General features: G+C 38.8%; 2 protein-coding genes across 2 annotated transcripts; one reads left to right on the forward strand and one right to left on the reverse strand.

Annotated features, from left to right (window-relative positions):
* Positions 1–4,944: 4,944 nt before the first annotated feature.
* Positions 4,945–31,081, reverse strand: acbd6 (acyl-CoA binding domain containing 6). The gene is made up of 8 exons (XM_041039919.1): positions 30,594–31,081; positions 30,316–30,380; positions 29,953–30,049; positions 26,841–26,917; positions 22,815–22,920; positions 20,734–20,823; positions 7,962–7,992; positions 4,945–5,862 (listed from the first exon to the last, which is right to left on the reverse strand). Exons 1-8 carry the CDS (start codon positions 30,870–30,872, stop codon positions 5,708–5,710), a joined length of 900 nt encoding a protein of 299 aa, XP_040895853.1. The 5' UTR covers positions 30,873–31,081; the 3' UTR covers positions 4,945–5,707.
* Positions 31,082–31,117: 36 nt separating this feature from the next.
* On the forward strand, positions 31,118–97,134 carry xpr1a (xenotropic and polytropic retrovirus receptor 1a). The gene is made up of 16 exons (XM_041039918.1): positions 31,118–31,153; positions 32,429–33,047; positions 39,229–39,280; positions 76,409–76,510; positions 79,562–79,782; positions 80,053–80,202; positions 80,323–80,406; positions 81,199–81,280; positions 81,512–81,699; positions 82,062–82,241; positions 85,333–85,501; positions 86,750–86,950; positions 92,480–92,646; positions 92,727–92,866; positions 93,140–93,364; positions 93,478–97,134. Exons 2-16 carry the CDS (start codon positions 32,979–32,981, stop codon positions 93,533–93,535), a joined length of 2,088 nt encoding a protein of 695 aa, XP_040895852.1. The 5' UTR covers positions 31,118–31,153; positions 32,429–32,978; the 3' UTR covers positions 93,536–97,134.
* The last annotated feature ends 34,657 nt before the right edge of the window (positions 97,135–131,791 follow it).

The following is a 131,791-nucleotide window of genomic DNA, read 5'->3' on the forward strand; positions in this document are numbered from 1 at the left end:
ACAAGAAAGATACATGAAGAGAGAGAAGAAAGAGAGAAAGAAAAAGGAGAAAGAAGTAATAAAAAGTGGAGAAACAGATGCCTCGCTGCCTGTCTCTCTGATCCTCTCAGTGCCAAAGTGATACAGCAGCAGATTGCAGTGCTGCACTATCAAATCTATCCTTAATCCTTGTGCTGTTAACTAATTGTGGAGTGCTTTGTGAAATACGGGCAAATATGCTTTGTGGTCAGGCAAAGAGGGAATATAGCCCATATGCAGGCAGTTAGCTTGTATGTCAATATGTCAAGCTGGTACTGTAGGGCTGTAGCTACAATGTTTAACCACGTGAAGAACAATCCCCACATGCAAAAATTTTTTTGAACTCAACATCATCGTGTGTGTGTGTGTGTGTGTGTGTGTGTGTGTGTGTGTGTGTGTGTGTGTGTGTGTGTGTGTGTGAATGTCTGCTCAACCTTCTGTATTGTTCGTGGCTAGTGCATTGCTAAAACCGCACAGGTTACAGTGGATTTGTTCCCTTTAACTGTGGTGTTGGCTAACAATGTATAGAATTATAATGAAATTACACCACAGTGTACATCTGTATGAGCCTTATTTGTATGCAGCAATGTGCAGCATTTGTCTGAGAGCAGGCCAACCTAACCCAAACTTAAGTGTTATCGATTCCTTTGTGTTTTAGCTATTCCTGTTGCATTATAAAAACAAAAAGGAAAGAGTCAGCCTGGTTAGAGTTTGCACGTTTGCATAAAACGCCACAAATTGAGCTGATTTTTATTTAAGCATTGATTGGCTTGGCTATGGGCATTAATGGATAGGCTCTAATAGTACTGCCTTACAAAGATAAAGAGCCACACAGACAGTTAGGATAATTTACACGCCACTTACAGCACTAGTATACAAATAAATCTGTGGAAACTCCACCACCGTTGCTTTTGCGAAGATGACAAACACAAGCACAAATGCCATTATCATCGATCGCAGGGCTTTTATTACAAACTTCCTGAAGGAAACAGTTTTTTTTTCGTCTCAAGCAAAAGTGAATAAATTAACATGGAAAATAGATAGGATTTGTTTTGGCCTGAAAGTCAATCTTGCAGCATCAAGACAGGGCATTTTTCTCCCCAAACGACTCTATGCTGCCTGCAGTGAACAATGATCCACAGGATGACAGAGTGAGTCTTAAAGAGGGGCTGGAGTCAAACAGAGGCCTCTCAATGACACCCTCAAGGTTGTGAGCTCAAAGCTGTTTTAATGTGAAACTGGGCCTTTTCCACTCAATAATCATTCTCCTGCTGATGTCAGATACATGACAGGTAACCAAAGGAGGAGGGTTCATGACCCTGAAGGAACCACTAAAAAGAACTGTTGCTCAGGAAAGAGCCACACTGAATTTCCTTCCAGAATATAGTGCAGCAGAAGTATAAAGTTGCAGAAAATGGAAGCACTCAAGCAAAGTACTGGTACCTCCAAACAGTACTTAAGTTTACTGCTTGAGTAAACGTAGTTTATTACTTTTCACCTCTGAAAAATGCATTAATATTCAGAAAGGCTGAACAATATTGGGCCTGAGGGGTGTGTGTCTGCGGTTTGGAGATGGAGGGAGCTGCAGTGTCAAAAGCGAAAAGCTCAGAGGAAAATTGAAGCCCCATAATGGAAGCATAATGGGCTTAGTGTCAGAGTCTCGCAGACGAGAAGGGAGGGGGAAGCACGACCGCCGTCACCCTCTCTTACCTCAAGCCAGTATAAAGGGGTTTAGGAAGCAACGAGGAGACAACACCGGGCCCCAAACAGGCTTTAGAGATACACCAACAGCCTAATGGCTGGATGTGGATGGAATTCATAACAATGCGATGGTCACTGGTTGTCTCTTTGTGGGATTGTAGCGCATCACGTGTCAGACTTAGGCTGAATACTCAAAAGGTTTCCTCTCAACTCATATAGGATTCTGACTTGAAATTCATGAGGGGAGATGCAAAAAAAAAATCATTGAGGAAGGCTCCATAGCTGGAGTTTGCAAAAGTGAAGGATGATACTTTTGAAAAAAAAAAAAAAAAAAATCCTAGCCCCTTCTTCTCATGTGATTTGTGAAGGAGGGAAGAACAGGACGTGGGTACAGATATAGGCATCATGTGCAGGGATTTTAATTCACCTCATGTATTGCAAAGCTCACTTGCATCTCAATTCACCACAAGTACTGTACAACGGCTGTAAAGACAAAAATTGAATTTGAAGCGGTGCCCCTGGTGATGACTACCAATGCCGGCTAAAGCATCTACTGCTGTCATAGATCTGTGAGTGACTGACAGGCTGCAACCAGACATGTTGAGAGCGTTACCTAACGCCTTGTGTCAAAGCAGATTTCCAACATTTTAAGCAACACGTTGGGGGATGAGGGCAGGCACGGAGCAAGGCAGTGTGTTAGAGAATAAAGGATTAAGCTTTGTCCCCACGGTTGTGAACAAAATGTGCATTTGCATCTTCATGAAGCTGTAGTTAAGAACCAGGATCCAGATTTAGTGCATTCTCATCTGGTGGAGTGTGTGAGCTGAGGCAGAGAGAATATGCTGATCGGGGGGCTTGAGGAAGAGCAAAGCAGATTTGGACTCAGACCACGAGTTGGTTGTTTTTGGAGAACATCCAGCTCTTTCCTATATGACATAATAGTACAGAGGCTTTAGAGAGCACTGTTGCATATACAGTATGTTGTGTGGACAACAAGGGGGCAGTTGTAGGTCTCAGCAGTGAGGATCACTTCCGCGTTCAAAAAGCTGCAGTTCCTCGGCTGCCGCTGGGGGCTGGTTCCAGAAGTGAGCAATGTTTTTGGTGTCTATTGATAGTTACCACCTCCGTGAACACGGTGGGGGGTGAATTTTTTTGTACCACAACCGTTTTAGTGTTATTTAGGCTTAATATTCTTACATCAATTAGGGCGTGGTTACGTTGAGTGACAGCGCCATAGACTGGCACTGGCAGTTAGCTCTTTGCTAAAGCATCGGCTGAGCTAGGCGGCTACATTCAGAGGCCTCCTGCTACCTGCAGTGGTTGACAGGGGCTGTAGTCTCCGTGTTTGTTTGCCAATGTTCGGATACGTTTTTTGTGTCAATATGGCTTGTTGTAGTGTGGACTGTACTAACCGACCGTCGAAGGAGTCTGTGTCACAGTTTTTTCGGTAAGTAAATTTCTCACTATTTTACCTGGATGTTTGCACTAATTAGCATGTATTAGCATATTTTGCCGCTGGCTTATGAGTTACTTGCCAATGTATGGTCGCTGCTGATACAGATAGAGGGCCGGTGCAGCTAATGTTAGGAACGTTGTTGCGGTGTGTTCCGTGCTCTCAGAGTCCGTTTATTGTGGGAATAAAATACAATTTTATTTCGTCTCATTTTTCTTTTTAAAAAGTCCGACATTGCATGGACAGAGCAGCTCCGTCAGTAAGCGGCTGATGTTGTTTGTGTGCTGATTTAACTGTAAGGGGACAGTGGGTGGAGGCAGCGGTGAAAGCCGGTAAATATTAAATATTAAACATTTTAATGTGGTACGGGGTCGAGCTAGTCGGGTCGGACTCGGGGACTGTCGTGTGGTGGACGAAGCTGCCGCTTAGCTTGTTAGCCTAGGTGGTTAGCTGATTAGCCTTAGGCTAGCTCGGTTGCTCCGAGCTAAGTGGCCGGGTCCTCGGCCGGCTGACCCGTAGAGTAACCGCCTCTCCGCCAAATACGTAAAGTACACTGCCACTAAAATCCAAGATGGCGCAGCTCAAATGCCCATGGTTTGGTCACAAAACCGATTCCCCGAAACCAATGGGTGACGTCACGGGTGCTATGTCCATGTCTTATACTGCTGAACTCTAGCCCTGCCCCGTAGACCCCCCCACCACCACACACTGACAGCCTTGCACTACAACACTGTCCCACTAAGTGCAATACCTGGCCATTATAGGGCAACATGTTCCTATAGTGTAATACACGGACTCCTCCTTGCACTACCACTACCTCCTACTTGCACAAGTATTTATGCACATGCTAACTTCGGCCTCCTTACCTTACCTTATCTATTTTTATCTTATTTAATTGTTAGTTGTTAAATTTCACAATGTTTATATATCTGCTCTGTTTATTGTATTTCTCTAATGTTTATATTTGCTCTTGTTGATGGCTTAAAACTGGGACCTGAGTACCAATTTCGTACCATAACATGCAAATGTCCTGGTATGACAATAAAGTTCCTTGATCCTTATACAGTCTATGGTGGACAATGAGGATAATTCCCACACACTAAATTGTATTGCTGTAATATTCCATTAAAGGTCCTGTAAGTTACATGTCTACAGGACTGTTCATCTGTGTATAGATACAAGAACATATATGCAAGTACTGTATGTAGATTTTATTTATTTTATTATCTCTTTTTCAATTATACCTTTTAGGAGCACCTTATATTTTTTATGTGCAACATAATTAGTTGGTGGTAGGACTTCCATCCATCACTATGATACTGTTGGTGGAATAAATGTGGCCTCAGTGGATCCCATTATCAGTGTGTATTTCTATGTTAGTGTACCACATATTTGGCCTATGAAATCAGTCTTTCTCTGCTGGTATGTTGTATGTCCCTGATGTGCTGTTGATCATGCCACCAGCCTTGGTAGGGACCCCCTTTTGGGATCCTAGTACACCATCACAAAAACTAGTTTATGTTGTTTAAGGTTTTTGAAACTGTATTTACTGTAAAAGTCAATTATTCAATACTTCATATTCATCTTGGGGTTGCAGCCCAAATTTCTGACCATTTGTGGGATCACTGGTAGAAATGATAATCAGTGAGCTATCACTGCAGCAGTACATACACACATACAGTGTGAGGTAAATGGTGAATACTACCACTGTCATCTGATGGCTACTGTTAATAACATTTGAGCAGAGAACACAAAGTCAGAGGAAACAGATTTGTAGATGACTTTAATGATGATATATGTCAAATGCTTAAAGCATTCCTTAGAATGTAACACAACTGAACCGTGAACAAACCTGCACTAATGTAAACCATCAGAGAGGGTTGACCAAGACTAAAAGACCCGGCTGGTCATCAGGCCTGGTCAGCAGGAGTGGGTGATATGTATCTTCTTTTACAGTATACATCATTTTATATTGCGATAAGTATTGTGATATCATGAATTTCTTGGAATTTTATACTGATCATGGATAAAATAAGTGGATGGGAATGTCTGTTTTTGGTTCCTCCAGTGACTTAAATACCTGACAAAATCAGATACTTCATCACATTGATGTACAAATCCTATCAACCTAATATTGCCAATAAGCAGTCCTGAAAAAGGTCTTACAGCACAAAAGATAATTAAAGGTATAGCTATGTCAGTATAGCAAAATCTCTACCAGCTGACAGATCTCTATCATTTCACAGTAATCATAATATCACCCAAACCTACTGGGCAGATACAGTCAATATGCAGTATTTTGATGGATGAAAAGACATGCAATGGGTTTCATTTCATGTGTCTTATCAAATGGGAGGGCTAGTGTTTACACCCTTCCATGAAGCTAGGCCAATGAAATCAAACTCACTACAAGTATTTGGAAATAAAATCAAATAAAACTTCAGGGTTGAAGGAAGGAAGGATGGTGGGCAGGCTGGGTGACTGAGTGGAGCGGGTATGAGACTAGGACAGGGGTGGCGGGTAGGTAAAGGTGATCTAGCCTTTCGGAGCAGTGTACTGGCGTAGGAGAGTGGAGATGGCGCTGGATTCAGTGACCTCCTCAGGGAGAGAGCCCTCCATGTCCTTGATGAACGGGTCTGCTCCAGAGTTCAGCAGAAGTTCCACAATGTCGGCAAACTCACACGCAGATGCTATGAAAAGAAGAGAGAAAATAAAAGTTAGGAGGAGAGGAATAGCATAAAAGAGGAGAGAAATAAAATAGATACAGGACAAACAGCAAACATTTAGCTTTTTTAGCCATGCTTTATCCTGATTTATCTTGCACTGTCATGAGGTCAAAACTTTGTCTGGTATTTCGGTTTATGACCAAATTCCTACAAAACTACTATGAGCATGTTCCCATGTTACTGTTAACATTTGATGTAAAGCATTGACGTGTCTAACAGCCTCACAGAGTTGTTAGTGTGGCTGTAGACTCTGAGTACCTTTTGAAACAATGGAGGTGCAATCACCAGAAGAATGTGGTTATACTGTGCTTGTATCATTTATTCTTTACTGGATACATGTCATAATTGTGGATTTGATGGCTCTTTAGGCTGTTATGATGGTGTTAACCAGGTTTGTGTAAATTTGCCTTCTTCCTTTCTTCTATGTACTGTAGTTTAATACAGTATGAGTATGTACAGTGCTGCAGTTAATGAAAAGCCCATTTGCAGGCCCAGTACTGACACTGGCCTGGACCTGTGGTTCCCTCAAACACTTCATTTCTGCCCCATTGGCAATTTGTGCCCTGCTAAAAGGGTCTGCTCTCTCTCTGTGCAGGGGGAAGACGGGGGGAGGCTTGCACTTTCTTAACCCAGTTAGCGGGTCCCTGCGTTCCTGATGCACCTCTCGCCCCTCTGGCACCTCTTCCCCCCTCTCCTCTCTTTTCCTCTCTCGTTCTGAGTGCTCTTTTCTGTCAGTGTCATTCGCTCTCTCTCCTTTTAAAGAGCAGACGCTGTGCTGCGCCATGATCGCTGATGTCAGCAGCCGCAGTGATTGACAACCAGGCCTTTTAACCTCCAGCCCAGGGGTGGCTGGCGGGCTGGGTGGCAGGAGTGTGTGTGCGCATGAGATACGATGATACATCGGAATGCATGTGAGTATGTAAGGAAGTGCGTGTGCATGTGCGAGTTGTGTGTACGAACTGCACGAGGTGCATAAGAGTCAAGGGCTACAAGAATCACTTATCTTTCAGCCTAATCAGGCTAACAAAGCTTGGCTTATTTTTCCAGCCAAGCCTGCAGTCCTCCTCTTGTTGATCTAAACAGTGTTTTATTTAGCCAGCGGTGTGTGTGCACATGGCGGCGGGTGTCTCGCCTGGGCCTTGAGCTGTAAAAAGTGGCTGGCCCTCAGGGGAGCCGTAGAGGAGGAGAACAATTTATGGTGAGCAGTAAACCCTCAATTAATCACTTGCCAGCTACTGTGGCCCTGTGCAAAGAGAGGTGGGAATGAATTTTCATTCTCTGCTATTTGTCTCTTGGAGTTCATCGCTTATGTTTATTAGTCATCTTTTTATGCCCCATCCTCGGAGCTTCCTCTGCTGAGTGTGTGTGTGCGTGTGTGTCAGTGGATCTCTGTTGGGTGATGCAACATACCCACGCCAATGCCACCAAGCTGGGGGACAGATGGTGCAGCTACACAGACGCATTCGCATACATGAAAACACACAGACATACACACACTCAGAGGACAGGGGGAACCGCCCCTCAGGGACATGTGAGTTGGGGCATGAGAGGGTCAGGGGAGTCTAAGGACCACCGCTGATTTCCTCTGGGAGGCCGGGTGATTATTACACACACACCCACACACACGCACACGCGCAGAACAAAACCAGACAGGCATCCACACATTCGCACATACATACCGAAAGACACACACACACACACATGCACCCACAGTATCCAACAGAGAGGAATGAGAGAAACTAGGTTAAAATCAACTGTAGAAAGTAAAGATGAGGAATAGAAGAGAGAGTGGAGGGAAGTCAAATGTGGACAATGAGTGAGTGTGTACAGAAAACAAGTCGGCATTTATAAAGAGGATGCGGACGCCAACAACGTAATGATGTCAGTGCACGATAAATGTGAAGAGTTTTGTTCCAAAATGAGATATTCGCCATTCGCCAGAAAAATACACACATGGTCACAAAAAAAAGCTTTATGGAAGAAAAAGAAAATAAATTCTGCTGTTTTGAAATGCGTGTATAACATTTTGAAAATGTTGAAATTAATGAGAGAGGCCTCCTTACCATAATGTAGCGCTGTCTGTCCTTCATTATCCTGTAAAAGACAAAAACAAGTCTTTAATTCAACAGGCTTGTGACTGGGGAGGAATAAAATACTCTGGAGAATGCAAATTCTAAGAATAATATCAGGAATAAAACATATATATTGCCAGCGTTTGGTGTGAGAGAAATTGTAAATTACTTTGTTCAAACTTCTAAGAGTCAACAGGAAAACCTTCAGCTGCAAGAATACCAATTACCTCCAGCGTGTCAGCTGTGGACAAAGGGTGGCATGTTTTCACAGTACCAAAGGGGGATCATGAGAAGATGAGATATTGATTTAAAAAACACGTGACCTGGAAATCAAACCTTTCAACTTGCAGGTGACTTCCAGTTCTGATCAACTTGAAACAACAAGCCACTAAAACTCCACCTATTAAGCGAAGGTGCCTTCATCATACCTGAACACTCAACACCCGACCAACGTTAGCACCAACCTGCAACTCGACCCATGTTATCTAATCCCCACAGTTGTTGTGGTAAGAGTTGACACTACATGGGAGGTCTTGGAGAGCCTGAAAGAATGAGGCTGGTGTTATTCCATATTTTTGTTGTTGTTTGGACAATGGAGAGAAGACCAGAAAGTCAGTGGTGGTCTCTTGCGTGCATGTGTGTGTCTATGTGTGACACCCACATATGCATGAGTGTATGTGGGTGTGTGTCCTTTGAACTGTAAAAATGATACTTGGGTCAAAGGGTCAGTGGTAAAGATATAATTTTAGTAACAAGTACTGGATTAGGGACAGGGAAATTGTGTGTGTGTGCGTGCGTGCGTGCGTGCGTGTGCACGTGTGCAGGTGTAATAAGGTACAATATATGACAGGCATCATCAACAGGAGATTCACTTCTTAATCACTGCTCAGGCCTGCCTTTGCACCTCATAATGATGATAAATGGTCAAACTGTTGCCTCCACTCTTAAGAACAAGAGCAGCCGTTCAGCCAAGTACAATGGTTTCAGACGTTCAGAGGCAGATTAAAAGCCAGCAGGTGCACTGACATTTGCTTCTATGTTGTAAAATGTCAAATTACTAAAACTGTTATGGTGAAATTAATCATTAGTCTTTTCCTTCTTTGCCCTCCAAACAGTCGATCCTCTCGTGCACCTTCCTGTTTTGGTTGCTTCCATGTCCTTCCTCTACTTTCTACCAATCGTTCCTCTTCCTCTGTTTCTCCTGACCTCCAAACCACACCTCCGTCATCTCTTTCCTTTCAGTACCTCACCCAGTCATCTCTCTCTTTTTCTGTTCACTCCTGTCTTTCCCCTTCTCTCTCTCCTTTCATTACCACATCCACCTTTCTCTATCTTTTCCGTTCAGTCTCCTGTTCAGTCTCGATCCCTTTCCTTTTCAATCTCTCCTCCTCCTTCCACTCTTTCCTGTCTTCCCTTTCTGGCTGGGCCCAGTGCAGAGTGATCCTATTGTTGTGTTTCTTTCTTTCTCTCACTCTCTCTCCCTCTCTTTCTCTCTCTCAGGGGCAGCACTTCAGGGACCTGCTGATTGGATTAGAGCTTTCTATTCCCTCTGGGTGGATCACAGAGCACAGATGCAAATCGCCACCAGCGTGGAAAGCGTGCCGTAGTTAACCCAAGACAACAATCCCGTCTGTCTGTGAGTAGAATTGCAACCTGTGATGTACTGCGGACATCTGTCTGTCTGTTACAATGATGCTGAGTCTAGAGAAGAGTGTGTAGAACTATGCTAAAACTGACAAATTTAGATACCGCTCCTGAAGGGTAGAATTTTTCACCATCCAGGCCATTTCTGAAAAAAAAAACAAGAGGCTCTGATGCTCCAAGGTGGAAAAAATATACTAATTTTCTCTTTCATTTAACTGAATAAAACACAAGCACACGTGGCACAATGGGACAGTGGCAGATGTTTACAGCCAGAGCCAAGGGAAAGACCCTGAGGCACATAAATACATACAGTTATAATTAAAGTGTAAGGGAGTTTGTAAGGGGTTTAACCACTAATCTGCAGTGCAAGTGTTAATCTACAGTTCGTTGTTCAAAAAGCACACACAAACACGCACACACACAAAAGCAATAATGAGTGACAGATAATGCAAGTAGAGGCAGATAAAGCACAATGAGACTGAGTCTGAGAGAGCTGAAATCTTTTTTGCATGAAACATGACTCAAATATGTGCTTTTTCCAGCTCCTCACATTTGAGGATTGTTTCTCTCTCTCTCTTTTTTTATATTATTGGAAAGTAAATATGTTTGGATTATGGACTGTTGGTTGAACAAAACAAGACACGTGAAGACATGAGCTCAGGCTTTTGGTAACTGCGATGGATATTTCTTATCATCCTCTGACATTTTTTAAACTAAACGTCTAAACAACTAAGCGATTAACCAAGAAAATAATCGGTAGATTGATCTGCAATGAAAATAATCATTAGCTGCAGCCCTAAGTGAGACTGAAAGCAAAAAAATATTCAGTGTTGCTGCCTATGTGAGGAAGTATGTTGAGCATGCCAGTGTATATGTGCAGCCTACATGCTTCTTGCATGTTCATGTGAGGGGTCAGCGGCCTGTCCTCCCAGTGTTCCCTAATGCCCCTGGATCCAGGACGGAGGCTTGATGGAATCACAGGAAATTGGATTGTCTTCCATTTGCTTTGGAAGCAGCCTGGAAGAGACACTCCCCCCTCTCCAACCCTACTCCCCGTACAATACCTGCAGTTAGCTGCAGTAGCACCCCCCCACCCCCCCGGTGCACCCCTGTTTCCATCCCATTACTGAGGCATGTCGCACTGAAACCCCTGCTTTTACATGTCATCCAAAGTTTCCCCTTGCGGTGCAGAAATGCTGGGCTGGATGTCAGCAGAGTGCTCAATAAAGCAGCTGCTTGCACAATACCAGCAGCAGAGATCCAGCACAGTGTAGCGTATCACCCTAATGGGGTGGAGCAATATGCTTAGGAGCAGCATGGATAGGGATTGATCTATTAGTACTATTGCAGTTTTTTCAGAATGTAAGTTACACCGATCTATCATTTCTACCACACAAATGATGTGAAGCAAGATGGATGAAAGAGAATGAGAGTGAATCAAAGATATGTAGAGAGATATGACAAACAGCCTTATTTCTTTAGCTTTGTGCCTTAACAGATCAAAATAATACTGTAACGAGTCCAAAATCGGTCCAAAGACAGAGAAAAGCAAAGTCATAAACAAAATGATGGCGTGTATATATCTGTGTGCAAAGGTACATTCCAGTCTATCAAATGTTAGAAAGACCCCCGGAGGCTTTTTCTACTCAGCTTGTTCAAAAATGAGAGTTCAGGATTCTGACTCGGAGTCGGGCTGAGGCCAACCAGGAATGGATAAAAACCTTGTCTGTAGCTCTGTTTATCTGCGCAAAGGGCTTGTCACAGATGTTGTGTTCATTTCTGGGAAGTGGTTCAACTTGTTTTCTCCATCAGTCTGCCTTCACAGATCTCAGACAATGGGACAAGGGTACTCCAAATGTTCAACCCGATCTATTTATACCAGGATTAAGAGGATGCATCAAGGGCATATCAGGGGCAGAAACTCAACTCGGGCAGGGATACAAATAGGACATGGAAGTCCCTTGAGTCTGTGCCTGCTCGAAACTAGGTTTCATTCTGTCTGCGTTTCATTCTGTTTGTCTGTGTCCGAGCCAGAGAAGAGATTGTGGGCAGAGGTTAAAAGTCCGTCAAATCCACCACCAGCTGGGGAGTGTGCTGCAGCGAGCACAGTGTATGTGTGTGTCAGTATTTTTGTGAGTGTACTGTCCCTGTGGACCATAAAAGCTTGAATGTTTTCATACCATGCCAATCCAAGTGCCAACAGTAGATGGTGGGTGATCTGGAGGCCACTGTGGGGATTTAATTTCCTTAACACCACGTTCCTTACTGCTGCTAAAACCAAGCCCTTTCTTTAGCAAAGGAAAAAAAATGTTTGTGTTTTTTCTTTGTACAATCTTTCTCATATCCATTAGTGTCCAATAAGAATGGTGCCATTCTCAATTGTAATAATTTAAGTATTCAAGGTGGACAAAATATTACTGGCACACACTGACTTCATCAGTGTCGGAGTAAATATATTGCTTAAAAAGGTGCAAGGTGCAGGAATTCACCATCAATAAATCATGAAGACAATCATTTTGAGAAATTAGTATAATTACTGTACACGAACAAGACCTTAGCCAGGATGACTGGCAGTCATTCTCCTGGTGTGAGCAGAGATATGGATTCCAGAAGAAAAAAACTTGTTCCAGTCTTCTAGTGTCTCTCTAAAGGGGCAGTGTGGTCCAAGATGTGCAAACTCTGTTAGCAAACTGTTTTACCTTAAACACAACTACATCTGTATCTTTACCACCATCATATCCTCGGTTTCTCTGTATTTCACTTTCTACTACCTCATTCCTTTCCTTCTCTATTTCTCAGTCAGCTCTCTTTTTATTTCTCATCTTTCTGTGTCTCACTAAACTTTCTTTGGGTTTTTCTTCCCCCTCTTCCTTTCCCCGCCTTCCCCTTTTCTCCCTCCCCACTGTCCCTGACAGCAACATTAAACAAGTGGGGAAAAATGGACAAGCAATTATGATTTATGATCAATGCATGCAGCAGCTGCTGACTTTTATAATGACAGTGGTCGGGGGAGGGAGAGAGAGAGAGAGAGAGAGAGAGAGGATGTGTATGTGTACCAGTCTCAAGGGTGTGTGCTGGGAAGATGAGGGGGTGAATCGATAAGCGGCTAGGATCATTGGTATGCAGATTCCAGCGGATAGCATTATGATGAGCAGGTGCCATCAATCAGAAAGCAAAGCACAGATTTGAGCATGATGGAGGAGAGGAAGAGTCTCTTTCACCGAGTCTCACATCTGTAACCAGAGGAGCTACTGGGACAAACAAACTTCCTGCACAACTTAAAAGTTCCAGACTTTCGTTAAACAATCAAACAATAAACTAAATGATAAACTGACTGTTTGTAATCTGGAAGATGGAACAAAACATTCTGTTAATTAAACTAAACATGGAATGCATGCACTGAAATGTCTCCATGCACAGTCACATACCAGTGCATTTTGTCACTAAGATGTTGGACAGGCCTGAGCTTGCACATGAGTTTGCCCTGCGTTTGTTGTGTGGGTTAACCCTCTGATGTGAGTGTGCGTGTGTGTATGCGCTGGGAGTGCCCCCCCCCCACCCCGGCCCCCATTGTTAAAAGGATCTAGAGACTGAGGCCAGCACTAATTGAATCTGGGTCTCCTCTGTGAGCAGGGAGAGGTAACCTTGTCACTCAGTGTGTGAGCACTGCCACCCATGGTCAAATTAGCCTGACGCCAAACCCACTGCCCTTCACACCTTCTGGGAGCGTCCTTCAGATGCCTGGGTGATCCCCCTTTCCCCCTCATACCCCTAACTGCCATCGAGAGCATTAAGGTTTGTGGGAAAACCTTGAATGATTCAGGGGTCCTGGAGGGTGCCAACGAATATAGATATTTATTGTGTCACCTTAGATGTCATCCATCTGAACACAACCCTGATTATACCTTTACCCACAATGTTCAGATTTTCTTGACTCTCTTTGCCAGACAGAAGAAGCCTGTTTTTTCTCCCCTAGCCTCCCTTTTCCTCTAAATCGCTGTCTCTTACCCTGTTCGGTTCATGCACCTCTTCTTCCCCTCCACGCCTCCCTCCCCTACCCATGTCGCAGAGCTTGCTTGTTCCCATGGGACACCTTAGCCTCCATTAAAGCCATCAGAGAGGAGGATAAGGTTGAGGCTGAGAATTAACATCGCCAGAGGCCCCAGTCTGTCCTCCCGCGGCTCATCGATGATGTTTAAAAAGAAATATATGAAATAAATAAATACATAAAAGAGTGTAATATGAAAATCAATGGCCAGGCAGCAGGGTCTGCAGCTGAGGCATTTGGAGTGAGGGACTCATAAAGCTGAGTACTGCGGGAGACTGATGGAAGGCAAAACACTTACTTTGTTTATTCTCTCTCCTCACCCCCGTCCCCTCCCCTCACTGTCTGTATCCAGCTCTCACTCTCTCACTCTCTCCCCCCACCCTTCTGTCTGAAACGGTCGAGGACAGCTTTAATGCTCCTGACAATTTATGTGGACGGTTAAGAACGATGGAAATCAAATAGTTGAGTGTAGGCAAGGCCCAGTGAGTGGCCCATAAGAAAGAAACAACAGCTGATGATGGCAAAGAGGACTGTTACCTGCTGGAATGGCTCTTTAGGCTGCACTATTACTGTCAAGTTGCTGGCTCTTTTCTGAGTGCTCATATTATAGATTCATAACTGTATCTGTGTCCAATAGGCCCTTTTAACACAGCACGGCAACAGCTTTCATTTCATCGAGTCCAGCTAATGTGCAGCAAGTACTAAATATGAATCCCATAAGAGCAGCTTACAGTGTGGCTTGTAAAATATAAAGTGCTGTGTGTGGTGCCTGTGGTGGCTTTTATGCGTGTGTATCATACTTTATCAAGGTGAGTTTGGATTAGAACTGAAATGATTAGTCGATTAACCAGTTAGGAGAAAATGAAAAGGCAACTCTTTTGATAATCGGTAAATCACTGGAGTCAAATATTTGCTTGTTACAGCTTCTCCAATGAGAACATGTTGCTTTCTCTGTTTTTTACTTTGTTTTATAATGTTGTAAACTGAATATCGCTGGGTTTTGGACTGTTGGTTGGACAAAACCAGACATTTAAAGACATCTCCACAGAGTCTGGGAAAACAAGATGGGCATCAGATTGACTGATAATTGTTAGTTGCAGCCACAGTTCAGATTCCAATGTGCTTTAAAATCCAAAACTAAAAAGACCTGTTTGACAATTTCTCCTATAACGATTTAGCCATTGTTAATCTTCCAGAAGATAATAATCATCTAATCAGTGAGTGTTTCAGAGTCCAGTATGAATCAGCAGAGACAGGAGAGTGTGTGTCAAGTTTGAACCATTCTCATGCTGCATGTTGAGGACACTTGGAAAAAAACACACGTTCTCATTTATTCTGCCTTAAATATAAATTCTTGTTTCTTCTCTGATAGTGTCTGCAGGTGAGCAGGAAAGTTCTCCCCTTGTGGAATATGTCATTTTATATTGCGACGTGAATATATATATTAGCTGAAGAGTTTCTGGAAAAAGTCTCTGGCGAATATATTTAGAAACCAAGAATGGAGACAGGAATGTGTATTTTTGTGAATTGCATACCATCAAAAATGTGAAAAAGCACCCATATCACAATATAAACAGAAGAGAAAAAAAAAACATTAATGGTGCCTAAATTTATATTTCTCACCATTTACTCGTCCCTATCTCACGTCTTTAGTTCTCTCTCCGTCTTATTTTATTCTTTGAATTCCCGATATATAGATATTCATTCTCCTTACTTTCCCACCTTGCTGCCTTTTCTTTCTTAAAGACCCTATATATTCTAGGGATAGGTTGCATGCGCGCGCACACACACACACACAATTATGACAAATCTTGCTGAATATTTGTTATGACTGGGCTGACTGAGCCATTAGTTATAGGAGGCAGTGCTGGGAAAGGGGAGGGATACAAACGTGTAATAATGCCTCCACCATAGAATTTCAATCAGCCACCATGGTGTGTGTGTGTGTTTACCACTTTGATCACACAAGTAGTTGACACAACGGTAGAGGACACAGATGAGAGGGTTCAGTGTTCTTTGTTTTACTACAACAGCGGGCCGAGCTTTGCTGCAAAAAGCCTCAAACACCTTCAGTAGAGCTGCATAATATAAAATAAAAGGCTGCAAGAATGATTTTTCGCTGTATGTTGCAGCTTCAGTATGAAATGTAATAAATATCGATACAGGTTTATTATGCCTTTTCATGAAAAATGTGCATGAACAGATGCTAATGCTTACGATTTGTTCAGTTTGATTAAAATGGAATATTTTCTCTGACATGCTTCTTGATTTGTGAGCTGGGGATTTGGCACAAACCCAGGACGCCTTATTTAGGAAACAATTTCTCCTTTGAGAAAAAAATTTAGCCCTCTGCTATTTGGTAATTGAATAAGCAATATTTACAAGGGAGTCTGACTTTTTATGTTTTTTTTTTCCATGAATTTGACATGCAGTACATCTGCACTATGTCACAGTAACACTGGATGATTAAACTAATGAGCAGGGGACATCAGCTTTCTTCAAGAGCAGCATGAAATTGTCAGTGACTTTATAAACATTAAAAAAAGCCATTTGATGTTGGTAAGAGAGCTAAAACTTTTAGTCTAATAACTGACTAGTGTACCGATGGAAAACTAGTCTAAAAAATGTAAATAGCTGATTCATCGTTTAATTGATGTATCAAAGAAAAAATGCCACATTCTGTGGTTCCACCTCCTCCTGGATTCTTGAATCTTGATCTTGTAAACCAAATACCTTTGGGTTCAGCCGCTCTTTGGTGAACAACACTACTTACCTTAAACACATCTTTGTCACTGTGCACTGCATTGTCTTGTTATCAGCCTTTACAGAAATACTGACACAATTAGCTAATATCCCTTTATATTACGCATGTTTCCCAAGTTCATCACTGACAAAGGCTAAAGCTGAAGTTTCACACGCAGTCATGAATTCACTGCTTGGCTCCATTATATAGATAAATCAACAGTCCAAAGTCCACCCACACCACTCACATCAATATCAAATCAATGGGTCCATACCCGAGGAGAGACACTATGCCACTACAAATCAGCCATACAGACTCTGACTTTGTCCCAAACACAAGCAGGCAAACACTGTTGATACCACACACTGCCCAGATAACCCTGCAGGTTCCACATGAAGACTGTGTATAAGACTTGTTGTGTGCTCTCTAGCCACCAATTGTAGGCCGCCCAGTCAGATATTTATTACTATTGATCTAGCTGGTCCTGGCTGGAGACTTTTGTTCTGCCGACTCGAGGCTCTGACCTCAATTAAGTTATGAATTTCTATCTGATAGACTGGGAGCGCTTGGGGCCTGCCGTGGTCGTGCTACCACGCTGGATTAATTAGAATTAGCGGTGCTGCGAGTCGCCCTCCCCGCCTCATGGATCATGTTGTTTTAATACAAAGTAGAGGCGGAGGCGGGGAGGGGAGGGATGGAGCGAAGGGGACGGGAACTTGGGGGGAGGGGAGAGTGATGAGGAGAAGGAGAAAGAGAGGGACAGATAGAAAAGCAAAAAAAAAAAAAAATGCAGGAATAAGTCCAGCAAAAGCATGTGAGATGCTGCCATGTGTTTCAAACCTGCACTGCCTCGTTCTCTAATCACCTCCTCCTACTTTAATCCTCAACAGTGTTTCCTTCCTGCCATTGCATTTGTGTTGTGCTGCCCTGCATCTCACCTGTCCTTCTTCTTTGTCAGCCTAATCCCACCACCATCACTTACCCTTTGAGTAATCGCTCTAAGTCAGACATTGTGTAAATCTACTCTGGGCCATTCCCGACCTTTGTTATAGTCTGAAAAACTCCTCTGAACCAAAGCCCTGCTGCCTTTTTTGACTCCAGTTCCCACAAATGGGCAAGTCCTTTTTTCAAATGCATAGCAACCGGAGAGTTTGTTGGGGAGGTCAGATGAGAGTTTGGGATTTCCACCTGTGGGGATTAGGCTTAGCTGTGAGTGTGGGATTACAGCATCTGGAAAGAGAATGACCACAGGAAGAGCGGACACACACAGACGAACGTCTAGACCACTGAAACAACACACTCTGCAACCTCTAGTTATACAAAAGAAATGTTTCACCTGAAAAGTTGGGATGTTTTGCACTAGAACATCTCAAACCTACATCCTAAAAGTGCATCAGTGAATGCATCAGTGTTTAATTTTATTTTAGCACAAAACTGCTACAGAAAAAGTCCATTCTTGATCCTGGAAAAGGCCTCAGTAAAGAAATTTGAACATCTACAGTTCCATGGCAGATGAGCAAACTGGCTACTGAATGTGAGACTGTTTTTTCAAAAGTAACGTAATTATTGTAATCAAGATATTTCAAACTGAAGATAAAGTAAACAGCTTTCGATAATTACAGCACATTTTGGTCATTACCCAAAAAAGTAAGTAAAGAACTAATGAACTGTCCATTGTTGAATCTGTTTTCACTACTGTCACGATATGAAGGAATGTCCTATAGCTTAAGCTTATTCCTCATTAATGCTCTTAAATACATTCTAGCACACAGAATATAAGTCCAGTGTTTGAGCCTTAATTTTCATTATTACATTAAGTGAGGTTTTATTGTCATCTTTCCCACAGTTGGTGCTGTCTGCCCCACTTTTTCTGGGTGTATTAGCTGAGGGAGCAGTGATATGGTGTGGGGGTGCGCGGGGGGGGTGTTAATGTACGGTACCAACACCGGGGCCTGATCTACAGTTGGCAGGTGGCAGAGCTGTGATCTGTGTATTCAAATACACACAGCTACCTATTGTAGTCCCACCCTGCCTTGATCCAGGATTAACTATCAAACGAGCCCTTAATGCAGGTTACCAGGGTTTGGGAACAATTCACTAAAACAATCAGTTGATTAATTTCAAACGATTTTCCTCCTCTGCCAAGCAAATAATAATACTTTTTGTTTTAACTCTCAAGGCCCCCTCCCCTTTTTAATCAACAAATTAAGCATAAATCATGTTTGATCTTTATTTACTGGTTGCTCGGCAGTTGGTGGAGGTCAAGAGAGATTACTGGTCGCTCTAATAGCCTGCAAACAACCCAAACATTCCTCTATTCCTCTCATGAACGCACACAACCACCCATACTCTTTGTTTCATGGGAGCATTGGACAAAAAGGACAGAAGCATAAAACTATCAATCAATTTTTTTCTCATTTCCCAACGCAACAAAATTGCTACTTTCCTTTTTTTCTTCCTTCATTCCTTTCCTCATCGACTTAACCCCAAAGAAAAAAAAAACACACACACAAAAGGATGTTTGAGCAGGTTCTAATGAGAGGCATATCGTTCTGTAAGCTTTACATAGTGAGATAATTTGGCATTGCGACAGAGTGATATGATTTAGCTGACTATATTTTTCTCTCAGCCACCTCTTTGCCACCTCATAAATCTGCTACCACTAACTGCTGCAGGGGTCCAGTTTCTTTAATATTCAGCCTCCTCCACGGCCGGCTTCCTGTGACACCTGAGAGACAGGCGGGTGGAAAGGTCCTGATGACCTGAATGCATGAAATCAGGTGATGTCTATATTCTGATTGGTAACAAAATCCTGCCACTGAAACATTTTAACGTTTTCATCTCTCACATACACACATTTACTCAAAAAGACCCATTTTAAAGCAGAACTGGGTTTTAAATAATTAAAATTCATCCAGAATCTCCATGTTATTGTCATTCGCTTTGTTTGCTCTATTAGAAATGATACAAGCAGAAAAAAAGACAGGATTATTTCCCTCTTTGTGTTTTGATATCAAATGAGCTAGAATCAGACAAAAAGTGCAGGGAAATAAATTAGGAGTCTGCTCAAATTCAGCGATCCAATATCACCACCTGGCCAAAGATTTATGTTCCCTGCTTTGACTGCTGAAAACTCTTGGCACCTCGAGAAATCAATTTATATTTTAATGATGGACACATGACTGTAAATACGCTACATCTTATAAAAGGGCAAAAGCATCTATCTATACATCAATCATCCTCTGCTGTCATTATCTTGATATGGCTCTAAATCATCAGTGAAGTGTTTTGTAGTTATCCCACTGTTAAGTCTTTTATGAACCATTCGCCACAAATCCCCCCACCACCACCTCCCTCCCGCATTCAAAACAAAAGGGGCTACGCATGACCACAAAAGAGAAAGTCATTTGTGAAATGTCCTGATTATGTGGGTTGTGCAACATAAAACAATTTGCCTGATTACTTCCAATTGATTCGGCCTTACAGTTAAAGCCTCAGTGTGCAGCCCGGTGAACTGCACTGTGTCGTGCTGCTGGGCAGTGAAAAGGAGTAATTTCTCCGATGTGCAGCTGAGCCAGCTTACCGCCAAAGCTAAAGCCTCCTGGATGCAGCTAAACCTTGGGAAGGCTAAACACTAGGCTAGCTACCAGCTAACTCTGTCTGCTAAAGCTCTGGGGGATTTGTCTGCGGCACAAAGTGAATTAAAGGTGACCTTCTGGAAGGGTTGGAGAGGATGGAGAGGGAAAAGAGAAGGGCAATGGGGGTGCTAAACATGTCACTAGTTGCCTTGGGTTTACATGTGTGTTGAGCAGTGTTACTAGGCTCCTGCCATATCCCTTTCATCTCCACCCTAACCCTGTCTATTACAAACACTGATACCTGTTTATCCACACTGGAACAGACCTCAACACATTCTGTAGTGACTTCTGAAACAAGATCCAGCCACTACACTTCAGCAAACACATTACAGTTGTCCAACACTGAAAACTCAAACCTTTTCTGTTATGTAAATCTGCGCCAAAAAAAGAAACGGTGCATTGCATGAATGTGTGTGTAATTGCAAATGAAGCTGCATGTGCATGAAAGCAACCAAAAAATAGTTGTCTTTATAGAAGTCATACAATTTCAGAACCAGGGGGGCTACTAAGACTTCTACTCATCAATTTAGTGATCAACCGATTGCTGAGTGACATTCTACGTTTTAGGCACAATGTGACAACCGGCACTAATTAGCTACCAAAATCAAACTGTCTTTGAAGTACAATTTTGTTTTAAAATGCACAGGAAAAAAAATCAGAAAGACAGACGGACAGAGACATGCTCCTCACCTGACTGTTGATGTCTGCTTTGTGCTGCAGTAATACAGACACCAGCTCCTTGTGTCCTCTGTCACAAGCCCAGTGCAGGAGAGCCCGGCCCTGCAAACACAAACACACAATTACTCAGAACCAGGATGTTTATGTTGTGATTTCATGTAACACACAGGGCATCCTCCTCCATCCCCTGTGCCTCAAACTCAAACAAGACTTCAATCAGTTTATTTGCTTCCAGACAAAATAAATTATGCACAACCATTCAGAACTCAGAGCCTTTGGACCTCAGCTCCATAATGACCTGTGGACAGAGTGATGAGATACAGTATGTGGACTGCTGTGTGTATGTGTATGTGTATGTGTATGTGTATGTGTATGTGTGTGTGCGCGCGTGTGTAAATGTGTGCATGGAAGAGCTGTGGGTGGTTCAAGCTCAGACTGAGATCTCCAGGACAAATTACAGAAAGTTGCACACAGTCTGCAAACCCTGATTGATGTGCACAAAACAAGAGCAGCTGATCAGCAGCCCCCTACTCCATCCTACACACACACACACACACTCACACCATCCTCTCCTTAGGTCCAAGATCCTTGTTCTAATAAAACCACGCAAGCTCATTTTTCAGTGAGGCCAATTAGGTAAAGCAAACTCTCCAAGTCCAATTCTGTTGCTTAAATCATATTGATCACCACGGCTGCATGTTAAAATGGATACTTTTCAGCCAGGTCAGAATACCAATAAGTTGGTCGCTCTCTCTCTCTCTCTCTCACTCTTTCCTGCTCTTTTCCAGGTGTACTGCTGTTGACTGCTGGCCACATTTTCACTGGAGACCAGGGATTACTACCTCCAACAGGGAGCTTGAATGTGTCAAGCAGACTAAGTGCAGCATTCGAAGTTGAGAACACAACGTTTACAGAAACAGAGATGGGGTAAGCTTTGATATTGACCAGAGAGGACATTAAGCATGGTCAGAGATGAAATGGCCTCTGATCAAGGGAGGTTAAACCTCATGTAAGAAATGTTAAGCTCACTCAAGTGGTCGGTTCCCTGAATTTTTTTTTCTGTTATATTTGTTTTATTGTTTGCTTTTATTGCTTTTATTGGTTTTTTATTACCTGAAAAAATAAGTTTACAAAAGCATCTAAGGAAACGTAACCAGGAGCTATGAGGAATTTGCATGAGTGACAGGGTGAGTTCATTGACTGAGCGTCCCCATATTTGCAGTCTTAATCGATACTTAATTGGCAATACTTAATTATAGTTAATATTAGAAAGACGTAACACATAGTGGATAGTTGGTCACAGGCCCACAGAGTATCTGCGGGGACAGAGCCTCTTTCTGTGTCCCCTCTCTCTGAGCTGCAGTTGCAGATCAGGCTTCCTTGCTGATGTTAAACTTCACCATTGCCCTCTGCTGTTGAGGGAGCAGCACTGCGGGTGACAGTGGGGACGACAACATCACAGGACAGACAAAGCTTTCTCTGCTGCTGAGGGCCCTCAACCATCTGGTCTTTGGGAACTCACCAGCCGACTGCCTGCTTATCTGAAGAACGGCTGTGATGAAAGAGAGACAGGGAGCGAGCCATTTGGCCCGGCCGATAATGAATCAAGGACAGATGAATGGATTTCAGGGTCAATCCAGAAAACACCTCACGGTGGTAATAATAGCTGTTCACACAATTTATGCACCACAGCCTGAGGAGTGGTTCTCATGTGTTTGTGGCTTCAGATCATCAAAACTATTAGGTAATAACTGCAAAAAAACCATCTCCCCAGTGGCCTGTATTTTTCATGACACTCCTCTGATCATTTTCAACTGCAATTGCCCAAGGGGTCAGAGCATAGGACAGAAACCCTGCAGCTGGTATGGATTCAGTGTATTGCTATAAGACACTTCAGCAGGGTAAATGCCTCCTGATGCTGGAGGATGTTCATGAATCCTGTGGTGAAAGGTTGATTTTCGTACAAACATACAGTAGATAGTAGAGAGTTGTCATGGTAATTATCTATTCAAGCAGTATTATAAAGTGAAACTCTCACATGCCACCAGTACAGTACAATTTGCATATTTTTAAGCACTGCGTTTTGTAGTTACCTCTTCGTCTTTAGTATTGATATCCACTTTCTGGGAGCTGATGGCCTTGCTGATGTGGTCGATGTTGTTTTCTCTGCAGTAGTCAAAGATGTTCTTATCCTCTTCCCTGAGAGCAACACAGAAATTGAAACAGAGAGAGAAAGGGAAATATAGTCAACTTTGTATATTTTTCTGATCATCATTTATAGTTCGAGAATCAGATGACTTTGTGTTGGTTTTAGTTATATTTTGAGATATCTGTTTAAGGTTTCATAGCAAATCTCTACCACAATATAATAGAGGTGAATGGTGAGAGGTGAATTCTAATTTGAGTGAATCTACCCTTTAACTGTTTTAAAATGCATCATCTGTTAAGAATGTGGAGACACGTAGGAAAGAAAAGCCTTTGTTTCTACAGTATTTAGTCATCAAACACAGAGATACAACAGAAAACAGAAACACAACTACTCTGCATCTCACACACAAGCAGCAGCCACACGTGCCTTATCCCTCGGGAAAACTGGCATACAACACACACACACACACACAGAAAGGCACCATCCCAACTCTGATTATATCTCAGTGTCTCTAATCACCTCCTGGCATTGGGGACAGGAGTGAGTGCTGGGGGGGGGGCAGGGTACAGTGGTGGTGGTGGAGGGCTGCTGGGTGAGCAGGAGAGAAGGGGCAAAATCTCATTTAGAGCTTTACGCCTTCCCCTCCCGCTTAACCATGCCGGCCATTCAGATTAATTGAATTTAGTGCTCCATTGTCTGACAGAAACCCCACATACCCGCCACTGTACCACTCCCACGCGGTGACTCCTGAGGCTAAATCCCCCTGTTCCTGTCCGTGACGCCTAATAGCTCTGCCGCATTGGGCCTTACAAGTCCCACAGCACACACCTGGCTCCAGCCACACAGGAGCCACTGTGGGCTGCTGCCCTATTAAAACTGTGGATGTTGTTTACTTTGGTGGGGAGAAAATGGCCAGTTGTCTGTAACTTTGATGAACCACTGGTCTGGCTCTAACACTTGGATGTGGGCTGGAACCTTTAAATAAAAAAAAAACAAAAAAACTTTCTGTTCAAGTCAGAAGCACTGCTAGACCATGGCACTCAAACGGTTTCCTTGAGTCTTCTCAAATATTTCTTCATCCCAATTTTTGTCACCAGAACTTCCCAGGAATTCTGTGAACTTGATGAGAGGAGAGCTATGTATAGTGATCTCTTTTACACACTGAGAACAGTTAAGTTTAATGAAATAAACTTATCTCTACCACGCAGAGTAAGTCTAATAAAGATGGAATTGAGTTGCACCATGGAAAGAATAAGATCTATTGTTGTTTGGATACTGATCCATATTAGGGACTAAAAGTGAGAATAACTTCAGTCTGCCCTGCTTTGATTTTGACCTTTTATTTAAAAAAGAAACAGTGGATTTGAAATACAAAATTTCTGAAATTAAAGCCGAAATACTAATGAATAAAGAAGGGTTCACAACATCACTAGGATGCAGTCTTTAACACATAAGCACTTGGATGGGGTGCATGCATTTCTTAAAACAACCACTGGCCAAGTTCGATACCAAGTTTATTCAGTAAATCACAGCATAGTTGCTCGGTCCCAGTGAGATCGACTGCCCCACAATATGAGTCCTTACTCCATACACAGCTGGATCAACTACAACTTCAAACTACACCCACGGAAGATAAACCTTTCCTGTCCACAGTCAGCACATTTTCTTATTTTCTGTGAGAATGCAGTTCCAAAATTGACACTAACTGCAGACACAAAGTTCATCAATAAACCTCTGCACTTTCTTTTCATCTTTTCATCTGCATGCTTTCTCTCCCTCACTTTTCTTGCACCCCCCCCCCCACCCCGCCCCACCATTTCCTCATCAGCCTGTGATGAATTATGAATAACTCATTACACTTTTATCACAGCTAGGTTATGTATGAGCACATTCATTTACATACTCCTGATTATCAGCACTATGTTTATTCATGAGTCTCCATGTTGGGCCACACCCACTTTCTTGTCTGATGGCCATGGTGACCCCGAGTGTCCCTGACGTGTGGCCGCCATCCGTCTCCCCTGGCAACTAATCAATAGGCCAGCTCATCAGTCTTTCATCGATGGTCAGACAGGGTTGGCCTGACGGGTGCATGACACATGCTTACATATATAAAGTACAAGCATGCAGCTAAGTATGTATGGTAAGGTTATACAATATACACAATCACTACAATAAGCTCACATATGAACGTACAGACACAAGTAACACCTTTACTTGTGTCTGTACCACAGTGAGAGTACACATGAATCCACACACACACACCCCAACACACAGGGGCTATAAACAAACAAATGATTAATGTGGGTCCTATAAACGACATGACATCAACAGCACCGCAGTGCATGCTGGGAAGGTCACAGGCTACTCTGTCTTCACAACAGCTGGGATACAAAGGGTATATGTGTGTGTATAAATATATATATACGTATGTGTGTGTGTGTGTGTGAGCGTTTGGAGCTCACGTGTGTGTGTCCAGTCTTGTGTACTGGCAGATATGTCCTTCATCCATCAGGCTAAACTGGCCACAGTAGTGGAGAACACTCATCTACCTGGCCTGAGCTTCACTGATCAGCGCCATGGCCACACCATCCATCACATGCGCACACACACACACACATACACACACACACACAAGCCTACACAATCTGTCATCACATCCCCTATAGGACCCTGGACTACACTCTCAACATGGCTGAGCTCGATGGAAATTCTAGAAACAATGAGAACTCCAAAAAGTCAGCACTGGTTTCCAGCAAAGTGTCCGGACAACAAAACCTCCTCTGTTTATCAGAATCCCCTTTCAAGGTGGCCGAGAGAATTACAAATGTAGTATTCAAAGCCTCTTCAATCACACACTGATCAGCTCAGTAGCCCAGGGATATTGCTAATCAATCCTGCTTTTGTCGATACACACACCACACACATATACACACACTCTGAGCCTGAGATGAGCACTGAGCAATGCAATTAAGTCTCTGTCTGGTTAACAGGTGCTTAGCTGTTTAATATGGAGTGAGTCTGTGTCTGTGTGTGTGTGTGTGTTTGTGTGTATGAAAGAGGAAATTGAAATGCAGCAGAGCAGTGAGTGTGACAGTTCCGGCAGGTTGTGCATGGATTTGGATGCAATCGCGTCAACCTATAGTGGCAAGTGTATGTTTATGTGTGCACACAAGTGCATAGGTGTGTGTTTGTGCCATGTTAATGACTTCCTCCTTCCCAGTTTCCCTCAGGGCATCGCTGCAACTGGATATCACCAAAGGGAGCACTGTTCTGGGAAACCTGCTGTACCCGCCTTCATCTGCTGTACCCGGCCTGTCTTCACCACCCGTCCCCCCAGCCCCCACCCCCCCCGGACTATCCCCCGAATCGTAACGTAATTAAAAAGGGGAGACTCTGGCCGCCTCTTCCCAAGACTGTGCATACTAATCACATGCAGCCATTTAGGAGGAAAACCTGCAGGATTCACACATCTCATTTTCATCTCCAAAAGAGCTCTTTTTTCATTGAAATGAAGATGAGGTTTTTAAGCTTGAGTAAGTCTGCCAGGCAGAAGTAAATGGAGAATATATTTCATTAACATAAATCAGAACTGTATGACGTCTCCAGACCCTAACTGCATTTACGGTCTGTTGAATATAATCAAATACAGCATCAAGACCATTGGTTAACAATGCCAGACTCAGACTGAGTTTACCTAAGCATTAAATAAGTGGTGATTCACAACTGGAGGAAAAAGCTGAGTCTGTTCAAGCACCCTCGAGATCTGGGAAAGGCTTTTAGGTGCACTGGAATCTGAAAACACAACTTAAGAACACAGAGTTGAACAACAACGCACAATGTGCATTTGTGAAACTCTTTAAGACGCTACTGTCAGTCCCTACGTAACCAATATAACTGAACGTTTTGGATGTATGCTTCTCTGTGTGTGTGTGTGTGTGTGTGTTTGTGTTACTTCTGAGGTAAATACCTGATCATCTCCTCCTGGTATAGAGAGCTGACTGCTGCTCCTCCGAAGCCTGTTCTCCTTTCTGCTCCTTGTCTTTCCTGTCAAATCAAAACAGCCAGACATTAAAGAGCAACATCCACCTCATACACAGGTCAAACTTAAACGTGATATATACAATACAGATATTTGTCACTTAACAACTTGTCGTTCAATGATAGTGTCCCCACCCTAGTCTATTCTGGCTTACTACTGCAGCCCGTGTTGCCATTCTATATGGACAGAGGCACTGACCTTCCTGTTGTGTGTGTGTGCTCAATGCAATACAATAGAACTGGGTTAATCTATTCACCATGAATGGCTTTACCTATGGCCTTTCCCCTATAGCCTTTGCAAGCCTAATGCACAATAAGAGAAGTTCACATGTAGTTCAAATAGTGTAACTCTCAGACACAAGTCTCTGGGGCTTTAGACGTGACCTCACTGGAAATAAATAACCAATAACATGCAGCAGAACAACATAAAATATAGTGCGCCTTCATTTGGGACTGTTGTTAATCTTTTGTGTTTTCATGGAATTCCATATTGCATTCAGTTCAGCCAAGACTTTATTACCCAGCCTATTCTTCGCTGACCAACCTTGACTCACAAAAGAACCCGCACAAATCTGATTTCAGAAAATGGGGAGAGTGGGGAAGAACATGACAAGCGACGCAAAACAACTGTGCGTGCACTTTTGGGACAACCTAATTCACTTCAGAAACTCAGAATATTCGCTGATGCACTGGCCCCGTTCCTCTGCAGTGTAATGTAATATAAAGCCAGTGTCTGCTCAACAATTGAGACAGGAACAGAGGTCAAATTCTGGCTATTATTCTCTCCTCTGCTTCTCTGTCTATGCACTCCTACTTACACCATTTTAACTGTGCTTCCAAAAGAATAGCCACCGCCATGCTAAGGTGCTTTGTTAACACTAATACAATCAGCTGCTTTTCAGGGGGGCATTTGTGCCGGGCTCTCTCCTGGCATTGTGCAGCTGTGGAGCAGAGTCAGCGAGCATTGCTCCACAGCATGGTCGAGGACAAAAGCATGTGTCAGGATTGGAAACGTGGTTGACAGTGACACTATTAAGGTGACATAAATATGGACAGGGAGCAAAGAAAGAGGGTGGATAGCGGTAATAATAGAATGAAGGGTTTAAAGAAGAAAAGAGGGTGGGGCCAAGATTAATAGAGGAAAAGCAGGTAGCACAGAGGTGGAGAAAAACAAGGAGGGTGGAAAAGGAGCAGTAATGAAGAGCTGAGGGAAACCAGACGATGGAAAGAAAAAACAGCCCAATTCCTTCTCTCTGGGGCTGCGCTTGTAGAGCATTGAGTGTCTGTGAATCCATTGTCTTCCATTTGGAGAGTATACTATTCTCATAGAGGAAATCCACACAGTCTGGTCACATGTTTGTCTTGTGGACGTGGCAGGAGCTTTCAGGTGTGATGCTTTCCATTTTAGTGATACCTTTTTACCTAATTACTGACTACTGTATGGCAACCCACAGGCTTATCATCAGGGATAACGGTTTTTTTTTCCTAGTTATTTGAAATACGTCAATACTTTAAACATCAAAATGTAGCTATGCTTTGGAAAGCAACATGTTTTTGTTGGTTACAACTATTACATAAATATATATATATATATATACAGTCATGTTATTACAGAGTTTTAAATCAACCCCCTCAACTTTGATTTCAATTAAATAAATATAAGTTTCAGGCTATCAAACTTTATCTGGCTTAAGTAATTCAGCAAACTTAGCAGGATGGTCAAGTATTTTCATAAATGATGCATGCTAAATTTAGAAAACAATTTCCTTAATGTTGGTCTAATAGCAACCATCTCAATTTTAGAACTTTTTTTTTATGGAAAACTCTAAATGTGTAAATTAATAGTTTCAGACTTAGCTCTGACAACAAATTTTGAAGAAATGCTAGACACCTAGTGCTGCCAGCTGCTATAAACTTCACACTGAGTTTTATTTGGCTCAGTGTACTTTAGATCATCCTTTGAGAATGTCTCCTTAAATCCTGACACTTTTTTAAAGAATGAACAGCATCAAGTTAATAGTCATGCACAGCAATCAGCTGGCCTTGTTCAATGCAAGCACACATTTAAACATTAACATCATGCATGGCAAGTTTGTGTTCCATTAATTATATTCTCCCCAACACCGCTGGTAGAAGGCTGGTACAAAGTTGTTTTTGAAACTGAATGCCAGTGCCCCAAAGGACAACCTTTCCATGGTAACACAACTCTCCTGACAGTCCAATGATGTGACGCAGGAGTGTGCAGAGATGTAAACAAACTTTCTTATGTCACCATATACACCGGCACACCTCAACGGTCATACTGTGACAGTTTCTTTCATTATTCATATCCCAAAATGTCAACTATTGAGGAGGACAACATAATCTCCTCATGTATTTTTCATGCTACATGTGAAGAGTGAGGAGACACTAAAAGGCCTGAGTCAAAATGACACTGACACACTGACCTCTAGTGACAAAACACTGCACTGCATTCTAAAAGGGCAGAAATATGACATTGAATGTTTTTATATTTGTAATTTTTCAACATCATGGAGCAGAGCTGAAATGAATAGTTATGTTTATTTTAAATACATCTTAAAGCTTGTTTTAGCAAATATGAAGTACCAGATGGGTGGGATTTTAGCTAAATCTTTGTTATCAGGTAGGCAAAGTACAGGTTTACACAAGAATTGAAGTCTGGAGCTTTAAGACAACAATCTCTGATTGGATGAATTTGACCTTTTGCTCAGCTTCATCATGTGGTACACTCCACCAGTATTGAAAGACATGAAGATTACAGCGAACTAAATAAATTTCACGAAGTCTGCAGGTCACTTCCCATCTGTGATGTTTACATCTTTAAGAAAGTTTTTATTAAACCTCCCTGTTCCTACTCATATAGAGGTGTGTCAGAGTTTTTTTTTAATCACTTTGCTTTATTCAGTACTTACTTTGGAACCCACTATATTACAAGAAAGTGAACAATGCAAAGTTGGATTGTATAATACAGTATATGCTGTTGTGGAAATCAGCTTTAACTCAGAAATGATTCTTATTACCTTGGTGCTGCCTTCAGGGTCTAACACGTTGACACAGGAAATGTACTCCTGCATTGCCTGCTCCGCATCCATGTCTCCAAGCTGCTTCCAGGCTTGCCTGTAATGATATTTTCATAATTGTCATCACTATTTTCAAAATATGAATTTAATGAATTACTTTTGCTTCAGATACTCAGAGGTGTAGTTACTCCATGAGACAGGTACATAACAAGTGCAACATGTAAAGAGTAGACAAGCAAATGCTCTCTCTCTCTCTCTCTCACACACACACACACACCCACACCCACAATAACAACCTATGTATGTCTACAACGATGTGCAAACCATTTCCCGTACCACTGAAACCAAGTTTAGGCTACGTACCATTTTCTCTGTCCTTCAAAGTCAAAGAATCCAGGCTTCGGAGTATTGCACTTTCCTACTTTGACCTGTGAACACAACAGTGAATCAACTGATTACCTAGGCCTAATAACAGCAACTGGCAACGAACGGCTATGGGAGTGATCTGCTAAAAATCAGTAATGAAACATGAATGTTGAATGTTCACTGCATGTGGCTCTCGTCTAAAGTCACCTGGAACAACCACTTGAAGGCTTAAAATCGGCCTGCGCGCCCATAGCGCCATTCATTCCGACACTCACCTGTTTGTAGCGAGCGTACAGGTACAGCAGCTGGTCCCTGCTGGCCGTCTGAATCAGATCGCGTACGCGGTCGGCTGCCGAATCAAACTCCCTCTCCAGCTCCTCTCCCTCCAGCCGGTCCCCCATTTCCATGGCGCTGCAGTCAAATTTTCCCAAGCCCAGGTCCGAATCAGAGTCTGAACCTGCTCCGCCGAGGGGCTCCCCTGTATCGGGGCGGGCTGGGTCTGTACCTGAGCCCGTCGCAGTGTCCGGGGAGGAGGACGGCGACCCAGAAGCCATTGTTATTGTTGTCTATAGCGTAACGCCAGACACGACGAGCGCCGTAGATCCGTGTGAAAGATATTAAATGCGAACGCAGAGAAGCTGCCGGATAAATATTTGTAAAGTATTTCAGCGACGGCGTCGTTTTTAATCCCTTATCGTTGAGAGTCTGTGACAGTCGGATTTGTTTCTCCCGTTGGTCCGTCTCTAGTACGGTCAACTAAAAGCTCCGGCTAAACTTCCTGCTAGCAAGAACTGTTCCGGTTGCGTTTCAGCCTCGGCGTCTTGGTTCTCCTTCGGTAAGACTAAAACACGTTAAACAACAAAGAAAGACAGTTAAGACTCTGAAAATGTTTTAGTTTGATACGACTATGTTTTTAAATAAGGTAACAAAGTCTACATGAAAATCTTTTGGGTGCGTTTTTGTTGTTTGTTTGTGTGCATGGTAACCACTCAGTTAACTCACAACATGTAAAGTCCATCGTTAGAAGCTAGCCCACTGATACTTTGAACTTAAAAAATGGGTTATTAAAAGTCAAAAAGTGGGTTATTGAAGTCTCTTCACATATAATTCGTACCCCAGGTTCATAGCGTGTCAGCTACCAACAGTTTTGGTTTGTAGTTAGTGGTGTTCGGCCACATTTTGTTTTTGTTTTGTTTGTTAGCTTACCGAGGTTAGCCAAACATTTTGCCTGGTGATTATCTGCACCCTCGTAACACAAGCGAATTTAGTTTGCGTTTTAATTTCCTCGGTTTTACCACCAACTACACGTTTAAATACTTTTCCGTCCAATATGAGTCCAGTTTGTCCAGTTTCAGTTTCAATCCTGAGATCAGTTTATTTGATCTTCTACTGCAATTAAAACGATATCTGTATCATGTTTGAAAATGTAAGTTTTTGTTGACACCTGTCATGAAGTAAATCAACGGTGCCATTTAATGGCAAAATGCATTCGTGCAGTTTGTCCAGCAGATGCTGCTATTGGCACAATGATGAATTATCATCTGTTCTGTCTCTGCAGCAGATTGAGTGGCTGTCCCTCCTTTCGCTCGTGAGATCCATCCTAACAAAACGAAACAGTACTGAATTAAGAGCTGAGAGGGCAAAAATTTAAATCAGACAACTGAAAGCTATATATTTTTCTGACACACAAACACAGGATTTCTAACTTCGCTCTCCTCGCCTTTGCCATAAATTAGGAGCGTATGGACAGCATAATGACATTCTTTTGAAATACCCAGTGGGTAATGGTTACCTATTATCCAGTTCTTTTAAAGTTATCTGCTTTTCCAGAGCATACACAAAGTTTTCCTCATTAAAGCATCCAAGATAACTCGTAGAAATAAGCAGGGCTCTGCGAAAAAGTATGATTATCCTTAACAACCAGAATTGCTAGCAGAGGACAGACAAAGAAACGAGAGCAGACAGTTATGATTTTAAAAAGCATGTTTCCAGTCATTAGAGGCTATGTGATATTTGAATGGAGTTCCAACTATTAGCTGCACACGGAATGTAAATGAAATGTATTGTTGTTAGGCTATAGGATTTAACTTTATCCTCTCTTTCATTGCAGACACACACAGCAAAAGCAACAACAAGCTTCCCAGACGGCGGCACCTCAGACAAAAACTACTGAATAAAGTGGGGTGTCTGTGGTCAGTGTGTAGAAGGTGAGGGGATCCCGGGCCGCACTGCTAACATTTTTCACAGGAGGTCCCAACAACGCCCGGTGCCACTGCGCGCTCTGCTGACGCAAACACGTCGCTGTGGCTCAATGCGATGGCGGACCGCAATGTCCCCAGACCTGCCCAGGGAGGGACGGAGCAAAGTCACTGAGCCACTCTCACCGGCTCTGTTAAACTGCCGTCCGACCACCTGTTAAAGAGGGGCTGCTGTCGTTGCCGTCCCTCCCGTGAAATAGTATGTGGGACGGGATCCGCTCGGAGTGCACTGACCGGGACGAGCCAGAAGTGGAGTGAAGATTGGAGCGGAGTGCGCCGGGGCTGACGCGCCGCATGTTGAGCCAGCAAGTTGACTGGTATAACAAAAGTAGCGTCGACGGGGAAGGGGACAGCCGCTCTCGGATTTAACGGAGGTTTGAGGGGGACAGTTGTTCCGGCAAAATGAAATTCGCGGAGCATCTTTCGTCCCACATCACTCCTGAGTGGAGGAAACAGTATCTTCAGTATGAGGTAAAGTGAAATTTATCATGTATTTGACATAAAAGCTTTGTGGATATGGAATTGGACGAAACTCCTACAAATGTGTCCTATTTACCTAGGAAGTGTTTCAGGAAACTGTAAGATAAGAGTAAATATGAACTACGGCAAAACATATTTAAAAGCCTTTTTAAATGTATATATATCTATATATATATTTATATTAGTTTCAGTATAGCCTGCTCCTTAGAGCAATGAACGACGGGAAAGATAAGGGATGCCCTATTGTTTATGGAGGGGAAATTGACTGCGGTTGTTGAGAGCCATGGGGAACATTCATTCACCATGTTTATTATTAATGTTTGCTGAGTTTATAACACCTAAATATGAACAGAATAAACTGTTTAGTGAAGAATTTAATGCCTTTTCTTCTGGAAAAAAATAACAAATTAATTTGGTTTAACAATTCATAGTATACATATTTTGGATTTTTTTTGTAAATCAATTCTTTAGCTTTAGTGTGTTTTTATTTTTCATGTTCTCTTTGCAATAACACATATTGGTACCTTTGAGTTCAGTGACATTCATTTTTTTTTGTTCCATGTCTTGAATTTTTTTTTTCTGATTTTGATAATCATATAACTAAGGGGGTATACATAAAAAAGAAAAAAGGTGTTTATTGTCCATTACTGTAATCCCAATCAAAAAAAAAAAAAAAATAAATAAATCATCTTCTTTGGATTATGCTTTAATTTTCATCATTTGCAAAAATCTAACTCAACACAAAGGGAATCTCTCAGGAATCAAAATTTCAGATTTGCATCTGTAATTATTCATCGTTTTTGACCAGAGTTTTGAAAAATAATGTAGACATAGAATTTTATTTCTATCAAATTGTAGTTGTCATTGATATTTTTCCTAAAACAAAATATTGAATCAACCTGCAAGACTTCATCTAATCGGATATTCTATCTGGTTTCCGATGTCTGTGGTTTTAGGATCTTTGTGTGCACACATTCTTTGTTGGGTGGTGTACAATACTTGAGGACTATTTTATTTTCACACCTCACTTCTTACTGGCTCTACATTAAGAGCTTTAGTGCAGACATGCAGTGACAGGACAGGCTGCTCCGTTCCATTTAGCTCTATGAATTATAGACAAAGACCCTGCTCTCTTCAACCCCAGCAACCTACGTCCCAGACTCAGCAGAAGCTCACTGCACTGGTTTTATTTTGGAAATATGTCCTGAATATTACAGTGAAGGTAGATAATTGCTACACCAGACATTTGCTGGATCTGTCCAGCCTGACACGAATGATATGTTGTCATCAGTGTCTTATAAAGACATCCTCAGGAAACATAATTCAAGTGGAAGAGAATTAAAGAGATGCCAAATGTGTAGTGAACACACTGGAATGAGGACAACTTTACAGTGTAATATTATTTTAATTGGTTATTAACATACATGTGCAGCCTTTTTGGGATCTTTGTATCTATAGACTGCCGCACAGAGAGCCCAGGGACAGATGCATGGCCATACCAGCCATTTTACACCTCTAGTCTTCGCCTCGGCACTCACTGACCTGAGATGGATGATGATAGAATTTCTCTGTCACTTGCGTGTATCAGTGTTATTCAGCTTTTTAAGATATAATAATCTTGAAGTAATATTAAAGTTTTAATATTACAGTATTTTAGCAATATATCTACACCAGTGATTTTCAATATAGGCACTGTAATTCTTGAAAATACTCCCAACAGCAGATGATTTCATGTTTTATATTAGAATCCTACATAATCTGTTTTGATATATCCAAGGATGCTTTCTTACTTAATTACTAGAATAACTGATTTCTGTGAGCAGGAAAGATTGATGGACGTCGTCAGTTTATATCTGCATGAGAAATACTTGCATTAACTTCTATGAAATTTAAAGCTAAACAGTAAGTCTGGTGTGAACACAACGGTAATCTGTCATTGTCATTGATACGTGATTCATATGGAGCTGATGTTTTCCTTTTTTTCTTAAACCATCCCAAAAATCCAGCCTATACAAATACATTATTGTCACATGTGCAGCTGTTGTTGAATTATGCAGAACCGGGGATTACTCTCCAAATCTGAATTATAAATAGGGTTAGGATGGGCTTATGTATATTTGTGTTATTTTGCTGCTTTCAGTCTTTGTCTGACCTCTGTAAACACCATTACCTCCTGAGTGGGTGGGGCAGGGAGAGATCAGGGCGAGAGCTCACACCTACAGATGATGGACATCTTATTCAAGGCTTTTATGCCCTGAAAACCAGGCAAGAGACAAGGACAAATATAAAGTTCAGGGGGTAAAGTCAGTTAACTTTAGTGAAGTGGGTCACTGAGATAACAGTGACTTTAAAAGAAATCAATTTTAATGTTACCCTGAAAAATGCAAAGGCTGAATATACTGCTGTGGTGCAACACAAGCAGTTCAGGGACCAGTACAGATACCTTCAGCAGTGCATTCAGCAAACATTCAAACAGCCCGTCATGTATTTATTATGCATCAGGTATTGCGGTGGCCACTGCAGCCAACACAACTGCTGTATTGTAATTCATTTGTCTATCTATTAAATGACACAGTGACATATTATTCTTGCAGCACAGGTCATTTTTCCTTGTAGCCAGTGCAGTAAAATGTGGCACTTCCACAGTGGCTGTATCTATGGCGGTACAGCTGCCCATGTCTAAATGGACTGTGGTTTGAAGTGATATTTTCATCTTTGTGTGCTAGTTGGATTAATTAACCTGCTGCCCAGTTTTCACTCTCCGCCTATTTTTGGAGCACACTATTGTGTGGAAATCTGTGTGGTGCCTATTCAGATTGGTCAGCCGGTCTCTATGCAGATGAGAAGGATGCGGCAAAGCGGCTGTTCCTGCAAATGCAGGCTTTAGTTAGTAAGGCACTTCAGCTGAGCGTGGAGGCATTGACAAGGCGATTGAGTGATCGAGTAATTAGGTGTGTGCTTTATCCTGTGGGATTGTACTTATGAACCTATATGCTAAACAGCTGTTTGGTATGGAAGTGGTCATGTCTTGCAGTTTCCAGAGACTTGTGCCAAAGGGCAGGGGATGTAGGTTGGCAGGTACAGAGAGTCTTTAAAAGTGATAGTTATTAAGTGCAAACACATACAAACAGCTGTTTCATAAACTCTCACTGGCAACAGTTGGAATTCACTTTCATGCTTCTCAATTTAATTTCTCGACATGCCCGAGGGTTTTCCATACAAAAGAAAACTTGCATGTATTGCATGTATACAGCATGTAAATTTTAAAGTAATTATATGTTGTGACAGTGGAATTTAAATGTGTATTATATAACTGTGTGTTGGACAGTACAGGTATAAAGAGACTGGGAGGTAGAGCTGCAGGTGTGTGTGCATGTGTACGTGTGGGCGAGAGAACAAGGCACATTTACATCTGCAGCCTAATCACTCATGTAAGCTTAGACGAGGAGGAGGAGGAGGAGGAGGAGGAGGAGAGTGCATGTGGAGACTCGCATTTACAATTCAAACCAGCAAAGTGAAATTACAGTATGTAGACGATAAGCAGGTGTCTGTGTGATTTCAGTGAGTAAGTGTTGTTTGTTCAAAGTCGAAGCCTTGTCTTGCTCTAATTAAGTTAAGTGATCTAGTTTAAACGAGTACACTGAGCTTTGTATTGGGACAGACGTAATTGAAATGGTGCATTAAATATACGACATTGCACATCATTTGTAGTTGGTGTAATGTAAGTGTGATTTATCAGCATGTTTTACAATATGAACATGATGTATACAACAGGCATGGCAACTGCTGAGAACCCCCCTTTTCTATACCTCCCTCCTTCCTTCCATCCTCACCTCATCGTTCCTCCCCCACTGGGAGGACATCTGGTCCCCGACCAGACCTGCCCTCTGCTCCCCTCCTCCTCTCCCTTCAGCCTCCCCTCCCATCCTCTCTACTCCTCTTCCTACATGCAGGGATCCACTTAAATACAGAGTAAGGCATTCAAGTGATCCATTATTGACTTGCCATTTGAGCCAGAGATCTCTTCAGACTAATAATGCACACCGTGTGATCTCCTCAAGCACAGGCATAGCAGTCTCAACCAACTTAGAGGAAGGATTTGACCATCTAGTGCACAGATATTTTGCTTAGTGTCCACTCAACATGTCACAGCTATTTAAGGATTGACTTCCGTTGACATCATTCAATCAACTGCACACTCTGCAGTGTAAGCCTCAGTCTGACATATAATGACACAAGTCTGGCACTTGTGTAACGTGCGTGTTTCGTTTACCGAGTATGCGTCACCATCACGTTAATGCACAGTCATTCAAACTGATGGCTACCATTAGGCTTGGCATAGTTACTGTCTACAGGTTTCACCACTGATTACTGCCAAGCCTGAAGGTTTATCCCAATTCCCCAAAGACCCACCCAGCCCTGCTTTCCCATCACTCCCATCACCATGGCAATGCCTCCATCTTAATGAATGCCTCCCTGTCTGAATCTGAATGCCTATTTCCCAACTATTAGACAAGAGGGGGGTGGTGGTGGTGGTGGAGGGGTGTGCTTTTAGCTCACCAGAGATTAGCCAGGACTGGGCCCTGCTCCAGTGCTGGGTATGCACAGTCTGTCTCCTGTGATCTTTATCAGACAAGGTAGAGACAGTGCTACATACACATGAAATGTTTACCTCTTGGATTAGGCTCCAGTGTCGGAGTCTCATTGTGTGTGTAATTCACAGAGGAACCTAAGTATCAACAATCCAGGCTGCTACTAATGCACAGCAGTTTCTGAGTGGTTTCCACCCACACATAGAATTACTCATACTGCTCCCTGGCTCTCTGTCATGTTACAAAATCAGCAGGTTCTATAGGAACCTGCACAGAGAGCAGTTTAATATGTGCAGAAGATAAGACATGGGAAAACATGCTGGTTGTCCGATTTGGATGGCAGAACAATTTCCTCCTGTAACTGTACATCATATTTGCACATTGTTGAATGCTGTATGGAAAATGACTGATGACAGTTAAGTTTGGCCTGTGGTGCACATTTTACTGTTGTGCACTCTGAGACTTTTAAATGCACTGACTTAATGATGAAAGTTGAATAGACAGACATTTGTTCTATTTTGCCGGGGCAATTTAGTTCCAAAGATTCTTTATTGAGAAACAGGGTTCAGCTCCAGTCTTTTCTCTGATTACCACTGATATGTTCAGATGAGCCAGTGTGCAATTATCTGTCACTTTCCATTATCTTCAAGATCAATCTTAGTGCAGAGAAACAACCTCATTTAACCACTGCAGCTCTCTCTCTGTCTCTCTGCCTCTTGTATCTGACAGTTTGTCTGTCTTCCCATCTCTCTCTTTCTCTTTCCCCAATATTCCATTTAAATGAGAAAAAACATTGTTATCTATTAAACTGCCCATGTCTAAGGATCTTTGACTCAAACTTTCAGTGCTCATTTCAAAAGTCCAAACAACAATCATTGTTCTTTTTTTCTCATCATAATTCTTTAGAAGCTGTTTGCAATAACTGTGTGTGTGTTACGCCTTGTAGTGTATAATCTTTTTCTTTGGTGAGTGACAGTTTTGCTATCTTGCTCTTGCTCAGATTGAGCTATTGTTTTTCACCAGTTTGCTGTCTAACTAGTTCTGTTATAACTTGAAATATACAAGATGATTAAAATTCCAGAGTTTGTGTATTGTTCATGATATTAGCAGCTGCGTGGCTGTTGCTCCAATCCTCCCATGTGGAGAGAGTGTTTAGTTAATGGCTCTCAAATGGCTTTTAGACGGTTTAAATGCCACTGTAAAAGCAGATGGTGCTGACAGTTGTGTAATGCCTCATGGCCCTCCGAAATCACTTTTTATGTAGTCTACTGTATATACTTTATAAACTTCTCTCTGCAGCATTTGGATCTAATGGGGAACTGACTCGGGTGGTTTTTACACTTTGTTGTCTTGTAGGCCATCTTAAACTCATCCCACTTTTACTTCATACATGTGTCGGTGCTGATTCTATACATTTATAATTTTTATGGACTTTGCTAATTTGGCATTAATTCTGATATCCAGGCAAAAGTACATTAATGTCTTTTGTATAAACTCGCTGTTTCAAGGGTCAGTGTTTTCAGACAGTTCAGTCACAGAAGTTCTGAACATACGTGTTGTTTTTCTCATTCCCTCATCAGGCGTTCAAGGAAATGCTGTATGCTGCCCAGGACCAAGCTCCGTCCATAGAAGGTAAGGAGACTCCCTGTCTGCATAAACAAACCCAGACACACACATACACACACGCACACAGATACACACCTCTCTACCCACTGCCCCCTGCTCCAGGCCTGTTTGGGCATCCCCAGAATAACAGCCCTTCATGTGCTAAAAATAGTCAATCACTGCTAATATGGTGCCACTCACTTCAGAGTCTCTGACTTAACCAGACCACAGGCAATTACCAAATCGTTCCCTTCTGCCTCACTATCTTAGCCAACCTGCTTGAAGTAATAGACAGCACAAGGGAGGAGAAAGGTGCTCAGAAATAGTGAAACTTTTCAGGTTTGTTGTATATTGATTGTGGCTGAAGTGCATCTCAGCGTGTCTGGCATGGGGCCTAGCCAGTTCCAGGCCAGTTTGGCACCATGGAAACTGTCTGGATGCAGTAACCTATGTGGGTTGAAACAATGTCCTAAAAATGTGCGGCATTGTTCTGGTCATCGGCATAACAGACCAGAGCTTGAGTTCAGTCTTTAGTGGTGGTACTCAACATAGCTAAGATAAGGAAAGCAACTGGCTATAATTAATCTTTGGCATTAGACTGCAAGTGATGTGTGATGAGAGAAGGAATGTGAATCATTTGTTTTTATTTTAGATACCACTTTGTAGATGTAAACAACTTTCTGTAGTTGCAGCCTTGAGGCGTACTTTATGATGTAGTGATGTGCGGCTCTGTCTGTGTTAAAGTGAGAGTGTGTCTGGAGAGTCTGATGGAGAACAACAAACAGGTCCTGTCCTGAAATGTGGCTGCATGAAAGTGACCTGTGCCATGCTTGCACGTCTGTGTTACAGTGCGGGCCCAAAAGTGTGTGTGCGTGTGTGTGTGTGTGTGTGTGTGCTGATAGATTTTTCAGTGTTGTGCAACATGCCCCTCACAGAGCTGCGACTCCCTGTGCTCAGTTCCAGCTGAGCAGGCTTGATGTGGATGGGAGTATGATGTGACTCTGTCCATGAGCGTCAAAGATTTAACACATAATCACAAAGACTCTGTCTCTGCATGTGTGAGTAAGCTTCAGGCACAAAGATCAGTTTCAGCCATTTGGTGACTATTTTTGACTGCTGTAGGTGTGAAGGGACACCTACTGCAGTAGGATTTCTTATGCAAAATATGAAAGCTCATTGGCTTTGTGTGTATATATTTGCATTTCTATTAGTATTGCCTGTTCCTAACTATTTCTTTTAATACTTCTTTGGAAAACATGTCTTGTTCAGTGATAACATATGAGCTGTCTCTTCTTTGAGCGGTGACTCCAGAGACTATGCGAGCTCAACGTGGATGATAAATGATTTCCCTTCTCAGGTCTGACCTGTACTCATGGGTCACTGCTCCGCCTCTGTCAGCTTGTGGCAAGATAGTTGAACATGTCTTATGAATAGAGACAGGATCAATCAATCAGTAGAAAATCATACTGTGCCATTCATCTGGTACCGTTGTGACGTTTGAACATCCCCCACTCAATCTTATTGATTTGTGTGCTTTTCACACTTTTTTTTTTTTTTACACAGCGCAGGATGTTACCAAAACACTGAAGCAGGTAAAGAAAGGAGTATCAGTGGTGGTATTTGTTGTGTTTGAGAGAAGAAATCTTTTGGATGAATCAGACAGTCGTCTGTCCCTTTTGGTGATTTTATGGGAACAGAGGGAAATCATAATGAAAACAGCAGCAGAGGCAGACAAACAGCATTATTGTGTCCAGTCAAGAATATTGTCCAGTAGCTGAGGTTTGTTGACTTTTCATAAGAGAAACAAGATTAGCAGGTGTTATAAAAATTTAAGCTTACTGCGGCCCTTTCTCTTCAGATCTAATAGTCTTTCAAATCTGATTGAATTGAAACTGGGCCAGAACAATATTGGAAAAAACATACTGCACTTATATTATGTTTTTCTGCATTAGTGAACAATTTTCCTCCCTCTCACTCACCCATATGGCTTCACATTGCTTGTTTTGTCCAACTAAAACACAAAGATTTACTGTCGCATTAGACAGCCAGAAACCAGTAGATCCTCTCCACAGAGGATCTGGACCTAGGCACTCACAAAAAAGTTCTGTGTCACCATTCCACGTGCATACATTGCGATGTCAGTGTAGACACAATAAATTTTAAGCCTTGATCATTTTATTTAATCTTCAGTGAACAACTAATTGTGAGAATTTGATTCAGTGGTGCGTTCCTCTCCCTCTCCCTCTCTCCCTCTTACAAAAAGCAAGGTTTTTGGTATTCAGAAGATGTTTCCCTTGCCTGAGGGAGACAGTTTACTGAGTTAGAACTGCTTGCTCACCCACTCTGCTCTCTCACTGGACACTCTGCTGTACCTGATAGAGCTGTGCAGTAGATAGACACAACACTGAGCAGACAGCACTTCAAAGCTTCTGTCAGGGCCTCTGCATATGTATCATTGTCAGGTTGTAAGAGTCTCACGACACACGGCCACAAACAGTAAAAAAATAATGTGTAATGTTCATGGTTTGATCTTTCCATAAGTGCATAATTGTCTCTCATGCTGTGTTATGTGTTGCAGTACTGTGTGTGTGGCTTTTGTTTAACAGACATTGCCCAATCAGCACCTCCACCGCAGAGAGCCTCTGTGGGAACACACCACAGAAAATACACTTCTTTCAGCACCATTTTCCGAGAGATTAACCATTCAGTTTCAACAAGATGGATGTTCAGTAATTAAGAGAGCTTGTCGCAAACAGACATACACCAGCACATGCACATTATGGTGGGTCTGCTGCTGCATATGACCCTTCACCCCTCGTTAAGCTCTTTTGTTCCTGTTCCCGCCATCCCCCCATTGGTCCTTGTGTAACTGTAATTAAAACACGCCCGTCTCTGTAATGTGGAGAGCCAGTGGATGACAACAGAGAGAACAGCTGGCTGGATCTCTGGTTCCCCCTGTTCCAACCATTAAAACGAGTTATGCCACAGTCTAATTCAATTAGCCCGTTGATTATTTCAGAGATCTGAGAACAATGGCCCCGGATAATAAACACACAGCTTAAACAGGAACCTGTGTGTGTTTGTGTATATCTCATTGTATCTCAATTAAGATTCACATATTGTACATGCCATTTGTGCTTATATTTATATTATGAAGTAATTTTCTAATCCTGGGGGGATATTTTATACTGCAAGTCATTCATTTTCTTTCTCATTCATTCATTCATTCATTCATTCATTCATTCATTCACTGTGTCCTTCATTCTGTTGCTCTGTAAATGGTCTGTCTATTACTGTGATGGTATCTGTGTAGGGCTGGGGCAAGGGGTGGCTGTGGGAAGATGGTAGTGATGGCACTGTTAGATTCACGCAGAGCTGGGAGTAAGGGTGGGGCTCCCGTGTGGCACCATGAACACACATGCGCTCACACACTGTCCGATGAGGGGGATGGGATGACATGCGGCTCAGAGGAGCAGAGAATGGCTTTTCCTCTGATTCACAAGATCTGAATGTCAGAGATGAATGAATCAGCAAAAAAAAAACAACTATAATGAATGGATGATTTCTCATGTGACACTAGAGTCTGTATTAAATAGTAAAGTAAAAGCCCACCTTATTTTCACTACTGTCTAGTGGCTTGGCCATCAATTGCCATATCCCTTTAGGGCTTTTCATGTTTTATGCAGTCAAATCAATAACAGTACGAAAGCTGCAGTGTGAAAACAGGATGCTTGCAGTATTTTCTTTGTGTAGTTGCTTTACCATTTCCATCAAAAAGAAAAGTGATGGTATTCACTAAAAACTTTTAGTGGCCCCTAATTTTTTTTCATTAGCCTTTTGTCAGTAAAGTGTTTTATTGTGTTGAAAGAGGCTGTCAGCCATGTCTCATTCAACCCACTACCCAAAGAATGACGATCTCATTAAACCGCAGGCCGAAATGAAAATGTATCACAGGTTATCTGAGTTATCTTTGCTGAGCGTGAAACTGCTGAGATAGGGAAGTTTAGGTATTAGCGCACAGTTTTTGAATATGTTTACATATCTGTATTTGTGTGTTTGTGAGTACCGGTAAGTTTTTGTCTATGCTATGGGCAAGTGGAAACTGCTGTGATTAAGTGCATCTCGGTGTGTCCAGCATGGGGCCTAGCCAGTCCCAGGCCAGACCATGTTTGTGTTTAAGTGGTCTAGATTTTCTGTGCTGCTGTCAGAGTGAGGAGAGAGAACAGTGCCATTCCTTAAAGAGCAACATGAAACCACCACTCAAACTTGACTTTGTAGTTACATGACAAAAGTCGAGACAAAAGCGTACAGCAGAACAGGTAAACCTGAACAGAACACAAAAGTTCCTGATGGATGAAATTAATGTTTTTCTGTGTTTCTCATTGACTGAGAACAAAGCGAGCACAGAGCCAGGTGTTCATTGTTCCATCCCAGACTTCTGCTCTCCACTGTGCAGCCTCTCAGGTTTTTGTTCCCACGCTTCCCTTGGTACAATACTGTCCCCCCACATTCGGTACATTCTAGATTTGATTACAGGGGAGAAAACAGAACAGTAAACCTGGACACTGTTGCAGCTTGTTCTGCCCTGCCAGCGCTCCTTTTATCTCCGATTACGTCTTAATTGATATTTTTGTTTCTGTGTGTGAATCAATTTGCTTAATAAAAGAAGCAACTTGAATCACAGCCACAAATTTTCTCAAGTACACCTTTCAACCAGCGCTTATTCTGCTATTTTCTATTGTTCATGCAGCTTGCTCACCCGCCATTTTGTCTGCTGTTGTTGACGAACATGATGACAGGTTAGTTGAAAGCTGCTAGCCTGTGTAATACAGTGCTGATTATTATTCTGCTGGTGTATGTGATGGAGCAGCAGCTGTTATTACTGTTGTTGGTCCCCCTTGGAGTCTGTCCTCGCCCGCCTTGCGTGGAATAGCATTCTGATTTCCGTGATTTTCTTGCTTTGGCATATTGATCGTTGACGTTTTGCATTCAGACAGGTTTCCAGAAATATTGATGCATCAGTTTATTTGCTTGTGTCCTGCATTTGGACCAAGCCACCGGAGCCACCTTTGTTGCCTTCATGTGCCATCAGTGTATCTCTGTGAACTATTTGTTATTGCTCAAGAAATTTAAGTGATAAACAATAAAAAAATAATATATCCACACTGTATTAAGTATGGACATCCTCGGATGCATCTCTACAGTAGATTAAAAAAATGAATACATACATCATCAATGATACATTCGCAACAGTCACCAAGGGGAACCAGACAGGGAAACTATACAGCTCTGTGAGTGGTTAGGACAACACACAGATGGTGGCAGGATAGCAGGGGGTCACACGGGCATTCGGGAGGTGAAGGAAGGGAGACAGATGGACAGGCAGACAGACAGGTAGACAGGCAGGACAGTAGTGTGGCAGCCAGGGTCTCCCACCAGCCTGCATTATTGATGGGCTCTTTGACAAGATGCTGCTGCTGCTCGCTTCCAAGCGCTAATTGTTGGGTTTTTGTGGGGGTTGGTTCATTTTTTTTTTGTTCTTAATCTTGGTGCCACCTAGAATGTAGATATAGAGAAAATCCAAGTTAAACTAACTAAAACGGAGCAAAAATGGTGCATGACAACTATAAGGGAGTAGGAAGGATCTCACTGCCCAAACTGAGCTATTCTTTTGTTACAAATTCGATTGTTGCTGCTTTTAGACTAAACCTTGTTTTACCATTTGTAAAAATTCTTTGAGGCTGTATGTCAGTGCCTGCCTTTCTAGGAAGGGAGATGTGCTTAAGGTTCTTTATCCAGTGGAGATTATTAGTCCACAATAGATGTGGCATCAAGTTCTTAAATATTTCTTAACTGCAAATTTCTTGAGCTTACACAACAGTCCTCTCTTCATCCAAGCAGTTTCAGCTTCCAGAGTGGATTTAAACTGACCTCGAGCTTACAAAGCAGTGACGGAGAGAGGTGGCTGTGGATTGCGAGATTGGTCTTTTGATGAGGCTTCTAAGGGTATTAGAGGGGAGGGAAGCAGGGGGGTCAGGGTCAATATAAACCTAGTATCGCTATCCCAAGGTCAGGGACTAATCGAACTGAGATAATGAACAATGAAAAAGGTGATAGGTAATTGGATGAGGAGAGGGAGGGAGAATGGTGCCAAGTAGTCTTTGCTTTTCTGTTCAATGTGAGGATTATGACAGAATGAAGAACAGAAAAGAGGAGGTTGGAAAGTGATGATAAATGGATTGAATAGGGTTGGTCAATGACCAGTCTGAAACAGAAACAGAGAGAAGGATCCTTCAGGCAGTAGACAGACAAACAGACTGAGTGGGAGGTCCCTGGGCTCATCTCCAATGCATGTTGCCCTGCATTAGCACTACAGCCATCCCGCAAGAGAAAGACAGAGAGAGAAAGAGAACCTTGATAGATGAAAGTCTTCTATCCATCCATCCATTATTCATTGGTGAATTAGATCTCGCCTGAATGAAATGTGGAGGAGAAGAGGAAAGAGACGGAGGAGGAGAGGGGGAGAGAAGGAGAGAGGGAAAGGTATGGGTTGGCTTAGAGAAGGAGGGATCTGGATAGCAACTGTTGTGGTGTTGGGAAAGGGCGAGGAGTTCAGATGAGGATGTGGCTCCAGTAGAGGAGGTATTTTTAGATTTGGGGCATTTGACTGGAGTCTGGGAGGATAAGATTTCCTCTGGTGCAAATTTAGTGTGTGCAAAAACGGGTAAAGGGAATTGAGGTGTGGAGAGAAGTGGGCAAATAAAGAACAGAAGTAGTAGATGCAGTTGTGCAAGTAGGAGAAATGTTTTTTGAGGAGGGGTTAGATCAGGGAAAGGGGTGAAGGAGAGGTTAGTGGTGCTCAGAGGAGTCTCTTAAATGTAGTTACGACAGTTATGAGGTCTGTAGTCAACAACTTGCCATTACTGTGCCTCTCTACCCCTGTATGTCAACATTAACATGTGTGTGCACATCTCGGCAATGATCTCCTGAACTCCATGCCTTATGAACATGCTGTCACTTGAATGAGGACGACAGGAACAGGCCGTGATGTCTACATCTTCAAAGATGGACAGAAGCTTTATACTAAGCCACTTAATATGTTTCTCAAATGCAGAGCTTTCCAGTTAAATGAGAATGCAATCTTATAAAGGTTAAAGAAACAGAACGAACAGATCATATGATCTGGCTGTTTGCCAGGTGCGCAACTGGAGATCATATACATAGAGCACCAGCAATGATCTCAACAATTTCAAGCATGGGAGGCATGTGAATGTAATGAGATCTGTCTCTGTTGATTAGAAATCAGCTGTCCAGGTCTCAGGGGTTTGGTATATTTGTTTAGCATTAGCAGGGCTTCCAGACCATAATCTAACCTCTGTTATGAGGCAAGTTATTGTTTTTAATCGGCAATGAGAAGCCTAATCAACAGCTGTGGATGTTTGCCAGCAGATCAGCCAGGCTCTGCTGAGTGTAGGCAATCAGTAATAGCTGACCGCATGGCATTTATCTAAGCATGGATTCACACGAGGCCGGCCTGATGGATTAATTTAAATTGTTTTCTTTATCGACTGCATTGCATGGCTGAAATTTAAAAAAGAGAAAAAAAAAAATTAGCAGCCTGAGTGATAGAAAAGAACAATGTAAAGCTGGGAGGAGATGAAGAATGGATACAGAGAAGAATAGAGATGTGACCTTGTCTGTGCTGTATGTTGTAATGTTTTTATCTTCTCACACTGATGCTCTCTGCTGCACTCACAAACAGCTAGCTGCAGAGAGCCCCCCCCCTCCAAACACACACACACACACACACACACACGCTTGCAGGGACACATAAGGAGCTGTGTGCTACAGGGGGCGTGGGTGTGATTGTGAGCTATAGATGATGACAGCGGGGCCATATGCTGATGTATTTCTGTTTTTTTTTGTAGTACTGCAATTAGAGTGCAACCAATGAAACATTGCACAGTGTCCGCTCTAATTTCTACTGTAAACACTATAAATGTTCTGGGGAAATGAGAAAACCTTTATTACTATACACAAGCTTAACTGGATTACACACAAAGAGCTATTTTAGAGTCACTTCCTCATCTTAGCCTCTTAACTCTATTATCTAAATTAACTCCCTGCGCTGGGATGGGGAAGCTGTGACTTGTGTTATTTTTATGACATATTTACCGTGGATGTGTGCCGTTTTGGATGGGCATTTGTATGGTCTCATGATTCATGGCGGCTGTATGTGGGTGGGTTCGTACTGTTTGTGTTACTGGGTGAGTAGGGCTTTTGCAGAAGACACAGTGTCCTTCACTGTACCTGTGTGAAGCAGCGTCTCTCTGGAGAAATGGCCAGAGCCTGGCTCAGATTGGCTCAAAGACACAAAAAGCTGGTGAAAATGTACCAGTAACATGAAGCACATACAAGACTATCTTATCATCTCTATATTGCTGTTTTGACTCTCTCAGCTGTTTTTCCACAAAATCATAGTCTTCAGCTCTACACCTGGCAGCACAGAGATTTGTTTCAGATCTGATATCTGATGAAAGCATTTTTATAGCAACAGAGTTTGACTTTAAATTGAGCCTGGTCCCATGGGGGTCAGTGCCAGTGTGCATGATTGCATGTGTGTGTAGTGAGGGTAGGTTACAGAGATGGCATGTATTAGTTTTTGGTGTGGTCTCCTTTTATTTCCTGACTTTACCTGTGGGCAAAGTGAGAGGGATACACTCAAGAGAAAGACAAAGACACGGCAGTGGAGATTCAGGGGCAGTGAGGGGCTGAGAATGACAGATAAAATGAGAGCGAAAGCATGAAAGAAAAAAGAGAGGTGACATTGGCAGTAATTGGAGGAAAGGAAAAAAGGAAGCTAAAGCCTCAGGGAGCCTCCTCTCCCAAACGTTACTATTACTAAAAAAAAAAAAAAAAGAGATGTGTGAAAATAAAAATAACTGGAGGCAGAGAAGAGACGAGAGCTTGGCTGAAGCTCTTTTATTTGCTTATTCAACAAATTTGGATTCAAAGAACATTTTAACTGCTTCCCAAAGATGGCAGCAATAACTAGTTGTAATTTAGATTTAATATATTTGAGGTCAGGGGATAGTTCTTTCAGAGGGGAATATTGGTCCAGGTATAATTTCTCCTCTTATTTACACTATATCACATTCTTCTAACACAGAGACAAAATGAGAGAGAGAGATATTAATAATTCACTGCTATTGTTCCCTCCTGGACAGCCTGTCTGTTTTTATATTAAATGCTGAATTATTAACAGTGTGTGAGATTGGAAATATGGCGAATCTCCCCTCTGATGCTGTCCTGTCAAAAAACGGCCTAAAAGGGCACCAAAACAGGGAGGTGGTAAAGTAGAAGGAAAATTAAAGTAACATGGGTTTATGGTATATTTAGAGCAAGTGGGAAGATTAGACACTGAAAGACAACTCCACTTTGTGTTTGCTCTCTCTCTCACATGCACACTCATACTCGTCCAATTTCTCAAGCTTTCAGTCGCTGAGTTTAAAGTCGCCATGTCAAGACCGTTAGTGTTCGTCATTCTTAACAATTCCTCTTAACCATCCCTGCTGCCATATGCTGGCCTCAGGGAGTATGCATATTTCATATCCTCCCCAACATGTGTTTAATGTATTCACAATGTGCGCTAATAATAACCAATATCTCCAGTGCTGGCGGAGTTCACTCTGTTAGGGTCGAGTTCTGTGTGTACATTACATTTTTACCTCATGTTTGTGCCTAATGTTATGTTCTGTGACTTCCCTCCATCATTTTAAGAGTTATCCTTTTGACGCTCCTTAGTGGCTTTTCAGTAGAAACAACAGTTTGCCTCTGTTTTGCATTTCATCCTCGGGGCAAATTGCACGGCTTCTTCTAGACAAGTGCCATCTGATAATTAGGAGTCATAATCACCCTATTAGTATGCAGCTCAATTGAGCAGAGAAGAGCTTATTGTTCCCCTGGCATGAGCAGCAGCCATTTATAAGAGGATTATTGTAAATTTCTTGTTAGCGTTTTTATGAGAATCAATCGTATGTGTAATGACTTGAATTGTTTGCGCTGTTAATCTCAGAAGCATTTACGTTTAATGTAGCCAGCAAATAGTTTGGTTGTACTATTGATAAATTCTCAATTAGGATGCATGGTGATGTTTTTGAAAGCATAAAACCACTGATGGTTAGGGGAGTGGCACTGTGTCTTTCAAAGTTGGTTTCACTGTAGGATTGTAGTGTTGTTTTCTGTACTTTTCTGTGGACACACAAAGCCAAGCTGAACTTTCTCCATCACTGTTACCATGGCACCAAAGAAAGAGACTAGAATCACTTGAGCCTTGTTTTGTTCCTGTGACATTCAGGACCCAAACACAATAACCGTAGAACATGTAGAACTAAGGGCTGGGGTGTTAGGTTGAATTTTAATACTTTCCTGTGAAAGCATGCTGATTCCTCTTGAGAACACAAACACATATGGTAAATGAACTGAATTTTTTCCTTTCAACATGGCAAAAACTTTATCACTTATTATCACAATGGGAATGTGTTTTCCAGTGCTCCTACCCGACGACCTGTGTATAACACCTCATACAGTACTACATACAGTGCTGGTTGTATGGATATGTATGAATGATAATGATAAGCATGATCATTCTCATTCTGAGAATTTCTCAGACATACAAAGAAAGAGGGTATTTATCAGTGTATACTATTTATACCTGCATAGTGCCTCAACTGTACCGGCCAGCAGAGTCACAGTTCTGGTAAAAGTGAGTGTTGTTGCTCCTGATTTCTCCTGTCAGCATGTACTGTCAGCAATATTCTGAATGTCATAATATTTTTACTTGGTAGATGCTATAAATATAGTAGTATCAACAGCACTAATATGGCAAATCAAACTTTTTTGTTCCATACTTTTTAATCTTAGTTGTCTGTATTAAGATGAAAACTGATCAGTTCTTTTTTTTATTTTACTCACATATTCTCACATATTACTTATACATTACTTATTCACATATTCTGATGTGTCACAGATTACTATTTAGCATTATACAATAACATCACCATCTCCATTTAGGAGTTAATATCTCACTTGTTGCGTTAAAAACCTACAATATGCAAGTTCTGGGAATCAAGCTAGCTTTAGTAGACCAGAATCGTGTTCAGGTACTGACTAACAGCCATGAGCTCCCACCCCTGACTTTGACCTTCGCTGATTGTTTAGAAGGGTGAAGTTCACTCAGAGACTTCAGAAGGGAAAATCTCAGGACTGCTGCCACGGTGTTCAATGAGTCTGGGTCGCAGAGACCCTTTGAAGGCACTTCTCCACATGACTACGTGTTTCGGGGAATATCCGAAAAAAAGTTAAATACTGTAGCTTCAACATTTGTGGTTTTGACATTGATGACTTCAGGGGCCTCAAATCGGTTGAAAAAAATTTTTTAAAGCACCACTCAATAATTTCAAAATACATTTTCATATGGACAAAAACAACATTGTAATGTTGTTGCTGTGAAGTTTTGGGAATATTTTAAATATTACAAAACCAAATCAGACCATTCAAGTTCCACACAATTTAATGTTTGTGTACCTTTCTTTCATACTTTTCATTCTTCGTATGAGGTTGTTTTGTTTTGGCTACACCTCCTTAGTGACTCATGAGGTGTGCATAGTGTGTGTTTATGTTTGTGTGTGCAACCCTCTGTTAACAAGGAGCAGGTCAGATCTTCAAGGGTCCATTTGTCCTCCCTGAAAAAATACCAGCCTGATAGTGTTTGCTGCAGGGCTTTAGAAGGCTCAGTCAGTGTGGTGCATCCTCTGACACAAAATGCACACACACATACACACACTCACACGTCCCACCACTCTGAAACCACAGAAATCTCCGGCTCTGATTTGGTGGTCTATTTGTACTGAAGCCAGATGAAGGGGATGAATGGGAATTCAGAGCCCCAGTGCTCATTGGTGGTTGACAGACAGTGGCTGCCTCTCCTCTACACGCTGCTCTTTAAACTCAGCGAGTATCTACCCCATGCCGATGACTGACACACACAGACTCTCACACATACACGCCACACAAATGCCACTCACAACGGACGCCCTTTACTTTGTATGCCACACATACATATCCTACGCAGCATGCTCACAAACAAGCCATGTAGCCCATATGCTTCCCAAGCGGTCCCCCAAAACACACATACTCACAGGCATGTCTGTACTTATGAGGACTCTCTTTGACATAATGCATTCCCTCTTTCTTAACTCTGTTTACTTATGTGAAATGGATGGAAATATCAGTTGAACCAAGGTCAGTTGAAGAGTTGTGAAGGATTCAGTAATTTTTTTCACACCCAAAAGATCTGAACTCAAATAACAAAACACATGAAATACTTCCTAATTCTTTATAATAATAATTTAATCCAGTTGTTTTTGTGAATAATCGATCACATTTAGATTAGAATCTTAACCGTTCGAAAGCAAGTCCAACATGGAAAACTGCAGTTATCTTCAGTGATAACTTAGCTAGCATAATTCAGCCCCCTGTGTTTTTTAAGGCTCATGACTGTTGAATGAATGAGTCTAAATTGCTCGGTTTCATGAATTGCTTTATAAGAAAATCTGGGCACGTCCTGTTCATGTAAATCATTTTAATGATGCGACTCTCAAGCACCGTAAGGTCAGTAAGCTCCTAATCAGATTGAGTCAGGAAATTGCTCCTAATCTAATAACATCAAGTATTGAATTCCTTCCTCCCTGCCTGGATGGCAAAGGTAGCATGGAAGTATGATGGCTCATTCATAAGTTAGAGTTACTGTTTTACAATGAGGAAATGGAAACAACTTTTCCAGTGGGAAAGTTGAACTGCAAAATTGCATTCAACTTACTTACATACTTACCAATACTTTCACTAGTCTCTGCTTTGGTTAGGGTTGGGGTAAAGATAAGATAAGATAAACCCTTATTAGTCCCACAATGGGTAAATTACATCCATTACAGGATAAATTAGGGTTAGATGAGGGTTACAGTGTTGAGCTCTCAAAATAAAATGTTTCCATGCCAGTATTATGCTAAAACATTAGTGACTAACATGTTAACTACACGTTTGACACTAATGCATTTTTCTTTAGGAATGCATGTATCTGAGTTTGCTTTGCTTTTACAAGACATAATTACAAGTCCAAGATTACTTTTTCTACTTTCTAATGCACATTTTGCAAAATGTGTCTGCTTTCTTTCTTTATCATATTTTGTTTCCATGTTTCACCCTGACTTTTTTATTTCACCTGAGTTATTTCCTTTTACAGTCTTTGAAGCCTCACGTGTCTTTACTTTCTTCCTCTTCTATTCGCTTCTATATGTCCATCCACATGGAATAAATATGTCATAAAGTGTTTACATTTTATGACATTGCAAAAGGCTACTGTGGATCTGAATTCTCACTGTGACTTTTGACATAATATTGTGCTGTGCTGTTCATAAGTTGCAGTCAGGATGTTCCTGGCTGTCAGTTTCCAGACACTGCAAAAAAATTGTTATCCCTCTCTGAGGAAAATGCCTTGTTTCATGTCTGCTAATCTGCTGGCTTCTAAATATCTGCCGTGTTACAGAAATGTGTGTGTGTGTGTGTGTGGATTTTGTGTGTGTCAGTGTGTTTTTTCTAAATGTTTTTCTCCTTGCATTTCAGTTCATTTTGTCCTCAAAGTGAGGCTGTTTAGTGTGACTCTTATCGAGAGGCTGCAGCTGCTGTTTTGAGAATGCCACGGCAGCCTGGAGGGACATCTTCACACAAATGCACACACACACACACACACCTTGGTTTCCCCACACCAAGCTGACTAAGTCATACACACCTAAACATGCATGAATAATAGCATGTTGTTATATTTACCTGTGATACAATTTGAGGGATTCTCTTGAGAAAGGAAGAGCATGTCATTTAGTTGTACACTAATTAACTTGCATACTTCTAAAAGCACATTTTGTGAGCATGTGCTAGAGGAGTTATAGTGATATGTCTATAAATAGTATGCAAAATAGCAATCCTGCTATTTTGACGTGCAATATTGCACAAGTATTTCCATTATATATGATAACTCTCAGACGACACAGTCTCATGGCTGATGATGTATTTCAAGCTATGGCAACATTCATGCTGTTGGTATGCTGGCTATAACGTTACCTCTCTGACCTCCTCTGTTAATGGCATGGCCACCCTGTAGGTTAATGGATACTGAATTTCCTCCACCTCTACAGTACAGCCTCACTGTTTCTGCCATGGTTACAGTAGCAGGGCCTGGGCTCTTATTCTGCTTAGATTAATGCCTCCAGCTTGGACTATTGACACAACACTTATCTTGTTTTTATGACTCCAGCGGCTTCTATCTATAAACCTTAGAGGCGCATGTGTACAGAGTCACACACGCACACACAGACTCACACCCAACTGGGGCTCCTACACATACTGTTCAGTTACAGTTGATGATGATGATATTTGATGCTCTAGAAATGGCAGTGAAGGTTTACATATAATTACAATATGGTGTGGCTGTAGGGATGACGATGTCCGTTCGTGGGAAACTACATTGCATTTTGCTACAAATATATCCCTGAGTCACTCTTGTTTTTCACTTGAACCATCACAACATCTAGTTCAGGTTCCCGTACAGTAGGAAGGGATTTCCTCTCCTCCTGCTCGCAGACCTCATCTTCCATCTCATCCATGAGCTGAGGAGTCTCTCTGTGGATTTTCAGGTCACCTAGTTCCACGCGGACGTACTTCTCCTTCTCTGAGGCATCTTTTTGCAGAAGTTTGATCTCCAACTCCATTTTGTGTTGGAGAGCATCCTGTTCAGCCATCAGCCTCTGAATCTGCTCCTGGTACTTTGACACCCTTACAGCATAACACTTTAATCTGCCTTGAGCTCTGTTTCATACCTCTGGCAGATCTTCTGGTTTAAAACGTTCAGTGTCTCGAGCTCACTCCTTGTTCACTTGTCCTTGTTCACTAACAACTCGTCCTGGCTCTTCTGATGAACCAGCTGTTTTGTTTTCTTCCAGTTGTTGGCCAGGTTTGACCCTTGGTGTTTGCTTCTGAAAACACTTTGCTCTCTCTTGGCAGAACAGATTGCTCTGCTCCTGTGTCCAGGTTGTTGAGCTTGTTGGTCAAATTTTCAACCTGGTTCCATAGGGGCTGGTTTTTATTCATTTCTGACTCATGGTTGGCAGTGAACTCTGTGATCTTTTGCTCGTGTGCCTTTGGCTCTTTGACCTGTTTGAGTTGAGTCTTTTTCTCTGACACACAAAATCAGCTGCCTGGCCCAGTTATAGGTGCCTGGGGCTGAGACACTTAGTCTCAACATCATGTTGTACTCTATTACTGTTTGCATGTACTGCAGTTATTGTACCAAATAAAGCACCAAACACAAACATTTAAGTTTTTACACAAATCTAATAAAGAAGATAAACTATGTAAATAAGGCAACTTTAAATATATTTTATTTTAAAGAGGAAATGTGCATTAAATCATTTTGCTTGCATTTGAAAGTTTGGTTGAGCCAGATTCTCCAGCCCCTCACTAAACATTACTAAGCAAGACACTAAATCATGGCACCACCATTGTTTGCTCAAAGCAGTGCTGTGCCAAAGCACAGTCATTGAGACCCTGTCTCTAGACTCTGTTAAGAGTTGAAAGCCTGGATCATAAGTCTTTTAAAAACAACAGGAAAAAAAACAAAATGTAGAGAAAGACACCAGATTGTTAAATGCACTTACAGAGGAGGAACACCAAGCTCTGTTTATTGGTAATGGTTGCATTGTTATGCAGCTTCGTAGCAGATCAGAGGAAGAGAGAATGCGAATGAGCGGATGAGATGTCCCTGTAGGCTCCACTTCCTCTGTACCTGGAGGATCAAACACAAAGAGTGAACCAAACATCACAGGAACCGTCAGCCACAGTTAGGATAACAGATTGCCTTGCCCAAACTTATGTCTGTCAAAGTGAGGGGGATGATGTGTGTTTATCTGTGTGAGCTTGTGTGTGAGCGAGAGAGACAGGAAGAGGAGAGAGGAGAGGAACGGGTGCGATACAAACTATTACACCGGCACCACATGCAACCTTTCTCAGCCTATGCTGAGGTGCCTCTGCTGGCTGGTGTATGCGCTCTCGCACACACACGTACACACACAGACACACTGGTCTGACCAGCGAGTATGCTGGGTAATAATATGCTCTAATAGAAATGTGTTTTCATCTGTCAGATCCAGATAGCTTTTGTGTCAGGCTGCTGAAAGTTACACCAGACCAAAGTGGAAATATTCCGATATCTCATTATGTCTTTAAAAATCGAATATGTTCGCTGTCGTGCTCTTTTTACACTTCACAGCTTAGAGACCATGCTTTTTTTTTCTCCACAGGGATAGATTAGTTTAAATATTTGGCTGAGGGAGGAATGTTGAAACGTAGAAAGTGGTAGATAAGAAAGCACAAACAGCTCTCTGGATATTTGAACGATAATGATGTAAAGTTTGAGAGTTCAGTAATAAAGTCTCTGTATACTGCAGCAGAAATAATTGAATTTAGGAGAAGCAGTCACTGCTTTATGAAGTACCTAATAGGGATTAAAAGAGGGAAAAAGTTCACTAAATGAATTTCTGTGATGTGTAGACTACCTGTTGAAGTAATTGGCCCAGAGCTGGTATTTATAACAGCAGCTAGTGGTGTCTGTCATTTCTTCGTCTACCTCAGGTAGATACACTGTTCTGCAGGCCATCAGGTGGGTTTCAGCCTCTCGCGTCCACAGATGGTACCCAGACAATCGGGCGTACTCTGAGCTGGTTGGCCGTGATAACAGTTCCCCGCTGAACAGCAGCTGCTTGACATCAGTCATGATTGGCTAAGGTGGGAGTTGATGATTGCGATTGGTTGATGGTGGTTAGATACAAGCTGCTGATGCTAGCCACCCGGTTGCCTGGATACAGCCATCCCTCACTGTGTTAGTGGCCTTGGCAAAGTGACGGACAGCATAAGTGCTGTGCAGAGAATCTGTTGATTCTGCTCAGAATCTCTTTATCTGTCTATGTAATGGATCTGTATGCCCGTATATCTTCATCTGTCTTGTTCTCATTCTTTTTATCACTGTGAACATATGTCAGTGCATCAGTCTAAAGAAAATTTATAGTACATCAAAGGCAAATATAAGCAAGTGAACAAAAAAAATTACATGAATTCAAAGTCAGTCCATCACTTTGATATTGTCCAGAGCAAGACAACTTGCCATGGATATCCATGGTTTTCAGAGGATGACTCCTAATGATTTTGGTCACCCTATGACCTTTAGGGCAGTGGCACCATCAGGTCATAATTTATACAGGAGGGACAGTTTTATGTGTAACAGCCTGCCAGGTTCAAAACCTTTCAGAGCTTATTTTGCAGTAATGACCAACTCACTGTAAATGATCCCATATGTGTACTATGTTATCATGACTACTGTTTGGTAAGACCAAAAGCAGTGAGGTAGACACAGTACTCTTGTTGGGCCTGTGGCCACTAGCTGCTGCATGTGGTTCTTTCTTCAGTGCTGCATGCTCTGGCTGTACTCCAGACTCTGAGCTCTGCAGACCGCCTGCTAATTTGTTTCTCTTGCTGGATAGACAGAGGACTCCAGGACTGCACATTCTCCTGGACACTTGTCGTCTGTCTGTGTGTTAGCGTGTTAGTGTGTATATGTGTGTGTCTATGTGACAGAGACCTAGACGGTTAGTCAGAGGTGGCTCGTTTTCGTCTCTCTGGGAGCTGGGCCACAGAACGCTGCCATCCCACGAACGTCTTCTCCCACTGATTCATATTTCAGGCACACTGTTAATCATGTACACATGCACAAGAATACATTCTGTATTTTACTTTAAGAAACGTGAAATAGCCTTCTAACCTTTGTGGCCGTGTCTATTATGAATAGAAAAGCGAGAACGTAAACATGAGATAAAAATGGAGAACAAACAGAGATAGACATTTCAGAATAAGAGCAGGAAAACAGACAGAGAGATTTATGCCAGAGCTCTGCTGTCATTTATCTGTGGACACAAAGCAGATTAACTCATTAAACTTATTGTGCTCAGTGGTCAGTTGAGTGGCCAGCAGAACATAAACAGACCTATAAGTGGTTCTCCACAGCTGGACTGTAGTTAAGTAGGACCATTATGATGTCCCCTATCCTTCTTAATCAACTGCTGTGAGTTGGATACGTGCACTTCGCAGCAACAGAGGCATCAAAGATGTGTGTCTGTGTGTATGTTTTTCCATTTGTGATATTATTTGATCTGACCTCACCTACCTGCACTGCAGTGTACTCTTTACAGACTTGATGACTTCCCGTCAGCTCCCTGTGTTGACATCACCTCAGCCCCTCCCTCACTGAGTGTCTCTCAAGGCCAGTGACATTCTCCCGTTGAACCCTTGCCTCAGTTGCCTTGACAACTGTTCTCTCACTGGGCGGAGAACCGCTCACTTTCTCAGTGATGGTGCAATAAGTGCTACAATTATGTAAATTCTGCTCAACCAAAGTGTTTTTGCAGATTAAACATAGCTAGCCGAAAAGCTCTCAGCCCGATGCTTTCAGCTCTTAAGTTCTGCCGCTAACAATCCATCCTGCGTTGTTACATTACTGCACACCTCTGATCCTATCCTTTGTTCATCCTTTATCTCTTTTGAACATGATCTTTGGAGCAAGGAGACCGATGGACTCAGACACACTCTTCATCTAAGTAGATAAATAGTATTAATCTATTAGATATGCAAATAGGTAAATACTTTCATTTGGAGTGATGTACAGTTTATATTTATTGGTGAAGACTAGCTCTGTCCAAAGTCATTCCCTTTTTCGCTCATTTATTATTCCCTCTATAATATTGTGTCTTCACTGACAGTTGTAGTGTTACATGACTGTAATTTTTGCAACTAGCAGATCTTGCATGTTAGCAGAAAACAGTGGCCACAACTTTTTACCATTGTGGGGATTTTTGAGGCTCTAGTTCATGTAATTCATACAGTTAATTGAGACGCTAAGATAAAATGGCGTAAGTGTCGTGCACAAAGTAACAAGCCGAAAGGTCATTTTAACAAAGCCTATATTGCTGGTATATTAAGCTACAGTAGCTATTTAAAAGTGTGCTGTCATAAATTTTAGATGTTTCTTCAGGGTATTAATGATTTAATGTATTTAACTATCTGCATCAAATTACACACTACACAAAAATCCCAAATATGGGCTATGGGCAGACACAGCATTAAGTATTTGACTGTTAAAAGGCAACACAAACATAGGCCTAATTTTAGTAAACTGAAAATGAAGACAGAGACTGTTAATGTTGAAAATATATATAATAATAAAATATTTATATTTTACTTTTTTTTTTCCCCCAAAGCCTAATTGATAAATCTGGCTGCTGTTTTATGAAAAGCAATTTGTATTTCTGTTTTGTTGTGCAGACTGATGCAAAATTTTGTTTTGCAGATTTACCCGATGTATGTTTCTCCTGTCTCTTCTCTTGAGCTGTGAAGAACTTGTAGGTGTACTTTGCAGCATATTGTCTAAGCCTTGTTAGAGCGACAAATTTTCATGAATTTATTTATTCATGTTCTCTGCTCTCAGTCACCTTCTGCGCTTCCATATCATCTGTTTACAACCAAACCCTGTTGTCTCCACAATCCTGTTAGCGGTGCTTTAGTTTTGGCGTGTGCTTGTGTGCATGTTGAGAGAACTCTCTCTTTCACTTTCAATAACAACCCTGTCCCTAAGAGACAGACTCTCAGGGGCTGACACAGTTATACCAGTAGTGTCGCAGCAGAGTTTGGCTTTGGCGCAAGCTCTATTCTGTTACAAGGCTTAAAGTGTATCCCTGGAGAGCTAAGCCTTGGATCCTGCTCTGTCAGTGTGTTGCCATCCTTCTCCCTCTTGTCTCTGTAGCCTCTGAATCAACACTGAATGTACCTGTATGTAATACTTACCTTACAGTATAGTCCTCGGAGTAAAACTAAGTAGTAAACTATGTTAGAGGACTGTCTAATCATTGAAAAGGGGAGAGAATGTATCAGAATCGCATCCATATGGTGAATTATAACTGTAGTTAAATTGATAAGAGAGGGAGGGTTTCTGTATATCAGTGTGTGTGAGTGCTCACAAAAGCAGATGTTGCTTATGTAGCTGAAATGGACTTGGGGAAGTACATTAGAGATGATTGTTGTCCACAGGGGGTAATGCTAAGACCACAAAGGAGATGCCACCTGCAGAGCTCTGCCCCTTCAGTTATGGTGTTTTTAAAGAGAGTCGATGCTTTCATGTCATTGTGTATTGTTGTGTGTACATTTTTTTTTTTGGGACTCAGCAGCTCTCTCGCAAACTACATCCTGAAGGTCATTTTCATTCTCCAGTTGTGTTTGCTGATCTCTAACTCCCTTGTTTTTGACATAACTACCATGTAGGTTGTAAGTTAATAAGTGTATGTAATTAATGGATAAACGTTACTTTAAATATTACACAGACCCACATCTATATTATAGAGCTGAAGAACACTTCAGGCAGCAGGGAGGGAGAGACAGTGAGGATGTTTGTTTTTTTCTGTTTGTGTGTAGGAGCATGTGCGCACTTGTGTCTTCGTGCCTTAATGTGTGTATCTTTTAGTGTGTGTGTTCTTGAGTAAATGTCCATACCATCCTCAAGAGCCCTTGGAAAGGAAAAGCATCATTGACAGCGTGGTCCTCGAGGGAACTCTGGAGTATCCCCTGATTACCCAATAGAGGGATAAATAACTACAAGGATTCATAAACATATACACATGCACTGAGCTAAATGTCACTGATAGAGAATTTAACGACAAACACAACAATGTGTGAAAATCCTCCCAGTCCTACCAGCGGATAAAGGAGGATTCAGTGGGACCATGTTTGTTGGCGCTGGCTTGTGTGTTTGTGTGCACGTTGGTAGATGCTTGGTTGAAAGGGCTCTTTTGAACTTCGGGGCAGTGCTTGTCTTTTGTTGTCTGTCTGTCAGTCGCCCACGCTCTCTCTGCACCCCCTCTCACTCCCCCAACATCCACCCATCCTCCCATCAACTCCCATCCTCCATCCACAGCTACAGGCTCTTTCATCTACCCTCTGTTGGATGAGGAGTGGAGGATGTGTGTGTGTGTGTGTATCTCTTTCTGTGTATGTCTGAGTCCTTGCATGTGTGCATGTGTGTGTGCGTGTGCAGGTCCTTGCAGGCGAACAACGGCAGAAATACGAACATTTCATCAGCAGCATTTGACCTTTCACCTTTTGCGTTGTTGTCATTCCGTGTGTTACTGGCCCATTATGTTCACAGTAGCAGTCTGAACACTGGAGATGGGATGCTGCTGTTGCTGTGGTTCTATATATCTGTAGCTGACTATGGTCGGTTTTACCCCTGGTGTCCTTCTAACTGCCATTATACTAGAATGACATTAGAATACTAATAACCACTGTAGACATCCCGGCTGATAAAGGTCACTATAGACAAGACACGGCGGGAGCTTGAGGTTTGTCACACAAAGATACATTTCAGAGCGGTGTTTGTGTTAAGATAGAATGTGTTGGTGCCGAAACGATTTGTTGATTATTGGAAAGTTGGCTGCTTTTCTCTGCCTCATATGATTGTTAATATCTCCAGGTTTTGAAGGACAAAAGGAGCAATGTGAAGACCTGTGGTTACTTGTGATGGTCAATTATCACCGTTCTGATATTTTATAAACTAGTCTATTGATTTGAAGAATAAACATAACCCAATTAATAATAATATTGAAAATGATAGTTCATAGCAGTCCTTGAATGTTTGCTTTCTAGTTGTGTCCAAGATTGTATACTTATAAATCACTGTGAATGAATGAAAGGACTGTGCTCTTTTTCTTAATTAGACATGAAATGGGTCTCAGGATTTCCTCGTTAAGGATTTTCCAGAGGGACAAACAGGACATAATAGAATTCCTTAGATTGACGTCCAGCTGTGTCCATGGTAATGCAGTGAGGCAGCCGCACCCATTATCGGGCCAATGCATTCACTAAAGTACACGCGCATACATACCACACAAAAACACACATGCAACACACACAGGGCCTCATTAGGAATTGCAGAGGAGGCGCTAAAACCTCCTCCTTCATGAGCTGAGTGGAGGAAAAATGGGATGAGAGGTGGATGGAGACAGAAAGAGAGCATGTCACTTCAAAAACAAAGCGCTGCAGTGATTTGCTGTGATTGTACACGAAAGGGATGCTTTTAGAGGTCAAAACATGTCAAAGGAATTTGTTTGGATGCCTATTTTCATAGCTAATAATTTATTCTCTCATTACAGAAGGTCAGAGATCATTTAAGAGAGAAATATCCGTCATCTACTTGGTTGGTTGAACGTCCAGTTGTGTTTTCTCAGCACTGTATTGTCCCTCTGTCAGCAGACGCCTTGTTAGTCACTTCCTTTGTTTTCTGGCCTCTATCCATCTCCTGCTGGCCCCAAGGCCAAAGTCCACTCGGCTGTGATCATCCCTCTTTAGCCTGTCAGCCCACACAGGACCTTTGCGCTGTTGTTGCTACTGTCGATACTTAGGAAACACTGCAGCAATTCGGGCTCCTATGCCGGATGGTTTATAGGCAGACAGACAGCTGGGGGAACTGTTACGTAGGAGATTTAAATGTCTGGTGGTGTGGAGACTAATATAATTCAGACGTGCTCTCAGATACAGTTACAAGTGCTTATTGCCTGAAGTCCGTGTTTGCCTGAAGCACCATACAGGCACAGACTGGATGACTGTTTCCTTTAAAGCTTCCTGGCTGTGACACCAGAGCTGGATATGTGTACATTTGTAAGCTAGGGAATAATTATGGTGCATGAGTATGTGTGCGTGTGTATATGTGTTATTCTGTTAGTATGTGTTTACAGGTGCATGCACATATGAGGATTACATGTCATTTACTTGGAAGAGGTCTTCGCAGAACTGCTGTTTAAAACACACTCAAGAGCTCAGAGCTACAGACACACACACACACACACACACACACACCAAGTGTTCAAACAAGCTTCAAACAGGCTCAGTTGTGAACATGTTGCACAATCACACACACCTGATGAGTGGCGAAAGTCCCAGCAGTGACCCTGTGAGCCCACTGTAGTTTTTCTCTGTAAAATATTAACAGACTTTTGCCATGTGGCAGATTACTAGCCCTCCTATTAATGTACAAAGAGCAAGAAGAACAATATGTGCAACAATATACAAAATCTCAGCAAAGCTAAAAAAAGAAAATATATACATTTGTTCCCCTCCAGAATCTGTGTGTGAAAAAGAAAGCAATACAATATGAGATCCGTTTGATGATACTGATTTCACATATAAAACCACCACCAGACATAACAGAAATATACAGAAAAAGGTAAAGATTAAAATAAATGTTCAAAGACTGTGCTGTTTGAATTAAAGTACTATCTGGTGCAAGGCAGGCAATGTTTTGTTTATTCAGTTTTTTTTTTCTTTGACTGATTTTTGCACAGTATAGTGGGTAGAGCAATGGCCATAATACCAACTAAAGGTACAAGCACTCTGGCCAGCTTTGTGCTGTGTGATTAACCAAGTGTAATTAATTACTTCCACTCTTGCATAAGACTACAAGCTAAATGCCTACATTTAAAAAGTCCAGCTCTGTCACCTTGCTGCACAGCCAGCCGCAGGGTTAATACCTGTAGATCCAACAGGGCCCCTGCTACCACATCCATCATAATAAAGGTGTTTGTGTTGAGCACAGCTCGGCTCTGTGGCATTTTAGGGTCCTTGAAGGACAGCTAAAGCCTGTTGTAATGAATAACCCATCATCTAGGCTGGGGGTCCCAGCTGCCACAAGGGCCCTCCCTGTCACATCCATCACCTGAAGGGGGTGCCGCTCGGCGCAAAAGGAGGGTCACGTAGCCAGAGAAGTGGGGTACAGGTGTGTGTCCACAAAGAAGGGTAGTTTGTTTAAAGGTCTTAGGTCCTGCTGTCAGGGTCAGTGGCACTAATGAGCTGCAGTTGATTGGAACAAGATCTGATCTTGCTTGTTACTTCTTAAAAAAAGGAAGGTGGGACAGAGGGAAATATGGGAATAGGAATGTCAATGGGGGTGGGAACATGGGGGTGGGAACATGGGGGTGGGAGGGTGTGGGAGGGAGAGGTTGGCCTGGTGCAGAGGGGTTTGAGAGACACAAAGAGCTGCAACTCCCAGAGGACGTTCCTCCATCAGCCCACCCTGCTTTTATTACTGCCCTGATTAAACTCACCCGCCAGCCACTAATGTAGCTATAATATATGATCTCTCTCTCTCTCAGGTATTCTTAGATCTGTATGGACACCCCCCTGTGATCTGTCACATGATTAGTTCCCATGGTAACAGAAAGACTTATTAGCATACTTGAAAAGTGTTGCATATCTGCCTCTTTTCATCATTTAACCTGTGATACAGAACAAGAAAATTCATTCCATCATATTAAGAAGCAGGCCTACAGTATCCTACCGTATCTAAGGGTTCAGTCAGTATTTGTGAACAATGACCACTGTCCTCCAAAAACAGGGTCTGTCTTTAAGGACAAAATGTTGGTTCCACCTTTAACATCATAATTTGTTTGTTGTTGTGTAGTAGTTCAGATGATACAAACAAACTCTAAAGCTGTTTTTCTTTCTCCCACATTTGTGATATTTCCTGAAACACAGATAGAGATTCCATGCCAGATGGGAAGGAGAGGATTTTTTAATATTTTTTTATACACACACACACACACACACACACACACACACACACACACACACACACACACACACACACACACACACACACACACACACACACACACACACACACAAACACACTCCCTACGGGGCCTTCAATATAAAAGGCTTTTCATGTTACTGTGCCAACAAGTGCCTGGAGTGTTGACTCTTTCCTATGTAAAGGGCCAGTGTCAATCTAAAGGTTAGAATATTGCCAAATCTCTGTTCTGTCTGTGGGAGTCTAGACTGGAGAAGTGAGTCGTCTCGCAGCCATTTCTGAGGTGCCTTTGAGCAAGGAATTTTATTCATTCCCTGTGCTCAGAGAGCTCAGAGCTATGACTGTATGTAAGTTCATTATAAAGACCCATCACGTGTGATTAGTGATGCTTATATTGAGAAGTAGCAATTTTGCAGTCATGTATTTGCAGACCTTTCTCGATTCTTTCACTGTAGATGACACCACTAAAATGCTCTCCTCTGATGCGTTTTGGGAACATGCATTCAGCTCAGTTGGGGTTTTAGGAAACTAGGCCTGTACTCTTGTTTTATTTGGCCATTTATCATGGACTGGTGCTTTTTTCAGTCTCATTTCACAGTCAGTTGGTGTGTACTGCTCTTTTCCTCTGCTCAGTGAGATATGCAGCTCGGCCTAATCAGAGATCACAGTATTGATTCCCAGCTGCACAGCAAAAAGGCTGTTGCTTGCCATGCAATACAAAGGTACTGAGTAGGCCTAATCAACACCTATTGATTATTTTACGCTGACCGCTTCCTTCTGGTGTGCAGTTTTTTTTGTTCAGCATGCCTGCCATGAATTGTGTGTGTTTGTGTGTTTCTGTTTGCTCTGGAGATATAATGCTGTTATAGAACATTTATCTTAACACAGTAAAAATAAATGAGTAACAGTGAAGCTGCATTTTATCAAATAATCAACACAGATGCACTCAATCATGTTGCTATCATAGAGTCATATCCAGACATGAGGGCACACACATGCACACACACGCATGAAAAAGGAGCACCTGCTCATTCGCATGCATGCACACAGCGACACAGTGATGTGAAAGCTATTGGCTGCAGCAGAGGAGAGGCCAACTCCCGGAGTTGGTTGCTAATGGCTACAGGATCCTGGGGAGCGGGGAGAGATGTCGATAATGACAATGTCACTCTCAGCCAACCAGCTCTCAAAAATGGGACAGGACACACACACTTACTCAGAAGCAAGTGCAAGTCTATTGGTGCATTTATAGTGCACGCGGGCACACACACACACACACACACACACACACACACCTAGACACTGAAATGGAAGAGCAATTTTCTTCCAACCAGGTGGCTGTGTGTTATTATAGCCGTCAAAACGTGACTTCTCCAGAGGACCATTTTAGCTCTAGGTGCAGTTTGAATAAAGGATTTTTTCTTCTTTTTTTACACTGCGGGTGCTATAATCAACAAATGATTTCCCTAGATGTTTATTTAAATTTCAAGGTCAAGCAAGGACTTTCCTTGTTTTCTGTTCACTAATTTTTTTGGTCCATCACTACTTTTGTCTGTAGCCACATTTATGCTATGGTTTATACGTTTTACTGTTAGTGAGGAGAGTCTGTCCTTTTCATTAAGTATGCCTCGGTCCCACAGTGTATTATGGCTGTTTTAGTGGCAACGCAGTTAATTTCCTTATTCTATCCATCAGTAGTGTCAAGTGTTTCCAAGGTACTCAACAAATCAGGTGGGCAAGCATGAGTCCATCTCCTGTTTCTTTTACAACGATCTTATCGCAGTTTTAATTTTCCACTTTCAATGCATGTGCCTCATTCTGCAGTATGTTAATCTTCACATATTAACAGCAGTGATATTTTTATCCTGTTTTTTTTTTTTTTCAGTCAGACCAGAGAGCTCCGTTGTGTTGTTACGAAACGCTGTGTGTTTCCAGTGTAACAACAGGCCAACCAGATTACAACGGTGTTGATATAGATGATGTAAGGTCATGCAAAACCTACAAACTACAGGACAGCTTCTCTGTTCAAATAGTGTCCTTGTTCACACATACTGAAATGCTGAATACAAGTTGTCACCAAGTGAAATCCATAAATAGAGAAGTGAGACTAGGCGGACTGATTGTGAAATTGTCATCGAAGGCCTCCACATCTGAGTATCTGCCATAAAAATGGCTGTAGCATAGCTCATCATCATCATCTTTGTCAGGTGCTGAAAAGTACAGCAGCACATATTCCTGTAAAAAAAAAAAAAAAAGAAAATGACTCACTTTGTTCCTTTCGAAAGCAAGACACAGTTTGATTTTTACAACCCCTCCTTCTGACAGCACATCACTATTTCATGTAGAGCAAAGCAGGTGTGGACAAGACCCTTCCTCCGTGGCCTCCCAGTACAGACATGGCCCTGTTAATTTCCGTATGAGTGCAGCGAGTCTAGGATGCCGCCCTTATTCCTTCCACATGGTTGCATATGGATCAAAAGAACAAGCTCAGTGAAGAGGAAAGATGGGGCGAGGAAGAACAGCTAGGGAGAGAGGTGAGAGAGGAGGTAAACATCTTCATTCTTCCTCAAGAGGGGCTGAAGAAGAAGTGATGAGGAGGTGGCAAAAGAGAAAAGAGTTGCTAGAGCAAGAGATTAGAGCATCCAGTCCCGCCTGCCCCTCCAGCAGAGCAGTAAAATGAGACATCAGCAGCACAGTCAAGCATCTCGGATGCTCTCTTTTCTCCACAGACTGGATGATGATTAATATCAATCATGTTGGTGTAACACTGAGAGCAGAACATAAACCTTATTGTTATCTTAATGAGGCGTGACCAAGTAGAGCAGCCCTGACTAATGGGGTTAAGCTGTCAGTTGGCGATCCTATTCACAGCGTTCATGCGATGCAATTTATTTAGTTTTCTGTGCTTTGATCCTATAGAGATACTGTGGTGAGAAAAAATTAATAAAATTAAGGAATAGATTACTATAGACTCTGGAGAAAGCTGTAGTTTCTGTAGTCAACCCTCTTATCGCTTCTTCTTTGTGCCTCCACCTACATTTGTTATAGACCATAAACTGTCTTCATTAACTCCACCGTATTTAATGGTCATTAAACTGTAGCTAAAGACTCACCCCCCTCCACCCACTCTCCTCAAGATAAAGTTTAACAATCACTGTAATGAAGTGGTATACGTTACAAAACAATACAATGCAGTGTGCATCCTGAAACAGTCTTACACACGAACACACACAGTCAAACAGACAAATTCCCCTCAGGCTCTTGATATTTGCTGCCAGTTTGTGCTGATGGGTCTCGGTGCCCTCCATCCGTTACTCACCCACTAGCCTGCCACCTGCACCCCCCCCCCCCTACTCCTCATCTTTCCTCTTGCACAGCTCCCCTAATTTTTTAATTAGGTTTTGCTTCATATAACCTTCATTTTTCCAGCTCAGTGAATCAGTGAATAATTTTCCAACAGCAGCCTGGTATGTTGCGTCCCCCAAGCTCTGCGATGCCATATTGTCCGGTCACAGTCATGGGGAGGCTCATACATATGCAAGCATGTGTGCACTTATAAAGTTGAAGTTCTGTGACTTAGAGAAACACCTCCAGTACCAATGAAATGACAGACCTCAGTAAATAAATGAAAACTCCTATTCTGAAAGGAGGAGTGCATGGCTGCTGTGTAGATGTACTGTATGTAATGTAATCTTTTTCAGCAATGGAGGTAAGAATAGGTTCCATAAAAACAAGTTTTGAATTAAAAGAGATATAGCATATTAGCCTACATGTTTTTATTTAAAAGTATAACTCTATTCTGCAGTTCCTCTCAGAGGAACATCTCATCTTACACTCACCTTACAGGCTCCACAGTGACGGTTCTCTTTGAGAGAGTCTCTGTGAAATCAGACCTGATCTCTTCAGATTAGATTTGCTTCAATTAATGTTGTGTAAGGGATCTGTGCAGTGCGTGAGTTTGCATACTGAGACATCAATACTTATCCACATCCTTTATTGGACTCCTGCCACAGGAACAAAGTCTGCATTATCCGAGACATTGTAGACTGTGTATAGAAACGGGATATTAACAATGAATATCAAATTAAAAAGCTTGATTTGAATTGGCTTGGAATGAGAAATATAACACATGCTGATCAAAACAAAGTTCAGACCACTGGCTTAATGTGCGCTTCATTTTAGTGTAGTTTAATATTCCCGTAGCAGACATTCCTGACAGACAAATGTATTTTTAAATATTCCGGATCTCAAAGGTTCTTAAGATGTCTAACAAAGTTTGAGAGACATGATTGAAGCCGCAAAGTCCAGATGAACATTTCCCCCGATGAGATGAATCCCACGGCTTTTTCACTCTGTTATCAGTTTGCCTTTTCTCTCGGTCTCTATCTACCTATAGAGAGATGCTGGGAGTCAGTGAGACTCTCAGAGAAACTATCCTGATCTTCAAGGCCCTGCGTGGTGCTGGGAGGAGAGAGACAGAGAGAGAGAGAGGTCTAGGCCAAACTTTCCTTCGCTCTGACTGTCAGAGATAACACTTCACAGCAGCAGCTTAGTAAAATAAGAAGAGGCTGGGTTTAAGGGAGGGAGAAAGAGAGAGAGAACTTATAAAGACAGAGAATGAGGGAGAGAATTGCTCAGACTAAGGCACACAAACTGACTTTGCATTTTTTACTGCCCTCTGAAGAATAAAGAGCAGGAGTAATTAACTTTCCCATCAGTCCCTGGGTCAATAATACTGCTTTCAGTGGACTTCCTAGTTGTCCAATTGGACGATTCTGTGGCCTGTTCTCATCTCCATCCCATTCCACCTCATCTAACTTCTTCCCCATCTCTGTTATGCCCATTTAACTTCCTCTGTGCTTTGGACCATGTCCATTTAGCCCTCCACTGAACTCCAAATCAAGTCAAGTCACAACAATGCTTTTTTTGTTTCTGTGGTGTGCCCTCCCAGATGTGTGCATCTCTGTTCTTCAGTCAACTGTAGTGTGTACACATTTGCTTATAAGGGATGCGGGACATATCAGGGAATAACAGAAACGTGCTGAAAAAAAAGGCAAGGGCAACTGACAGGGCACATTTTGCACACATATTCATAAGCACTTCAGTGGATGCTATCTGTTGTTTTCTGATTTACAGGAAAGATTATGGACAAAATACTGTTTGTATAACAACATGACCTAGTTACCTACTTCTTGTGGATCTCAGAAACTTTGCCTGTTAGTGTACTTCTATCAGCCCTCTGTCTCTACAACTTAGGTCTTGTTTAAGGGTTCACTCAGGTAATTGCTATGCAGGCTGCAAAGTGAAAAGTTTTCTGTTTCTATTATGCCCACTAAGTCTCATGCTTACTTTTATTCTATTAAAAGCAATTTTCTCTCTCTAGATAAAGAAGCTGGAAACATTTTTTCTGTAATTCAGCATGTTGTTTGACATTTATGTGTCCTTAACTTAAAGTTCTTAACTTGTAAACGTATCCGTATCCTCTGTAGAACACCAGTGGTTTTGCCTCATATTTTTTCCTCTTTTCCAGTTGTCTGTCTTCATCGTTCTCTATCACTTCATCCCAATATTTCTCCATCTCACTGCCTCTCTTTATCCCTTTCTGCTTCTGTGCGACTGTCTCATGGCTTTGTCCAGAGTGTTTGAGTGTTGTGTGTTTTCCCTCCGGTCCCCAGGATCATCTCACACCCCATCTGGCCTCTTGCTTGTTCCCTCTCCCTCTCATCAAGTATTCACTTGGCTGCTGGTAATAAACCCATCACATGAGCTCTCTCTCTCTCTCTCTCTCTCTCTCTCTCTCTCTCTCTCTCTCTCTCTCTCTCTCACTCACTCAGATTTCTTCCTCACGCACACACACACACACACACAAATATATTAACACTTCTCAGAATGTGTTGAATGTGTGATTCTCTCCATCATATCATTTTCACTACTCTGCACAAGTGCAGTTTATATTTTGGATCTGCTTAGCTTGCAGTCTTGCAGTATAAATAGTACACAATAGATGGGGAGCTACAGTAGTTCCTCATCCTGCCTCCGGTCCTCCCAGGCAGGCAGTCTGGCCCAGTGAGTGTGCATTCTTAATGCTCCCCTGGCCTCGATGAGAGAGATGATTGGTAGAATTAATTGTGGCTAGAGGGTCGAATGGGAATAAGTGAGGGGAGTAAAAAAAAAAAGGCGAGATGGAAGAATGGAGGGGGGCTGTCTGGCTGCTTTTAGTGTTGTGTTTCCTTCCTTAAAGCATGGGGACTGGAGGATGTTGAAGTTGTTTTTATGCTCTCACTGTTTTTGTCTCAATAGATTAATACTAGCCCGGAGTTAAGTCGATCCCATTCTCTTTTATAGCTCAGTTTGTTGTTCTCTGTGTTTGTGATTTACACCTCTGTGCTTGCAGGGAAGAGATAAGTGAAGCTAATACAGCGACAATCATAATGTAATGGTCTCCTTACCTCCCTAGACAGCAATGATATCAGAACATAGTTTATTTCCCACAGTGAGGTGTTATTAAAGGGGATAAATGGAGCTTAAAAATAGGGACATACAATTTGTGTGGGTGTGTATTTGTGGGCTTGTTTCTATGTGCCTGTTTGTTTTAGAGGATTGTGAGGAGATAGATGCTGTGTCCTCACCTTCTCTCCTGGCTCCACTGTAAAGACAGATGATATCTGAGCTCCTAACACAGAGCAAACCACTGCTCCCCCTCTTCTCAGCACTTTCTCACCTTCCTCGCCTCTTTGAACTTAACGCCAACAGATTTTCAGCACGAAACAGGCGATATAGCAGGACGTAATAAATACGAACCATTAATAAATCGAAAGCCAAATTGAAAGCTTAACCAACAAAATCTTTACTTGCTAAAAAACAAAATAAAATCCTAAAGCAGTTCTCAGTTGTGAAGGATGTGATACAGAGTGACTTTTAGTGTTTGTGTCGGTTGTTGTCCTCACTGAAGCCTTCTCACTGTCAGCAAGTTAGAGGGTCTACATGAAGGATTTATGTGCTGGTTTTATGGGGTCGCGTCATAGAAGAGCTCTATGGGAATATAAGAAGTTGGGGGTGGGGTGTGTATGTGTGAGTATGTGTGAGTGTGTGTAGGGTTTCAGGGTTCGGGGGAAGCTGCCTCATCATTTATTTATACAATCTACAGAAGAAGGGGTTATGGAGAGAGGGGGGCTGCGTTCTACAAGCTGCCCTGGGAATACTGCAGGTCAAGAGTTGTTTTTCTAGCTACCAGCACAATTCTTTGTCTGAAAAAATGAAGCCAGTGAATGAACACAACATACTGCAGTGGAGTAATTGTTCACATATCATGTTGTACCAGAGTATGTCTCGTTATCTTGAGCACAAAACCTCCCAGAACCTATGATGCACTTGCATCTCTTGCTGGTTTGGGTTTAGCTGTTGCTGCTGAATTGACTGAAGGCAATTTATTTTTTGAGAAAAAATCCACCTTATCTTGTTTGGGAGTAACATATATAAATAACAGGAAATGTGGGTGGAGAAAGAAGTATGATCAGGTTTGTTTTGTATTATTATTTGATAAATGAGAAATGCAAGAATTGATTAATCAACTAGTTTGGGGGTGAGAAAACATAATGTAGGTCTTGTTGCTCCTGGCACTTACTCAATTTATGGTTGTGATTTACAGTAGTTGAACTTCCCTAAACCTAATCAAACCACATATTGATTTTTTTTCTTTATTGATTAGCTTTAGATAAATTACATCATTGATAGATAGCAGTTGAAGCTCTGTAGACATCAGGTAGCTTCATTTCAGATCCTCACTCAGTCGTTTAGAGGAGCTCATAGGTGCTGAGTGTTACCACAAGGTTTAAAGAGAGACAGAGACAGTTGAACCAGTTCATACTGTCATAAGTCTTAATGAGTCAATTAAGGCCTAACAACTTCATGAACTTCTGTGACTTAACAAGTAGAACGGTGCCCAAACATTTGCACGTCACAATTGCTGTTTAACATTTTTTCTATTTCTTCTATTTTTGTCTTGAAATAAAATGCTACAATGTAACGGTGCATTAACATTTGAAGAAAGACTTGTTTTTAATGTCTGTTTGCTGCAGGCGTTGTGCTTACTTTGCATGCAGCAGTATGGTGCTTTGGACAAAATGAGAACCCTTCAGCTGCTGTAAACTCTCGGCCCTGGTTAGTCAGGTGTATAAACATCTGAGCTACTGTCTAAACGTCCTCACATACATGACACAGGTTCATGTAGTTATTTGAAAGCTAAGGGTTATACTGACACTTGAAGTGTACTGTCCAAAGCACACAGTTTAAATACCCACTCAAACTCACACAGTAAGCACAGGTATATATCACCACACAGCCCTCCAGGGACAGAACCATTATTCCCTACTGAGGTGCTCTGTCATCATCTCTTTGGCCTGGCCTCTCTCTCTCACACACACACACTGCAGGAGACCTTTTAACATGGCTATGGAAAGGGTTGAAGGGTCCTCTGTGTGATCCCACTGGAGACCTGAGTCAAGGACCAAAGGAGGCAACTCAGAATGGACTTGTTCATCTGACCAAAAAGGAGGGAAATAATGTCTTAAAATCTTATTTTATTAAAGAATCACTGTTGTTACTTTATAAAGAAATACAGTGCAAATGTGTAGTTAATTGTATCTGTGTAAAAAGCCAAGATAAGAATAGAATAACTTTTAGATTTGTCAGATTTGCATGTATATCTTTATGGCAGAGCTCAGTTGTTGATACTGGAGAATACTGAAGTCTTTCTGTGCTGTCACTCTGTTTAAGCTCTCATTTCCCATGATGTCCAAACTTTTGTCTACCTTTGAACCCCTTTGGTGAACGCTGCTGGACTCTAGGCAGCCATCTCTGTTATCATCTACCCAGACAAGTGATAATGAGAACCCATACTGTGTAGCTGAAAGAGAAGCTGTCAGATTTTCATGAACACTGGCACCGTAGATTAAATTAAAGATACAGTGCACGCCAAGATACTCGCAAGACTACAGAATTCTTTTTTCATAATTAGGTTTTATTGCATCTACGCTGTTGTTCATCCGCTCATTTTAGGAGGCAGATAAAGATTTGAGACAATATAATTATGAGATGCTAATGACGCTCATTTGTACTAATGCTGGATGATGGTAAAGTGTGTGGCTGAGGTTGAGGTGAGATAAATGACAGAATTGTTTCAGCAGCTGCAGAGATTTTAGCAAAGAGTCTGTTGGTGAAGCCTCATTGGTTCAAACATTGGCTCTGTCTTTGTTCTTACACATCACACGCCTCATGCACATAAATGTATGAACAAAAGCATATGTGTGCATTGACTCATATGTGGAAATGCACATACACACCTACTCAGTGGTGCACCAGGTCAGCAGCAAACAAAGAGGCGGGGGTGCAGGGCCATTTCATAACCCCTCTTCTACCTGCAGACTACCTTCACATCTACACTTTCATCCGTCACAACTCCACTCCCACCAACACACTCAGTCTGTCAGTCAGTGTCCAGGTGGAAGAAAAGAGCATTTCAAAAAATAAATCTAAAATACACTCGCAAAGGTAATTTACTGATTGACAGTCTGTAATGATTTTGGGAAAACCATTTGAAAACAGAAATGTAATCTGGCAAAGTCCAGGTAATGTTGTTGACATTTTCCTGTTTCTTGGGGTCAAATGCCACCTGGCATTTCCAAAAAAACAAGAGCTATAAATGTATTTTTTTAACCTGATTAACTGGCATCAGGTGGTTCAATTCAACAGTATGGCAGCAACTGACTGCTGATGATTATTATCAGTATCAGTTAATCTGCTGATTATTTTCTCAGTTGATCATTTCAATTGTTTGGTCAACAAAATTATGACAATTGTTTTTTATCAACAAATCAATTAATCAACTAATCACTGCAGCTCAAATGGCAATTCAGTGGTACAACATTGTTTCAGATGCTGCTCGTAGGAGGAAGCTCAGAAATCCTCAGCCGTCCGAGCAGTGGGTCATATCAGGCTGTTAAGATGAATCTTTTGAATTTTAAAATGACAATAAATTTGTGAACATGAAATCAGATTTAATGTTAAACCCAATGTTTGGTGTATAGGAAATGTCCCATAGATGTTAAATCAGCCACAGTTCACCAGCTGCTTCGTGTCTTTTCCCTCCTGCAACTGTGTCTCTATCCATTAGTGCTCTTTCATGCAAAGTGCCCATTAACAGTGTAACCTTTTACTTTGAATTACAATCCAGCTCAGTCTGCTATTTACCTGCGGGTCTGACTGAAGGAACGTATTGGACCATTAGTCATTCAGCCATGACACACTGACTTGCCAGGTGCTCAGTCATTCAGCTGGCTTGCTAGCCAGCCAATCGGTCAGCAGCTCAAGCATGCATCCCTCCATACAAACAGCCGTCCATCCATCTGAGCTCAGAGGTGCTGAGGTGGCTGAGCTCGGCATGGTTGTAACATAAAAATTTGTGACTGAAGCTGAACTGCAGTGAGGCAGATTAGAGACCATCTGCTTCATTTTCGGTTTTTCTGTTTTCTTTGTTTGTGTACATTTCACTTTTTTAGTTAGTAGGTGAATGTTTTCCTCCTCCCTCATTTCTTTTTTTTCTTCCTACTAAGTTGGGGTTTTTTCATCTCCCTCCTTGACTGCACGGTCTGACATGCAGATGACTTATTCAAACAGGTGCAGTAATTGGTCCACACAGGGCTAATCCCAACAGTTTTCTTTACATCTGTTTTTTTTCTTTATATGTAGTATTTATTTGACATTTTTACTCTGCTCTGAGTCTGTAGCGTAATCTGCTACTACTGCCACAGCTCTGTTTTCTTGTCCTGTCTCCCTCTCTCTCTCTCTTTCTCCTTTTTATCCCAGATAAATTCACTGTTGATCAGAAGTTAAAGTTTCTTCTTGTTTGCAAACTACATATTTATTCAAAAAGCAATGTTGGCTGTGTGCAATCCCAATTTTTCAGCTTTTGTCATCACTGTAATGAACTTGTTTGGGATGTTTAATGAGCACTACTTTGATACACTGAAAGAATTTCACTAACATCGAGTGAAGGGTATTTTGCAGCAGTTCTCTTACATCTGCTGTAGGAAATACAATCTATACGATATTTTCACCTGCAGAATGCTGTGTAATTAATTTGTAATTGATTACCTTAATAGATGCCGAGGCGCTTTTTCATTTATTTTCCTTGTAAAGCTGCTGGACTTTGTTGAACATCTTACACACCCCTGCTGCAAATGTAGGTTTGTGTGTATGTGTTTGTGTGGTTGTGTGTGAATAGAGATGTGATATTGACAGGCTGCTGCCTGGGGCATCTCTTTCTTATTACTGTGTTGAATAGAAAGTCTCTCCACCTACCAGTTTGCAGCCAGGGCTGACTTTATATAATAGCTAATGTTTGCGAATCGGTATCACCATTGGATCTGACTCTATATAACCACTATCCAGAAAAACACACATCTCTCTTGATGCTGCTTGGATTGAATCTTCACTGATATTTATTTACCGGTCTAAAGGTTGAGAATGTCAAATATTTATGGAAATAATGTGAATGGTTCTTGCTGTAGACAAATCATGGTATAATATTTGATGAATGTATCGGATCTTGCAGGGAACTTTTAGACCTGGTTGCCATTATTGTCACATTGTTTTGTTTTTTCTTTGGTATTTTGTTGCGTGATTTTAAGATGCATGCAGATGTGTGTGTGTGTACGCATATGAAGTATTTGGGTTTGACCAGTGGCCCCCATTGTAAGTTCTGTCAGGTGTCAGGTAGCCTGCTGTGAATGAGGTAGATGATTATTTGAGACAGAGCATCAATGCTGATTGAATTGGCTGTTCCTGAAAAAGACACGCAGGGTTTTGTCAGACAGAAGAGAGATGGGAGGAAGCCACTGATCTAATTGTAACTCTGAATGGATGCCTGTTTGCTGCGGTGCAGACCAACCCTACAAGAACACACCTATAGTGATAAGTTTTGAGAAGATTGGCAGAGTTGGTTTTGGGCACCTATAGAACATAGACACCAAAATAAGCAACCGTAAATCCCCCTTGTTTAACCAAGTTATTGCTTACACTGTGTTAAGTGGTAATAGGCAACATCATTTATAGTTATGATATGTGCTTGTAGTAAAATGTTATTAGCCTTTATGCTATGCTTATAGATTTCAGTACTTAAATAATATTATTTAAGTTATGAATGGGAATCACACAAAAGAGGAGCATAAAAAAAAAAATCTTTTAGTGCTTGGACCAAGAATATAAATGTTCAACAACGCTGGATATATTTACAGATATACTTGTTTCCTGGGGCAAACAGATAATCATGATTTCTGTTTCTCACTTTTTTTTTCTTGTCACTTTTTCAGTCACAGATGAAGACACGGTGAAGAGATACTACGCCAAGTTTGAGGAGAGGTTCTTCCAGATCTGTGAGAAGGAGCTCCTGAAAATCAACACATTCTATTCAGGTATTTATTCATCCCGGTTATACCTGAGGTAATGATTGATGCAGACTATATCATATCAAATCATAGTCAAATTCGAAAAGCGGTTTCAAATCAAATAACTGAAACAGCTACAGTGTAATTATTAGGAGTTGTGTATTGACTAAAACAAATCAATCCTTTGTAAAAAATATATATCAGCACAATTTAATTGCTGTTATGGAGTATAATTAATTCTGGTTCCCAGCAACACTTTCCAAGTTATCTCTGTGCCTTAACATACTTTAACTTAGTTTTGCCTTATAACAATTTTACATTAGTTGTATAATAACACTCTGTAGAGTGTTACAGAGTTTGTTTACTCTGTACTGAGTTTAAGAAAGATGTGTTGCGTATTTCAGTGCCAAATGACATTGCGTCTAATCTTGGTCATTTGAGTAGCCAGTGGTTAGTCATGTTTTGGCGAGCCGGCCTGCCTGTGTGTATTTCAGGGAGCGAGGGAGCATGTGTGACATGTAACATGAGATGGAAGCCATAATATATTCTGGTATTCTGCTACCAGGAGGTTGCCTTCTGGTCTTGAACTTCAGCTCTAGGGGGAGTTTGGGTATCTAAAGTCAGGCAGTGCTTCCTCTAGAGGCCGTTTGTGGGAACTGTAGGCTCTCTGGGTCAACAGAGGGCCAAGGCAACTGGCTGGCAAGATTGCTCGAGCTCATAATGATGGCATATTACTAGGAGATGGATGGCAAGAGCAACATGACAAACAGGGTATAAATAACTGCAGAGCTTGTTAACAGGAAGTTGATTTACTGAAGTACTGAGGAAACTTTGAAGCTCTGAAGGTTTTTTTTTTCCAACAGCCTTTTTTTTTGTGCAATTTTAAAATCTGAATGACCATAAAATTTTGGGGGCCTTGGATATTTGAATGCACTTGTATATGTTATTTTTGGTCTATAAAGAAATAAAGAATAAAGAAAAGAATAGAGGAGAACAGTAGAAAACAATCACTTGTCATTTCTGATATATTCAGTGCCATATGTGACATGCAATGTTGACAGCACAGTCACGTCACATCCCATCAGAGTGAGTCATTTTCTCCTCAGCAGACCGGAGGTGTGAGGTTGGTTAAATGTTGTGCATGAAAACATCAGTGTCTCATTCCTGCTCTCAGGCGTCTTGTTTATCCTCCACACACAGGAGGGTGAAGCAAGAAATTACAGGGCTGTGTCCGACAGGCAGCTTTATCTGATGCCAGTTACTCTGTGTGTGTGTGTGTGTGTTTGGCGGTTTGAAAAAGCCAGTTAGGTGGTGAGAGAGAGCAAGTGGGAGAGATGGAGATAAATCGTGTGCTGACTTTACATAAGACACTTGCCTCCAAATAGCTTTTTCCATCTCTCTCTCTCTGTGAAAGGGGTCCTTGACCTCTCAAAGCCGTTGTGCTGTGCCATGCTGAAATCCAGCCTGTTGGACAACACTTTCATCATCGTGGGTTAAACACACACACACACACCAGAGAAATTTTTTTGCAGACCGCTGGTTCAACAGAATATCCTTTCATCCTCTCCGTTTCTGAAAACTGAGGAAGAACAACAGGGCTCTTTAAAACTGCCCATTAAACCCACATCACTGAAAATCGAAACCACCAACACCTGTCTCTTTCAGGTTCATTAACCCCACACAGATGAACTGTCCAGCCATGTCCTCTGCTGTGCTGCTGTGTTGTACCACTGAGCTCCCAGATTCTCAAGATTTAATCTAAACCTACTTGTGACAGGCTGTCGGGGTCTTGACTTTCTCACGCCTCCTGCTGTTGTCATGTGTTCATCTAAGCATTATTGAGACGGATAGAAGGATTACAATGCATTTTAGATGTCAGAGATGAGCCGTGGCATTCCTGTGAGGCAGGTTAGTGTGATATCTTGATATCTGGAAATATCTGTGTGTGGGTGTGTGTTCAAGCAACAAAGCGTGAAAGTCACCAGTGAGCCAACCACATCACCACTGCTGGTTTTCTAAGTTTAGGACAAGAAGAAGAGCCACTGGAGCCTCAGTTCCCTAGACTGTCAGTCTGGCAGTCAGCTTGTTTGTTATCAGACTATCATTTCATAGCTCTGTTTAATGGTTTAATGGTTTAATGGTTTCTACTCCAGACTGGCACAACTTTCATGATCTGCAAATGTGGGCTTCATTGGTGAATGACTGAACCTGGAATGACTTCTGACTAGTTAAAAAAAAAAGAAGCGGGAGTGGGAGAATGAGGGCTAATGTCTGACAGAAAAGTAGGTATAAGTGCAAGAGAAGTCAATGAAATGCAAGTTACTGCCCAGGCCCCATGTGATTCCCTCCCCTTCTCTCTCTGTGGGTATATTAACCTATGTGTGACCCAGATAATGGTTCCTCACTGTGCAGCATTTACATGTCATCTCAGCCTAATAGTCTCCATGTTTCTGCTTCCTGGAACAGACATGTGGAAAGGAGAAAAGAGAGTATAATAAGGTTTTTTATTTATTTATTTATTTTTTACTTTTTAAGTCTCTGTAGCTCAACACAGAAACCTGTCCTCTACCAAGGTCATGAAAGTCAAACCAACGAGTTCACATCTCTTACCAGCAGCCTGTCAGACCAGAGGGACTATTAGGGAGGGGAGGGAGGAGTCCGCTTTCCTCCCTCATTAGATATAATTGTTAGACTGTCCAAACACAGATCTAATAGAATGAGGAACTGTTTGCAGCATTAGCTCTGCTTATTAATGCTGTTTATTTTAATCTGTTCCTCTTAATCACTGTTGTTTTTCATTCATATCTCATTTTTTGTATGTCTTTTGTTCTTTAGAATTTATGTACTGTAATATTTGCTCCCTGACTGAATTTAATTCAGTCATTACCAGCAATTCATGAAGTCACTGGGTCATACTACAAAGAATATAACTACTGAGTAAGAATGGTCGTTTAGATCTTCAGTGGTTAGAAGAAGAAGGCTTCAGTTGCAGATCTCCCAGGTGTGGATATCTCAACAACAAAGCATTCAAAAACCTATAACCTCCTTTTATTTATCTTCTCATCTTGCCCTCTGTAGAAAAGCTTGCTGAAGCCCAGAGACGTTTTGCCACGCTGCAGAATGAGCTGCAGTCTTCACTGGACGCTCAGCGTGAGAGCAACGCACCGCCGGGCCTGCGCAAACGCAAGACCATGTTCCACCTGTCGCAGGAGGAGCGCTGCAAACACCACAACATCAAGGATCTGAAGCTAGCCTTCAGCGAGTTCTACCTCAGCCTCATCCTTCTCCAGAACTACCAGGTCTCACCATACACACACACACACACACATATGCATGAATAAATGCATTACAGTTAGAAAGAAAAAACGTTTTTCAAATAAATACTAAGCACTTTATCAAACTAATGAAGGAATCAATCTTTAGTAATAATCACTGATATTCATTTAAATGTGCGTTGTGCTATGTTGCACCTAATTCTTTCTATAGCAGTTTGTTTGGAATAAATAACACTTCCAGTCTCTCTGTCTGATATTGAAATGTTATGGCTGTTTCCTCGTTGCCGTCCACAGAACCTGAACTTCACTGGTTTCCGTAAGATCCTGAAGAAACATGACAAAATCCTGGATACTTCTCGTGGGGCCGACTGGCGCGTGGCTCACGTGGAGGTGGCGCCTTTCTACACCTGCAAGAAGATCACACAGCTGATCACAGAGACAGAGGTGCATGCTCACATGTACACATACACACACACACACCGTGTAATACGATATTAGTGAATGAGTAAACACATACATAAAACCATACCATTTAAAGTAATTGTTTGCTGTCTGTGTGTCCAGACGCTCGTCACCACAGAGCTGGAGGGAGGAGATCGTCAGAAGGCCATGAAGAGGCTGAGAGTTCCTCCGTTGGGGGCAGCTCAGGTCAGACATGCTGATCACACTGGTTATCTCTAAGTGAAATCTCATGCTGAGTCTGATTTGTGCCTCCCAAGAGTAATGTCTACTTTCAGCTTGCCGTTACAGGCCTCAAAACTAAAATAAAATGAATAATAAATACACAATAAATGTATTTATCTATGTATTTTGTTTTCTACCACTACAATATTAAATTGCCTATGAATAAATTTGGTTTCTGTGCCTATCTCAAGAATAACCCAGCAAAGATGTTTGTGTTGATCTTCCTCTAATCATGTTTTTGTTGGTGGTGAACGCAGGTTAAAAACAAAATGTGAGAAGCACAGCATGAGAGACATAGAGACAGGAAGGAAGATGGGAAGAGACAAAGCGAGAGAAACCATGAGAGCCTTCAGTATTGATTTTATAAGTGCCTTTCCATTGTTGAACAGACAGGATATCTTTCAGAAATAATTCAAGCTAGTGGCACTTTACCCCCCCTATATGTTATATGTACTGTTATTACTGCATTAATTACTGTCATGTCTGACTCGAATTGTGCTGTGTGACTATTGATCTCTTCATTTCCCCAACAGACATGTGTATAATAAATATATTCAAGCAGATAAAAGGAGCCAAAGCGGCTTTTTATGGAGATACAGTCTATAGCTTGTAGTTACATGAAGTTCTGTTTTATTTGAAGTTTGAAAGTGACTGGATTCTATATGCATATACACTGTCTGTGAACTTGTTAATATATACAGTTTTCAGGTGTCTGTATTAATAATGATTTTCTGTATTCCTCTTTGTCTGCCTCAGCCTGCTTTAGCCTGGACAACCTTTCGTGTGGGTCTCTATTGCGGCTTCTTTATCATTCTTGCCGTCGCCTTTGTTCTCACCGGTAAGTTACATAAACATTTGAATTCATACATTTTTCATATCCTTGTGAGTCCTGCACAATTTGTAATGTGTCAGAGATAACTGGTAGTTTTGGTAGATTGTGTAAGATTAATAGGGAACCTGACAGGCAGGCTTTCGTTGTTGTTTTCCCTCAGATTTGTTATCAAGCAGACAGTCAAAGGTTTCCCGTTTTTTTTATTCAAAAAGAGAAAATCCACTGTGGCTCTTTCAGGTGCTGTGTTCATCCGCCACGAGAACGTGTGGCCTCTGGTTCGGATCTATCGGGGTGGTTTCCTGTTGATCCAGTTCCTCTTCCTGTTGGGTATTAACACTTACGGATGGAGACAGGCTGGAGTCAACCATGTTCTCATCTTCGAGATCAATCCCCGCAACAACCTCTCACACCAACACCTGTTTGAGGTCAGGATGAAGAAAGAAACAGAAACGGTTATTTCTGTTGCTGAATGAGAGTGCTCAGAAAAAATAACCTTTTTCTCTGTAATTAAGAAAAATAGCTTTGTTTTCAGATTGATAATCATATATTGTAAAGATATCCAATGACACTGTTTAGTCATTAGGGTAATCCAGATTCAAGAAATACATTTAATTCAGCAGAAACTACACATAACTTATGTCCATAGGATATTATTTATACTCTATAAATAACAAAACACAAAGTAATTTGCACTGCATTATTCCCATTGCTATCATAATCGTGATTATGTGTCAAAAGAGCTTTCTGGTAATGTCAGTCTGTTCTGTTTCCCCTCTCCGTGCTACAGATTGCTGGTTTCCTGGGTGTGTTGTGGTGTCTCAGCATCCTATCCTGTCTCTACTCAGAGTACACCTACCTCCCCATGCAGATCAACCCTCTCATCCTTTACGGCTTCATGGTGCTTTTCCTCATCAACCCCTTCAAGACCTGCTACTACAAATCACGTTTCTGGCTCCTCAAGCTGCTGGTCAGTCCGCTCATTTATTTAGTGGAATATTTCTTTCAGTGTTCTGCTGCTGCTGCTGCTGTGGTTTGCTTCGTTTGAAAGAATTACAGTTATACCATTTGAACCTTGGTGTCCATTAATCACACGCGCTTAGAGCATCCGAACACGTGCCCGACTGTGGTGGGTTTTGTTAGGAGTTAGACTGTAATTCAAACTAGATAAATGACCCCAACAGTCGAGGTTCATGCACACACACAGGCTAATGCCAACAACTGTGAGCCAGCAGTAAGTGATGCTTTAGATGGACTTTTTTTTTTAGAAAATATACCACATATAAATGTGACAGGAGACTGTGTGAGATACCTGCTCAGTATGTGGTCTGAGGATTCAATATGGTATTGGGACAAAAGTAACATTACTTGTGGCACAGAGTGCAGGAGAGGTTTAATGTGAAGTTTGTAGCTATGTTAAATGGATTGCACTTAATATAGAGCTTTTCTAGTCTTATCGACCACTGAAAGCACTTTACACTACAAGCCGCATCCACATTCATACAACACTTTTCTATCACACATTGTGGGCAATTGTGGGTTCAGTATCTTACCTAAGGACACTTTGACATGCGGACCTGAGGAGCCAGGGATCGAACCACCGCCCTTCTGATTAGTGGACAACTCGCTCTGCCTCTTAAGCTGCACCGCCCTCACCATTTTCTTTATTTGTATCAAAGAAAATTGTGGTTATTTGTATGCATATATACAAAACTATAAGTTTACCCTGTCTTTAACAAGACTCTAAACCTGACCAAAATCAAATTACTGAACTTTAAATGCCCCAAAAACTGAAAACAGAAAACAAACCACATAGAGAAATATATTTATTGATACAACATTCCAAAATATTTGGCCATCACCTTTTATATCATATGATAAGAAATTCCTTTTTGTGCCCAGAGATGTATCCTTTAATCTGCTTCATAAATATGCTAGATAGTCTAGACATGGCCACACTGCACTTTGCTTAAATTTAAGGGATGGAGAGTTGATAGAGATAGTAAGATTTGAATTGACCTTCCTGCCCCTTATCTGTGGAATAAGGTGCCTTGTGAGGTCTTTTTCCTACAGCTGGTTCCTAGGTTCACTTTTATTTTGGCGTAAAGATCCTATACCAACACAAATCACTGCAGAAAGAAAACAATTAAATATGAATATGAGTTTGTGTGAGCAATTAGCCTTTTTATAGCAGTGAATTTTGCTGCTGCATTATACTCCTAGCACAATTTAGATATTCATTGCGTGTGTGTGTCTGTGTGTGTAAATGAGTGCATGTACGATTCAGATATCTATCTCAAGTCTCATGTTTACAAAACCCTTCTGTGTTACTCTGTTCTTTGTCTAAGCTGTGCTACTGGCTTGCGGGAGAGAGGGTGGGGTGTGTGTGTGTGTGTGTGTGTGTGTGTGTGTGTGTGTGTGTGTGTGTGTGTGTGTGTATGTGTGTGTGTGTGTGTGTGTGTGTGTGTGTGTGTGTGTGTGTGTGTGTGTGTGTGTGTGTGTGTGTGTGTGTGTGTGAGTGTGTGAGTGTGTGTGAGTGAGGGCAGGGGGGTTGAAGAATAATAGAATGCAGCCTCGTCTCAGGGGAGGTGGAGGCTGTGACTGTGCAATCATTACAGGCATAGATCTATCAGTATGCTGATTCCCTGAGCTCCTCTGTCCCTCCTCCTCTTCCTCCTCCTCCTCTTCCTGCTCTTCTCCTCACACCTCCTCCTCACACCTCCTCCCTCCCTCCTTCCCTGCCTCTCCCCCGGCAGCACCAGACCCCCCCGCCCTCATATTCTTGTCCTTTCCTTCAGAGCTCCCCACAGGCTTCATCAACACTCCCTCAACCCTCCTCCACTTGGTCATAACAACCTATACAAAATTAGAGTCGATATGAGCTGGCTTTCTTGATTTTCATGCACATAGTCTCATGGAATAAGCAATAAGTAATTAACAATATTTCCGGAGAAATTGCAGTTTTATTTGTGCAAACAATCTTGTTTTCTTTCAAGCAGTGCTATAACATGTATCCATGTCAGGTGTGCTAATTTCCTCTGACAATAAACACCAGACAGAGGACAAAAATTTCATTATAGGACAAACTGCAGAGCTTGCACCTGGATTACTAGTGTTTGCTCAAGAAATGAAAACCTAACCACACGACTGCAGCAGGCTTAGCCTTGAGTCATCCACGCAGAGCGGATATGGGTGAGATGGCCGCCCGATCAATACTGACTTTGATTGACAGGTTAAGAGAAATATGTAATGAGCTGATGTGTGTTAAAAAAAATTAAAGAAAAAAAAGGAAGATCAATATTCTTTGACATTTGCAGTGGAGGGAGAGAGTGTGTGGGTTCTGCGTCTGAGAGTGTACACGGAGAGAGGCGTACAGTCCTCGGTCCTGAATGTCACATGTGGCCTGGGGGGTAAATGGAAAGAGTTGAGCGGGGTTGTATCATTTTACAAAGCGTGGTCAATAACTGAGCTCCAGCCAAACTTCATATCCCAAATAACATGCCCATAGAAGCCAATGCACGCCACAAATCACTGCCAGGTCATTTCATGTGCTTGTGTTGTACACCAGTGAGTAGTTACACACAGATAAACAAATACATGCACACAGGCACAAAGAGTGGCTCATTAGGGTGTCCTGTGGTGTGCTGATAAGGTAGTCTGGAGGCTTTATCCCTTTGTGTGTCACAGATCATTAATAGAGGTTGTTCCCTGCTTTGCACTTCTCCGCTGAAGTGCTGCGACAATTGCACACTAATTAATTGTTGACTAATTTGGCCCCAGTGTTGAAAGCACATACACCAGATCCAAATTTACTGTAACATCCGAGGTAAATTATGCAGCAGAGCAGTCGGCCAAGGTTTTCTCTGAAATGTACCAAACATTTTTCAGATGTTTTTTTTTTTTTTAAATAGTTTGTATAGTTGAGTTTTAAAATTATTGTTGAACACAATGAAATTAGAATCATCACTATATTTACAAAGTTAAAGCATAGGTCTAGCCAGTCCATGGTCTTACATTCCCTTTTTTCACCTTTCTTCTTTCCACTCTGCGTCTGTTTCCAGTTCCGTGTGTTCACAGCGCCATTTCACCGTGTGGAGTTTGCAGACTTCTGGCTGGCTGACCAGCTCAACTCTCTGGTGTTTGTTCTGATGGACCTGGAGTATCTCATCTGCTTCTACATCTTCGAGCTGCAGTGGAGCAACAGCATGGGCCTGCTGCCCAAGGTTCAAAGTGAGACATTAAATCCATGACTTTAAATTTGATATCTTCTGCACTTCTGCCTGTTGTTTCCCTCTGTCACTGTCACAAAAAAATTACTGAAAATATTTGAACACTGTTGTTTAACATCTATAAGTGACGTACCATTGATTTCTGGACCCACCTTATGTGGTTATAAAGTTTCTAATTTTCTTTATTAATATAAGGTCTTGTCTTGCATTAACAATTGGGATGCACCGATCCACACCGATTTTTTTCACTTCCGATCCAATCCCGTTACCTGAATTTGGATATCTGCCCATACCGATACTATTCCGATACCAGAGCTCTGTTTTATTATTATTATTATTATTATTATTATTACTATTGTTGTTGATTTTATATGATGCTGTAATAAATCTTCTCTACAGGCAAGTATGATACGTACAAATGTATGCGATGCTGGATCGGATTGGCCCCATCCCTAATTAACAATATCATGTAACCTTGACAATGCTTACATTCTAACACAAAAACACGAGGTGTTGGTGTCAGGGCCTTACAATCAAAAAGAAGGGCTGAATTCTTTCTAGACTTTTTCCCCAAATCCCTCAAGAATAGGCCGAACTTTCTCTGTATTAAGTGGCCTCATTTGATAATAATGCAGCTCAACTGCAACATTTGCTGCCTTGAGTAAATGTTGTGCTTGATTTTTTTTTTCTTTTCTTTAAAACAACCGCTGTATTCAGACATCACATGTGTTCTCATGGGGTGGTTGATGAAATTTAAAATGGAAAAAATGGAATTGTACTGAAGTAGATTCACACAAACTTTATAAATTAAACATTATATATAGATGCCATAGACAATAGATTATTTATTTTAATCTCTGATGTGAATCATAGAGTTTATTTCTTTATTCTTCACCAGCTGCAAGATAAAAGACATATACGACTGAGATAAAGACACAAGTCTTTTGGCTGTAAATGTGACAGACTAAGTTGACAGCGTGCCAGACAGTTTCCAGTCAGGAAATGTGACGTGAAAAAGGTTTTAATTGCTGTCCATCGACTCCACCACCAGTGACACCTCAGCCTCCACGCGAACAATTAACATGGAGCTAATGGAACGGAAATGTTTGGCCGCACAGAGGTCGCCATGTGACTCTCATAATGATGAGCCTTTCTGCGGGGAGGAGGGCATTACGGTGGATAAGGGAACAGAAAGAGAACGAGAGCATGAGATTATAACATCATCTTGTACTATTCTTTTCTACTCTAGAGCCTGATGACTACGTGTGCCACAGCTACTCCTACGGTCTGCGTGCCATCATCCAGTGCCTGCCCGCCTGGCTCCGCTTCATCCAATGCCTGAGGCGTTACCGTGACACCAAGAGGGCCTTCCCTCACCTGGTGAATGCTGGGAAATATTCTACCACTTTCTTTGTCGTCACCTTCGCCGCGCTTTACGCCACACACAGAGGTAGGACACGCAAACGTCTCTACACTCAGATATCTATTTTATGTGTCGTGTACCCCAGGAATATAAGTTTGATGTGAGCTGAGTAGACATGGGTACATGTTTTCTGTCAGTTTCAGTGCTGTAATATCACAGCTTTGAATCACAGAGGAACCAGGAAGAGACAGAAATAAGCAAGTCTGAAGCTGAAAATCTACAAACTAAAGCAACAGTATCTGTGAGCTGGCTGTGTTACAGGAGCATGTCAGCAGCGCACAGGCTTTTGAGCTGTTGTATTAAGTCATGTGTGCGCTTGGAAAGCAGAGGTGACCTTGAGTGCAAATGCAAGAACCTGGCCTTGGTTTTCTTGCTAGTGCCTAGAGCTTTATATAATGGAAATAGGAAGGGTTTGTCAAACACAGGCATGGATAAACAAGATTCTGCTCTCACAATATGGCATTCAGTCTGAGGGCAGAAAGACAGGAGAAACAGCAAAATAGGAAAATAGAAAAAGAATGCTCCCATTTGAGATCTATCAGAAACAAGGTTGGTAGGAGAAGGAAAAGAGAGAGCGGTTACCATTAAAAGTCAAGTCACTCTCCCTCTGACAGCTTCACAATTAGCCTGCAATTATTCTGATTCAGAAGCTGTATCACAAAGGAGTTCATGTTCAAAGACACAGCACCCAGGCAATAAAAACATCCCCTCAGCATTCAGCCTTTGTGTTTCAGTTCTCCATCTCAGATAACTGTGCACACACCTCATTTCAAAGGAGTTTCTTTTTGCTACTCATATATTTAAACTCTTGTCAGATGCCAGTTTATATATTTATTTGCCAGCAAAATGCCAGCTCTGAAACTTCATCTTCAACCTCTTAAACCGCTAAATGTTATTTTCCAGCTTGACTTTATTCTTTTCCGATATAAATTCAAATCAATACGCTTGCTTGCAAAGCTGACCACCAGTGATCTGATATTGAATGAACCAGGAAGAGAGACAGACAGCCACACAGGCGGACAGATCTGTCTTTTTCTTCAACAGGGAGGGAGGAAAAGCGTCCATTAAACCATATCCTCCTTCATCCTCTGGTCTGAAGCCCGTAGACCCGTAGACTAATGGCCTCCCTTCATGTGTTATTCTGTATGAAGCTGTCTTTCATCCTGCATGATAATGGAGGCCGAGACGGATCACTGGTTAAGTGAAGGATGAGGGTGGGAGGACAGACACTTGCACACACGGACGGTTGAGGAAATTGCCTGTTGTGAAGATATTTGAAGTATCTCCTGCAGAAATTATTGTTCCAGTAAATTTTAAAGCCTTTGATGAATGAATAACAAGCACTGATGTCAGAATATCCTGCGTCCAAATATGGAAATGATGCATATTCAGCTTTGAAGCAATAAAAGTATAAATTGCAGGTATAAAAAAAAAGCCTTTACCCCTGATACTCGCACACAGGATAGATGATGCCCAGTCTGCTCACATTTCCCAGCAGAGAAGACAGCTGGGTGGTGTCGTGTTCAAACCGCTGGGTCCAGCTGTTAAAGGTGGCTGGGGTGTCAGTCAGCATCTGGCAGAGCTCCCAGTGTCTGTGTGTGGATGTGTCACCTTCATTACTAACCCAGTCACACCCTGATTGGCTACTGTGTGACCTCACCACTTCTCCACCTCACTCATTCCTGGAACTGCCCATATTTCTCCAGGACTTAAACCATTAATGCAACAAATGAATCATGGGCTTACCTATAAGGGACTGAGTGGTATTCGGTGTCCAGCACCTCCACTTGCAGATCTAAATCTGTTTCATTATGAGCCACACTCTCTTCTCTAGTATATATGGGTCAAACTGTGAAGCAGTTTTGGAAAAGAAACTCTCAAACTTTTTTTTTTTTTTTTTGGCAGCGTTGTGTCAATGTGGGATTTGAGGTTGAATCATACTTGATTTGGCGCAACAAATGGAGCAGATTTCTCCCCTCAGAGAAACGTTCAGTTCAGTGCTGTGAATAACTGATTGGACACTGTCATGAAACTGTTATATCAGCAGATGCCCAGAGGCCTGTAGCCAGAGAGATTGAAGGTGGATTTCCTGGTTTAGGAAGAGTTCCCAAACCCTGTGAGATACAGTGTGAGGCCTTACTACAATAAAAGCAGATGCTTTACTCAGGATCAATACAGGCTCTGCTTTATGTACAGTGGCTCGAGACTTATTGCTGTTTTAGATGCAGGGGAGTTAGAAGTCTAATGCTGATTTAAGCCCCTGGGATTTTTTTCATGGACAGGCAAAGGCAGGAGAACAGGATGCTGCACGGTAGGCAAGAATAGCACAAGCCTCTGATAGATGGGGGAACTAAAAAGAGTACACAGTAAATTACAAAATGAGAGATAAATGAGAAAAATGCAGAGGTGTGTGTCAAGACATCCCTCCATCTGTGACGTCAACAACCCCAGCTACAATAACCCCAAACAAAGAGAAACATTAGTCCTGCTGGTCTCTGTGAGAGGTTGACTGTGGCGGTGAGGGGAGGAAATGAATGGAGTCAAGCTGCAGTGAGGGATCAGTACATTTAGAACTGATAGAGCACAGAGTGGAAGGTAAAAATGAAAGGTTAGATGGAGAGAGAGAGTAACAGAGAAAAACAAAAGAGCACCGGAAGGAGGTGAGCAGGATCGACATGAAAGGGTTGGTGATTCTCAGATTTAATAAATATCAAAATACGAGTAATGGTGGAAAGAGTGAAGCAAGAGAGGAAAAGAGAGGAGAGGGAGAAATGTGTAATTACAAGCCCGAGGCTGAACACATGTCTGCTGGACTCTGCTGGAATAGAGATGAGCCTAGAGCTGACAGCTTTTATAACTTCATTTCATGTACTGACCCCTCGTTCATTATCAGGAGAGGAATTGCAACACACACATCGACACACACCGTCAGTCAAACACACACATTTACCAATGAAGATCTCTCTCTCTGCCTGCTTGAACTCTAATTCACCCCTGCTAAGGCCAAACAGACTCCTGCTACAGCACATATATTCTCATCAGGAGCCAGGCATGGGCTGAGTTAACCATCTGATGAAGGTGTGTCCCCTGTTCTTGTGAACAATATCTCAGCACGTGTCGAAGATGGAGCTGATGGTGTTGCAACATATTTGGTTGGATGAGGTCTGTGACAAGCGGACAAGCGGATCGGTGCAGCTTCCGCTGTAATGCGCTCCATGTACCGGTCCGTCGTGGTGAAGAAGGAGCTGAGCCGAAAGCCGAAGCTCTCGATTTACCGGTCGATCTACGTTCCTGCTCTCACCTATGGACATGAGCTTTGGGTCATGACCGAAAGGACAAGATCTCGGATACAAGCTGCCGAAATGAGTTTTCTCCGCAGGGTGGCTGGGCGCTCCCTTAGAGATAGGTATGAGGAGCTCAGTCATCCGGGAGGAGCTTGGAGTACAGCCGATGTGGAGGAGCATCGGCTGTTCCGGGCATGTCCCACCGGGAGGAGGCCCCGGGGAAGACCTAGGACACGCTGGAGGGACTATGTCTCTCGGCTCGCCTCGGGGTTCCCCCGGAAGAGCTAGAAGAAGTGTCCAAGGAGAGGGCAGCCTGACGTCCCTCCTTAGACTGCTGCCCCCGCGACCCGGCCCCGGATAAGCGGATGAAGACCTGTGAGCAGTGGTGGAAGAAGGACTATTAGCAAAATGTACTCAAAGTGTCAAAAATATAGTACTAATTTTTAAAAATCAGTCTCTGTGACTGATATTATCATATAATACACATTAGTATTTTACTGTTGCAGGTGGTTGCAGTTTAAGGTGAAAAGTAACTAGTAATTAAAGTTAGTAATTAAAGTAAAAAATAAATGATTTACCTCAAAGCTGTACTTAAGTACAGTGCCTAACTAAATGTATTTAGTTACTTTCCACCACTGTCTGCGGCTGAATGGTCTCCAAGTGCGGGATTATCAATTACCGCCTTGATGGATTTGGTTGCCGCAGCAATAGATGAGAAATAACTCTAGAAATGACTCTTGTAAAGTTGTTTCCATCAGTGGGAAGTGGGCCTGTTGCATAAAACGAGCCTGCCTGAAGTGGTCTAGCTTTAATAGTGTTAAACCTCCTGGGTTGCTGTGGACAACAATAGCAACCGTGCGTGAGTGTGTTTATGTGTGTGCGTGTTTCAGACACACTACTAACAATTGAGTGTGTGCGACAGGAGCCAGTGACCAGCGTTAGCCCCTACTGAACATCCAATCAATGTCCATCCCACCATGCTTAACCTCTTAATGGCCCAGTGGTTAACCAGCCAGGCGGGAACAAACATCAGCCTTCACATAAACTGAAGGGTTAAATACTTCAACACTTTACACACACTGAGGAAATCACATCAGTGGATATTCTCCAGTGAAAAGAGTCTATTGTCCAGGACTAAGTTTAATCTACGGCTGGGAAATCTCAGTGTGTCCGTAGGGACTACTTCCATCCCATTGCTCAGCTGCAGAAGCAAACTGCACAATGGATGCAACCGTGAACAGAGCAGCAGAAGTAATTCTCTGTCAGATATGTCCCCTCACTCTGCTCCCCGGCGTCTCGTTGGCTGGTAGCAGGAAGAAGCGGTGACTATGACAAATGAAAACCAGGCCGGTCTCTGTCTGGTAGCTGCTGTCTGTGTCTGTCTGAGTCACTGTGTTAAGCCACTCGGTGCTGATTTATATTGCTTGAGAAACAAGGATAGCAAGTCCACAGTGATCCTGAATAGACACACAGGCGCTGCTGGGCATGGCTGATTACACACACTGACATATGCAGTACATCAAACAAATATAAACTAACTTAAAGCTTGTTAAATACTCATCGGCTGAATGAAGGTCCACAAATAATAATTATCATTATCATTACAGCTGTAATGTTATGACAGCAAATGACTGAGTCTGTTTACAATGAGGTGTAGCAAACAGGATGTTGTACTGAATGCTCTAATGATGTGAAAAGAGGAAGTCACCTTGTCTGGAAACCAGAGAACCTGGAATTAATCTTCCTGTTAGATACTAATCAAAGAAACTGGAAGTATCCTTGGGAAAAAGAAATGGAAAAAGTAATGTTCCCACGGCGCTTCAGTTAAAAAGGTTTACAACATCAGTATATATACATTCATCACTCGCTCTTTTGTGAAACAAACATTTACAGAGCCAACAACATGCAGAGTCTTTGTATGTTAAAAGACTCTGACGTTTATTCCTCTCTACATGCTTTCACAGCACTGGGACACTGAGAGTTGTCGTTTTGTATTTGATGGAAAATAAACTCTTAATGTAATAGCTGCCCACAGGACATTAAACAAGTCATTGCTAGTGTATTCTTGACAGGAGGTCTCCCTCTAGTGGCCAGTGTGTTACAGGAGTTTGTTCTGCAAATAATTCTATAAGGCTTCATTTTAAAAATTCACATTTTTCCTTTTTTGTCAGCTCTGAGCACACCATGAAAATATGTTTGGAACTGTCTCGAATAAAATAACTGAATGCAGGAATGTCGTCTGATGTGATTTGTCTTTGTGTGTTTGTTTTAGAACAAGGACATACAGACGCCGACATGTTCTTCTACCTGCTGATCGTGTTCTCCACCATCAGCTCTCTTTACACTCTGATCTGGGACCTGCGCATGGACTGGGGGCTGTTTGACCGCGGAGCCGGAGAAAACACCTTCCTCAGAGAAGAAATAGTTTACCCCCACAAGGTAGAGTCCCATGCATGTCTCAACACACACACACACACACATGTACACACACAATTATCTAATTCCATGTCATCCTTCAGGCCTACTACTACTGTGCCATCATAGAAGATGTGATCCTGCGTTTTGCCTGGACGATCCAGATCTCTCTGACCACAATGACCAAGATCCACTCTGTGGGCGACATCATAGCCACCGTGCTGGCTCCTCTCGAGGTTTTCAGGTGGGTCTCATGCTTACTCTGTGTCCCACACATACTGACACTCACATGTAGTGCTCTGCTGGGTGAGGAATTTGTACGACCCCGTCATTTACATCCTTTCAAAAAGTCAAAAAGCTGTTTGAAAAACTCAAAAAATACCTGACTATCAAGATATTAACACACAAATTCTGAGACATTACACTTCTCCAGCTGCAAGCCAGACAATCCCATAAGCACCAACAGTGACTTCTAATACCCCCCCCCCCCCCCCTCACCTCACCTTCCTTTCTGCAGGCGTTTTGTGTGGAACTTCTTCCGTCTTGAGAACGAGCACCTGAATAACTGTGGCGAGTTTCGTGCGGTGAGGGATATCTCCGTGGCCCCGCTCAACGCTGACGACCAGACGCTGCTGGAGCAGATGATGGACCAGGAGGACGGTGTCCGGAACCGCTCGGGCAAAAAGACCTGGAAGAGGTCCTACAGCCTGTCGCTCCGACGCCCCCTGCTGTCCTCCTCACAGTAAGGAAAAACGCAGACACTGACTTCAGGCTCTCACACATACATTTCTGTTTTAGTTTGATTTAAAAAATGTTGCTAGGTAATTATATCATTTTTTAAATCCTTTTTTCTAGATCGAAAAAGGACACAAAGGTGCTAATTGAAGACACGGATGATGAGGCCTTCAGCTGAGTACACAACATCAGCACAGACACACACACACAGACACACACACACAGACACAGACATACTATACTTATATGGACCTCATTCACTAACACCCAACCTCAAACCTTCTCCCTTATAGTTCTTTCTGTGTGTAGAAACCTAAACCCTCAGTCTAAACTTTTAAATCAGCGAGGACTCTCAGTCTGCCCTCACTTTGGAGAATTTACCTCATCTTTACTTCCTTGTGAGTATATCTGGTCTTTATAAGTATAGACATACACACACATACTGTAATGTAGAAACACACATACAGATAAACCTGCTGAAGCACAAACATAGTGTAATGTTGCTACAGTTGAAGAGAGAGCTAATGCCACAGAGACAGACAGATGGACAGACGTCATGGGAAACATTCTGCACACAACTTGTCACACTGACCACACTGCCCTGGGATTATCCTCTTCTTTTATAAACAGACTTTTTTAGTATGTGTCGCTTACTTTGAAATCGTTCTGTTTCTGTAGATTTTCCTTTTTTTTTTTTTTCCTGGATTTATTTAGGAGAAGCTGCATAGATACAGGCTACAGACGACTGTTTACACGCCTTTTTAATTACACTAGGATCAACAGGGAGACAAAGCCAATCAAAAGACTAAATATTAATCAACAGAAACCTGAGAAAGGACTCTACACATGTCACAGCATATCAAAACAAATCAACTGGTTTCAACTTGTTGATTCTTTTTATACTCCATCTTTTTTTTCCTTCTTTGTTTTTTTTTTTTTGAGTTGTAATAACGTCAGTGTACAACCACAGCCCCGGAGGCACTTGCAGGAAAAGTGCATTTAATACACAAAACATGGAAAAAAAACCCCCCAAAAAACAAAACCCTCCTTGTACACGAAAAGGGATGTTTTGATTCAAACATTTCTAGTCGGTGATGTTGCTTTGTAATATATTTAATATATTTTGATGTGCATTATTACTCTACTGTAGCTGTTCAGTACTTCTACATGTGTTGTTTATACCAGTGAGACTAGTTTGAGCATCCGCACGATGATTGTTAACGTATTTTATAATGTTTGTGCCACGTTTTTAATAAGCTCATTCTTAGGACTCGATCTATTCCCAACCTCAAATTAGTGCAAAAATGACCTGTGAATTATCACAATTGTTGTGTCCTGTCATCTTAAAGTGGCCTGTTAGCTACAGTCTGTTGTATGTGCATTGCTATTCTTTGCATTAACTACCAAAGCTTTGTTTTTATGAATGTGTCTGTGGCTAGAGTAGCTTTGTCCATTCAACCTGCCTGAGAGAGTCAAAGGTAACAGAGCCAAAAGCATATTTAAACACTGGAGTGTTTTTCTTTTATTTTAGAAAAGTATGCATTTTATTGGGCAGTTTTAGCAGGTAGGTTCTGCCCTGTTGGAAATCCCAGTAATATGAGTAGAATTACTAGTATTACTGTCAGTGTTTGTGTATAATAGAATGATAAAGAGTCAAAGCCCTGAGTGTAGATGCCAGTGGTTCTCAAATCTGGAGCTGTAACACAGAGTAAAATGTTGATTGCTTTTGAGATTGAATTCCGAAGACAGAATAACCAAACCAGAGCTCTGACGCTGAAAGAATCGAGATTCAGGTCAGAAAAAAATTTATTCAGACAGAAAATGTTTGAGAACCACTGTTGCTGTACAGGTGCATTATGACACACTTCACATGATCAGCAGATGGGGACACTGCTAGATGTTCTGGGCCCTCTGACAAAAGCTCAGTGTTGCCAGATTAGACGGTTTACCACCCAGCTGGTCTACGTTTTAAGTAACTGTGCAGGTAATTGTTTTGAGCAGTTTGTGGTTTCTCTGCCTTCAGCATCACTGTCACCAGACACGTTTGCTTGACTCTAATGTTCATCGTTGCCTTGTTAATTTTAGCACTTTTTTTTTTAAAACAGTTTCAAGTGTGAATTAGTTAGATCTAATGTAATGTGCTCATTTTAGATAAGGAAATGTTTAGTAACAACCAGGGAAATGTGCTGTACATCTGACGTCCACTCTTTGCTCCCTCGTCTTATTCTCAAACCAGCAGCTCACACTTGAAGAGCCGTTGGTTATAATTTTGAAGTGTGTTGCCGCTGCTGTTAAATGGCGGTCCCCGGCTTTACAAATGCTGGTGTGTGTGTGTTTCACTTTCTCTTGTCGCTCTGCTCTGCTGTTCCTCCCTGTGGCTACACTGAGTCACCACCAGCCAGTCCTAAGACAAAGCCCAGGCGAGAGCTGCAAGACAAATGTGTTACGCAAAAGTCCTGTTTCTCCTACTTCTGTTTTTTTTTCCCCTTATAGCGGCTAAAAGACTGCAAAGTTTCTGTGAGTAATGAGCTAATCAGCTAAATGTGAACTGGAAATCTAGACGGTAAAAGGCTGTATCTGTTGAAGTTTTGAAGATGGGTAGCTTCCCTGTCTATTTAAATACACTGGACACATGCCATGACTGTATACAGACTTAAAACATGACGCACGCACAGCCCACACCGTCCCTCTCTCTCTCTCTCTCTCTAGTGTCGGAGAGCACAACACTACAGCAGATAGTTTTGTAAAAAGGCTGTGTTGTCTTGCCTGCATGCTGCTTTTGTTTGACATTGTACATAGTTCTTAATTTATTTGACATGATGTGTATATTAGCAATCATTGCAGCCACTGTGACAATGATTGATTTCATATGTTGCCATTTTTGCTCCAAGACAAGCAGTATTTTCTAGGTGATGAGCAGCGTTCCGTGGATGATTCACAACCCTGCACTGTTTTTCATGTGTAAATCTGTTGAAAATGTGTTTTTATAAAAAAAAAGAGAGAGAAAAAAAAAATCCATAGAGATGGAGAATGTGATTGGTCGTATCTTGTTGGTGATTCCTTCTTATTTCAAGGCTCTGTCATCTCCAAGGTGGGGTGGGGGTTACATCCAGGGCTTCATGGGGGAGTTGGGGACGAGGGGACAGATTTCCTGTGTCCTGACGCTGTAAACCTGTTTGTACATTTGTGAATGTGCATGAAAATATTGTGGACTTTACATCTATTGTTGTAAACCGCCCTGCAGACAGAAGCACTTTTGACATACTGTAATAGGAGGGTGCAGGAACAGACCCCAGTCCAGAGAGGACCCACACCACAACAAGATGCTGTTAAACTGATCCCAGATCTGTCTGAGCTTTTCTTGAACACACAGATCTAAGATCTTTATCTGCTTGCCAGAAGCATTTTGAGCAAAAACACGTTTTAATGACCAGAGTCTGTTCACAGATGTTCGGTATGTGGAACCCGCAGAGAAAAACAAAAACAGGGTTATTTTGTACAGTTTATCTTCAGTGGGATGATGATGATGATGATGCTGGTAAGCCCTGACATCCCATTTTCCTCATGGGTGAAAACCACAGCTGATTAGTGTTTCCACTGCTTGCTTAAACCCCCCCATGATGTTAATGTGCTTGATATGTGTGCATCCTCCCCCTCTCTCCCCCCTCTCTCGATGTTGTTCGTACCCTCTCTCTAATCTAGCTGAACGTGATAGTACCCGTACTGTGGTAGATGGATGTTCCACTTTAATAAGATTAAAAAAAAAAAAAGATAATAGAAGAAATACATTGTGGCTAAATGTGATTTTAAGAGACATAAAGAAAGAAAAATGTCTTACTTACAGTCTGAACCATCCTCCCCGAGTCCCTTTTACAGAGTAGTTTGTACATGTCAAGTGTATAACACTGTTCTATGATGGTTTTCCTGATGGTATTTGTATTTCTGTATACACTTTGGTGATCCTGTCATATCTGGGTTTTATAAACCACGATTATTTTTAAAACTCGCTCTGCCTCTTGACTCTTCTCTTTCATTTGTATAAATTTTAAAAACTTTTTAAACTGATGCAAACTACACTGACCTGTCGCTTTTTTACAGTCTCCAAGAGGCCTGGTTATAGCAGACGTTTTCTGTCCTCCTCGGTGCATGAGACACTTTGCTGAATGAGTACCTTCCCCTTTAAAATGGCTTTGATTCACTCCTGTGAATACAGACCCACACAGATTAACACAAATACCTGAGCACGAAACTCGTACGAGGCCCTATTGGTATTGGAATGATTCTTCTTCCTCTTATTATTATTCTTTTGCCACTTTGAGGTCAATTTTGACCCCTCAACCAAATTTTGCTCAAAATTGTCCCCTGACGAAAATTTTCGTTTCGATCAAACTTCACAGTCAGGATGACCTTCAGACTCTCAACTGAATTATATGCTAATATGATGATACACTCATAGCGCCCCCTGCTGGAAGGGGGCAATGTCTTTTCTGTTGCTTTATGCTGCTGTGCTTCTCTGGGGAGAAGAGCAGGAGAGAAGGGAGAGGACAAAGGAGGGCTCTTCTGCTTAGCCTTGGCAGCTGCGGCTCCCGCGGGTCGCAAGGGGTGCGAGGGCCCGCTCATCGCTGCTTGCAGCTTTAATCTTCCTGCTGTATCTAGAAGGGACATAGGTCTGTGAGTAATATATTGTTGGTGTGTGAATTACCTGTATCTGTCATGGTGTCCCGCTTTGGTTTATCATTTGTGTGTAAAAGTTAATAGCGCGACCGACGCTAATGCGCTAGCCTGTCAATGGGATTCTCCATATTATGTTGGCCGCAATCAAGATTATTTACCACCCTTGTCCATGCATCAGGTGTTTGATCTGGTGCATTTTCATTTCAAGTCGGTAAAAACCCAAAACGAATGCACTGATGACAATGATACAGAGAATATTTTTTAAGAAGCAAGATACATCTTTAATTCATTGCTGAGTTGCCCATGCCTTCACAAACATGAAAATCAGTCTGCTTAAAATGCTGACGACAGACCCAGGTGTTATTGGTCAGATTTAAGTAATCCCTCCAGATCTTCTGCATCCACTCTGCCCGTACCGCAGCGTTAATGGTAGTGATGGGAATTCTGGCTCTTTTTAGATAACCCGCTCTTTTGGCTCGGCTCGCTAAAAAGAGTCGGCTCTTTCAGCTCCCAAGCGGCTCTTCAGATTGTTTTGTTGATTAAATGACATTTTGAGGCCATACTAAATTATGAATATTTTTGCCTTACTATACTATGACCATTTTTATGACAAAAAAGTCCAAAGTCCAAAAAAAAAATTTGACTTTTTTTGGCCGATTTTGACGCCTTACTATACTATGACGTTTTTGATGACATTTTGAGGTAAAAAAAAATTTAGACTTTTTTTGGCCGATTTTGACGCCTTACTATACTAAGACGTTTTTTATGACAAAAACGTCCAAAAATAATTTTTGACTTTTTTTGGCCGATTTTGACGCCTTACTACACTAAGACGTTTTTTATGACATTTTGAGGTCAAAAAAGTTTTTGACTTTTTTTGTCCGATTTTTACGCCTTACTACACTAAGACGTTTTTTATGACATTTTGAGGTCAAAAAAAATTTTGACTTTTTTTGCCTGAAAAAAACACCATACTATACTATGACGTTTTTTATGACATTTTGAGGTCAAAAAATTTTTTGACTTTTTTTGTCCGATTTTGACGCCTTACTATACTATGACGTTTTTTATGACATCTTGAGGTCAAAAAAATTTTTGACTTTTTTTGGCCGATTTTGACGCCTTACTATACTATGACGTTTTTTATGACATTTTGAGGTCAAAAAAAATTTTGACTTTTTTTGGCCGATTTTGACGCCTTACTATACTAAGAAGTTTTTTATGACATTTTGAGGTCAAAAAATTTTTTGACTTTTTTTGGCCGATTTTGACGCCTTACTATACTGACGTTTTTTATGACATTTTGAGGTCAAAAAAAATTTTGACTTTTTTTGTCCGATTTTGACGCCTTACTATACTGTGATGTTTTTTATGACATTTTGAGGCCAAAAATTTTTTTGACTTTTTTTGTCCGATTTTGACGCCTTACTATACTATGACGTTTTTTATGACATTTTGAGGTCAAAAATTTTTTTGACTTTTTTTGTCCGAAAAAAACGCCATTATACTATGACGTTTTTTATGACATTTTGAGGTCAAAAAAAATTTTGACTTTTTTTGGCCGATTTTGACGCCTTACTATACTGTGATGTTTTTTATGACATTTTGAGGCCAAAAATTTTTTTGACTTTTTTTGTCCGATTTTGACGCCTTACTATACTATGACGTTTTTTATGACATTTTGAGGTCAAAAAATTTTTTGACTTTTTTTGTCCGAAAAAAACGCCATACTATACTATGACGTTTTTTATGACATTTTGAGGTCAAAAAAAATTTTGACTTTTTTTGGCCGATTTTGACGCCTTACTATACTGTGATGTTTTTTATGACATTTTGAGGCCAAAAATTTTTTTGCCTTTTTTTGCTCGATTTTGACGCCTTATTATACTATGACGTTTTTTATGACATTTTGAGGTCAAAAAAAATTTTGACTTTTTTTGGCCGATTTTGACGCCTTACTATACTATGACGTTTTTTATGACATTTTGAGGCCAAAAGTTTTTTTGACTTTTTTTGTCCGATTTTGACGCCTTACTATACTATGATGTTTTTTATGACATTTTGAGGTCAAAAAAATTTTTTGACTTTTTTTGGCCGATTTTGACGCCTTACTATACTATGACGTTTTTTATGACATTTTGAGGTCAAAAAAATTTTTGACTTTTTTTGGCCGATTTTGACGCCTTACTATACTATGACGTTTTTATGACATTTTGAGGTCAAAAAAAATTTTGACTTTTTTTGGCCGATTTTGACGCCTTACTAATACCTAATTTTGACTTTTTTTGGCCGAAAAAAACGCCATACTATACTATGACGTTTTTTATGACATTTTGAGGTCAAAACAATTTTTGACTTTTTTTGTCCGATAATGACGCCTTACTATACTATGACGTTTTTTATGACATCTTGAGGTCAAAAAATTTTTTGACTTTTTTTGTCCGATTTTGACGCCTTACTATACTATGACGTTTTTTATGACATGTTTTAGGTCAAAAAAAATTTTGACTTTTTTTGGCCGAAAAAAACGCCATACTATACTGTGATGTTTTTTATGACATTTTGAGGCCAAAATTTTTTTTGACTTTTTGTGGCCAAAAAAAACGCCATACTATATATACTATGACCTTTTTTATGACAAAAAAGACCCCAAAAAATTTTTGACTTTTTTTTTGCCAATTTTGACGCCTTACTATACTATGACGTTTTTTATGACATCTTGAGGTAAAAAAAAATTTTGACTTTTTTTTTGCCAATTTTGACACCTTACTATACTATGACGTTTTTTATGACATTTTGAGGTCAAAAAATTTTTTGACTTTTTTTGTCCGAAAAAAAGGCCATACTATACTATGACGTTTTTTATGACATTTTGAGGTCAAAAAAAATTTTGACTTTTTTTGCCCGAAAAAAACGCCATACTATACTGTGATGTTTTTTATGACATTTTGAGGCCAAAAAAATTTTTGACTTTTTGTGGCCAAAAAAAACGCCATACTATACTATGACCTTTTTTATGACAAAAAAGACCCCAAAAAATTTTTGACTTTTTTTTTGCCAATTTTGACGCCTTACTATACTATGACGTTTTTTATGACATTTTGAGGTCAACAAAAATTTTGACTTTTTTTGTCCGATTTTGACGCCTTACTATACCATGACGTTTTTTATGACATTTTGAGGTCAAAAAAAATTTTGACTTTTTTTGTCCGATTTTGACGCCTTACTATACTATGACGTTTTTTATGACATTTTGAGGTCAAAAAATTTTTTGACTTTTTTTGGCCGAAAAAAACGCCATACTATACTATGACCTTTTTTATGACAAAAAAGACCCCAAAAAATTTTTGACTTTTTTTTTGCCAATTTTGACGCCTTACTATACTATGACGTTTTTTATGACATTTTGAGGTCAAAAAAAATTTTGACTTTTTTTGGCCGATTTTGACGCCTTACTATACTATGACGTTTTTTATGACATTTTGAGGTCAAAAAATTTTTTGACTTTTTTTGTCCGATTTTGACGCCATACTATACTATGACGTTTTTTATGACATTTTGAGGTCAAAAAAAATTTTGACTTTTTTTGTCCGATTTTGACGCCTTACTATACTATGACGTTTTTTATGACATCTTGAGGTCAAAAAATTTTTTGACTTTTTTTGTCCGATTTTGACGCCTTACTATACTATGACGTTTTTTATGACATTTTGAGGTCAAAACAATTTTTGACTTTTTTTGTCCGATAATGACGCCTTACTATACTATGACGTTTTTTATGACATCTTGAGGTCAAAAATTTTTTTGACTTTTTTTGTCCGATTTTGACGCCTTACTATACTATGACGTTTTTTATGACATGTTTTAGGTCAAAAAAAATTTTGACTTTTTTTGGCCGAAAAAAACGCCATACTATACTGTGATGTTTTTTATGACATTTTGAGGCCAAAATTTTTTTTGACTTTTTGTGGCCAAAAAAAACGCCATACTATATATACTATGACCTTTTTTATGACAAAAAAGACCCCAAAAAATTTTTGACTTTTTTTTTGCCAATTTTGACGCCTTACTATACTATGACGTTTTTTATGACATCTTGAGGTAAAAAAAAAATTTTGACTTTTTTTTTTGCCAATTTTGACACCTTACTATACTATGACGTTTTTTATGACATTTTGAGGCCAAAAAATTTTTTGACTTTTTGTGGCCAAAAAAAACGCCATACTATACTATGACCTTTTTTATGACAAAAAAGACCCCAAAAAATTTTTGACTTTTTTTTTGCCAATTTTGACGCCTTACTATACTATGACGTTTTTTATGACATTTTGAGGTCAACAAAAATTTTGACTTTTTTTGTCCGATTTTGACGCCTTACTATACCATGACGTTTTTTATGACATTTTGAGGTCAAAAAAAATTTTGACTTTTTTTGTCCGATTTTGACGCCTTACTATACTATGACGTTTTTTATGACATTTTGAGGTCAAAAAATTTTTTGACTTTTTTTGGCCGAAAAAGACGCCATACTATACTATGACCTTTTTTATGACAAAAAAGACCCCAAAAAATTTTTGACTTTTTTTTTTGCCAATTTTGACGCCTTACTATACTATGACGTTTTTTATGACATTTTGAGGTCAAAAAAAATTTTGACTTTTTTTGGCCGATTTTGACGCCTTACTATACTATGACGTTTTTTATGACATTTTGAGGTCAAAAAATTTTTTGACTTTTTTTGTCCGATTTTGACGCCATACTATACTATGACGTTTTTTATGACATTTTGAGGTCAAAAAAAATTTTGACTTTTTTTGTCCGATTTTGACGCCTTACTATACTATGACGTTTTTTATGACATCTTGAGGTCAAAAAATTTTTTGACTTTTTTTGGCCGATTTTGACGCCTTACTATACTATGACGTTTTTTATGACATTTTGAGGTCAAAAAAAATTTTGACTTTTTTTGTCCGATTTTGACGCCTTACTATACTATGACGTTTTTTATGACATTTTGAGGTCAAAAAATTTTTTGACTTTTTTTGGCCGAAAAAAACGCCATACTATACTATGACCTTTTTTATGACAAAAAAGACCCCAAAAAATTTTTGACTTTTTTTTTGCCAATTTTGACGCCTTACTATACTATGACGTTTTTTATGACATTTTGAGGTCAAAAAAATTTTTGACTTTTTTTGTCCGATTTTGACGCCTTACTATACTATGACGTTTTTTATGACATTTTGAGGTCAAAAAATTTTGACTTTTTTTGTCCGATTTTGACGCCATACTATACTATGACGTTTTTTATGACATTTTGAGGTCAAAAAAAATTTTGACTTTTTTTGTCCGATTTTGACGCCTTACTATACTATGACGTTTTTTATGACATCTTGAGGTCAAAAAAAATTTTGACTTTTTTTGGCCGATTTTGACGCCTTACTATACTATGACGTTTTTTATGACATTTTGAGGTCAAAAAATTTTTTGACTTTTTTTGTCCGATTTTGACGTCCGACTATGACGTTTTTTATGACATTTTGAGGTCAAAAAAAATTTTGACTTTTTTTGTCCGATTTTGACGCCTTACTATACTATGACGTTTTTTATGACATCTTGAGGTCAAAAAATTTTTTGACTTTTTTTGGCCGATTTTGACGCCTTACTATACTATGACGTTTTTTATGACATTTTGAGGTCAAAAAATTTTTTGACTTTTTTTGTCCGAAAAAAAGGCCATACTATACTATGACGTTTTTTATGACATTTTGAGGTCAAAAAAAATTTTGACTTTTTTTGGCCGAAAAAAACGCCATACTATACTGTGATGTTTTTTATGACATTTTGAGGCCAAAAATTTTTTTGACTTTTTGTGGCCAAAAAAAACGCCATACTATACTATGACCTTTTTTATGACAAAAAAGACCCCAAAAAATTTTTGACTTTTTTTTTGCCAATTTTGACGCCTTACTATACTATGACGTTTTTTATGACATTTTGAGGTCAAAAAAAATTTTGACTTTTTTTGTCCGATTTTGACGCCTTACTATACTATGACGTTTTTTATGACATTTTGAGGTCAAAAAATTTTTTGACTTTTTTTGGCCGAAAAAAAACGCCATACTATACTATGACCTTTTTTATGACAAAAAAGACCCCAAAAAATTTTTGACTTTTTTTTTGCCAATTTTGACGCCTTACTATACTATGACGTTTTTTATGACATTTTGAGGTCAAAAAAAATTTTGACTTTTTTTGGCCGATTTTGACGCCTTACTATACTATGACGTTTTTTATGACATTTTGAGGTCAAAAAATTTTTTGACTTTTTTTGTCCGATTTTGACGCCATACTATACTATGACGTTTTTTATGACATTTTGAGGTCAAAAAAAATTTTGACTTTTTTTGTCCGATTTTGACGCCTTACTATACTATGACGTTTTTTATGACATCTTGAGGTCAAAAAATTTTTTGACTTTTTTTGGCCGATTTTGACGCCTTACTATACTATGACGTTTTTTATGACATTTTGAGGTCAAAAATTTTTTTGACTTTTTTTGTCCGATTTTGACGCCTTACTATACTATGACGTTTTTTATGACATCTTGAGGTCAAAAAAATTTTTGACTTTTTTTGGCCGATTTTGACGCCTTACTATACTATGACGTTTTTTATGACATTTTGAGGTCAAAAAAAATTTTGACTTTTTTTGGCCGATTTTGACGCCTTACTATACTAAGACATTTTTTATGACATTTTGAGGTAAAAAAATTTGTTGACTTTTTTTGGCCGATTTTGACGCCTTACTATACTGACGTTTTTTATGACATTTTGAGGTCAAAAAAAATTTTGACTTTTTTTGTCCGATTTTGACGCCTTACTATACTGTGATGTTTTTTATGACATTTTGAGGCCAAAAATTTTTTTGACTTTTTTTGTCCGATTTTGACGCCTTACTATACTATGACGTTTTTTATGACATTTTGAGGTCAAAAATTTTTTTGACTTTTTTTGTCCGAAAAAAACGCCATACTATACTATGACGTTTTTTATGACATTTTGAGGTCAAAAAAAATTTTGACTTTTTTTGGCCGATTTTGACGCCTTACTATACTGTGATGTTTTTTATGACATTTTGAGGCCAAAAATTTTTTTGACTTTTTTTGTCCGATTTTGACGCCTTACTATACTATGACGTTTTTTATGACATTTTGAGGTCAAAAAATTTTTTGACTTTTTTTGTCCGAAAAAAACGCCATACTATACTATGACGTTTTTTATGACATTTTGAGGTCAAAAAAAATTTTGACTTTTTTTGGCCGATTTTGACGCCTTACTATACTGTGATGTTTTTTATGACATTTTGAGGCCAAAAATTTTTTTGCCTTTTTTTGCTCGATTTTGACGCCTTATTATACTATGACGTTTTTTATGACATTTTGAGGTCAAAAAAAATTTTGACTTTTTTTGGCCGATTTTGACGCCTTACTATACTATGACGTTTTTTATGACATTTTGAGGCCAAAAGTTTTTTTGACTTTTTTTGTCCGATTTTGACGCCTTACTATACTATGACGTTTTTTATGACATTTTGAGGTCAAAAAAATTTTTGACTTTTTTTGGCCGATTTTGACGCCTTACTATACTATGACGTTTTTTATGACATTTTGAGGTCAAAAAATTTTTTGACTTTTTTTGTCCGATAATGACGCCTTACTATACTATGACGTTTTTTATGACATCTTGAGGTCAAAAGATTTTTTGACTTTTTTTGTCCGATTTTGACGCCTTACTATACTATGACGTTTTTTATGACATGTTTTAGGTCAAAAAAAATTTTGACTTTTTTTGGCCGAAAAAAACGCCATACTATACTGTGATGTTTTTTATGACATTTTGAGGCCAAAATTTTTTTTGACTTTTTGTGGCCAAAAAAAACGCCATACTATATATACTATGACCTTTTTTATGACAAAAAAGACCCCAAAAAATTTTTGACTTTTTTTTTTGCCAATTTTGATGCCTTACTATACTATGACGTTTTTTATGACATCTTGAGGTAAAAAAAAATTTTGACTTTTTTTTTGCCAATTTTGACACCTTACTATACTATGACGTTTTTTATGACATTTTGAGGTCAAAAAATTTTTTGACTTTTTTTGTCCGAAAAAAAGGCCATACTATACTATGACGTTTTTTATGACATTTTGAGGTCAAAAAAAATTTTGACTTTTTTTGCCCGAAAAAAACGCCATACTATACTGTGATGTTTTTTATGACATTTTGAGGCCAAAAAAATTTTTGACTTTTTGTGGCCAAAAAAAACGCCATACTATACTATGACCTTTTTTATGACAAAAAAGACCCCAAAAAATTTTTGACTTTTTTTTTGCCAATTTTGACGCCTTACTATACTATGACGTTTTTTATGACATTTTGAGGTCAACAAAAATTTTGACTTTTTTTGTCCGATTTTGACGCCTTACTATACCATGACGTTTTTTATGACATTTTGAGGTCAAAAAAAATTTTGACTTTTTTTGTCCGATTTTGACGCCTTACTATACTATGACGTTTTTTATGACATTTTGAGGTCAAAAAATTTTTTGACTTTTTTTGGCCGAAAAAAACGCCATACTATACTATGACCTTTTTTATGACAAAAAAGACCCCAAAAAATTTTAGACTTTTTTTTTTGCCAATTTTGACGCCTTACTATACTATGACGTTTTTTATGACATTTTGAGGTCAAAAAATTTTTTGACTTTTTTTGGCCGATTTTGACGCCTTACTATACTATGACGTTTTTTATGACATCTTGAGGTCAAAAAAAATTTTGACTTTTTTTGGCCGATTTTGACGCCTTACTATACTATGACGTTTTTTATGACATTTTGAGGTCAAAAAATTTTTTGACTTTTTTTGTCCGATTTTGACGCCATACTATACTATGACGTTTTTTATGACATTTTGAGGTCAAAAAAAATTTTGACTTTTTTTGTCCGATTTTGACGCCTTACTATACTATGACGTTTTTTATGACATCTTGAGGTCAAAAAATTTTTTGACTTTTTTTGGCCGATTTTGACGCCTTACTATACTATGACGTTTTTTATGACATTTTGAGGTCAAAAAATTTTTTGACTTTTTTTGTCCGAAAAAAAGGCCATACTATACTATGACGTTTTTTATGACATTTTGAGGTCAAAAAAAATTTTGACTTTTTTTGGCCGAAAAAAACGCCATACTATACTGTGATGTTTTTTATGACATTTTGAGGCCAAAAAAATTTTTGACTTTTTGTGGCCAAAAAAAACGCCATACTATACTATGACCTTTTTTATGACAAAAAAGACCCCAAAAAATTTTTGACTTTTTTTTTGCCAATTTTGACGCCTTACTATACTATGACGTTTTTTATGACATTTTGAGGTCAAAAAAAATTTTGACTTTTTTTGTCCGATTTTGACGCCTTACTATACTATGACGTTTTTTATGACATTTTGAGGTCAAAAAATTTTTTGACTTTTTTTGGCCGAAAAAAACGCCATACTATACTATGACCTTTTTTATGACAAAAAAGACCCCAAAAAATTTTTGACTTTTTTTTTGCCAATTTTGACGCCTTACTATACTATGACGTTTTTTATGACATTTTGAGGTCAAAAAAAATTTTGACTTTTTTTGGCCGATTTTGACGCCTTACTATACTATGACGTTTTTTATGACATTTTGAGGTCAAAAAATTTTTTGACTTTTTTTGTCCGATTTTGACGCCATACTATACTATGACGTTTTTTATGACATTTTGAGGTCAAAAAAAATTTTGACTTTTTTTGTCCGATTTTGACGCCTTACTATACTATGACGTTTTTTATGACATTTTGAGGTCAAAAATTTTTTTGACTTTTTTTGTCCGAAAAAAACGCCATACTATACTATGACGTTTTTTATGACATTTTGAGGTCAAAAAAATTTTTGACTTTTTTTGGCCGATTTTGACGCCTTACTATACTGTGATGTTTTTTATGACATTTTGAGGCCAAAAATTTTTTTGACTTTTTTTGTCCGATTTTGACGCCTTACTATACTATGACGTTTTTTATGACATTTTGAGGTCAAAAAATTTTTTGACTTTTTTTGTCCGAAAAAAACGCCTTACTATACTGTGATGTTTTTTATGACATTTTGAGGCCAAAAATTTTTTTGCCTTTTTTTGCTCGATTTTGACGCCTTATTATACTATGACGTTTTTTATGACATTTTGAGGTCAAAAAAAATTTTGACTTTTTTTGGCCGATTTTGACGCCTTACTATACTATGACGTTTTTTATGACATTTTGAGGCCAAAAGTTTTTTTGACTTTTTTTGTCCGATTTTGACGCCTTACTATACTATGACGTTTTTTATGACATTTTGAGGTCAAAAAAATTTTTGACTTTTTTTGGCCGATTTTGACGCCTTACTATACTATGACGTTTTTTATGACATTTTGAGGTCAAAAAAATTTTTGACTTTTTTTGGCCGATTTTGACGCCTTACTATACTATGACGTTTTTATGACATTTTGAGGTCAAAAAAAATTTTGACTTTTTTTGGCCGATTTTGACGCCTTACTATACTATGACGTTTTTTATGACATTTTGAGGTCAAAACAATTTTTGACTTTTTTTGTCCGATAATGACGCCTTACTATACTATGACGTTTTTTATGACATCTTGAGGTCAAAAAATTTTTTGACTTTTTTTGTCCGATTTTGACGCCTTACTATACTATGACGTTTTTTATGACATGTTTTAGGTCAAAAAAAATTTTGACTTTTTTTGGCCGAAAAAAACGCCATACTATACTGTGATGTTTTTTATGACATTTTGAGGCCAAAATTTTTTTTGACTTTTTGTGGCCAAAAAAAACGCCATACTATATATACTATGACCTTTTTTATGACAAAAAAGACCCCAAAAAATTTTTGACTTTTTTTTTGCCAATTTTGACGCCTTACTATACTATGACGTTTTTTATGACATCTTGAGGTAAAAAAAAATTTTGACTTTTTTTTTGCCAATTTTGACGCCTTACTATACTATGACGTTTTTTATGACATTTTGAGGTCAAAAAATTTTTTGACTTTTTTTGTCCGAAAAAAAGGCCATACTATACTATGACGTTTTTTATGACATTTTGAGGTCAAAAAAATTTTTGACTTTTTTTGCCCGAAAAAAACGCCATACTATACTGTGATGTTTTTTATGACATTTTGAGGCCAAAAAAATTTTTGACTTTTTGTGGCCAAAAAAAACGCCATACTATATATACTATGACCTTTTTTATGACAAAAAAGACCCCAAAAAATTTTTGACTTTTTTTTTGCCAATTTTGACGCCTTACTATACTATGACGTTTTTTATGACATCTTGAGGTAAAAAAAAAATTTTGACTTTTTTTTTTGCCAATTTTGACACCTTACTATACTATGACGTTTTTTATGACATTTTGAGGCCAAAAAAATTTTTGACTTTTTGTGGCCAAAAAAAACGCCATACTATACTATGACCTTTTTTATGACAAAAAAGACCCCAAAAAATTTTTGACTTTTTTTTTGCCAATTTTGACGCCTTACTATACTATGACGTTTTTTATGACATTTTGAGGTCAACAAAAATTTTGACTTTTTTTGTCCGATTTTGACGCCTTACTATACCATGACGTTTTTTATGACATTTTGAGGTCAAAAAAAATTTTGACTTTTTTTGTCCGATTTTGACGCCTTACTATACTATGACGTTTTTTATGACATTTTGAGGTCAAAAAATTTTTTGACTTTTTTTGTCCGAAAAAAAGGCCATACTATACTATGACGTTTTTTATGACATTTTGAGGTCAAAAAAAATTTTGACTTTTTTTGGCCGAAAAAAACGCCATACTATACTGTGATGTTTTTTATGACATTTTGAGGCCAAAAAAATTTTTGACTTTTTGTGGCCAAAAAAAACGCCATACTATACTATGACCTTTTTTATGACAAAAAAGACCCCAAAAAATTTTTGACTTTTTTTTTGCCAATTTTGACGCCTTACTATACTATGACGTTTTTTATGACATTTTGAGGTCAAAAAAAATTTTGACTTTTTTTGTCCGATTTTGACGCCTTACTATACTATGACGTTTTTTATGACATTTTGAGGTCAAAAAATTTTTTGACTTTTTTTGGCCGAAAAAAACGCCATACTATACTATGACCTTTTTTTATGACAAAAAAGACCCCAAAAATTTTTTGACTTTTTTTTTGCCAATTTTGACGCCTTACTATACTATGACGTTTTTTATGACATTTTGAGGTCAAAAAAATTTTTGACTTTTTTTGGCCGATTTTGACGCCTTACTATACTATGACGTTTTTTATGACATTTTGAGGTCAAAAAATTTTGACTTTTTTTGTCCGATTTTGACGCCATACTATACTATGACGTTTTTTATGACATTTTGAGGTCAAAAAAAATTTTGACTTTTTTTGTCCGATTTTGACGCCTTACTATACTATGACGTTTTTTATGACATCTTGAGGTCAAAAAATTTTTTGACTTTTTTTGGCCGATTTTGACGCCTTACTATACTATGACGTTTTTTATGACATTTTGAGGTCAAAAATTTTTTTGACTTTTTTTGTCCGAAAAAAAGGCCATACTATACTATGACGTTTTTTATGACATTTTGAGGTCAAAAAAAATTTTTACTTTTTTTGGCCGAAAAAAACGCCATACTATACTGTGATGTTTTTTATGACATTTTGAGGCCAAAAAAATTTTTGACTTTTTGTGGCCAAAAAAAACGCCATACTATACTATGACCTTTTTTATGACAAAAAAGACCCCAAAAAATTTTTGACTTTTTTTTTGCAAATTTTGACGCCTTACTATACTATGACGTTTTTTATGACATTTTGAGGTCAAAAAAAATTTTGACTTTTTTTGGCCGATTTTGACGCCTTACTACACTATGACGTTTTCAATGACATTTTGAGGTCAAAAAAATTTTTTGACTTTTTTTGTCCGAAAAAAAGGCCATACTATACTATGACGTTTTTTATGACATTTTGAGGTCAAAAAAATTTTTGACTTTTTTTGTCCGAAAAAAAGGCCATACTATACTATGACGTTTTTTATGACATTTTGAGGTCAAAAAAATTTTTGACTTTTTTTGGCCGAAAAAAAACGCCATACTATACTATGACCTTTTTTATGACAAAAAAGACCCCAAAAAATTTTGACTTTTTTTTTGCCAATTTTGACGCCTTACTATACTATGACGTTTTTTATGACATTTTGAGGTCAAAAAATTTTTTGACTTTTTTTGTCTGATTTTGACGCCATACTATACTATGACGTTTTTTATGACATTTTGAGGTCAAAAAATTTTTTGACTTTTTTTGGCCGAAAAAAAGGCCATACTATACTATGACGTTTTTTATGACATTTTGAGGTCAAAAAAATTTTTGACTTTTTTTGGCCGAAAAAAACGCCATACTATACTATGACCTTTTTTATGACAAAAAAGACCCCAAAAAATTTTTGACTTTTTTTTTTGGCCGATTTTGACGCCTTACTATACTATGACGTTTTTTATGACATTTTGAGGTCAAAAAATTTTTTGACTTTTTTTGTCCGAAAAAAAGGCCATACTATACTATGACGTTTTTTATGACATTTTGAGGTCAAAAAAAATGTTGACTTTTTTTGGCCGAAAAAAACGCCTTACTATACTGTGATGTTTTTTATGACATTTTGAGGTCAAAAAATTTTTTGACTTTTTTTGTCCGAAAAAAAGGCCATACTATACTATGACGTTTTTTATGACATTTTGAGGTCAAAAAAATTTTTGACTTTTTTTGGCCGAAAAAAACGCCATACTATACTGTGATGTTTTTTATGACATTTTGAGGCCAAAAAAATTTTTGACTTTTTTTGGCCGAAAAAAACGCCTTACTATACTATGACGTTTTTTATGACATTTTGAGGTCAAAAAAAATTTTGACTTTTTTTGGCCGATTTTGACGCCTTACTATACTATGACGTTTTTTATGACATTTTGAGGTCAAAAAATTTTTTGACTTTTTTTGTCCGATTTTGACGCCTTACTATACTATGACGTTTTTTATGACATTTTGAGGTCAAAAAAATTTTTGACTTTTTTTGTCCGATTTTGACGCCTTACTATACTATGACGTTGTTTATGACATCTTGAGGTCAAAAAATTTTTTGACTTTTTTTGGCCGATTTTGACGCCTTACTATACTATGACGTTTTTTATGACATTTTGAGGTCAAAAAATTTTTTGACTTTTTTTGTCCGAAAAAAAGGCCATACTATACTATGACGTTTTTTATGACATTTTGAGGTCAAAAAATTTTTTGACTTTTTTTGGCCGATTTTGACGCCTTACTATACTATGACGTTTTTTATGACATTTTGAGGTCAAAAAATTTTTTGACTTTTTTTGTCCGAAAAAAAGGCCATACTATACTATGACGTTTTTTATGACATTTTGAGGTCAAAAAATTTTTGACTTTTTTTGGCCGAAAAAAACGCCATACTATACTATGACCTTTTTTATGACAAAAAAGACCCCAAAAAATTTTTGACTTTTTTTTTTTGCCAATTTTGACGCCTTACTATACTATGACGTTTTTTATGACATTTTGAGGTCAAAAAAAATTTTGACTTTTTTTGGCCGATTTTGACGCCTTACTATACTATGACGTTTTTTATGACATTTTGAGGTCAAAAAATTTTTTGACTTTTTTTGTCCGATTTTGACGCCATACTATACTATGACGTTTTTTATGACATTTTGAGGCCAAAATTTTTTTTGACTTTTTTTGTCCGATTTTGACGCCTTACTATACTATGATGTTTTTTATGACATTTTGAGGCCAAAATTTTTTTTGACTTTTTTTGTCCGATTTTGACGCCTTACTATACTATGACGTTTTTTATGACATTTTGAGGTCAAAAAAAATTTTGACTTTTTTTGTCCGATTTTGACGCCTTACTATACTATGACGTTTTTTATGACATTTTGAGGTCAAAAAAATTTTTGACTTTTTTTGTCCGATTTTGACGCCTTACTATACTATGACGTTTTTTATGACATTTTGAGGTCAAAAAATTTTTTGACTTTTTTTGTCCGATTTTGACGCCTTACTATACTATGACGTTTTTTATGACATCTTGAGGTCAAAAAATTTTTGTACTTTTTTTGTCCGATTTTGACGCCTTACTATACTATGACGTTTTTTATGACATTTTGAGGTCAAAAAAATTTTTGACTTCTTTTGTCCGAAAAAAAGTCCATACTATACTATGACGTTTTTTATGACATTTTGAGGTCAAAAAAAATTTTGACTTTTTTTGTCCGATTTTGACGCCTTACTATACTGTGATGTTTTTTATGACATTTTGAGGCCAAAAATTTTTTTGACTTTTTGTGGCCAAAAAAAAAACACCATACTATACTATGACCTTTTTTATGACAAAAAAGACCCAAAAAAATTTTTGACTTTTTTTTGCCAATTTTGACGCCTTACTATACTATGACGTTTTTTATGACATTTTGAGGTCAAAAAAATTTTTGACTTTTTTTGTCCGATTTTGACGCCTTACTATACTATGACGTTTTTTATGACATTTTGAGGTCAAAAAAAATTTTGACTTTTTTTGGCCGATTTTGACGCCTTACTATACTATGACGTTTTTTATGACATTTTGAGGTCAAAAAAAATTTTGACTTTTTTTTCCCGAAAAAAACGCCATACTATACTGTGATGTTTTTTATGACATTTTGAGGTCAAAAAAAATTTTGACTTTTTTTGTCCGAAAAAAACGCCATACTATACTGTGATGTTTTTTATGACATTTTGAGGCCAAAAAATTTTTTGACTTTTTGTGGCCAAAAAAAACGCCATACTATACTATGACCTTTTTTATGACAAAAAAGACCCAAAAAAATTTTTGACTTTTTTTTTGCCAATTTTGACGCCTTACTATACTATGACGTTTTTTATGACATTTTGAGGTCAAAAAAATGTTTGACTTTTTTTGTCCGATTTTGACGCCTTACTATACTATGACATTTTTTATGACATCTTAAGGTCAAAAAATTTTTGTACTTTTTTTGTCCGATTTTGACGCCTTACTATACTATGACGTTTTTAATGACATTTTGAGGTCAAAAAAATTTTTGACTTTTTTTGTCCGAAAAAAACGCCATACTATACAATGACGTTTTTTATGACATTTTGAGGTCAAAAAATTTTTTGACTTTTTTGGCAGAAAAAAACGCCATACTGTACTGTGATGTTTTTTATGACATTTTGAGGCCAAAAAAATTTTTGACTTTTTGTGGCCAAAAAAAACGCCATACTATACTATGAACTTTTTTATGACAAAAAAGACCCAAAAAAATTTTTGACTTTTTTTTTTGCCAATTTTGACGCCTTACTATACTATGACGTTTTTTATGACATTTTGAGGTCAAAAATTTTTTTGACTTTTTTTGTCCGATTTTGACGCCTTACTATACTATGATGTTTTTTATGACATCTTGAGGTCAAAAAAATTTTTGACTTTTTTTGGCCGATTTTGATGCCTTACTATACTATGACGTTTTTTATGACATTTTGAGGTCAAAAAAATTTTGACTTTTTTTGTCCGATTTTGACGCCTTACTACACTATGACGTTTTCAATGACATTTTGAGGTCAAAAAAAATTTTGACTTTTTTTTGCCCGAAAAAAACGCCATACTATACTATGACGTTTTTTATGACATTTTGAGGTAAAAAAAAAATTGACTTTTTTTGGCCGATTTTGACGCCTTACTATACTATGACGTTTTTTATGACAAAAAAGTCCCAAAAAATTTTTGGACTTTTTTTGTCCGATTTTGACGCCTTACTATACTATGACGTTTTTAATGACATTTTGAGGTCAAAAAATTTTTTTACTTTTTTTGTCCGAAAAAAACGCCATACTATACTATGACCTTTTTTATGACAAAAAAGACCCAAAAAAATTTTTGACTTTTTTTTTGCCAATTTTGACGCCTTACTATACTATGACCTTTTTTATGACATTTTGAGGTCAAAATTTTTTTTGACTTTTTTTGGCCGATTTTGACGCCTTACTATACTATGACGTTTTTTATGACATTTTGAGGTCAAAAAAAATTTTGACTTTTTTTGGCCGATTTTGACGCCTTACTATACTATGACGTTTTTTATGACATCTTGAGGTCAAAAAATTTTTTGACTTTTTTTGTCCGATTTTGACGCCTTACTATACTATGACGTTTTTTATGACATTTTGAGGTCAAAAAAATTTTTGACTTTTTTTGTCCGATTTTGACGCCTTACTATACTATGACGTTTTTTATGACATCTTGAGGTCAAAAAATTTTTGTACTTTTTTTGTCCGATTTTGACGCCTTACTATACTATGACCTTTTTTATGACATTTTGAGGTCAAAATTTTTTTTGACTTTTTTTGTCCGATTTTGACGCCTTACTATACTATGACGTTTTTTATGACATTTTGAGGTCAAAAAATTTTTTGACTTTTTTTGTCCGATTTTGACGCCTTACTATACTATGACGTTTTTTATGACATCTTGAGGTCAAAAAATTTTTGTACTTTTTTTGTCCGATTTTGACGCCTTACTATACTATGACGTTTTTAATGACATTTTGAGGTCAAAAAAATTTTTGACTTTTTTTGTCCGAAAAAAACGCCATACTATACTATGACGTTTTTTATGACATTTTGAGGTCAAAAAAAATTTTGACTTTTTTTGTCCGATTTTGACGCCTTACTATACTGTGATGTTTTTTATGACATTTTGATGCCAAAAATTTTTTTGACTTTTTTTGTCCGATTTTGACGCCTTACTATACTATGACGTTTTTTATGACATTTTGAGGTCAAAAAAATTTTTTACTTTTTTTGTCCGATTTTGACGCCTTACTATACTATGACGTTTTTTATGACATCTTGAGGTCAAAAAATTTTTTGACTTTTTTTGTCCGATTTTGATGCCTTACTATACTATGACGTTTTTTATGACATTTTGAGGTCAAAAAATTTTTTGACTTTTTTTGTCCGATTTTGACGCCTTACTATACTATGACGTTGTTTATGACATCTTGAGGTCAAAAAATTTTTTGACTTTTTTTGGCCGATTTTGACGCCTTACTATACTATGACGTTTTTTATGACATTTTGAGGTCAAAAAATTTTTTGACTTTTTTTGTCCGAAAAAAAGGCCATACTATACTATGACGTTTTTTATGACATTTTGAGGTCAAAAAATTTTTTGACTTTTTTTGGCCGATTTTGACGCCTTACTATACTATGACGTTTTTTATGACATTTTGAGGTCAAAAAATTTTTTGACTTTTTTTGTCCGAAAAAAAGGCCATACTATACTATGACGTTTTTTATGACATTTTGAGGTCAAAAAATTTTTGACTTTTTTTGGCCGAAAAAAACGCCATACTATACTATGACCTTTTTTATGACAAAAAAGACCCCAAAAAATTTTTGACTTTTTTTTTTTGCCAATTTTGACGCCTTACTATACTATGACGTTTTTTATGACATTTTGAGGTCAAAAAAAATTTTGACTTTTTTTGGCCGATTTTGACGCCTTACTATACTATGACGTTTTTTATGACATTTTGAGGTCAAAAAATTTTTTGACTTTTTTTGTCCGATTTTGACGCCATACTATACTATGACGTTTTTTATGACATTTTGAGGCCAAAATTTTTTTTGACTTTTTTTGTCCGATTTTGACGCCTTACTATACTATGATGTTTTTTATGACATTTTGAGGCCAAAATTTTTTTTGACTTTTTTTGTCCGATTTTGACGCCTTACTATACTATGACGTTTTTTATGACATTTTGAGGTCAAAAAAAATTTTGACTTTTTTTGTCCGATTTTGACGCCTTACTATACTATGACGTTTTTTATGACATTTTGAGGTCAAAAAAATTTTTGACTTTTTTTGTCCGATTTTGACGCCTTACTATACTATGACGTTTTTTATGACATTTTGAGGTCAAAAAATTTTTTGACTTTTTTTGTCCGATTTTGACGCCTTACTATACTATGACGTTTTTTATGACATCTTGAGGTCAAAAAATTTTTGTACTTTTTTTGTCCGATTTTGACGCCTTACTATACTATGACGTTTTTTATGACATTTTGAGGTCAAAAAAATTTTTGACTTCTTTTGTCCGAAAAAAAGTCCATACTATACTATGACGTTTTTTATGACATTTTGAGGTCAAAAAAAATTTTGACTTTTTTTGTCCGATTTTGACGCCTTACTATACTGTGATGTTTTTTATGACATTTTGAGGCCAAAAATTTTTTTGACTTTTTGTGGCCAAAAAAAAAACACCATACTATACTATGACCTTTTTTATGACAAAAAAGACCCAAAAAAATTTTTGACTTTTTTTTGCCAATTTTGACGCCTTACTATACTATGACGTTTTTTATGACATTTTGAGGTCAAAAAAATTTTTGACTTTTTTTGTCCGATTTTGACGCCTTACTATACTATGACGTTTTTTATGACATTTTGAGGTCAAAAAAAATTTTGACTTTTTTTGGCCGATTTTGACGCCTTACTATACTATGACGTTTTTTATGACATTTTGAGGTCAAAAAAAATTTTGACTTTTTTTTCCCGAAAAAAACGCCATACTATACTGTGATGTTTTTTATGACATTTTGAGGTCAAAAAAAATTTTGACTTTTTTTGTCCGAAAAAAACGCCATACTATACTGTGATGTTTTTTATGACATTTTGAGGCCAAAAAATTTTTTGACTTTTTGTGGCCAAAAAAAAACGCCATACTATACTATGACCTTTTTTATGACAAAAAAGACCCAAAAAAATTTTTGACTTTTTTTTTGCCAATTTTGACGCCTTACTATACTATGACGTTTTTTATGACATTTTGAGGTCAAAAAAATGTTTGACTTTTTTTGTCCGATTTTGACGCCTTACTATACTATGACATTTTTTATGACATCTTAAGGTCAAAAAATTTTTGTACTTTTTTTGTCCGATTTTGACGCCTTACTATACTATGACGTTTTTAATGACATTTTGAGGTCAAAAAAATTTTTGACTTTTTTTGTCCGAAAAAAACGCCATACTATACAATGACGTTTTTTATGACATTTTGAGGTCAAAAAATTTTTTGACTTTTTTGGCAGAAAAAAACGCCATACTGTACTGTGATGTTTTTTATGACATTTTGAGGCCAAAAAAATTTTTGACTTTTTGTGGCCAAAAAAAACGCCATACTATACTATGAACTTTTTTATGACAAAAAAGACCCAAAAAAATTTTTGACTTTTTTTTTTGCCAATTTTGACGCCTTACTATACTATGACGTTTTTTATGACATTTTGAGGTCAAAAATTTTTTTGACTTTTTTTGTCCGATTTTGACGCCTTACTATACTATGATGTTTTTTATGACATCTTGAGGTCAAAAAAATTTTTGACTTTTTTTGGCCGATTTTGATGCCTTACTATACTATGACGTTTTTTATGACATTTTGAGGTCAAAAAAATTTTGACTTTTTTTGTCCGATTTTGACGCCTTACTACACTATGACGTTTTCAATGACATTTTGAGGTCAAAAAAAATTTTGACTTTTTTTTGCCCGAAAAAAACGCCATACTATACTATGACGTTTTTTATGACATTTTGAGGTAAAAAAAAAATTGACTTTTTTTGGCCGATTTTGACGCCTTACTATACTATGACGTTTTTTATGACAAAAAAGTCCCAAAAAATTTTTGGACTTTTTTTGTCCGATTTTGACGCCTTACTATACTATGACGTTTTTAATGACATTTTGAGGTCAAAAAATTTTTTTACTTTTTTTGTCCGAAAAAAACGCCATACTATACTATGACCTTTTTTATGACAAAAAAGACCCAAAAAAATTTTTGACTTTTTTTTTGCCAATTTTGACGCCTTACTATACTATGACCTTTTTTATGACATTTTGAGGTCAAAATTTTTTTTGACTTTTTTTGGCCGATTTTGACGCCTTACTATACTATGACGTTTTTTATGACATTTTGAGGTCAAAAAAAATTTTGACTTTTTTTGGCCGATTTTGACGCCTTACTATACTATGACGTTTTTTATGACATCTTGAGGTCAAAAAATTTTTTGACTTTTTTTGTCCGATTTTGACGCCTTACTATACTATGACGTTTTTTATGACATTTTGAGGTCAAAAAAATTTTTGACTTTTTTTGTCCGATTTTGACGCCTTACTATACTATGACGTTTTTTATGACATCTTGAGGTCAAAAAATTTTTGTACTTTTTTTGTCCGATTTTGACGCCTTACTATACTATGACCTTTTTTATGACATTTTGAGGTCAAAATTTTTTTTGACTTTTTTTGTCCGATTTTGACGCCTTACTATACTATGACGTTTTTTATGACATTTTGAGGTCAAAAAATTTTTTGACTTTTTTTGTCCGATTTTGACGCCTTACTATACTATGACGTTTTTTATGACATCTTGAGGTCAAAAAATTTTTGTACTTTTTTTGTCCGATTTTGACGCCTTACTATACTATGACGTTTTTAATGACATTTTGAGGTCAAAAAAATTTTTGACTTTTTTTGTCCGAAAAAAACGCCATACTATACTATGACGTTTTTTATGACATTTTGAGGTCAAAAAAAATTTTGACTTTTTTTGTCCGATTTTGACGCCTTACTATACTGTGATGTTTTTTATGACATTTTGATGCCAAAAATTTTTTTGACTTTTTTTGTCCGATTTTGACGCCTTACTATACTATGACGTTTTTTATGACATTTTGAGGTCAAAAAAATTTTTGACTTTTTTTGTCCGATTTTGACGCCTTACTATACTATGACGTTTTTTATGACATCTTGAGGTCAAAAAATTTTTTGACTTTTTTTGTCCGATTTTGATGCCTTACTATACTATGACGTTTTTTATGACATTTTGAGGTCAAAAAATTTTTTGACTTTTTTTGTTCGAAAAAAAAGCCATACTATACTATTACGTTTTTTATGACATCTTGAGGTCAAAAAATTTTTTGACTTTTTTTTGTCCGATTTTGACGCCTTACTATACTATGACGTTTTTTATGACATTTTGAGGTCAAAAAATTTTTTGACTTTTTTTGTCCGAAAAAAAGGCCATACTATACTATGACGTTTTTTATGACATTTTGAGGTCAAAAAAAATTTTGACTTTTTTTGTCCGAAAAAAATGCCATACTATACTATGACGTTTTTTATGACATTTTGAGGTCAAAATAAATTTTGACTTTTTTTGTCCGATTTTGACGCCTTACTATACTGTGATGTTTTTTATGACATTTTGAGGCCAAAAATTTTTTTGACTTTTTTTGGCCGAATTTGACGCCTTACTATACTATGACGTTTTTTATGACATTTTGAGGTCAAAAAATTTTGACTTTTTTTGTCCGATTTTGACGCCTTACTATACTATGACGTTTTTTATGACATTTTGAGGTCAAAAAATTTTTTGACTTTTTTTGTCCGATTTTGACGCCTTACTATACTATGACGTTTTTTATGACATCTTGAGGTCAAAAAATTGTGACTTTTTTTGTCCGATTTTGACGCCTTACTATACTATGACGTTTTTTATGACATCTTGAGGTCAAAAAATTTTTTGACTTTTTTTGTCCGATTTTGACGCCTTACTATACTATGACGTTTTTTATGACATTTTGAGGTCAAAAAATTTTTTGACTTTTTTTGTCCGAAAAAAAGGCCATACTATACTATGACGTTTTTTATGACATTTTGAGGTAAAAAAATTTTTTGACTTTTTTTGGCCGATTTTGACGCCTTACTATACTATGACGTTTTTTATGACATTTTGAGGTCAAAAAAATTTTTTGACTTTTTTAGTCCGAAAAAAATGCCATACTATACTATGACGTTTTTTATGACATTTTGAGGTCAAAAAAAATTTTGACTTTTTTTGTCCGATTTTGACGCCTTACTATACTGTGATGTTTTTTATGACATTTTGAGGCCAAAAATTTTTTTGACTTTTTTTGTCCGATTTTGACGCCTTACTATACTATGACGTTTTTTATGACATTTTGAGGTCAAAAAAAATTTTTACTTTTTTTGCCCGAAAAAAACGCCATACTATACTGTGATGTTTTTTATGACATTTTGAGGCCAAAAATTTTTATGACTTTTTGTGGCCAAAAAAAAAAACGCCATACTATACTATGACCTTTTTTATGACAAAAAAGACCCAAAAAAATTTTTGACTTTTTTTTGCCAATTTTGATGCCTTACTATACTATGACGTTTTTTATGACATTTTGAGGTCAAAAAAAAAATTGACTTTTTTTGGCCGATGTTGACGCCTTACTATACTATGATGTTTTTTATGACATTTTGAGGCCAAAAAATTTTTGACTTTTTTTGGCCGATTTTGACGCCTTACTATAATATGACGTTTTTTATGACATTTTGAGGTCAAAAAATTTTTTGACTTTTTTTGGCCGATTTTGACGCCTTACTATACTATGACGTTTTTTATGACATTTTGAGGTCAAAATTTTTTTTGACTTTTTTTGGCCGATTTTGACGCCTTACTATACTATGACGTTTTTTATGACATTTTGAGGTCAAAAAAAATTTTGACTTTTTTTGGCCGATTTTGACGCCTTACTATACTATGACGTTTTTTATGACATTTTGAGGCCAAAAATTTTTTTGACTTTTTTTGTCCGATTTTGACGCCTTACTATACTATGACGTTTTTTATGACATTTTGAGGTCAAAAAAAATTTTGACTTTTTTTGTCCGATAATGACGCCTTACTATACTAAGACGTTTTTTATGACATTTTGAGGTCAAAAAATTTTTTGACTTTTTTTGTCCGAAAAAAAGGCCATACTATACTATGACGTTTTTTATGACATTTTGAGGTCAAAAAAAATTTTGACTTTTTTTGGCTGAAAAAAACGCCATACTATACTGTGATGTTTTTTATGACATTTTGAGGCCAAAAAATTTTTTGACTTTTTGTGGCCAAAAAAAACGCCATAATATACTATGACTTTTTTATGACAAAAAAGACCCCAAAAAATTTTTGACTTTTTTTTTTGCCAATTTTGACGCCTTACTATACTATGACGTTTTTTATGACATTTTGAGGTCAAAAAATTTTTTGACTTTTTTTGGCCGATTTTGACGCCTTACTATACTATGACGTTTTTTATGACATTTTGAGGTCAAAAAAATTTTTGACTTTTTTTGTCCGATTTTGACGCCTTACTATACTATGACGTTTTTTATGACATTTTGAGGTCAAAAAAAATTTTGACTTTTTTTGTCCGATTTTGACGCCTTACTATACTATGACGTTTTTTATGACATTTTGAGGTCAAAAAATTTTTTGACTTTTTTTGTCCGAAAAAAACGCCATAATATACTATGACCTTTTTTATGACAAAAAAGACCCCAAAAAATTTTTGACTTTTTTTTTTGCCAATTTTGACGCCTTACTATACTATGACGTTTTTTATGACATTTTGAGGTCAAAAAAAATTTTGACTTTTTTTGGCCGATTTTGACGCCTTACTATACTATGACGTTTTTTATGACATTTTGAGGTCAAAAAAATTTTTGACTTTTTTTGTCCGATTTTGACGCCTTACTATACTATGACGTTTTTTATGACATTTTGAGGTCAAAAAAAATTTTGACTTTTTTTGTCCGATTTTGACGCCTTACTATACTATGACGTTTTTTATGACATTTTGAGGTCAAAAAAAATTTTGACTTTTTTTGGCCGATTTTGACGCCTTACTATACTATGACGTTTTTTATGACATTTTGAGGTCAAAAAAAATTTTGACTTTTTTTGTCCGATTTTGACGCCTTACTATACTATGACGTTTTTTATGACATTTTGAGGTCAAAAAATTTTTGACTTTTTTTGTCCGATTTTGACGCCTTACTATACTATGACGTTTTTTATGACATCTTGAGGTCAAAAAATTTTTGTACTTTTTTTGTCCGATTTTGACGCCTTACTATACTATGACGTTTTTTATGACATTTTGAGGTCAAAAAAATTTTTGACTTTTTTTGTCCGAAAAAAATGCCATACTATACTATGACGTTTTTTATGACATTTTGAGGTCAAAAAAAATTGTGACTTTTTTTGTCCGATTTTGACGCCTTACTATACTGTGATGTTTTTTATGACATTTTGAGGCCAAAAATTTTTTTGACTTTTTTTGCCGGAAAAAAACGCCATACTATACTGTGATGTTTTTTATGACATTTTGAGGCCAAAAATTTTTTTGACTTTTTGTGGCCAAAAAAAAAAACGCCATACTATACTATGACCTTTTTTATGACAAAAAAGACCCAAAAAAATTTTTGACTTTTTTTTGCCGATTTTGACGCCTTACTATACTATGACGTTTTTTATGACAAAAAAGTCCAAAAAAATTTTTGGACTTTTTTTGTCCGATTTTGACGCCATACTATACTATGACGTTTTTTATGACATTTTGAGGTCAAAAAAAATTTTGACTTTTTTTGGCCGAAAAAAACGCCATACTATACTGTGATGTTTTTTATGACATTTTGAGGCCAAAAAAATTTTTGACTTTTTGTGGCCAAAAAAAACGCCATACTATACTATGACCTTTTTTATGACAAAAAAGACCCAAAAAAATTTTTGACTTTTTTTTTGCCAATTTTGACTTCTTACTATACTATGACGTTTTTTATGACATTTTGAGGTCAAAATTTTTTTTGACTTTTTTTGGCCGATTTTGACGCCTTACTATACTATGACGTTTTTTATGACATCTTAAGGTCAAAAAATTTTTGTACTTTTTTTGTCCGATTTTGACGCCTTACTATACTATGACGTTTTTAATGACATTTTGAGGTCAAAAAAATTTTTGACTTCTTTTGTCCGAAAAAAACGGCATACTATACTATGACGTTTTTTATGACATTTTGAGGTCAAAAAAATTTTTGACTTTTTTTGGCCGAAAAAAAGGCCATACTATACTGTGATGTTTTTTATGACATTTTGAGGCCAAAAAAATTTTTGACTTTTTGTGGCCAAAAAAAACGCCATACTATACTATGACGTTTTTTATGACATTTTGAGGTCAAAAAAAAAATTGACTTTTTTTGGCCGATGTTGACGCCTTACTGTACTATGATGTTTTTTATGACATTTTGAGGCCAAAAAATTTTGACTTTTTTTGGCCGATTTTGACGCCTTACTATACTATGACGTTTTTTATGACAAAAAAGTCCCAAAAAATTTTTTGACTTTTTTTGTCCTTTTTTTACGCCTTACTACACTAAGACGTTTTTTATGACATTTTGAGGTCAAAAAAAATGTTGACTTTTTTTGGCCCATTTTGACGCCTTACTATACTATGACGTTTTTTATGACATTTTGAGGTCAAAAAATTTTTTGACTTTTTTTGTCCGAAAAAAAGGCCATACTATACTATGACGTTTTTTATGACATTTTGAGGTCAAAAAAATTTTGACTTTTTTTGTCCGAAAAAAATGCCATACTATACTATGACGTTTTTTATGACATTTTGAGGTCAAAATAAATTTTGACTTTTTTTGTCCGATTTTGACGCCTTACTATACTGTGATGTTTTTTATGACATTTTGAGGCCAAAAATTTTTTTGACTTTTTTTGGCCGAATTTGACGCCTTACTATACTATGACGTTTTTTATGACATTTTGAGGTCAAAAAAAATTTTGACTTTTTTTGGCCGAAAAAAACGCCATACTATACTGTGATGTTTTTTATGACATTTTGAGGCCAAAAAATTTTTGACTTTTTTTTTTGACTTTTTTTGTCCGATTTTGACGCCTTACTATACTATGACGTTTTTTATGACATTTTGAGGTCAAAAAAAATTTTGACTTTTTTTGGCCGATTTTGACGCCTTACTATACTATGACGTTTTTTATGACATTTTGAGGTCAAAAAAATTTTTGACTTTTTTTGTCCGATTTTGACGCCTTACTATACTATGACGTTTTTTATGACATTTTGAGGTCAAAAAATTTTTTGACTTTTTTTGGCCGATTTTGACGCCTTACTATACTATGACGTTTTTTATGACATTTTGAGGTCAAAAAAAATTTTGACTTTTTTTGGCCGATTTTGACGCCTTACTATACTATGACGTTTTTTATGACATTTTGAGGTCAAAAAATTTTTTGACTTTTTTTGTCCGATTTTGACGCCTTACTATACTATGACGTTTTTTATGACATTTTGAGGTCAAAAAATTTTTTGACTTTTTTTGTCCGAAAAAAAGGCCATACTATACTATGACGTTTTTTATGACATTTTGAGGTCAAAAAAAATTTTGACTTTTTTTGTCCGATTTTGACGCCTTACTATACTGTGATGTTTTTTATGACATTTTGAGGCCAAAAATTTTTTTGACTTTTTTTGCCGGAAAAAAACGCCATACTATACTGTGATGTTTTTTATGACATTTTGAGGCCAAAAATTTTTTTGACTTTTTGTGGCCAAAAAAAAAAATGCCATACTATACTATGACCTTTTTTATGACAAAAAAGACCCAAAAAAATTTTTGACTTTTTTTTGCCAATTTTGACGCTTTACTATACTATGACGTTTTTTATGACATTTTGAGGTCAAAAAAAATTTTGACTTTTTTTGTCCGAATTTGACGCCTTACTATAATATGACGTTTTTTATGACATTTTGAGGTCAAAAAAAATTTTGACTTTTTTTGGCCGAAAAAAACGCCATACTATACTGTGATGTTTTTTATGACATTTTGAGGCCAAAAAAATTTTTGACTTTTTGTGGCCAAAAAAAAGGCCATACTATACTATGACCTTTTTTATGACAAAAAAGACCCCAAAAAATTTTTGACTTTTTTTTTGCCAATTTTGACGCCTTACTATACTATGACGTTTTTTATGACATTTTGAGGTAAAAAAAAATTCTGACTTTTTTTGGCCGATTTTGACGCCTTACTATACTATGACGTTTTTTATGACATTTTGAGGTCAAAAAATTTTTTGACTTTTTTTGTCCGATTTTGACGCCTTACTATACTATGACGTTTTTTATGACATTTTGAGGTCAAAAAAATTTTTGACTTTTTTTGTCCGATTTTGACGCCATACTATACTATGACGTTTTTTATGACATTTTGAGGTCAAAAAAAATTTTGACTTTTTTTGTCCGATTTTGACGCCTTACTATACTATGACGTTTTTTATGACATTTTGAGGTCAAAAAAATTTTTGACTTTTTTTGTCCGATTTTGACGCCATACTATACTATGACGTTTTTTATGACATTTTGAGGTCAAAAAAAATTTTGACTTTTTTTGTCCGATTTTGACGCCTTACTATACTGTGATGTTTTTTATGACATTTTGAGGCCAAAAATTTTTTTGACTTTTTTTGTCCGATTTTGACGCCTTACTATACTGTGACGTTTTTTATGACATTTTGAGGTCAAAAAAAATTTTGACTTTTTTTGTCCGATTTTGACGCCTTACTATACTATGACGTTTTTTATGACATCTTGAGGTCAAAAAATTTTTTGACTTTTTTTGGCCGATTTTGACGCCTTACTATACTATGACGTTTTTTATGACATTTTGAGGTCAAAAAATTTTTTGACTTTTTTTGTCCGAAAAAAAGGCCATACTATACTATGACGTTTTTTATGACATTTTTAGGTCAAAAAAAATTTTGACTTTTTTTGTCCGATTTTGACGCCTTACTATACTATGACGTTTTTTATGACATCTTGAGGTCAAAAAATTTTGACTTTTTTTGTCCGATTTTGACGCCTTACTATACTATGACGTTTTTTATGACATTTTGAGGTCAAAAAAATTTTTGACTTTTTTTGTCCGATTTTGACGCCTTACTATACTATGACGTTTTTTATGACATCTTGAGGTCAAAAAATTGTGACTTTTTTTGTCCAATTTTGACGCCTTACTATACTATGACGTTTTTTATGACATCTTGAGGTCAAAAAATTTTTTGACTTTTTTTGTCCGATTTTGACGCCTTACTATACTATGACGTTTTTTATGACATTTTGAGGTCAAAAAATTTTTTGACTTTTTTTGTCCGAAAAAAAGGCCATACTATACTATGACGTTTTTTATGACATTTTGAGGTAAAAAAAATTTTTGACTTTTTTTGGCCGATTTTGACGCCTTACTATACTATGACGTTTTTTATGACATTTTGAGGTCAAAAAATTTTTTTGACTTTTTTTGTCCGAAAAAAATGCCATACTATACTATGACGTTTTTTATGACATTTTGAGGTCAAAAAAAATTTTGACTTTTTTTGTCCGATTTTGACGCCTTACTATACTGTGATGTTTTTTATGACATTTTGAGGCCAAAAATTTTTTTGACTTTTTTTGTCCGATTTTGACGCCTTACTATACTATGACGTTTTTTATGACATTTTGAGGTCAAAAAAAATTTTGACTTTTTTTGGCCGAAAAAAACGCCATACTATACTGTGATGTTTTTTATGACATTTTGAGGCCAAAAATTTTTTTGACTTTTTGTGGCCAAAAAAAAAACGCCATACTATACTATGACCTTTTTTATGACAAAAAAGACCCAAAAAATTTTTTGACTTTTTTTTGCCAATTTTGATGCCTTACTATACTATGACGTTTTTTATGACATTTTGAGGTCAAAAAAAAAATTGACTTTTTTTGGCCGATGTTGACGCCTTACTATACTAAGACGTTTTTTATGACATTTTGAGGTCAAAAAATTTTTTGACTTTTTTTGTCCGAAAAAAAGGCCATACTATACTATGACGTTTTTTATGACATTTTGAGGTCAAAAAAAATTTTGACTTTTTTTGGCTGAAAAAAACGCCATACTATACTGTGATGTTTTTTATGACATTTTGAGGCCAAAAAATTTTTTGACTTTTTGTGGCCAAAAAAAACGCCATAATATACTATGACCTTTTTTATGACCAAAAAGACCCCAAAAAATTTTTGACTTTTTTTTTTGCCAATTTTGACGCCTTACTATACTATGACGTTTTTTATGACATTTTGAGGTCAAAAAATTTTTTGACTTTTTTTGGCCGATTTTGACGCCTTACTATACTATGACGTTTTTTATGACATTTTGAGGTCAAAAAAATGTTTGACTTTTTTTGTCCGATTTTGACGCCTTACTATACTATGACGTTTTTTATGACATTTTGAGGTCAAAAAAAATTTTGACTTTTTTTGTCCGATTTTGACGCCTTACTATACTATGACGTTTTTTATGACATTTTGAGGTCAAAAATTTTTTTGACTTTTTTTGTCCGAAAAAAAGGCCATACTATACTATGACGTTTTTTATGACATTTTGAGGTCAAAAAAAATTTTGACTTTTTTTGGCTGAAAAAAACGCCATACTATACTGTTATGTTTTTTATGACATTTTGAGGCCAAAAAATTTTTTGACTTTTTGTGGCCAAAAAAAACGCCATACTATACTATGACCTTTTTTATGACAAAAAAGACCCCAAAAAATTTTTGACTTTTTTTTTTGCCAATTTTGACGCCTTACTATACTATGACGTTTTTTATGACATTTTGAGGTCAAAAATTTTTTTGACTTTTTTTGGCCGATTTTGACGCCTTACTATACTATGACGTTTTTTATGACATTTTGAGGTCAAAAAATTTTTTGACTTTTTTTGGCCGATTTTGACGCCTTACTATACTATGACGTTTTTTATGACATCTTGAGGTCAAAAAAATTTTTGACTTTTTTTGGCCGATTTTGACGCCTTACTATACTATGACGTTTTTTATGACATCTTGAGGTCAAAAAAATTTTTGACTTTTTTTGTCCGATTTTGACGCCTTACTATACTATGACGTTTTTTATGACATCTTGAGGTCAAAAAATTTTTGTACTTTTTTTGTCCGATTTTGACGCCTTACTATACTATGACGTTTTTTATGACATTTTGAGGTCAAAAAAAATTTTGACTTTTTTTGGCCGAAAAAAACGCCATACTATACTGTGATGTTTTTTATGACATTTTGAGGCCAAAAAATTTTTTGACTTTTTGTGGCCAAAAAAAATGCCATACTATACTATGACCTTTTTTATGACAAAAAAGACCCCAAAAAATTTTTGACTTTTTTTTTGCCAATTTTGACGCCTTACTATACTATGACGTTTTTTATGACATTTTGAGGTCAAAAAAATTTTTGACTTTTTTTGTCCGATTTTGACGCCTTACTATACTATGACGTTTTTTATGACATTTTGAGGTCAAAAAAAATTTTGACTTTTTTTGTCCGATTTTGACGCCTTACTATACTATGACGTTTTTTATGACATTTTGAGGTCAAAAAAAATTTTGACTTTTTTTGGCCGATTTTGACGCCTTACTATACTATGACGTTTTTTATGACATTTTGAGGTCAAAAAATTTTTTGACTTTTTTGTCCGATTTTGACGCCATACTATACTATGACGTTTTTTATGACATTTTGAGGCCAAAAATTTTTTTGACTTTTTTTGTCCGATTTTGACGCCTTACTATACTATGACGTTTTTTATGACATCTTGAGGTCAAAAAAATTTTTGACTTTTTGTGGCCAAAAAAAAACGCCATACTATACTATGACCTTTTTTACGACAAAAAAGACCCAAAAAAATTTTTGACTTTTTTTTTGCCAATTTTGACGCCTTACTATAATATGACGTTTTTTATGACATTTTGAGGTCAAAAATTTTTTTGACTTTTTTTGGCCGATTTTGACGCCTTACTATACTATGACATTTTTTATGACATTTTGAGGTCAAAAAAATTTTTGACTTTTTTTGTCCGATTTTGACGCCATACTATACTATGACGTTTTTTATGACATTTTGAGGTCAAAAAAATTTTTGACTTTTTTTGCCCGAAAAAAACGCCATACTATACTGTGATGTTTTTTATGACATTTTGAGGCCAAAATTTTTTTTGACTTTTTTTGGCCAAAAAAAAAAAACGCCATACTATACTATGAACTTTTTTATGACAAAAAAGTCCCAAAAAATTATTGACTTTTTTTGGCCGATTTTGACGCCTTACTATACTATGACGTTTTTTATGACATTTTGAGGTCAAAAAAATTTTTAACTTTTTTTGTCCGATTTTGACGCCTTACTATACTATGACGTTTTTTATGACATTTTGAGGTCAAAAAAAATTTTGACTTTTTTTGTCCGATTTTGACGCCTTACTATACTATGACGTTTTTTATGACATTTTGAGGTCAAAAAAAATTTTGACTTTTTTTGCCCGAAAAAAACGCCTTACTATACTATGATGTTTTTTATGACATTTTGAGGTCAAAAAAAAAATTTGACTTTTTTTGGCCGATTTTGACGCCTTACTATACTATGACGTTTTTTATGACATTTTGAGGTCAAAAATTTTTTTGACTTTTTTTGGCCCATTTTGACGCCTTACTATACTATGACGTTTTTTATGACATTTTGAGGTCAAAAAAAATTTTGACTTTTTTTGCCCGAAAAAAAAGCCATACTATACTGTGATGTTTTTTATGACATTTTGAGGCCAAAAAAATTTTTGACTTTTTGTGGCCAAAAAAAAACGCCATACTATACTATAACCTTTTTCATGACAAAAAAGACCCAAAAAAATTTTTGACTTTTTTTTGCCAATTTTGACGCCTTACTATACTACGACGTTTTTTATGACATTTTGAGGTCAAAAAAAATGTTGACTTTTTTCGGCCGATTTTGACGCCTTACTATACTAAGATGTTTTTTGTGACATTTTGAGGTCAAAAAAAATGTTGACTTTTTTTGGCCGATTTTGACGCCTTACTATACTAAGACGTTTTTTATGACATTTTGAGGTCTTACAAAAAAATGACTTTTTTTCACATTTTTTGACGCCTTACGGCCGTATGACATTTTTTTGGACCTTTTTAGGTCTTACAAAAAAATGCATTTTTTTTTGCCTATTTTGACGCCTTATGGCCGTATGACATTTTTTATTAGGGCCCGAGCACGAAATTCGTGCAAAGCCCTGTTGTATCTGAAGGAATTATATTCTCTTTTATTATTCTTCCGCCACTTTGTTGGCTAATTTGACCCCCTGAACATGCCCAAAAAGTCACCAGACTTTGCCCAAAATTGTCCCCCGATGAAAATTCTTGTTTCACACTGTGCGACCGGGCATGGCCAAACGGTTCTGCAGCACCCCCTAGAGTGTGAAAATATTCACCATAAGACCTACAGACTTGAAAATCGGTACACAGATGCAACAGGTCGAGACAAGAAAAAAGCCTCTTGGAGCAAAATTACACGATGTACAGGAATTCGGCCATTTTGGAAAGACTGCACCATCTTGCATTTCGCACACGCTGTACTTTGACGAACTCCTCCTAGGGGAATTGTCCGATTGCGCTGATTTTTGGTCAGATTACTCACAAGGAATTAGGGAGAAAAAGTTCCCACATACTCCCACATACTTCATCCAATGTAGATAAAAAAAATCAGGCATGATGATCATGTGATTCCGAACAGATTGATATGCTTATATGATGATATCGTC

The sequence above is a fragment of the Toxotes jaculatrix genome, chromosome 6 (assembly GCF_017976425.1).
Source record: "Toxotes jaculatrix isolate fToxJac2 chromosome 6, fToxJac2.pri, whole genome shotgun sequence".
NCBI lineage: Eukaryota > Metazoa > Chordata > Actinopteri > Toxotidae > Toxotes > Toxotes jaculatrix.

What these genes read in the sequence shown, in the direction of transcription:
- acbd6 (XM_041039919.1), bottom strand. Translation starts at nt 30,872, where the DNA reads ATGGCTTCTGGGTCGCCGTCCTCCTCCCCGGACACTGCGACGGGCTCA. An exon ending in TTTGAAGGACAGAGAAAATG is followed by an intron (nt 30,050 to 30,315) that starts GTACGTAGCCTA and finishes ATATCATTACAG; the next exon opens with GCAAGCCTGGAAGCAGCTTG. An exon ending in TACCAGGAGGAGATGATCAG is followed by an intron (nt 22,921 to 26,840) that starts GTATTTACCTCA and finishes TGTTGCTCTCAG; the next exon opens with GGAAGAGGATAAGAACATCT.
- xpr1a (XM_041039918.1), top strand. Translation starts at nt 32,979, where the DNA reads ATGAAATTCGCGGAGCATCTTTCGTCCCACATCACTCCTGAGTGGAGG. An exon ending in TCTGGCTCCTCAAGCTGCTG is followed by an intron (nt 82,242 to 85,332) that starts GTCAGTCCGCTC and finishes GTCTGTTTCCAG; the next exon opens with TTCCGTGTGTTCACAGCGCC. An exon ending in GCTTTACGCCACACACAGAG is followed by an intron (nt 86,951 to 92,479) that starts GTAGGACACGCA and finishes TGTTTGTTTTAG; the next exon opens with AACAAGGACATACAGACGCC.